The sequence below is a fragment of the Dendrobates tinctorius genome, unplaced genomic scaffold (assembly GCF_039654945.1).
Source record: "Dendrobates tinctorius isolate UK_male_01 unplaced genomic scaffold, ASM3965494v1 ptg000060l, whole genome shotgun sequence".
Lineage (NCBI taxonomy): Eukaryota > Metazoa > Chordata > Amphibia > Anura > Dendrobatidae > Dendrobates > Dendrobates tinctorius.
In genome coordinates this window covers 15,250,152-15,394,330 of record NW_027361728.1, presented here as the reverse complement: position 1 = coordinate 15,394,330, position 144,179 = coordinate 15,250,152, and the positions used below count along the sequence as shown (strand labels likewise).

The following is a 144,179-nucleotide window of genomic DNA, read 5'->3' as shown; positions in this document are numbered from 1 at the left end:
GCGTTCGAGGCCTTATGTAGCCAGACGATGACGCAGGGTCAGCACCTCCTGCATTCGGTCCTATTTTGCTCTTGCCACTACCATCAGATCCACCACCAACACCATCATTACCAGCTGCCAACCCCCGCCCAATTCCACGGCCTCTTCCACCAGCCTTCCTCATTTTTGGTAGAAATGTAGACAAAATCCAACAAACTATATAGTAATGTAAAACAAGGTACAAGGTGTCTATAGGACAGGGGAGTTTTAGAATTTCTGCACACACTTGTGGACAGTGGACACTTGTGGATTGTGTGAGGCCCACTCATATCTGAGCGCTATGTGACACGCTCGATGGCACAGCTGCCTGTGACCAAAGTGACGAGAGGATAATGGAGATTTTGAATCTCTGCGTACACTTTTGGACACTGGACACTTGTGGATTGTGTGAGGCCCACTGATATCTGAGCGCTATGTGACACGCTCGATGGCACAGCTGCCTGTGACCAAAGTGACGAGAGGATAATGGAGATTTTGAATCTCTGCGTACACTTTTGGACACTGGACACTTGTGGATGGTGTGAGGCCCACTGATATCTGAGCACTATGTGACACGCTCGATGGCACAGCTGCCTGTGACCAAAGTGACGAGAGGATAATGGAGATTTTGAATCTCTGCGTACACTTTTGGACACTGGACACTTGTGGATGGTGTGAGGCCCACTGATATCTGAGCGCTATGTGACACGCTCGATGGCACAGCTGCCTGTGACCAAAGTGACGAGAGGATAATGGAGATTTTGAATCTCTGCGTACACTTTTGGACACTGGACACTTGTGGATGGTGTGAGGCCCACTGATATCTGAGCGCTATGTGACACGCTCGATGGCACAGCTGCCTGTGACCAAAGTGACGAGAGGATAATGGAGATTTTGAATCTCTGCGTACACATTTGGACACTGGACACTTGTGGATGGTGTGAGGCCCACTGATATCTGAGCGCTATGTGACATGCTCGATGGCACAGCTGCCTGTGACCAAAGTGACGAGAGGATAATGGAGATTTTGAATCTCTGCGTACACTTTTGGACACTGGACACTTGTGGATGGTGTGAGGCCCACTGATATCTGAGCGCTATGTGACACGCTCGATGGCACAGCTGCCTGTGACCAAAGTGACGAGAGGATAAGGGAGATTGGATTGCTTTTAAAAAAGCAGTTTGCGGAGCAGTGGGTAAACAGCAATGCCAGCGTGTCAGGAAGCCTTAAAAGGCAGCCCAACAACCAACACCACTGATACACCACAATATAGCCTCCCCTTGCACTGCACACACAGTGACTTGTGTGTTGTGCAGGCCAAATCGCTAGCAGCAGAAGCAGATTTTTTGTCTTCTTCCCTGCCTAACGCTCTCCCTAGAGAATCAGCAGCAACCTCTCCCTATACTAAGATCGGCAGAAGTAAGATGGCGGTCGGCGTGCACGCCCTTTTATACCCCCTGTGACGCCCACCAAAGCAAGCCAATCACTTGCATGCCCTTCTGAAAGATGGTGGTGACCCGTGCCTATGTCATCACGTTGCCCACAGTGTCCGTGGATCCTGATTGGCTGAAAAAGAGCGCAAAACAAACTTGAAACGCGACTTTGGCGCGTAAGTTGCCGACCTCGTGGCCGACCTCATCCTAGGGTCGGGTTTCGTTTCATGAAACCCGACTTTACCAAAAGTCGGCGACTTTTGAATTTTTTCGACCCGTTTCGCTCAACTCTACCGGTGGGCTTACAGTGGGGGAAGCGATGTAGCGTTGCTGTGACTACCTTCAGGTGCACATGTGGTACGTGATGTTTGGTTGTCCGTCCACGCTTGCAAGTGCATGGTGGTTAAATGTCTAAGCATGCAACTGGTATTAAAATTTCTCAGATTTTTCCCTCGGCTAAAGGTCTTTGCTCACTTCGTACAGATAACTTTTGCCTGATCATTAGGACTTTGTTCAAAAATGTGCCACACTGCACTCTTCCTACTATGGAAGACATTTTGAGACCTTGCACGCTGTGCTAATTTGACCGTCTGGCCAAGCTGTCCTGCAACTATTTTGGTTTTTGTAACACGTTTTTGGACTGCTACGGTCCTCCCAGATAACAGCTGCTGCGATGTCGTTGCCTGCTGCGGATCCTCCTCCTCCTCTTCTGAGCTATTGGCAGTGGCACCCTCTTCCCCCAATGGATGCCAATCTGGGTCAACAACTGGGTCATCCATCACCTCCTCTTCAATTTCATATGCACCTTCCTCTGTGTCACCGTATAAGGGGGTATAGTATGCGGGAAGGGGCACCTGAGTTTCATCAGGGTCTGATTCTGCCTCAGTACACTGCGAGGACAATGTAGTGCTCTGAGTGAATGTACCAGCAGAAAAATCTAGCAGTGGCTGTGTATCAGTGCACTCCATGTCAGATTCATCTTGGACTGGGGAATTCACGATTTGACTTGCTAACCCAGGCATGGTATGTGAAAAGAACTCCATGGAGTAATCGATAGTGTGGCCTGCCACATCCTTCACTTTTGGTAGGGGTGAAGGACACAAGGAAAGGTGTTGTTCCTGACCAGAAGCCTCCACTGATGACTCAGTGCTTTTATTTTTGGAAACTTCAGAAGAGGAGGCAAGAGAGCTGGAGGCTGTGTCAGCAATGTAAGCCAAAACTTGTTCCTGAAGCTCCGGCTTTAAAAGCGGTTTACATACTCCCAGAAAAGAGAGCCTTTGAGGCCTTGGGGAGCCAGACGATGACGCAGGCTCAACACCTCCTGCCTTAGGTGCTATTGTGCTTTTGCCACTACCAACAGATGCAACACCACCACCACCATCAGGACCAGCTGGCAACCCCCGCCCACTTCCATGGCGTCTTCCTCATTTTTGTGAAAATGTACCCAAAATACCACCAGCTATATGGTACTGTAAAACAAGGTAGAAGGTGTATCTACTATTGGTGAGAATTTGAATCTAACTATAGATTTGAGGACGCTGAACTATTGTCTCGGGCACAGGAGAGATTACACCTCAATGTAACAGACTGAAATTGGATGGTGTATGACAGGGTGGAGGGTGTCTATAGGATTGGTGAGAATTTGGATCTCACTAGAGATTTGAGGACGCTGAACTATTGTCTCAGGCACAGGAGAGATTACACCTCAATGTAACAGGCTGAAATTGGATGGTGTATGACAAGGTGGAGGGTGTCTATAGGATTGGTGAGAATTTGGATCTCACTAGAGATTTGAGGATGCTGAACTATTGTCTCAGGCCAAGGAGAGATTACACCTCAATGTAACAGGCTGAAATAGGCTGGTGTATGACAAGGTACAAGGCGTCTATAGGATTGGTGAGAATTTGGATCTCACTAGAGATTTGAGGACGCTGACAATGATGCTCTCAGTCCAAGTATGGACGCAGGCAGCCTAATAAGCAGGACTGCTGCACACACAAAAGGGTGGAAAAATGAACCCTTGGTAACTGTGCAGAAAAGAGGAAGAAAAGTATTTTTGCTTTTAAAAAAGCAGTTTGCACAGCAGTGTGCAAACAGCAATGCAGCTATCAGGGAGCCTTATAAGGCAGCCTAATAACCAACAGAGCTGATGCACAAAAATAGAGCCTCCCCTGTCACTGCACACAAAGTGTTTTGTTGTAAGTGGAAATCGCTAACAGCAGAAGCAGTATTTTTGTTCTTCTTCCCTGCCTAACGCTCTCCCTACAGAATCAGCAGCAGCAGCAGCTCTCCCTATGCTAAGATCGGCAGAAGTAAGATGGCGGTCGGTGTGCACACCCTTTTATAGCCCTGTGACGCCGCACAAAGCAAGTCAATCTCTTGCATGCCCTTCTCAAAGATGGTGGTGACCGATGCCCATCATCGCGTTGCCCAGTGTGCGTCCTCCGTCATTGGCTGAAAAAGGGCGCTGGAAGCATCTTTTGAAATGTGACTTTGGCGCTCTGGTCCCCGACCTCGTGGCCGACCTCACGCTATGGTCGGGTTTCGTTTCATGAAACCCGACTTCAGTGAAAGTCGCCGACTTTTGAATATGACCGACCCGTTTCGCTCAACTCTAATGATCAGTATTGTAGTATTCAGTCACTATGTGGTGGTAATATGTGGTCTGGTCATGGTGTGGTGATATTTGTTCTTTGACTATGGTATTATTTGGTCACTATGTGGTTTGGTCATGGTGTGACGGTATTTGTCCCTTGTATGCTGTATTAATGGTCCTTTAAAAAAATGTATGTGACTCTTTCCGTTAAAGAAAAATACATAAAAATATATTTATTTTTAATAAGTTTGAGTAGAGTAGGGTCTGGCCAAATGAGCCTACCGTGTTGTGGTGGCAGCTTAAAAAAATCTTTTGGCCGGAACAAAAGCTGCTAGCTATGTATGTGATCTGGTGTTTGATGGGAACTGTTAATATCTGATTGATGAGGACATGGTGGAGAAGTTGAGTTTTTCCAAGAGTGAGCCGTGGGACTGTGGAAGGTTTGAAGGGTGGAGGCGGAGCTGGGGTAGAGCCTGGGTGGAGTCTCAAGGGGGCCTGAAAATGTTGCAGTATGGGGCCCCGAAATTCCTAGTGGCAGCCCTGCTGCTCAGTACCACTTTTCCTGTCCTGTATATATACACTGCACAGTACCACTCCTGTCCTGTTGTTGGATAGGTGACATTGGTCTTTGGGAGGGTTAATATTGGTTATTATTTTCAGGAATATTATGGCAAAATAAAAAATACCATTTTTTTCAGACTATAAGATGCACTTTTTCCCTCCCAAAATGTGGAGGAAAATGGGGGTGCATCTTATAGTCCGGATGAACCGGCTGTGGTGGGGAGGTGGGAGAGCGGCATCGGCGGAGCAGTGGGTTACAGAGGCAGGAGCCAGCAGCTGCGGCTAACCCCTTGCCTGCTGCTAAAGAGAAATTAATTTTTACTGCATTCCACCCCCATGGGCCTGGAGGGCAATGAATATTAATTTCTTTTTAGCAACCCGGTATGATTGGCCCCCATCCCAGTCCTGGTATGATTGGTCCCATCCTTATTGTAGTATGATTCGCTCCCACCCCCATCTTGGTATGCATGGCCCCATCCTTATCCTGATATGATCCTTTCCTTACCCTCGTATGCATGGCCCCATCCTTATCCGGGTATGCATGGCCCCATCCCTATCCTGGTATGCAGGGCCACATCTTGTCCTAGTATGCATGGCTCCTCATCCCTATCCTAGTATGCACGGCCCTCATCCCCATAATGGTATACTTGCCTCCTCATCCCTGGCATGCCAGGTTAAGGATGGGGCCATGCATACCAGGACTGGGATAGGGGTCAATCATAACAGGTAAAGGATGGAGCCCTGCATACCAGGATAGGGTTGGGGCCATCCATACTTGGACGAGATGGGGACCCTGCATACCAATATAGGGATGAGGGTGATCATTCCTACCAGGATAGGGAAGAGGAGCCATGCATACTAGGACGAGATGGGGCCCTGCATACCAGGATAGGGATGGGGCCCGGCATACCAGGTGTTAGGGACGGCGGAACGCACCAAATATAAATAATAGGAGGTGCGTTCGCCGCCCGGGGTCCACCGTGCGGTAGGTGACTAGACCGCTGCTGGACAATGGCAGATGCACCAGAAGGTGCCGTAGTGCGCACGGGTTAACGTCACCCGAACGCTAGGAGCGGCTCTGTTCAGACACAGAGTCGCTTGGCAAAAATATATGCAAAGACGCTGGCCCTGTTAATGTCACAGGAGCCGGCGTGTGGCGTCGCAGCCGCGAACACCAATAGCTGCTGGTATTGCAGCGCAGCGGCAGCTAAGGCTGCAAGCGTCGGCGCCAAGAACCGGGCGCCGACGGACGCTAGTGTAGGCGTGGAGCAAGTGGCGTGTAGCTTGCCACAACCCTGGAGCTGACTATGCACACTCAGTCACCACTCGTAATATCAGAGGGTAGGGGTTTCATAATGAGTCAGACACCAGTCCATGCATCCATCACCATACACACACAGAATAATATGCTACACTAGCGCATGGCCGAGCCGCCATGCGGGGCTTTTATAGCCATGCGCTTCCAGGACCTTCCAATACTTTAGGAAGGACCAATCAGATCCGACACAGGACCTGCACATGTGACCCCTGCTCTCCAGTGAGAGGGCACGTTGCGGGCATGCCCAGTAGCACGGCACGAGGACTTAGCCTCTGGAGCGGTTCCCTGCAAAGCAGGTTGCGCTACCATTGCTGCACTGGAGGTGACAGCAACATCCAAGCTCACAGAATGAGTCTGAGAAGAATGCCTGGTTCGCTGTGATTGCTGAGCAGGAGTCTGAGCGGTCGGAGGAGAATGGGAGACCGCAGGATGTCTGGCTCTGGATTCCCGCTGTGCAGTGCCAGGAATCCGACGCCTAACATTACCCCCCTCCTAGGGCCCCCCCTGAGCCTCACTGTGCTCAAAGGCAGCGAACAGGAGCGGTGCATGAATGTTTTCCACCGGCTCCCAGGTCCGAGCCTCGGGACCATGACCCTTCCAGTCCACCAAATAAAAATTTTTGCCACGGACAAACCTGCGCCCCACGATGGCGTTAACCTCAAACTCGTCAGACGATAAGTCTGATGACCCAGCAGATGACTCAGAAAACCGGATCATGTGAACTGGTTTGAGGAGGGACACATGGAACACGTCCGAAATGGCCAAATGTGGAGGAAGAGCCAGGCGGTAGAACACCGAGCTAAGTCGCTCGAGGACCTTGAATGGTCCAATGTATCGCGGTGCGAACTTGGGAGACTCGACCCGCAGTTTAATATTTCGGGTAGAGAGCCATACCATGTCGCCAGGGGAGAAGCTTGGCGCGGGCCGCCGATGCGTGTCGGCGGACGCCCTCATCCTTTCTTTAGATGCCCGGATAGCATCCTGAGTGCGATCCCAAATGTCCTGGGCCTCCACTGCCCAGTCTGCCACCCTGGAGTCAGTGGAGGACACTGGCATTGGGACAGGGACGCGTGGATGTTGACCGTAGTTTAAGAGGAAGGGCGTCTGTCCAGCGGAATCAGCCACCGCATTGTTTAGGGCAAATTCAGCCCAAGGTAGCAAGGATGCCCAGTCATCCTGCCTGGCAGAGACAAAATGCCGTAGATAGGTGACCAAGGTTTGATTGGCTCTCTCGACCAAGCCATTCGTCTCGGGATGGTAGGCGGAGGACAGATTTAGCTCGATGCTGAATAGGCTGCAGAGCTCCCTCCAAAACCGAGACGCAAACTGGGGACCTCGGTCACTCACGATTTTGTCCGGCATGCCATGCAAATGGAATACGTGCTTAATGAACAAAGTGACCAGACCTCGAGCGGAAGGCAGGCGTGCGAGTGGCACCAGGTGCACCATTTTGGAAAAATGGTCGGTGACCACCCAGATGACCGTACTGCCACCAGACTTGGGCTGGCCAACTATAAAATCCATGCCAACCATCTCCCACGGTCTATCCGCCACTGGCAGGGGATACAACAGCCCCGCCGGCCTCTGTCTAGAGGGTCTGTTTCGTGCACACGAGATGCATGCTTGCACGTATTCCTTGACATCTCGAGCCATATGTGGCCACCAATATGACCTTGCCAGGAGTTCGGTGGTCTGTTTATTGCCAAAATGACCACCCACCCTGGAGGCATGTGCCCAGGTGAGGACCTCCGGCCGTAGCTGAGGAGGCACCAAGGTCTTGCCTGGTGGCACTGACTCGAGAGCGACTGGAGCCACGGTCATAAAACTCTCCGGCGGGAGAATTAACCGAGGCTCAGCCTCTCCTTCTTCCGCCGAGACCACCGAGCGTGAGAGAGCATCCGCACGGACGTTCTTCTCTCCAGAAAGGTAGTGCAGGGTGAAGCGGAAGCGGGAAAAGAAGAGCGACCACCTAGCCTGACTGGAGTTCAGGCGCTGGGCAGTCTGTAAATAGACCAGATTTTTATGGTCCGTATATACCTGGAAGGGAAACCGAGCCCCCTCCAGGAGATGTCTCCATTCTGAAAAGGCCAGCTTCATGGCTAGCAGCTCCCTGTCACCGATGGAGTAATTCTTCTCTGCCGGTGAGAAGGTCTTTGAGAAGAAGAAGCAGGGATGCTTCCGACCTTGAGCGTCCTTTTGGAAAAGAACTGCTCCTGCACCGACAGAGGAGGCATCTACCTCTAGTATAAATGGCTTGTTCACATCGGGACGATGTAGGATGGGAGCGCCAGCAAAATGAGACTTTATAGCCGAGAAGGCCTTGGAGACCTGTTCAGACCAAGCGTTGGGGTTAGCTCCTTTTTTGGTGAGAGCAACCAAAGGAGCTACCAGGGTGGAAAAGTGTGGTATAAACTGGCGGTAATAGTTCACGAACCCCAGAAAGCGCTGCACCGCTTTGAGTGAATGAGGTTCTTGCCAGTCCATTACCGCTTGCAGTTTGGCAGGATCCATGGCTAGCCCCTGGGCCGAGATTATATAGCCCAGGAACGGCAAGGACTCCTGCTCAAACTGGCACTTCTCCAGCTTGGCAAAGAGGGAATTCGCCCGCAGATGGTCGAAGACCCTGCAGACGTCCCTCCGGTGGGTGGTCAAATCTGGCGAAAAGATGAGTATATCATCCAGATATACCACCACCGAGGTAGAAAGCATGTCGCGGAAGACGTCGTTGACAAAATCCTGGATGACAGCTGGAGCATTCCAAAGGCCAAAAGGCATAACGAGATATTCGTAATGGCCATCCCTGGTATTAAAAGCTGTCTTCCATTCGTCTCCTTCGCGAATGCGGATCAGGTTGTATGCCCCTCGCAGATCCAACTTAGTAAAGATCTGGGCCCCTCGCAACCTGTCAAACAACTCGGAGATCAACGGTAGAGGGTATTTGTTTTTAACCGTGATCGCATTGAGACCTCAGTAGTCAATGCAGCGGCGTAACTCTCCGCTCTTCTTCTGAACGAAGAAGAACCCTGCACCAGCCGGTGACACTGACTTTCTGATAAAGCCTCTAGCCAGGTTCTCCCAGATGTATTGTGACATAGCTTCAGTCTCAGGGAGAGATAGTGGATACACACAGCCTCTAGGAGGTTCTGTGCCTGGCATGAGGTCTATCGGGCAGTCGTAAGGACGGTGCGGCGGGAGCGTCTCTGCCGATTTTTTGGAGAAGACGTCCGCGTATTGGTGGTAGGGTTTAGGTAGTGCGGAGAGATCCGCAGGCACTTCAGTGGAAGCCACCTGAAGACTACCCCTCAGACATCTCCCCTCGCAGTCCTTGCTCCAGGCCAGTATCTTCCCTGTCGCCCACTCGATATGAGGAGAGTGGCACCGAAGCCAGGGAACCCCGAGCAGCACCTGATCGATGCCGTCGGGCAGGATTAGCAGGGACAGAGTCTCATGATGAGAAGGTGAGATAGTGAGCCCTAGTGGAGCTGTCTGATGGGTCACCTGAGAGGGTAACGGTGCTCCGTTAACCACCCTGATGGTCAGAGGCTGAGGTAATAATACCAGGGGAATGGCGTGTTTCTGGGCGAAGGTAGAAGACATAAAGTTACCTTTCGGCCCCAGAGTCCAAGGTAACCTCTGCCCCCCAGGTGGAGGACCCACTGTCTAAGATGCCCCGGAATACCGGTTTGGGTGAGAAGGGTTTCATATTGGACTGCCCACTACCTACGGCCACTAGGCGTGGACGCCTTTTCGCCCGCAGAGGACACGTGCTAGCCGGGTGACCAAACTGTCGGCACTGATAGCAACGTGCAGAGCTTTGCATCGGTCGTGGCTTAGAGGCGTTGCGAGACACCTCCATAGGTTCAGAGGGTGAAAGCTCCTGTGCGGGGTATATTAGTGGTTCGGTTAATGTGGGAGCCAAGTTAACCCTACGTCTGGACTGTGCCCGTTCCAGCCCGCGCTCCGTAAACCGGAGGTCAATGCGGGTGGAAATGGCAATCAAATCCTCCAGACTTGTGGGAACCTCTCTGGTAGCTAGAGCGTCTTTAACGTGCTCAGCCAACCCTCTCCAAAACACCGGGACTAAGGCTTTGTCCGGCCACTCTAACTCGGAAGCCAATGTCTGGAACCGGACGGCATAATGGTTGACCGAGAGTGACCCCTGTGTTAGGGAGAGTAATTGTAAAGAGGTGTCGTGCGTGATCCGTGGTCCCAAAAAGACCTGCTTCAGGGCCGCGAGGAACTGCGCAGCACCCTGAACCACAGGATCATCACGTTCCCACAATGGCGTGGCCCATTGTAATGCTATGCCAGACAAAAGTGACACAATAAACCCCACCTTAGCCCGCTCTGTAGGAAACCGTGCAGCCAGTAACTCAAGCTGAATTGAGCACTGACTGACGAATCCCCTACAGGTGGCGCTGTCACCCGAAAATTTGTCGGGAAGCGGGAGGCGAGAAAGTGTCGGCATGGGCAAAAGAGCGGGCGCACGTGAGACAGCCTCGGCGACTGTCTGGGCAGCAGTTAGCGCGGTATTCGCTGCTGAGTTGGCGCTCTCAATAGCTGCCAACCTGCTCTCCAGCTGCCGAATATAGCGCTGCAACTGCTGCACGTCTGCCATTGCCAGCCAGACTCTGGCGCTAGTGTAATGTTAGGGACGGCGGAACGCACCAAATATAAATAATAGGAGGTGCGTTCGCCGCCCGGGGTCCACCGTGCGGTAGGTGACTAGACCGCTGCTGGACAATGGCAGATGCACCAGAAGGTGCCGTAGTGCGCACGGGTTAACGTCACCCGAACGCTAGGAGCGGCTCTGTTCAGACACAGAGTCGCTTGGCAAAAATATATGCAAAGACGCTGGCCCTGTTAACGTCACAGGAGCCGGCGTGTGGCATCGCAGCCGCGAACACCAATAGCTGCTGGTATTGCAGCGCAGCTAAGGCTGCAAGCGTCGGCGCCGAGAACCGGGCGCCGGCGGACGCTAGTGTAGGCGTGGAGCAAGTGGCGTGTAGCTTGCCACAACCCTGGAGCTGACTATGCACACTCAGTCACCACTCGTAATATCAGAGGGTAGGGGTTTCATAATGAGTCAGACACCAGTCCATGCATCCATCACCATACACACACAGAATAATATGCTACACTAGCGCATGGCCGAGCCGCCATGCGGGGCTTTTATAGCCATGCGCTTCCAGGACCTTCCAATACTTTAGGAAGGACCAATCAGATTCGACACAGGACCTGCACATGTGACCCCTGCTCTCCAGTGAGAGGGCACGTTGCGGGCATGCCCAGTAGCATGGCACGAGAACTTAGCCTCTGGAGCGGTTGCTGCACCGGAGGTGACAGCAACATCCAGGCTCACAGAACGAGTCTGAGAAAAATGCCTGGTTCGCTGTGATTGCTGAGCAGGAGTCTGAGTGGTCGGAGGAGAATGGGAGACCACAGGATGTCTGGCTCTGGATTCCCGCTGTGCAGTGCCAGGAATCCGACGCCTAACACCAGGATAGGGATGGGTCCATGTATAATAGGACGAGATGGGGACCCTGCATATCAGTATAGAGATGAGGGTGATCATTCCTTCCCGGATAGGGATAAGGAATCTATGCACACCAGGCCAGGGATGAGGAGGCATGCATACTATTGTAGAAACATGTGCCGACTGGGGGGGTGTTCCCTTCTGCACACTCAGCACCTTTGCGATGGCCAAAGATTGGAGACCAGAGCCCGTAGAAGATCAAACAGTTTCTTTTATTAGGTTCCTTTTCCAGCACCAGCAGTTTCAGACAACTCCTGAACACCTGCCTGGGTACCCGTAAACACATCTCCCATTTCCTTCCTCCTCTTTCCCGCTGCGACGGCTCTTCGGTCTCTTTCACTGTGCCTGCCTAAGTCTACTGGTCACAGTGATCAACTTGTCAAGCCCATCCACCTGCTGCCACACCTACTTCCTCTTCAGTGTCCAGCTCTCCAACTGTCTGGTACCCCAGGCTCTTCCTGTCTGCAGCTGTCCTTCAAGGACCACCCCCGTCTGCTGTTTCTCCTCTAATCTGGGGATCCCCTCCTTTTATCCTTTCAACCTGGAAATCCCCTTCTTGTTATTCCACTAACTCCACCCACCATCTAGACTGTTCTTAGACTTATCTGTCCTTAGACCTTGCCTTTCCCTGTACTATATCTCCCTCTAGTGGCCAGTTTCTGAACTCCACTGTCCCTATCTCACTTTCTAATAAACAGTACCCATGCATTTATAACAACATGAGATATACTAATACAGTTACAAAGATGCATGTCACATAACCCATATACAGGGGTTGGACAAAATAATGGAAACACCTGGAAACATCAACAAAAGTTAGTTTAATATGGTGTAGGTCCACCTTTTGCGGCAAATACAGCCTCAATTCTCCGAGGTATGGATTCATACAAGGTGTGAATTGTTTCCAAAGGAATTTTAGCCCATTCTTCAGTTAAAACACCCTCCAGTTCTTTGAGCGACGATGGCGGTGGAAATCGACATCTAACTTGAATCTCTAAAATCGACCATAAATGCTCAATCATGTTGAGGTCTGGGGATTGTGGGGGCCAGATGAGATGCTCAACTTCATTACAATGTTCCTTGTGCCATGCTTTAACGATTCTAGCTGTATGAATTGGTGCATTATCATCCTGAAAGATGGCGTTCCCCTCCGGGAACAGTGCTTGAACCATAGGATGCACTTGGTCGCCCAAAATGCCTAAATAATCTCGGCTGTTAATTCTTCCATGAAGGGATATCATTGGCCCGGTGGCTCTCCATGAAATAGCACCCCAGATCATCACAGAACCTCCGCCATGTTTTACGGTTGGGAGAAGGCAGTCTGGATGGAATGCATCTTTCGGCTGTCTCCAAACGTACACTCAGCCGGAGGTCGGAAATAGATGATTCGTCTGAGAATATCACATGTTTCCACTGCTCGAGGGACCAATTCTGGAGGTTTCTACACCACTCTAAATGCTTGGAAACATTTGTCATTGAGAGCAGCGGTTTTCTAATTCCAGTTCTTCCGTGGAATAAAGATTTGTCCAGCTCCCGACGAACAGTTTTCGTGGAAACTGGGTTCTGTAGGTGTTCATTGAGCTCAGCAGTGATATTCGGAGCCGTGGTCTTGCGATCCTCTCACACAATTCGCTTTAGAATCAGACGGTCTCTTTCAGTCAGCTTCGACTTTCGGCCGGACCTGTTCTTTGCTGCAGACGTTTTTCCTTCTCTTTCAAATGCAGTCATTACTTTGGAGACAGTACCTCTTGACACGCCAAGCATTCAGGCACTTTCTGTTACACTAGCGCCTGCCATTCGAGCACCAACAATTTGGCCTCTTTGAAAATCCGAGAGGTCTGCCATTGGTATCAGGTTCTCATCAATGTTCTTACAATTCTGCAAAACAAACAGTTAGTTTACATACACATATCACATAACACAAATAATCAACTACAAAACATTACCATATGTCACGGTTTGCATGTTTACAACATGTTCGAAGATTATGATGCCAAAACGTTAGGTGTTTCCATTATTTTGTCCAACCCCTCTATATCTTAACTATTTACAGGCAGATCAGTCCACGTCTTAGTCCACCCTCCCAAACCATGATGGGGATGAAGACCACGCATACCAGGATAGGGATGAGGGAGCCATGCATACCAGGATAGGGATGAGGGGGCCATGTATATCAGGATGGTGATGAGGGGACCATATTTACCAGGATAGGGAATATTAAGTTCAGAATTGACCACATTTTCTGCTTCAGTTTTTTTCCCCCCTAATTTCCTCCTCTAAAATCTAGGTGCATCTTATAGTCCGCAAAATACGGTGCATATTGGATTTAAATGGATTATGCCAAGTAATCCCCTATCATGAGACCTATGTAGTCTCTGGGGTCCGACCGCTGGGATCCCGATGATCCCGAGAACCGGCGCGCTAAAGAAGAGGTCACTCATGCGCGCTGCAGCGGCATTTACACATGGCTCATCAAATAATGCCTTTAAGAGAAGTGCTGAAGGGCATGACAAAATAAAGCAAAATCCATTGATTGGGTGTGGGGGGAGTGTTAAAGTATGTGGCTGGTGGAATTTGTGTGGCAGAGCTGCTTTTTTGTCCCAGTCCGGCCCTGAAACGAGCGCTGGTGAGAAATTCTCGTGGTGATCTGCTGTGAAGTCACTGAGCTTGATCTGCGGTGACCTGACCACTGACTTTTTTGGATTGCACGTGATTGCACAAAGGTTAGAAAGGGTACCGTATCCCTGGATAACATGTATGGACAGCGTACACATTCAAAATATATGTCTATACAGCATGAGGCAGGCTCAGACGGTGTTAGGCCCAGTATGGATTGCACGTCATTGCACAAAGGTTAGAAAGGGTACCGTATCCCCGGATAACATGTATGGATAGCGTACACATTCAAAATATATGTTTATACAGCATGAGGCAGGCTCAGACGGTGTTAGGCCCAGTATGGATTGCACATCATTGCACAAAGGTTAGAAAGGGTACCGTATCCCCGGATAACATGTATGGATAGCGTACACATTCAAAATATATGTCTATACAGCATGAGGCAGGCTCAGACGGTGTTAGGCCCAGTATGGATTGCACGTCATTGCACTAAGGTTAGAAAGGGTACCGTATCCCCGGATAACATGTATGGATAGCGTACACATTCAAAATATATGTCTATACAGCATGAGGCAGGCTCAGACGGTGTTAGGCCCAGTATGGATTGCACGTCATTGCACAAAGGTTAGAAAGGGTACCGTATCCCCGGATAACATGTATGGATAGCGTACACATTCAAAATATATGTCTATACAGCATGAGGCAGGCTTAGACGGTGTTAGGCCCAGTATGGATTGCACGTCATTGCACAAAGGTTAGAAAGGGTACCGTATCCCCGGATAACATGTATGGATAGCGTACACATTCAAAATATATGTCTATACAGCATGAGGCAGGCTCAGACGGTGTTAGGCCCAGTATGGATTGCACGTCATTGCACAAAGGTTAGAAAGGGTACCGTATCCCCGGATAACATGTATGGATAGCGTACACATTCAAAATATATGTCTATACAGCATGAGGCAGGCTCAGACGGTGTTAGGCCCAGTATGGATTGCACGTCATTGCACAAAGGTTAGAAAGGGTACCGTATCCCTGGATAACATGTATGGATAGCGTACATATTCAAAATATATGTCTATACAGCATGAGGCAGGCTCAGACGGTGTTAGGCCCAGTATGGATTGCACGTCATTGCACAAAGGTTAGAAGGGGTACCGTATCCCCGGATAACATGTATGGATAGCGTACACATTCAAAATATATGTCTATACAGCATGAGGCAGGCTCAGACGGTGTTAGGCCCAGTATGGATTGCACGTCATTGCACAAATGTTAGAAAGGGTACCGTATCCCCGGATAACATGTATGGATAGCGTACACATTCAAAATATATGTCTATACAGCATGAGGCAGGCTCAGACGGTGTTAGGCCCAGTATGGATTGCACGTCATTGCACAAAGGTTAGAAAGGGTACCGAATCCCCGGATAACATGTATGGATAGCGTACACATTCAAAATATATGTCTATACAGCATGAGGCAGGCTCAGACGGTGTTAGGCCCAGTATGGATTGCACGTCATTGCACAAAGGTTAGAAGGGGTACCGTATCCCCGGATAACATGTATGGATAGCGTACACATTCAAAATATATGGCTATACAGCATGAGGCAGGCTCAGACGGTGTTAGGCCCAGTATGGATTGCACGTCATTGCACAAAGGTTAGAAGGGGTACCGTATCCCCGGATAACATGTATGGATAGCGTACACATTCAAAATATATGTCTATACAGCATGAGGCAGGCTCAGACGGTGTTAGGCCCAGTATGGATTGCACGTCATTGCACAAAGGTTAGAAAGGGTACCGTATCCCCGGATAACATGTATGGATAGCGTACACATTCAAAATATATGTCTATACAGCATGAGGCAGGCTCAGACGGTGTTAGGCCCAGTATGGATTGCACGTCATTGCACAAAGGTTAGAAGGGGTACCGTATCCCCGGATAACATGTATGGATAGCGTACACATTCAAAATATATGTCTATACAGCATGAGGCAGGCTCAGACGGTGTTAGGCCCAGTATGGATTGCACGTCATTGCACAAAGGTTAGAAGGGGTACCGTATCCCCGGATAACATGTATGGATAGCGTACACATTCAAAATATATGTCTATACAGCATGAGGCAGGCTCAGACGGTGTTAGGCCCAGTATGGATTGCACGTCATTGCACAAAGGTTAGAAAGGGTACCGTATCCCCGGATAACATGTATGGATAGCGTACACATTCAAAATATATGTCTATACAGCATGAGGCAGGCTCAGACGGTGTTAGGCCCAGTATGGATTGCACGTCATTGCACAAAGGTTAGAAAGGGTACCGTATCCCCGGATAACATGTATGGATAGCGTACACATTCAAAATGTATGTCTATACAGCATGAGGCAGGCTCAGACGGTGTTAGGCCCAGTATGGATTGCACGTCATTGCACAAAGGTTAGAAAGGGTACCGTATCCCCGGATAACATGTATGGATAGCGTACACATTCAAAATATATGTCTATACAGCATGAGGCAGGCTCAGACGGTGTTAGGCCCAGTATGGATTGCACGTCATTGCACAAAGGTTAGAAGGGGTACCGTATCCCCGGATAACATGTATGGATAGTGTACACATTCAAAATATATGTCTATACAGCATGAGGCAGGCTCAGATGGTGTTAGGCCCAGTATGGATTGCACGTCATTGCACAAAGGTTAGAAAGGGTACCGTATCCCCGGATAACATGTATGGATAGCGTACACATTCAAAATATATGTCTCAGGAGGCAGGCTCAGACGGTGTCAGGCACAGTATGGATTTGACGGCCCAGATTACACAGCGGAGGAGCAGGGAGAGGTAAAGATTGCAAATGCTGGGGCCCTGGTCAAGCAAGGGGGGCCCACTCGTGGGCGTCGGTACTGGCACTGGGCCCCTCATAGTACAGCGGTGTGTCTGACGGCGGGTGTGCACCACCACCGTCAGAGACACTTGATTGCACTATGAGGGACCCTGTGCCAGTGCCCGCGCTCAAGAGTCGGCCTACCCACCTGTCCAGGGCAACGGCACTCGCACGGTGTCGTGCGGTAGGTGGTGACCCCGGCCATGGGGGGGGAGGCAGCACAGTTATGGAGTTTTAGAAAGTGGCATATGTTGATGTTGGACATTCAGCTGATGCAAAAGGCGAAATAGGTGAAGTACCAGGAAGAGGTGGACCAAAGCAAGCCATTTTTCTGTCACCCTATGTGTCATCAGGGGAAGGTGGGACAAAATCCTTGGAAACCCATGCGTGGTTCATTTTAATGAAGGTTAGATCATCCACATTTTGGGTTGACAGACGGGTCCTTTTTTCTGTCAGGATTGATCCAGCTGCACTGAAGACTCTTTCCGATAGCACACTTGCAGCTGGGCAAGCGAGCTCCTGTAAGGCATATTGGGCCAATTCAGGCCAGGTGTCCAGTTTAGCGGCCCAATAGTCAAAGGGGAATGACCTGTGTGGGAGAACATCGATATGGGAGGAAAAGTAGTTTGTAACCATAGTTGACAACTGCTGTCTCCTGTCACTTTCCATCGATGCAGTATTACCAGTTGTGTGAGCGGTATTTGAAAAATCAGTCCACAACATTGTCATGAAACCCCTGTCTCCAACGCCACTTCTGCTGTGTGCACCACGAACACCTCTGCCAAGCTGCCCCCGGCCCGTACGGCTCTTGTGAGAACCATCACCGCTGCTGTGTGCTGGGAATGCCTCAAGCAACCGATTTACCAGAGTTGCTTGTTTATTAGCCAATATTAGGTCAAGGTTCTCCTGTGGCATGATGTTTTGTAATTTGCCTTTATAGCGTGGATCCAGGATGCTGGCCAACCAGTAGTCGTCATCGTTCATCATTTTGGCAATGCGGGGGTCCCTTTTTAGGATCCGCAAGGCATAATCTGACATGTGGGCCAATGTTCCCGGTGTCAATGATGCACTGCGAGTTCTGGGTGGAGGAGCACTTTCTGGCAAATCCACATCCCTCCAGTCACGCACAAACCCTGTACCAGACCTTGCCACGCCAACATTTTCACTTGCCCCACGAGATGCATCCTCCTCCCCTAAGTAATCATCCCCATCATCCTCCTCCTCCTCCTCCTCTTCTTCCTCCACCTCGTCCAGGAGAGGTCCCTGAGCAGACAATGGCTGAATGTCATCAAGGATTCCCTCCTCCTCTTCCTCCTCATTAACATTGGCTGCAGACGCCTGCTCCTTAAGGTGCGTCAAAGTTTGCATGAGCAGACGCATAAGTGGGATGCTCATGCTTAGGATGGCGTCGTCTGCGCTTACCAGCCGTGTGCATTCCTCAAAACACTGAAGGACTTTACAAAGGTCTTTCAGCTTCGACCACTGCACGCCTGTCAACTCCATGTCTGCTCTCAAAGTGCCTGGCCGTGTATCCTCCCACAAATGCATTATGGCCTGCCTCTGCTCGCACAGCCACTCCACCATGTGCAGGGTGGAGTTCCACCTTGTTGCAATGTCGATAATGAGGCGGTGGTTGGGAAGGTGGAGCAATCGCTGCAGCTTCTGCATACGAACGGAGTGTACAGGCGAAAGGCGGATGTGCGCGCACAGTCTTCGCACCTTCTGGAGCAGGGCTGTTAACTCCGGATAATTTTTGAGGAAGCACTGCACCACCAGGTTCAAGGTGTGAGCCAAGCAAGGTATGTGGCTGAGTTTTGAAAGGGCTATGGCTGCCACAAAATTACGGCCGTTATCACTAACTACCTTGCCTGCCTCAAGATGTACACTGCCCAGCCATGACTCAGTTTGTCGCTTCATGTACTCGGCCAGCACCTCGGCGGTGTGTCTGTCGCCCAAACACATCATCTGCAACACAGCCTGCTGATGCTTTCCACTAGCTGCTCGATAGGGGGACACATCGTGTGCAACAGTGGCAGCTGCAGATGGAGTGCTCGTACGACTGCGCTCTGTGGACGAGCTTTCGCTTCTGGAGGAGGAGGAGGAGGAGGAGGGTCGAACGCCTACAGCCAACTGTTTCCTATACCGTGGGCTAGGCAGCACTGTCCCACCACCGATGTCCCCTGTGGACCCTGCATCCACCACATTAACCCAGTGCGCAGTGATGGACACGTAACGGCCCTGGCCATGCCGACTGGACCATGCATCAGTTGTGAGGTGCACCTTTCCGCTCACTGACTGCTTGAGTGCATGGACAATGCGGTCTTTCACATGATGGTGGAGGGCTGGGATGGCTTTGCGAGAGAAGAAGTGGCGACTGGGTAGGTCATAGCGTGGTACTGCATAGGCCATGAGTTCGCGGAAAGCTGTGCTTTCCACCAACCGAAAGGGCATCATCTCAAACGAGATTAGTTTGGCAATGTGGGCGTTCAAACCCAGTGTACGCGGATGAGAGACTGAGTACTTTCTTGACCTACTCATAGTGTCTGGGAGGGTGAGCTGGACTTGAGAGCTGCATATGGTGGAAGTAGCGGTGGACAGGGCGGACTGAGAGAGGGTTGATGATGGTGATGGAGTTGGTGTTCTTTCTGATGGCCTAGAATCAGTCTTTCGTTGATATAACAGTGGGATTCCCTGACTGCTGTGGCCTTGCAACGACACCTCAACATTTGCTGCTGTGCTAACCGGTGGGCTTACAGTGGGGGAAACAATGTAGCGTTGCTGACTACCTTCGTTGTGATCAGTTGCACATGTGGCACTTGAGGTTTGGTGTTGTGTCCACGCTTGCAAGTGCATGCTGGTTAAATGTCTAAGCATGCAACTGGTATTCAAATTTTTCAGATTTTTCCCTCGGCTAAAGGTCTTTGCGCACTTCTTACAGATAACCTTGGCCTGATCATGAGGATTTTGTTCAAAAAAGTGCCACACTGCACTCTTCCTACTTTGGCAGACATTTTGCGGCCTAGCACGCTGTGATCTTTTGACCCTCTGGACAAGCTGTCCAGCAACTCTTTTGATGTTTGGAACCTGTCTTTGGAGTGCTCCGGGCCTGCCAGATAACAGCTGTTGCGATGTCGATGTCTGCTGTGGATGCTCCTCATCTGAGCTATTGGAAGCAGCACCCTCTTCCCCCAATGGATGCCAATCTGGGTCAACAACTGGGTCATCCATCACCTCCTCTTCTATGTCATGTGCACCTTCCTCTGTGTCACCGTGTATGGTGGTATAGTGTGCGGGAAGGGGCACCTGAGTCTCATCAGGGTCAGAATCTGGCTCTGTACACTGCGAGGACAATGTAGTGCTCTGAGTGAATGTACCAGCAGAATCATCCATCAGCGGCTGTGCATCAGTGCACTCCATGTCAGATTCATCTTGGCCTGGGTAATTCACCATTTCACTTGATAATCCAGGCATGGTATGTGAAAACAGCTCCATGGAGTAATCAGTAGTATGGCCTGCGTCATCCTTCAATCTTGGTTGGGGTGAAGGACACAAGGAAAGGTGTGGTTCATGAACATGAGCCTCCAATGACGACTCAGTGCTTTTACTTTTTACAACTGAAGAAGAGGAGGCGATAGAGCTGGAGGCTGGGTCAGCAATGTAAGACAAAACTTTTTCCTGATGCTCTGCCTTTAAAAGCGGTTTGCCAACTCCTAGAAAACTAAGCGTTCGAGGCCTTATGTAGCCAGACGATGACGCAGGGTCAGCACCTCCTGCATTCGGTCCTATTTTGCTCTTGCCACTACCATCAGATCCACCACCAACACCATCATTACCAGCTGCCAACCCCCGCCCAATTCCACGGCCTCTTCCAAAAGCCTTCCTCATTTTTGGTAGAAATGCAGACAAAATCCAACAAACTATATAGTAATGTAAAACAAGGTACAAGGTGTCTATAGGACAGGGGAGTTTTAGAATTTCTGCACACACTTGTGGACAGTGGACACTTGTGGATTGTGTGAGGCCCACTGATATCTGAGCGCTATGTGACACGCTCGATGGCACAGCTGCCTGTGACCAAAGTGACGAGAGGATAATGGAGATTTTGAATCTCTGCGTACACTTTTGGACACTGGACACTTGTGGATTGTGTGAGGCCCACTGATATCTGAGCGCTATGTGACACGCTCGATGGCACAGCTGCCTGTGACCAAAGTGACGAGAGGATAATGGAGATTTTGAATCTCTGCGTACACTTTTGGACACTGGACACTTGTGGATTGTGTGAGGCCCACTGATATCTGAGCGCTATGTGACACGCTCGATGGCACAGCTGCCTGTGACCAAAGTGACGAGAGGATAATGGAGATTTTGAATCTCTGCGTACACTTTTGGACACTGGACACTTGTGGATGGTGTGAGGCCCACTGATATCTGAGCGTTATGTGACACGCTCGATGGCACAGCTGCCTGTGACCAAAGTGACGAGAGGATAATGGAGATTTTGAATCTCTGCGTACACTTTTGGACACTGGACACTTGTGGATTGTGTGAGGCCCACTGATATCTGAGCGCTATGTGACACACTCGATGGCACAGCTGCCTGTGACCAAAGTGACGAGAGGATAATGGAGATTTTGAATCTCTGCGTACACTTTTGGACACTGGACACTTGTGGATGGTGTGAGGCCCACTGATATCTGAGCGCTATGTGACACGCTCGATGGCACAGCTGCCTGTGACCAAAGTGACGAGAGGATAATGGAGATTTTGAATCTCTGCGTACACTTTTGGACACTGGACACTTGTGGATGGTGTGAGGCCCACTGATATCTGAGCGCTATGTGACACGCTCGATGGCACAGCTGCCTGTGACCAAAGTGACGAGAGGATAAGGGAGATTGGATTGCTTTTAAAAAAGCAGTTTGCGGAGCAGTGGGTAAACAGCAATGCCAGCGTGTCAGGAAGCCTTAAAAGGCAGCCCAACAACCAACACCACTGATACACCACAATATAGCCTCCCCTTGCACTGCACACACAGTGACTTGTGTGTTGTGCAGGCCAAATCGCTAGCAGCAGAAGCAGTTTTTTTGTCTTCTTCCCTGCCTAACGCTCTCCCTACAGAATCAGCAGCAACCTCTCCCTATACTAAGATCGGCAGAAGTAAGATGGCGGTCGGCGTGCACGCCCTTTTATACCCCCTGTGACGCCCACCAAAGGAAGTCAATCACTTGCATGCCCTTCTGAAAGATGGTGGTGACCCGTGCCTATGTCATCACGTTGCCCACAGTGTCCGTGGATCCTGATTGGCTGAAAAAGAGCGCAAAACAAACTTTTGAAACGTGACTTTGGCGCATAAGTCGCCGACCTCGTGGCCGACCTCATCCTAGGGTCGGGTTTCGTTTCATGAAACCCGACTTTGCCAAAAGTCGGCGACTTTTGAATTTTTTCGACCTGTTTCGCTCAACTCTACCGGTGGGCTTACAGTGGGGGAAGCGATGTAGCGTTGCTGTGACTACCTTCGGGTGCACATGTGGTACGTGATGTTTGGTTGTCCGTCCACGCTTGCAAGTGCATGGTGGTTAAATGTCTAAGCATGCAACTGGTATTAAAATTTCTCAGATTTTTCCCTCGGCTAAAGGTCTTTGCGCACTTCGTACAGATAACTTTTGCCTGATCATTAGGATTTTGTTCAAAAATGTGCCACACTGCACTCTTCCTACTATGGAAGACATTTTGAGACCTTGCACGCTGTGCTAATTTGACCGTCTGGCCAAGCTGTCCTGCAACTATTTTGGTTTTTGTAACACGTTTTTGGACTGCTACGGTCCTCCCAGATAACAGCTGCTACGATGTCGTTGCCTGCTGCGGATCCTCCTCCTCCTCTTCTGAGCTATTGGCAGTGGCACCCTCTTCCCCCAATGGATGCCAATCTGGGTCAACAACTGGGTCATCCATCACCTCCTCTTCAATTTCATATGCACCTTCCTCTGTGTCACCGTATAAGGGGGTATAGTATGCGGGAAGGGGCACCTGAGTTTCATCAGGGTCTGATTCTGCCTCAGTACACTGCGAGGACAATGTAGTGCTCTGAGTGAATGTACCAGCAGAAAAATCTAGCAGTGGCTGTGTATCAGTGCACTCCATGTCAGATTCATCTTGGACTGGGGAATTCACGATTTGACTTGCTAACCCAGGCATGGTATGTGAAAAGAACTCCATGGAGTAATCGATAGTGTGGCCTGCCACATCCTTCACTTTTGGTAGGGGTGAAGGACACAAGGAAAGGTGTTGTTCCTGACCAGAAGCCTCCACTGATGACTCAGTGCTTTTATTTTTGGAAACTTCAGAAGAGGAGGCAAGAGAGCTGGAGGCTGTGTCAGCAATGTAAGCCAAAACTTGTTCCTGAAGCTCCGGCTTTAAAAGCGGTTTACATACTCCCAGAAAAGAGAGCCTTTGAGGCCTTGGGGAGCCAGACGATGACGCAGGCTCAACACCTCCTGCCTTAGGTGCTATTGTGCTTTTGCCACTACCAACAGATGCAACACCACCACCACCATCAGGACCAGCTGGCAACCCCCGCCCACTTCCATGGCGTCTTCCTCATTTTTGTGAAAATGTACCCAAAATACCACCAGCTATATGGTACTGTAAAACAAGGTAGAAGGTGTATCTACTATTGGTGAGAATTTGAATCTAACTATAGATTTGAGGACGCTGAACTATTGTCTCGGGCACAGGAGAGATTACACCTCAATGTAACAGACTGAAATTGGATGGTGTATGACAGGGTGGAGGGTGTCTATAGGATTGGTGAGAATTTGGATCTCACTAGAGATTTGAGGACGCTGAACTATTGTCTCAGGCACAGGAGAGATTACACCTCAATGTAACAGGCTGAAATTGGATGGTGTATGACAAGGTGGAGGGTGTCTATAGGATTGGTGAGAATTTGGATCTCACTAGAGATTTGAGGATGCTGAACTATTGTCTCAGGCCAAGGAGAGATTACACCTCAATGTAACAGGCTGAAATAGGCTGGTGTATGACAAGGTACAAGGCGTCTATAGGATTGATGAGAATTTGGATCTCACTAGAGATTTGAGGACGCTGACAATGATGCTCTCAGTCCAAGTATGGACGCAGGCAGCCTAATAAGCAGGACTGCTGCACACACAAAAGGGTGGAAAAATGAACCCTTGGTAACTGTGCAGAAAAGAGGAAGAAAAGTATTTTTGCTTTTAAAAAAGCAGTTTGCACAGCAGTGTGCAAACAGCAATGCAGCTATCAGGGAGCCTTATAAGGCAGCCTAATAACCAACAGAGCTGATGCACAAAAATAGAGCCTCCCCTGTCACTGCACACAAAGTGTTTTGTTGTAAGTGGAAATCGCTAACAGCAGAAGCAGTATTTTTGTTCTTCTTCCCTGCCTAACGCTCTCCCTACAGAATCAGCAGCAGCAGCTCTCCCTATGCTAAGATCGGCAGAAGTAAGATGGCGGTCGGTGTGCACGCCCTTTTATAGCCCTGTGATGCCGCACAAAGCAAGTCAATCTCTTGCATGCCCTTCTCAAAGATGGTGGTGACCGATGCCCATCATCGCGTTGCCCAGTGTGCGTCCTCCGTCATTGGCTGAAAAAGGGCGCTGGAAGCATCTTTTGAAACGTGACTTTGGCGCTCTGGTCCCCGACCTCGTGGCCGACCTCACGCTATGGTCGGGTTTCGTTTCATGAAACCCGACTTCAGTGAAAGTCGCCGACTTTTGAATATGACCGACCCGTTTCGCTCAACTCTAATGATCAGTATTGTAGTATTCAGTCACTATGTGGTGGTAATATGTGGTCTGGTCATGGTGTGGTGATATTTGTTCTTTGACTATGGTATTATTTGGTCACTATGTGGTTTGGTCATGGTGTGACGGTATTTGTCCCTTGTATGCTGTATTAATGGTCCTTTAAAAAAATGTATGTGACTCTTTCCGTTAAAGAAAAATACATAAAAATATATTTATTTTTAATAAGTTTGAGTAGAGTAGGGTCTGGCCAAATGAGCCTACCGTGTTGTGGTGGCAGCTTAAAAAAATCTTTTGGCCGGAACAAAAGCTGCTAGCTATGTATGTGATCTGGTGTTTGATGGGAACTGTTAATATCTGATTGATGAGGACATGGTGGAGAAGTTGAGTTTTTCCAAGAGTGAGCCGTGGGACTGTGGAAGGTTTGAAGGGTGGAGGCGGAGCTGGGGTAGAGCCTGGGTGGAGTCTCAAGGGGGCCTGAAAATGTTGCAGTATGGGGCCCCGAAATTCCTAGTGGCAGCCCTGCTGCTCAGTACCACTTTTCCTGTCCTGTATATATACACTGCACAGTACCACTCCTGTCCTGTTGTTGGATAGGTGACATTGGTCTTTGGGAGGGTTAATATTGGTTATTATTTTCAGGAATATTATGGCAAAATAAAAAATACCATTTTTTTCAGACTATAAGATGCACTTTTTCCCTCCCAAAATGTGGAGGAAAATGGGGGTGCATCTTATAGTCCGGATGAACCGGCTGTGGTGGGGAGGTGGGAGAGCGGCATCGGCGGAGCAGTGGGTTACAGAGGCAGGAGCCAGCAGCTGCGGCTAACCCCTTGCCTGCTGCTAAAGAGAAATTAATTTTTACTGCATTCCACCCCCATGGGCCTGGAGGGCAATGAATATTAATTTCTTTTTAGCAACCCGGTATGATTGGCCCCCATCCCAGTCCTGGTATGATTGGTCCCATCCTTATTGTAGTATGATTCGCTCCCACCCCCATCTTGGCTTGCATGGCCCCATCCTTATCCTGATATGATCCTTTCCTTACCCTCGTATGCATGGCCCCATCCCTATCTGGGTATGCATGGCCCCATCCCTATCCTGGTATGCAGGGCCACATCTTGTCCTAGTATGCATGGCTCCTCATCCCTATCCTAGTATGCACGGCCCTCATCCCCATAATGGTATGCTTGCCTCCTCATCCCTGGCATGCCAGGTTAAGGATGGGGCCATGCATACCAGGACTGGGATAGGGGTCAATCATAACAGGTAAAGGATGGAGCCCTGCATACCAGGATAGGGTTGGGGCCATGCATACTTGGACGAGATGGGGACCCTGCATACCAATATAGGGATGAGGGTGATCATTCCTACCAGGATAGGGAAAAGGAGCCATGCATACTAGGACGAGATGGGGCCCTGCATACCAGGATAGGGATGGGGCCCGGCATACTAGGTGTTAGGGACGGCGGAACGCACCAAATATAAATAATAGGAGGTGCGTTCGCCGCCCGGGGTCCACCGTGCGGTAGGTGACTAGACCGCTGCTGGACAATGGCAGATGCACCAGAAGGTGCCGTAGTGCGCACGGGTTAACGTCACCCGAACGCTAGGAGCGGCTCTGTTCAGACACAGAGTCGCTTGGCAAAAATATATGCAAAGACGCTGGCCCTGTTAACGTCACAGGAGCCGGCGTGTGGCGTCGCAGCCGCGAACACCAATAGCTGCTGGTATTGCAGCGCAGCGGCAGCTAAGGCTGCAAGCGTCGGCGCCAAGAACCGGGCGCCGACGGACGCTAGTGTAGGCGTGGAGCAAGTGGCGTGTAGCTTGCCACAACCCTGGAGCTGACTATGCACACTCAGTCACCACTCGTAATATCAGAGGGTAGGGGTTTCATAATGAGTCAGACACCAGTCCATGCATCCATCACCATACACAAACAGAATAATATGCTACACTAGCGCATGGCCGAGCCGCCATGCGGGGCTTTTATAGCCATGCGCTTCCAGGACCTTCCAATACTTTAGGAAGGACCAATCAGATCCGACACAGGACCTGCACATGTGACCCCTGCTCTCCAGTGAGAGGGCACGTTGCGGGCATGCCCAGTAGCACGGCACGAGGACTTAGCCTCTGGAGCGGTTCCCTGCAAAGCAGGTTGCGCTACCATTGCTGCACCGGAGGTGACAGCAACTTCCAAGCTCACAGAATGAGTCTGAGAAGAATGCCTGGTTCGCTGTGATTGCTGAGCAGGAGTCTGAGCGGTCGGAGGAGAATAGGAGACCGCAGGATGTCTGGCTCTGGATTCCTGCTGTGCAGTGCCAGGAATCTGACGCCTAACATTACCCCCCTCCTAGGGCCCCCCCTGAGCCTCACTGTGCTCAAAGGCAGTGATCAGGAGCGGTGCATGAATGTTTTCCACCGGCTCCCAGGTCCGAGCCTCGGGACCATGACCCTTCCAGTCCACCAAATAAAAATTTTTGCCACGGACAAACCTGCGCCCCACGATGGCGTTAACCTCAAACTCGTCAGACGATAAGTCTGATGACCCGGCAGATGACTCAGAAAACCGGATCATGTGAACTGGTTTGAGGAGGGACACATGGAACACGTCCGAAATGGCCAAATGTGGAGGAAGAGCCAGGCGGTAGAACACCGAGCTAAGTCGCTCGAGGACCTTGAATGGTCCAATGTATCGCGGTGCGAACTTGGGAGACTCGACCCGCAGTTTAATATTTCGGGTAGAGAGCCATACCATGTCGCCAGGGGAGAAGCTTGGCGCGGGCCGCCGATGCGTGTCGGCGGACGCCCTCATCCTTTCTTTAGATGCCCGGATAGCATCCTGAGTGCGATCCCAAATGTCCTGGGCCTCCACTGCCCAGTCTGCCACCCTGGAGTCAGTGGCGGACACTGGCATTGGGACAGGGACGCGTGGATGTTGACCGTAGTTTAAGAGGAAGGGCGTCTGTCCAGCGGAATCAGCCACCGCATTGTTTAGGGCAAATTCAGCCCAAGGTAGCAAGGATGCCCAGTCATCCTGCCTGGCAGAGACAAAATGCCGTAGATAGGTGACCAAGGTTTGATTGGCTCTCTCGACCAAGCCATTCGTCTCGGGATGGTAGGCGGAGGACAGATTTAGCTCGATGCTGAATAGGCTGCAGAGCTCCCTCCAAAACCGAGACGCAAACTGGGGACCTCGGTCACTCACGATTTTGTCCGGCATGCCATGCAAATGGAATACGTGCTTAATGAACAAAGTGACCAGACCTCGTGCGGAAGGCAGGCGTGCGAGTGGCACCAGGTGCACCATTTTGGAAAAATGGTCGGTGACCACCCAGATGACCGTACTGCCACCAGACTTGGGCAGGCCAACTATGAAATCCATGCCAACCATCTCCCACGGTCTATCCGCCACTGGCAGGGGATACAACAGCCCCGCCGGCCTCTGTCTAGAGGGTCTGTTTCGTGCACACGAGATGCATGCTTGCACGTATTCCTTGACATCTCGAGCCATATGTGGCCACCAATATGACCTTGCCAGGAGTTCGGTGGTCTGTTTATTGCCAAAATGACCACCCACCCTGGAGGCATGTGCCCAGGCGAGGACCTCCGGCCGTAGCTGAGGAGGCACCAAGGTCTTGCCTGGTGGCACTGACTCGAGAGCGACTGGAGCCACGGTCATAAAACTCTCCGGCGGGAGAATTAACCGAGGCTCAGCCTCTCCTTCTTCCGCCGAGACCACCGAGCGTGAGAGAGCATCCGCACGGACGTTCTTCTCTCCAGAAAGGTAGTGCAGGGTGAAGCGGAAGCGGGAAAAGAAGAGCGACCACCTAGCCTGACTGGAGTTCAGGCGCTGGGCAGTCTGTAAATAGACCAGATTTTTATGGTCCGTATATACCTGGAAGGGAAACCGAGCCCCCTCCAGGAGATGTCTCCATTCTGAAAAGGCCAGCTTCATGGCTAGCAGCTCCCTGTCACCGATGGAGTAATTCTTCTCTGCCGGTGAGAAGGTCTTTGAGAAGAAGAAGCAGGGATGCTTCCGACCTTGAGCGTCCTTTTGGAAAAGAACTGCTCCTGCACCGACAGAGGAGGCATCTACCTCTAGTATAAATGGCTTGTTCACATCGGGACGATGTAGGATGGGAGCGCCAGCAAAATGAGACTTTATAGCCGAGAAGGCCTTGGAGACCTGTTCAGACCAAGCGTTGGGGTTAGCTCCTTTTTTGGTGAGAGCAACCAAAGGAGCTACCAGGGTGGAAAAGTGTGGTATAAACTGGCGGTAATAGTTCACGAACCCCAGAAAGCACTGCACCGCTTTGAGTGAATGAGGTTCTTGCCAGTCCATTACCGCTTGCAGTTTGGCAGGATCCATGGCTAGCCCCTGGGCCGAGATTATATAGCCCAGGAACGGCAAGGACTCCTGCTCAAACTGGCACTTCTCCAGCTTGGCAAAGAGGGAATTCGCCCGCAGATGGTCGAAGACCCTGCAGACGTCCCTCCGGTGGGTGGTCAAATCTGGCGAAAAGATGAGTATATCATCCAGATATACCACCACCGAGGTAGAAAGCATGTCGCGGAAGACGTCGTTGACAAAATCCTGGATGACAGCTGGAGCATTCCAAAGGCCAAAAGGCATAACGAGATATTCGTAATGGCCATCCCTGGTATTAAAAGCTGTCTTCCATTCGTCTCCTTCGCGAATGCGGATCAGGTTGTATGCCCCTCGCAGATCCAACTTAGTAAAGATCTGGGCCCCTCGCAACCTGTCAAACAACTCGGAGATCAACGGTAGAGGGTATTTGTTTTTAACCGTGATCGCATTGAGACCTCTGTAGTCAATGCAGCGGCGTAACTCTCCGCTCTTCTTCTGAACGAAGAAGAACCCTGCACCAGCCGGTGACACTGACTTTCTGATAAAGCCTCTAGCCAGGTTCTCCCAGATGTATTGTGACATAGCTTCAGTCTCAGGGAGAGATAGTGGATACACACAGCCTCTAGGAGGTTCTGTGCCTGGCATGAGGTCTATCGGGCAGTCGTAAGGACGATGCGGCGGGAGCGTCTCTGCCGATTTTTTGGAGAAGACGTCCGCGTATTGGTGGTAGGGTTTAGGTAGTGCGGAGAGATCCGCAGGCACTTCAGTGGAAGCCACCTGAAGACTACCCCTCAGACATCTCCCCTCGCAGTCCTTGCTCCAGGCCAGTATCTTCCCTGTCGCCCACTCGATATGAGGAGAGTGGCACCGAAGCCAGGGAACCCCGAGCAGCACCTGATCGATGCCGTCGGGCAGGATTAGCAGGGACAGAGTCTCATGATGAGAAGGTGAGATAGTGAGCCCTAGTGGAGCTGTCTGATGGGTCACCTGAGAGGGCAACGGTGCTCCGTTAACCACCCTGATGGTCTGAGGCTGAGGTAATAATACCAGGGGAATGGCGTGTTTCTGGGCGAAGGTAGAAGACATAAAGTTACCTTTCGGCCCCAGAGTCCAAGGTAACCTCTGCCCCCCAGGTGGAGGACCCACTGTCTAAGATGCCCCGGAATACCGGTTTGGGTGAGAAGGGTTTCATATTGGACTGCCCACTACCTACGGCCACTAGGCGTGGACGCCTTTTCGCCCGCAGAGGACACGTGCTAGCCGGGTGACCAAACTGTCGGCACTGATAGCAACGTGCAGAGCTTTGCATCGGTCGTGGCTTAGAGCCGTTGCGAGACACCTCCATAGGTTCAGAGGGTGAAAGCTCCTGTGCGGGGTATATTAGTGGTTCAGTTAATGTGGGAGCCAAGTTAACCCTACGTCTGGACTGTGCCCGTTCCAGCCCGCGCTCCGTAAACCGGAGGTCAATGCGGGTGGAAACGGCAATCAAATCCTCCAGACTTGTGGGAACCTCTCTGGTAGCTAGAGCGTCTTTAACGTGCTCAGCCAACCCTCTCCAAAACACCGGGACTAAGGCTTTGTCCGGCCACTCTAACTCGGAAGCCAATGTCTGGAACCGGACGGCATAATGGTTGACCGAGAGTGACCCCTGTGTTAGGGAGAGTAATTGTAAAGAGGTGTCGTGCGTGATCCGTGGTCCCAAAAAGACCTGCTTCAGGGCCGCGAGGAACTGCGCAGCACCCTGAACCACAGGATCATCACGTTCCCACAATGGCGTGGCCCATTGTAATGCTATGCCAGACAAAAGTGACACAATAAACCCCACCTTAGCCCGCTCTGTAGGAAACCGTGCAGCCAGTAACTCAAGCTGAATTGAGCACTGACTGACGAATCCCCTACAGGTGGCGCTGTCACCCAAAAATTTGTCGGGAAGCGGGAGGCGAGAAAGTGTCAGCATGGGCAAAAGAGCGGGCGCACGTGACAGCCTCGGCGACTGTCTGGGCAGCAGTTAGCGCGGTATTCGCTGCTGAGTTGGCACTCTCAATAGCTGCCAACCTGCTCTCCAGCTGCCGAATATAGCGCTGCAACTGCTGCACGTCTGCCATTGCCAGCCAGACCCTGGCGCTAGTGTAATGTTAGGGACGGCGGAACGCACCAAATATAAATAATAGGAGGTGCGTTCGCCGCCCGGGGTCCACCGTGCGGTAGGTGACTAGACCGCTGCTGGACAATGGCAGATGCACCAGAAGGTGCCGTAGTGCGCACGGGTTAACGTCACCCGAACGCTAGGAGCGGCTCTGTTCAGACACAGAGTCGCTTGGCAAAAATATATGCAAAGACGCTGGCCCTGTTAACATCACAGGAGCCGGCGTGTGGCATCGCAGCCGCGAACACCAATAGCTGCTGGTATTGCAGCGCAGCTAAGGCTGCAAGCGTCGGCGCCGAGAACCGGGCGCCGGCGGACGCTAGTGTAGGCGTGGAGCAAGTGGCGTGTAGCTTGCCACAACCCTGGAGCTGACTATGCACACTCAGTCACCACTCGTAATATCAGAGGGTAGGGGTTTCATAATGAGTCAGACACCAGTCCATGCATCCATCACCATACACACACAGAATAATATGCTACACTAGCGCATGGCCGAGCCGCCATGCGGGGCTTTTATAGCCATGCGCTTCCAGGACCTTCCAATACTTTAGGAAGGACCAATCAGATTTGACACAGGACCTGCACATGTGACCCCTGCTCTCCAGTGAGAGGGCACGTTGCGGGCATGCCCAGTAGCATGGCACGAGAACTTAGCCTCTGGAGCGGTTGCTGCACCGGAGGTGACAGCAACATCCAGGCTCACAGAATGAGTCTGAGAAAAATGCCTGGTTCGCTGTGATTGCTGAGCAGGAGTCTGAGCGGTCGGAGGAGAATGGGAGACCACAGGATGTCTGGCTCCGGATTCCCGCTGTGCAGTGCCAGGAATCCGACGCCTAACACCAGGATAGGGATGGGTCCATGTATAATAGGACGAGATGGGGACCCTGCATATCAGTATAGAGATGAGGGTGATCATTCCTTCCCGGATAGGGATAAGGAATCTATGCACACCAGGCCAGGGATGAGGAGGCATGCATACTATTGTAGAAACATGTGCCGACTGGGGGGGTGTTCCTTTCTGCACACTCCGCACCTTTGCGATGGCCAAAGATTGGAGACCAGAGCCCGTAGAAGATCAAACAGTTTCTTTTATTAGGTTCCTTTTCCAGCACCAGCAGTTTCAGACAACTCCTGAACACCTGCCTGGGTACCCGTAAACACATCTCCCATTTCCTTCCTCCTCTTTCCCGCTGCGACGGCTCTTCGGTCTCTTTCACTGTGCCTGCCTAAGTCTACTGGTCACAGTGATCAACTTGTCAAGCCCATCCACCTGCTGCCACACCTACTTCCTCTTCAGTGTCCAGCTCTCCAACTGTCTGGTACCCCAGGCTCTTCCTGTCTGCAGCTGTCCTTCAAGGACCACCCCCATCTGCTGTCTCTCCTCTAATCTGGGGATCCCCTCCTTTTATCCTTTCAACCTGGAAATCCCCTTCTTGTTATTCCACTAACTCCACCCACCATCTAGACTGTTCTTAGACTTATCTGTCCTTAGACCTTGCCTTTCCCTGTACTATATCTCCCTCTAGTGGCCAGTTTCTGAACTCCACTGTCCCTATCTCACTTTCTAATAAACAGCACCCATGCATTTATAACAACATGAGATATACTAATACAGTTACAAAGATGCATGTCACATAACCCATATACAGGGGTTGGACAAAATAATGGAAACACCTGGAAACATCAACAAAAGTTAGTTTAATATGGTGTAGGTCCACCTTTTGCGGCAAATACAGCCTCAATTCTCCGAGGTATGGATTCATACAAGGTGTGAATTGTTTCCAAAGGAATTTTAGCCCATTCTTCAGTTAAAACACCCTCCAGTTCTTTGAGCGACGATGGCGGTGGAAATCGACGTCTAACTTGAATCTCTAAAATCGACCATAAATGCTCAATCATGTTGAGGTCTGGGGATTGTGGGGGCCAGATGAGATGCTCAACTTCATTACAATGTTCCTTGTGCCATGCTTTAACGATTCTAGCTGTATGAATTGGTGCATTATCATCCTGAAAGATGGCGTTCCCCTCCGGGAACAGTGCTTGAACCATAGGATGCACTTGGTCGCCCAAAATGCCTAAATAATCTCGGCTGTTAATTCTTCCATGAAGGGATATCATTGGCCCGGTGGCTCTCCATGAAATAGCACCCCAGATCATCACAGAACCTCCGCCATGTTTTACGGTTGGGAGAAGGCAGTCTGGATGGAATGCATCTTTCGGCTGTCTCCAAACGTACACTCAGCCGGAGAGTGGAAATAGATGATTCGTCTGAGAATATCACATGTTTCCACTGCTCGAGGGACCAATTCTGGAGGTTTCTACACCACTCTAAATGCTTGGAAACATTTGTCATTGAGAGCAGCGGTTTTCTAATTCCAGTTCTTCCGTGGAATAAAGATTTGTCCAGCTCCCGACGAACAGTTTTCGTGGAAACTGGGTTCTGTAGGTGTTCATTGAGCTCAGCAGTGATATTCGGAGCCGTGGTCTTGCGATCCTCTCTCACAATTCGCTTTAGAATCAGACGGTCTCTTTCAGTCAGCTTCGACTTTCGGCCGGACCTGTTCTTTGCTGCAGACGTTTTTCCTTCTCTTTCAAATGCAGTCATTACTTTGGAGACAGTACCTCTTGACACGCCAAGCATTCAGGCACTTTCTGTTACACTAGCGCCTGCCATTCGAGCACCAACAATTTGGCCTCTTTGAAAATCCGAGAGGTCTGCCATTGGTATCAGGTTCTCATCAATGTTCTTACAATTCTGCAAAACAAACAGTTAGTTTACATACACATATCACATAACACAAATAATCAACTACAAAACATTACCATATGTCACGGTTTGCATGTTTACAACATGTTCGAAGATTATGATGCCAAAACGTTAGGTGTTTCCATTATTTTGTCCAACCCCTGTATATCTTAACTATTTACAGGCAGATCAGTCCACGTCTTAGTCCACCCTCCCAAACCATGATGGGGATGAAGACCACGCATACCAGGATAGGGATGAGGGAGCCATGCATACCAGGATAGGGATGAGGGGGCCATGTATATCAGGATGGTGATGAGGGGACCATATTTACCAGGATAGGGAATATTAAGTTCAGAATTGACCACATTTTCTGCTTCAGTTTTTTTCCCCCCTAATTTCCTCCTCTAAAATCTAGGTGCATCTTATAGTCCGAAAAATACGGTGCATATTGGAAAACCGATTTAAATGGATTATGCCAAGTAATCCCCTATCATGAGACCTATGTAGTCTCTGGGGTCCGACCGCTGGGATCCCGATGATCCCGAGAACCGGCGCGCTAAAGAAGAGGTCACTCATGCGCGCTGCAGCGGCATTTACACATGGCTCATCAAATAATGCCTTTAAGAGAAGTGCTGAAGGGCATGACAAAATAAAGCAAAATCCATTGATTGGGTGTGGGGGGAGTGTTAAAGTATGTGGCTGGTGGAATTTGTGTGGCAGAGCTGCTTTTTGTCCCAGTCCGGCCCTGAAACGAGCGCTGGTGAGAAATTCTCGTGGTGATCTGCTGTGAAGTCACTGAGCTTGATCTGCGGTGACCTGATCACTGACTTTTTCCCATGGTGCTGAGGTCACAGTAGTTCAGTCCTGATGTAAACGCAGCCTCAGTGACCGAAGGTAACCTGGATGATGTCACTGTTAGTCACTGAGGCTGTGCTCGCAGCAGCTCAGTCACCAGTGGTTCTCAACTTGGATGGTCGCATCTTGGCACCGTCCAGGTTGAAAACTATTAATCCCCCAGACATGGATTTGTTGCTTTTTACTTTAGTTTTATTACAGGAGAACGAGGGTGTAAGGACTTGGACTGCATATCCGTTTCTCTGAAATCCTTGCCTTATGTCTGTCGCTCAGTTTCTGCTTTGCCCTTAGTTTAGTTAATTTTTGCCCTCATCCAAGATGGAGTCACTAGCATCACGGGGGCCATCTTACTTCCTGTGTTGATCTTTCTTGTTCCTGTCTGCTCTGTATATAAGGATGCTCTGTATGATTACTCATTGCTTGAGTATACTTGTTCTTGGACTTGTTATCAAGCTGGAAGGACTGCTACCTAGCTCGTCTCTTCGTTACATTGGGATACCCCGCTTGCCTGTGAATCTTGGTCTTGTTGTAAAGACTTGTTTCTTCGGATCAGCCTCTGCACCCACCTCCACTTCAAAGACTGTTTCCTGCTAGCAGGCCTGGTCTGCTCTCCAGGTCTCTGGATCTGGCAACTTGGACTTCATACGTCTCCACGGTCTGTACGGCTGTTCACTGCATTATTATCTTCGTCTGCTTTTACCCTGCTGTGTCTTATCTGTAAACCTGCTTGACTCTGATAAACACTACGGAACTAAAAACCTATGAGCTTAGGCCTCTTTTCTGATCCACGTCACCGACCTCCATTGCACTTAGTATATAAAGTTATAACAGAATACTCAAGCCATTAAAGATGGAGATTTCTGGGTCAGATTCTATGGAAGTACGAATGAAGAAACTCTGCTCATTTGTTTCTGGACTTCATGAGGCGCTGCCGGCTATTAAAACAAAGCTGGGGACCTTAGAATCACAAACCAATCATAACGTGAATGTGGCTGATACGTCTATTCAGGCCTTAGCTTCTCGACTTTCAAATGTAGAGACTGCAGCTGCAGCTGTGGTTGCTGCCCCGGCTCCAATTCCAGCTCCGGGTCCGGGTTTTCCTAAACTCCCATCATTCAGGTTCAGTGGTGAAATAGAGAAATTTCGGGGATTTTTGAATCAATGTCAGCTGTATTTCTCTGCACGTGCGGCCCAGTTCTTAACTGATAGAGATAAAGTATTGACTATGATTATGTTGCTAGCAAACAAAGCGTTAGCCTGGGCTAATCCATTGATCAAAACTAATGATGTATGCCTGAATTCTTTGAATGACTTTACTGCAGCAATGTCTCAAATGTTTGATGACCCCAACCGAAGTTTAACAGCAGAAACTGCACTACTGACACTTCGTCAAGGGAAGCGTCCGGTGGTGGAATATGCAATGGAATTCCGGAGGTGGGTGCTGGATACTACATGGTGCGATTCTTCAAAGTATGCAGTGTTCAGGAGGGGCTTGTCTGCTTCAATTAAGGACGAACTGGCTCGAGGAGAATCACCTACTAATTTAGCTGACTTTACACATCATTGTATTCGGATTGACATTCGTCTCACTGAGCGTCGACAGGAAAAATGGGCTGAGGCGAATCGTAATAACCTCATGTCTTTCCCATCCCCCACCAGGGAGGCGTTGAGTAAGACTTTATCCCAGACGGAGTCAGAACCTATGCAGGTCGACGCAGTACGGAGAAAACTCATTGATACACGTAAGGAATATCGTTTCAAGGAGAACTTGTGTTTCTATTGCGGAAAGTCGGGTCATTATATATCGGAGTGCCCTGGAAAAAATCGCAAGTCCGCAGCTGCAGTGACCGAACTTGACTTTTCAGATATATCTTCGGTAGGTTCTCATTCACACAGTCAGGAAATAACTGCTGCAAATTTTGATTTCCCTGATGATTCATCAGAAGCCTCATCACCTGTGAATATTGCCTTACTTTCTGCAAGTTCTACCACAGCAAGGAGAGATTCGCTCTGTTGCATTTCTATCAAGATCTGGGTACATTCCTGCTGGATCACATGCTCCGCCATGATAGACTCTGGAGCTTACAGCAATCTCATGGACACTTCCTTTGTTGAGAAACATGGCATTCTTTCACGAAAGAGGGACTCTCCGGTGTTTCTGGAGACGGTGGACGGGTCTCCGTTGATACCTGCAAAACAGAAGCCGCGGAGACACCATCACGTGTTTCTCAACGCAAGCAATGACCAGCCAGGTCTTTGCCCGGGAAGGAACAACCACGGGAAGGGCAGTCTCCAATGAAGGAAACCACCTATGCCAAAACATGGTATCCATCCACATACAGCTGTTTCGGGGTATTGCCCCTCATCATTGTGGAGTAGGAAACTGGCTGGTAGGAGCAATGCCTAGTAAAAAGACTATGAAGAGGAGGATGAATGAACTCATGGAGATCAACATCCGACACTGCGGAGACACCATCACGTGTTTCTCAATGCAGTGATTCTAGAGCACTGCCCCCATCCCTTATGGGAAATATGTAAAACATGCAAAACAGAAGCCGCGGAGACACCATCACGTGTTTCTCAACGCAAGCAATGACCAGCCAGGTCTTTGCCCGGGAAGGAACAACCACGGGAAGGGCAGTCTCCAATGAAGGAGACCACCTATGCCAAAACATGGTATCAATCCACATACAGCTGTTTCGGGGTATTGCCCCTCATCAGTGTGGAGTAGGAAACTGGCTGGTAGGAGCAATGCCTAGTAAAAAGACTATGAAGAGGAGGATGAATGAACTCATAGAGATCAACATCCGACACTGCGGAGACACCATCACGTGTTTCTCAACGCAGTGATTCTAGAGCACTGCCCCCATCCCTTATGGGAAATATGTAAAACATGCAAAACAGAAGCCGCGGAGACACCATCACGTGTTTCTCAACGCAAGCAATGACCAGCCAGGTCTTTGCCCGGGAAGGAACAACCACGGGAAGGGCAGTCTCCAATGAAGGAAACCACCTATGCCAAAACATGGTATCCATCCACATACAGCTGTTTCGGGGTATTGCCCCTCATCAGTGTGGAGTAGGAAACTGGCGGGTAGGAGCAATGCCTAGTAAAAAGACTATGAAGAGGAGGATGAATGAACTCATGGAGATCAACATCCGACACTGCGGAGACACCATCACGTGTTTCTCAACGCAGTGATTCTAGAGCGGACTACATATCCGTTTCTCTGAAATCCTTGCCTTATGTCTGTTGCTCAGTTTCTGCTTTGCCCTTAGTTTAGTTCATTTTTGCCCTCATCCAAGATGGAGTCCCTAGCCTCACGGGGGGCCATCTTACTTCCTGTGTTGATCTTTCTTGTTCCTGTCTGCTCTGTATATAAGGATGCTCTGTATGATTACTCATTGCTTGAGTATACTTGTTCTTGGACTTGTTATCAAGCTGGAAGGACTGCTACCTAGCTCGTCTCTTCGTTACCTTGGGATACCTCGCTTGCCTGTGAATCTTGGTCTCGTTGTAAAGACTTGTTTCTTCGGATCAGCCTCTGCACCCACCTCCACTTCAAAGACTGTTTCCTGCTATCAGGCCTGGCCTGCTCTCCAGGTCTCCGGATCTGGCAACTTGGACTACATATGTCTCCACGGTCTTTACGGCTGTTCACTGCATTATTATCTTCGTCTGCTTTTACCCTGCTGTGTCTTATCTGTAAACCTGCTTGACTCTGATAAACACTATGGAACTAAAAACCTATGAGCTTAGGCCTCTATTCTGATCCACGTCACCGACATCCATTGCACTTAGTATATAAAGTTATAACAGAGGGCTTCGGTGGATTAAGGTGTTAGATGAGTATAACTGTGTTTGTTATTTTTAAATAAAATGGAAAACTGTGTTTAGTCTTATTTCTAATAAAGGACTTTATTCTGGCTGTGTCTTTTTTTACCATAGGATTAGTAATGAATAGGTGTCTTATAGACACCTATTCATTACTATGCTGTGAGCTTGATGTCATCTGACAATACAAAGGTGACATCAGCCCCACAAATATGAACTCCACTTGAATCCACTACAGGGCAAGTGGAAAGAGCCGGGAAAAACACCAGAATTGGTGCATCTAATAGATGTGTCTTTTCTGGGCTGCTGCGGACTGCTATTTTTAGGCTGGAGGGGCAATATCCATGGCCCCTTACCAGCCTGAGAATACCAGCCCCCAGCTGTGAGCTTTATCAAGGCTGGTTGTCAAATAAAAAGGGGAACCTCATGCCATTTTTAAAAATGATTTATTTAAATAATTAAAAAATATGGCGTGGGGACCTCTCAATTCTTGATAACCAGCCTTGCTGAAGCTGACAGCTGAGGGCTGCCTCCCCCAGCTGTGAGTTTCGCCTGGCTGGTAATCAAAAATACAGGGGAACTTACGCAGGTTTTCTTTAAATTATTTACTTACAGCGCAGGAGCAGCTGATGAAAACTTCCATCAGCCGCTCCTGCTGTCACTGTTATTAGCAGCAGCAAGTGTCAACAGATGGGAGCTGTAGTCCCATCAGCTGACACCAGTGACTGGAGGTAAACTTTATACCTGCCATCAAAGCTGAGTACTCATGCTGTCTTTTTACAGCGTGGGAACTGCATCTCTCTGACCAACATGGATGATTTTGTGGCGTCCCTGAGGCTCAGTCGCCACAGAGGTACTGCACCTTCTCCTAAGGTGTGGTGCCCCACCATCCAGGTAAGTTGGAGGCTCCTGACCACGCTCCAACACTCGCACCCCACACAATAGAGTAGTTCAGCAAAACCACATTGCGGCTCCTTGCTTAGAGAGAAGCGGAGCACCTTTGGTGTTTCCCTGCTTGGAACACTAAACGTGCTGAGAGGTGGGTGGAGTTGAGAATACATAAAAGAGGGGGAAGGTTTAGAATTACAGGTCAGTCTGAGGGAGGAAGTCACTCAGAGAGGAGTGAGGAAAGGAGATCCCTGGAAGAGGGATGGAGGAAGGAGTGCTGCAGCCACCTCAGTGATCTGAGCCAGTTGGCACGGGAAAGGAAAGAAGGAGAATGACATTGAACTGAAGCCAGAGCTTCCATAGGAAAGAAAGACAAGTACGGAATGTAGGAGTGAAAGGGAACACAAAGGACATGGGTTAGAGGAAGAACCCTGCCTAGAAGTTCTAAGCGCAAGGCCGGGGCCCGGTCCCCGAGGTTGTATGGACACTAATGGTTCTGCAGCAGACACCGGTGGAGTAGTGGGCTGTAAATGCACTACTCCCATCTAAGACTTGGGGGCACAACAGCAATTTGGATAGAGAGCCGGGACTCAGGAGTAGAGAGTCCCCGAAGCAGGCTACAGCTGTCTGCCGTACAAGTAGAGTTCTTGGGAACATCTGTCAGGAGGAACTCCAGTGTAACTCAGTACTAGGAGATCTTCACACTTAAAGGTGCTATAGAGGAGACATTCAGAAAAGGCACATAAGTTGGTGCGTGTTGGAAGGGAGCATTACATCTTGCCTGCAGGTTGACTTAGTCCCTGAACCGGAGGACACGGCACGGAAGTGGGCACTACAGACTGTGAATAAAGCTTTGGAACTACATGCCCTGGTGTCCTCTATTCCTTCCTGCGTCCGCCTACCTGGCACTGCTACATCCCCTGCTCCAGACACTACACCATCTAAGTGTCACTTCACCTATTCTGCCCTGGGGCTACAGCTCCACCTGTGGGGAGCTCCACCATCTTGGCTGCAACACACCATCAGGCCCAGAGGATCTGCATGCAGCGTCGGCCTAACATCTCACTTGCCGAACACCACAGGTTGCGTCACGAACTATTCCATTAACTACATTCCACCAGTCGCATTCCCCGCCATTACTTGGGCGCCCAGGGCCATGGACCGAGTCACCGCTGCTGTGACACACCACCCGCTGATACCGGCCCGGTACCGAGTACACCACGGCCCTGGGAGGGTGACCCAATTTCACTGCCGATCAGAAGCGCTACGCCGGTGTTTTTCCACACAGTCACACAGTGTGGGAAACACCAGCTTTTGTGCTGTGTATGTTCGACTATATTCAGTGATTAAATTGACTAAATTGACGATTAAAGCCAGCCAAGTAGAGCCGTAGCAGCCAATTTAATGGCTAGGGACTGGCCTCAGAGCTTTGGCACCTTGCTTCCTTGATTGCTGTGCAGCTGGGGCAGCATAACAACCACTTTTTTTCTCCAAATAGCTCACATCACTCGGATGGCCTTGACTCCATGTGGTGTCTAGGCCCTCATCAACCCCTATCGCATCATTCCACCTCTCGAGTCTGTCCGTATCTCTGCTGCTCTACTAATCCACTTATGTCCTCGCTACTGCTCCGCTTCTCTTCTCTGCAAATCCCTTCATTGTCTCCTAATTCTACAAAGTATCCTCTTCAAGCTACTAACACTGTGTCACGGGGGTTACTGCGACAGTGTGAAGCCAAAAAAAAACGCAGCTTCAGAATGCTCCTACTCCAGGACACTGAGAAGAAGCACTACTTCATTTTAAATGTGTTTATTTCTTCGAGCAGAACATGGGTTAAATGGCCATGTTGGAAATACTAGTGCTCACAGCTTAGCTCCATTAGCCACTCCTTTCCCCTTTATAATCTGGGCTCTGTTACAAATCCTTGTCAGAGCAAGCATTTGCTGCATGGCTAATGGACAGAGAGGAGTTCATATGTGGAGAGTTGGAGGAGTTATCTCTGACTGTTGCTTGGTTTGTATGCATGGTAATTCCCTAACCTTCTCTATTTTGTTTTTTTCCCCTACCTCCAGGCCCCAGTGCATTCCTCTGTTATATGTGAGTGAATATTTTGCATGCCTGGAGTTTTCTGCTAATCCTTGTTTGTGTTGCGTTGTTTGTAGGGTTGGTGTACTACAGTGCACAGTAGTGCCGCTCTTCCCTGAGTGGGGGAAGAGAACAGACAGAGGGTTAACTTAGGAGATCACGCAAGGGTGGAGGTCCCGGCATCTTCACCTTCAGAAGTATCCCGGGGTGTAGGGCGAGCTAGGGCGCCCCCTACTGTTAGGGACAGGGAAGGAGCCCCTGGTCCCAGGTCACCCATCAACTGTGTCATGACACACTGACCTACAAATCCATACATAATCTGTGTCCCCCATATATCTCTGAACTAGTCTCCCGATATTTCCCACCAGGTAATCTCTAGTCCTCTCAAGACCTCTTTCTCTATTCCACAATTGTATGATCCTCATACAATTGCCTGCAAGAATTCTCCCGAGTATCCCCCATCCTGTAGAATTCTGTGGCCCAACGCATCTGATTATCTCTTACATTTGGAAATTTCAAGCGGAACTTGAAAACCAATTTCTTCAGAATGGCTTACAGCCTGCAATGACTCCACTGCGATCTCACCAACACCAGTGCTGCTGCAACCCCCAAATCTACTGTCTCCTTCCCCATTAAACTGTAGAATGTAAGGCCGCTAGGGTCTCTAGGGTAAACCTTCCTCATGTACAGCACCATGGAATCAATGGTGCTCTACAAAAAAATTATAATAGTAATCCTCCGCATGATGTTCCACCTAGTCATCACCCCTACCCTCCTTGCCCGGACTACACACAGCAGAAAGCTTCAGCAGTTGGCACCTGTATTTCAGAGATGTGTTGCAGTGGTCAGCTGATCATTTTCACTACCCTTCCACATACTTATCCTCAAACAGAACAAGTGATTGGGCATCAGAGCACTCAATCTCTTCCAATTGTTGGCCAGGGCAAAGTGGATGGCCCAGCCAGTAGAGTTTTGAAAAAACAGAAGTGACTTGTGCATGACTTGGGGCTCAAACTGCTTGCCTGACTTATAAGGGTGTGATGTGGAAAACAGATTCCCATGGTCCACAGGTGCAAAATTTGCATTTTCAGCAGGGGATCAGGTGAAAGCAATGGAAATGAAGTCACTCTCAGTCAACCAATCTAAACCACCTCTACTTGTTCTGGTCTCACCATTCATCCAGCAGTACTTGGGCCTAAGGAATTACACAGAACGTCCTGTCACCTGCTTGCACAATTTGGGCGCGTATCAGGCACAGATCGACTATGGCCTCTCTCTCTCCCTATACCACCACCAGCCAAACATCCACATTCCCCATTTGATGTTCTCATTGTTTTCTTTTCCAAACAATTTTATTAACATTTTACAACAAAGCATACATAAATGCAATATCATGAGGCATTCATGAGAGGAAAAATAAAAAACAATCAGACTATAAATAATATTAGCAAGAACTCATGGAAACATTTCCAGCCAGCGAGACCATTTTTTTTATAAAGGAAGGAAGACAGTCATTCAGCAACGCCAATTTTTGCTCATATGCCTTATGTAAAGTCAGCTTTGCAATGATATCAAGTGAAGAGGGCACTCGAGTGGATTTCCAATAAAACGCAATTTCATTTTTATAAACCAAAAGTAAATGAATAACCAATTTCCTAACAGAAGGATTCAAATGACTTGCATCCAACGAGAGCAGGGCGAACTGAGGAGTCAGTGAAAAATCTGATTGATTTAAAATATGAGAAATAAGTTCTCATTGTTTTCAACCAAAAAAGTGCAGAGTGTTACATGGTCTGTATGCAGAGAGAAAGTGGTCAATAGATTATTACACAGCCTGTTTTTAGAGTACCCTCAAAAAATCTATAAAAAAAAAAACAAAACGCAAAAACAATGTTGGCTACCTCCTCCACCTATGCCTCTTACACCTCCACCTCCTCTTCAACCTCCACTTGGACCTCTGCCTCCTGGTTCAAGATTATAATTTTTTATTTTTTTTATTCTGTTATTTTAAGTCATTTCCCTATCAAAATTTGTTTGCAAGGCAATTGTCCTGCTCTTACCCCCTGTTTAGCGTCCTTTTGCAGCCCCCTAGCCCTTACTATGTCCATTTTACAGTCATTTTATTGGACCGAAGTTCAAGTTCCCATGGGCTTGTATTGGGTTCTTGTTCAGGGTCAAGTTCGTATATTGAACTGAGCTTTTGACTCTAGTTTGTCTGACCCTGGCGAACCCGAACATCCATGGGTCCGCTCACCTGCTGGTGATGTCAACACTATCCTGAAGGTGGCATTCTTAGGTCCAAAATTAATTAGAGGGTCAAGGGTCATCAGATGACATACTTACAGTAGGTATCACTTTCATATAAATGGCGTCCTTGCATTTCAACAAAGTCTTTATGACAGGCATGAGGCTATCTTTCCATTCCAAGCACAGGTAAAATAAACCATTTCACACCAAAATGAAGTATTCATAACAAAGGCTTAGGCCCCCGTCACACATAGCGATGCACCAGCGATCCCGATAACGATATGACCTTGTCAGGATCGCTGGTGTGTCGCTACATGATCGCTGGTGAGCTGTCAAACAGGCAGATCTCACCAGCGATGAGGACCAGTGATGACGCGGGTAGCAAGTGATGGCATCGCTTAGAAATCCGTGGTTTACCTTGGATAACAACTCCAGCTCGCTGATTGCTGGTCTCCCGCCTGCCACACGCAGCGATGCAGGCTGGCCAGAGGGAGACCAACGATCAAAAAAATGTCCAGGGCTTTCCAGAACGATCAGCGATACCTGGTGGAGGGGGTGGTCGCTGATACCTGTCACACACAGCAATATCACTGATGAGATCGCTGTTGCGTCACAAAACTTGTGACTCAGCAATGATCTCGCTAGCGATCTCGCTGTGTGTGATGGGGGCTTAAGAAAAGCTGTCTCTAAAATACAGGTGTGCAAACAAATGGGATTGATAGTAACAGTAGAACAATGGATACAAATACACATACACCACAGGGGTTATTTACGTGGTTTCGTGTTACTTCCAGATGTTAAGTCTTCTGTTTACCAATTATGATACTTACCTCCAGGCTGTCTATCTCTTTCATGTTTTAGTCTTTTTGACAAGATTTAGAGCAATCCAAAATTCAGTGATCAAACTGTTTAATGCTTGATAATTAAGATATTGCCTATGTTGGCTTCCAACCGTGTACCCTACCTATAGTTGAATCCATATTTTTACAGGATGGGATAGGTGTGGTAAAAAGTTTTTGCAAAGGACATAAAAATTATACTTGTTTCCAAAATTTATGTTAAATGAGAAAGTGGTACTGGCAATGTAGCTGACAATGGACATGGTAGCATGAGAGAAAAAAAAAACTATTTGGGAGCTGCTAGCAGAGGAACCACCTCTGCATTCCATATTATGGCAATAGTACTACCAAACTTAGGTCACATTTGCCTTTGGTAAGTGTATTAGTGGGTAGGAAGCGAAAGGTGTAATGGAATACTTTACATCACTCATCTCATTCACAGCAGGAGATGATGTAACGTTTGACAGTGACACCATCAGCTTGAGTCAGTGTTCTGCTCCGATCCCATTGACTTTTGGCTCAGTGTACTTCACCAGTGGCAGGAACTGACCCAGGTTTCTATGAGTGTAGTGTCATGTCGAGCTTCCAGTGCTGTTAGACTCACCAGATGATGTGGGTCCTCCAAAGTCTGTGTAGTCACATGGACAATGGGCATCAGTGCAGCAGATAGGAGAGGCACACTGGACATGAACAGCCAAGAGACTGGAGACTGCACATGAGTAGGCTGAATATGGGAGACTGCAGGCAGGCAGAGGACATCAGGAAACCGCAACTGGGCAAATTGAGGTCAGGAAACCGTAGTCAGGTGGAAGATGTCAGGAAACCATTGGCAGGCAGAGTACATCAAAGCGCAGGCGGGCGGAGGATGTTAAGAAACTGCAGACAGGTGAAGTACAGGAGAAGTTGAGTAGCAAATCAAAGTCCAGCAACACAGAAGTCCTAGGGTACGTGCACACCTTGCGGATTTGCCTGTGGAGTTTTCTGCGCAGATTTTGCATCTCTTGGCAGAAAATGCAGGTAAAAATCTGCACGTTTTTATGTGTTTTATGCGGATTTTCATGTGGATTTGAAGGAGTTTTTGTAAGCTAAATAAAGAAATATTATTTAACAAAAAAAAAAGAATTGTGATGTCATTTCCTTGTCCAACCTCTTCTTTTGCATACTCCATTGAAGAATAATGTTTACACACACAGATTAGATATATCTATATATAGATCTATAGATAGATAGATCTATAAATAGATCTATAAATAGATAGATATATTTATCTATCTATAGATATAGCTATCTATCTATCTATAGATCTTTCTATACTGTAGATATATCTATCTATAGATATATGTATCTATCTGTAGATATAGCTATCTATCTATCTAAAGATATATCTATAGATAGATGGATAGATATATCGATAGATAGATAGATAAATAGAAAAAACAGACAGCAGCACAAACTTGAGCAGATTTTGGGTGTAATACTTCCTGAGTAATGCGGTTCTCCAACGCAAAATATAAATGGAAAAAAATCAGGCAGCACTCCAGTTCAAGGAAAAATTGTGGACTTTAATCCAGCACCAAGTGGTGCAACGCTTCGAGCTCACAGCACGGTCTTTGTCCAGAGACCGTGCTGTGAGCTCGAAACGTTGCACCACTTGGTGCTGGATTAAAGTCCACAATTTTTCCTTGAACTGGAGTGCTGCCTGATTTTTTTCCATATATATATATATATATATATACAGTACAGACCAAAAGTTTGGACACACCTTCTCATTCAAAGAGTTTTCTTTATTTTCATGACTATGAGAATTGTAGATTCACTCTGAAGGCATCAAAACTATGAATTAACACATGTGGAATTATATAATTAACAAAAAAGTGTGAAACAACTGAAAATATGTCTTATATTCTATGTTCTTCAAAGTAGCCACCTTTTTCTTTGATTACTGCTTTACACACTCTTGGCATTCTCTTGATGAATGTGTACTATCAGAACTGGTGGCAGAAAAACTGTATAGAAGTCAAAAATAAACAGGCAGATGGTATAGCATTCCCCACAGTTTTAAGCATGCCCTAAAAACGCATTTGTTCAGACTGGCCTATCACCTCAACACATTAACCCTGTGTGGCTCATTCAAATTTTTTTTCCATAACCAGGTTCCTCGCATCATATTCTCACATGCTTTATGCATTTAATAGCCCTCTGTGTCTGTACTGTTATATATTTAGACTATTAACTGGTTCATGCAGCAACAAAAACACCCAATTCTTACACTAGGGCTGGTCCGAACAACTAAAGCAATTGTTACCATCCACCTTTCATGTCTCCCCTTTTTCCTTATAGATTGTAAGCTTGCGAGCAGGGACCTCATTCTTCTTGGTATCTTTTTTATCTATGTGTTCATTGATATGCTGTAATGCCTATTATCTGGAGAAGTCCCCTCTATAATGTAAAGTGCTGCGAAATATGTTGGCGCTATAGAAATAAAATTATTATTATTATTATTATTATTATTATTATTGCAGATTCAATCATTGGCATCAGCTGTAAGTGAATGAAAGTCAGCACTATTCCATGTCTGATTTATTTTGGCAAACATATGGTTTTCCTTGTGGCAGATAACCTTGTTCGCTTGTGACAAAGCCACCAACTGTGTTGAATACTCCCTATTATAGAGCACTTGCTATGCACCTGTCTCACATCCAAGCCCTGCTTTCCTCACCCTGGTCCGCTGGATTCTGCTGTGCTCGACGTTATACTTTGCAGATGGCCTGGTGCTCACCTGGCAAAGTGTGGCCCGCAGGCCACATCCCGCCCTCTGGCTGTCTCAGTCCAGCCCACAGACGGAGACAGCCATGGGGCTGGAAATCAGAGGCCCACGGCCTGCACCATGTCCGCCCGCTCGCTGTCTCCATAGGCGCTGACTGCATTGGTGGAGGTGTAACAAGGTGGCTCGGGGTGGTAGTCATGGCAGAGTTTACTAAGACACAGTCAGTGAGCAACCCGGCCCCTTGCACACAAACAGACAAGTGAAGTTCTATTCCTGTGGTATGGTCAGTTACCTCCATCATACCTGTACTCCAGCCGCTGGGGATAAGCTCGCGGGAAAACACCACATTCACAGTTCTATTCCAACAGGAAAACTTTACTGTGTATAATAGAATGCTTCCTGCTCTGTCCCTGCAACTTCATGAGCCGGCCCAGCATCACCAGCTCCCATCCGGGTTTGGGTGAAAGACCTTGGACCCACTTTGAAAATCTGCCAACTCAATATTGAGGGTATCAGCCACTCAAAATGTGATCTCCTCCACAAGTTTCTCACTGATAACAAAACTTCAGGAAACTCATGTTGAAAATAAAGATCAACTTCTAGCTCGTGGCTCCATTTCTGGTTTTGATTTAATTGGTGCTACATATGACCTGCGCTATGGTGTAGCTACCTATGTGAAAGGTAACATTGAAAATGCAATACTTGTATCTACATCTGTTGAAAATGACACCCATGAAGCTGTGATTAAAGCTGGTGATATCACAATTGTTAACATTTACAAGCCTTCTGCAGTACAATGGCTCACTGAAGTTAGGGCCCCGTCACACATAGCGACTCACCAGCGATCCCGGCAAAGATATCAACTTGTCAGGATCGATGGTGTGTCGCTACATGATCACTGGTGAGCTGTCAAACAGGCAGCTTCACCAGCGATCAGCACCAGCGACGCTGAGCGCGCGGCGTCTCTGTGTACGTTAGTTACCAGCGCGCTGATGCAGGGAGCTGGTAACTAAGGTACACATCGGGTTTCTAAGCAGCGCGTGTCACTTAGAAACCCGATGTGTACCTTGGTTACCAGCTCCCTGCATCAGCGCTCTGGTAACTAATGTACACATCGGGTTTCTAAGTGACGCACGCTGCTTAGAAACCCTGCGTTTACCCTAGTTACCAGCGCGCTGATCGTTGATTGCTGGTCTTCCGCCAGTCACATGCAGCAATGCGTGCTGGCCAGCGGGAGACCAGCGATCAAAACAATGTCCTGGCTATTCCAGAACGATCAGCGATAACCGGCAGGGGGGCCAGTCGCTGGTCAGTGTCACACACAGCGATCTCGCTGGTGAGATCGCTATTGCGTCACAAAAATTGTGACTCAGCAGCGATCTCACTAGCGAGATCGGTATGTGTGACGGGGGCTTTATTCATGTCCATACACATCCTACCATGTACTTAGGAGATTTCAACAGTCACCACGAGCTCTGGCAATATGCTACCAATGACCACAATGGTGAGCACTTGGTAAACTAGTCTGACGTGCACAACACATTCCTGGTTTTTGATGCAAAGGATTCCAATCTGCAGCTTGTCAGAGAGGATACAACCCTGATTTATGTTTTGTATCATGCAATAGAAACAATCAACCTTTATCTACATCTCTGTGTGTTGTCAAACATTTTCCTCGTAGTCATCATCGTCCTGTCATCATCACCGTTGGATTATCCATTCCTCTTGTAACTTCGTAGCCATGTCCTCGATGGAATTTTGTCAAAGCCAACTGGAAAAATTTTGCTGATCATCTTGACAAGTGTATTGGCTGGTTACCCCCAATCAGTAAAAACTATGAGCGGTTCTATAAAGTTGTTATCAAAGCTGCAAAGAAATCAATACCACATGGCTTTCATAAAGAATACATTCCAGGTTGAACTGTTGAATGTGAATCATAGAATAATATAATCGTAGAGTTGGAAGGGACCTCCTGGGCCATCTGGTCCAACCCCCTGCTCAAAGCAGGATTCGCTACATCATCCCAGACAAATGTTTGTCCAGCCTCTGTTTGAAGACTTCTATTGAAGGAGAACTCACGACTTCACGTGGTAGTCTGTTCCACTCATTGATCACACTAACTGTCAAAAAGTTTTTTCTAATATCTAATCTGTGTCTCCTCCCATTCAGTTTCATCCCATTGCTTCTAGTCTTTCCTTGTGCAAATGAGAATAAAGATGATCCTTCTACAATGTAAACAACTGTACAGATAATTCCTTGAGAGTGGAGATGGTGAAATCGGTGATGAGTTGCTGAACAAACTGAATGCAGCATGTCGGGCCAAATGAACGGAAGCAGTTGAGAACTTGGACTTTAAAAGGTCCAGTAGAAAAGCGTGTTCTTTTTTAAGAAAACTAGAAGGAAGCCGTAAATCAAAACAGAAAATGAATGCTGCAACTTCAAACCAAATTGCAGCACATATTGTGAACACCTCAAGAGCCTCTAAAGACTGAGCTCTATAGAAGTTAAAAATAAGTTTAAGTTACTAAAATCATCTGTGGCACCAGCTGAAGAATACTCCTGTCCTTTTACAACTTGTGACATTGAAATTGCCTTGTTGATACTAAAAGTAGGAAAGCTCCTGGATTTGATGGGATTCATCCTGAATTTCATAAAAACTTATGCGAAAAAATAGCTGGCAAAGTTCTTGTCAGATATCATGGAGAATGCTCAAGTCCCTAGTAAATTAAAACACGCCAAGATCATTGCATTGTTAAAACCTGGGAAGCCTGAAGATAATCCATGAAGTTATAGATCCATTGCTTTATTGAGTTGCCCTTTTAAAGCTTTTAGTACGCTTAATCTATAATAAGATCAATTCATAGATTTTTGACTCAATACCCATAGAGCAAGCTGGCTTTAGACCTGCTCGAAACTGCAGTGACCAAGTTTTAGCCTTGACAACTCTCATTGAGGTTGAATTTCAAAAGAACAAGAAGGTTTCAGTGGTGTTCATTGACCTTTCTGCTGCATACGACACTGTGTGGAGGGAAGGACTTCTATACAAGTTTCTGAAGATGATTCCATGTAAGCAAATGATGTACCTCTTGAATAATAGGATTGCAAATCAAACCAGTCAACTTATCATGGGTGATTCAACCAGTTGTAAGAAAACCTTAAAAAATGGTTTGGCCCAGGGATCAGTGCTGGCACCTCTCTTGTTTTCTTTGTACCTAGTGGACCTTCCAGATACAGTATCGCGGAAATTTGTATATGCCGATGACAGGGCACTTGCTACAGTGAGCAAAACAATGGTGGAAGCAGAGGAAGATCTAACAGAAGATCTTAAGGGGGTTTTACACTAAGCGATATCGCTAGCAATATCGCTAAAACGTCACCGGTTTTGTGACGTTATAGCGATATTGCTAGCGATATCGCTATGTGTGATACTTACCAATGACCGGCTCCCCCGCTGTCCATCGCTGATCGCGCGAGAATGTCCGGCTCCATTTCTCGTCGTCAGCTTCCTGCTGGGGCTTCCTGCTGTGACGATGAGCGACGTGTGGAGGAGGGCGGGAGGACGCCAGGATCGCTGTGTGTGAAAGGTGAGTATCGTGCGCTGCGTCGCTGCTGCATCGCTGTGAGATCTTTCTGTGTGAAAGCTGACTAGCGATCATTTAGCGATGCACCAGCGATCCTGACCGGGTCGGATCGCTCGTCGGATCGCTGGTGCATCGCTAAATGTAAAAGGGCCTTTAGTGTAATGGGAAAGTATTTTCCACAATGGAGGCTAAAGCCCAATCCATCAAAAACAGAAGTATGCTGCTTTCATTTACACAACGCAAGTGCTAAGACTGAACTCAAAGTACATTTTGAAGGTCAGCTTGTCAAACATAATTTCAATCCTAAGTACTTAGGCGTAATCCTTGATAGAACCCTAACCTTCAAATCTCACTTGGATAAGACAGCACAGAAACTGAAAGCACAGAATAACATTCAGAAACTCTGTGGATCCTCCTGGGGTTATTATTATTATTTATTGTTATAGCGCCATTTATTCCATGGTGCTTTACATGTAAGGAGGGGAATACATAATAAAAACAAGTACAATAATGTTAAACAATACAAGTCATAACTGGTACAGGACAAGAGAGGACCCTGCCCGCGAAGGCTCACAATCTACAAGGGATGGGTGAAAATACAGTAGGCGAGGGTAGAGCTGGTCATGCATCGGTTTGGTCGATCGGTGGTTACTGCAAGTTATAGGCTTGTCAGAAGAGATGGGTCTTCAGGCTCTTTTTGAAGGTTTCGATGGTAGGTGAGAGTCTGATATGTTGTGGTAGAGAGTTCCAGAGTAGGGGTGATGCGCGAGAGAAATCTTGTATGCGATTGTGGGAAGAGGAGATAAGAGGGGAGTAGAGAAGGAGATCTTGTGAGGATCGAAGGTTGCGTGCAGGAAAGTACCGGGAGACAAGGTCACAGATGTATGGAGGAGACAGGTTGTGGATGGCTTTGTATGTCATGGTTAGGGTTTTGTACTGGAGTCTCTGGGCAATGGGGAGTCAGTGAAGGGATTGACAGAGGGGAGAAGCTGGGGAATAGCGGGGGGACAGGTGGATTAGTCGGGCAGCAGAGTTTAGAATAGATTGGAGGGGTGCGAGAGTGTTCGAGGGGAGGCTACAGAGCAGGAGGTTGCAGTAGTCAAGGCGAGAGATTATGAGGGCATGGACTAGGGCTTTTGCAGATTTTTGGTTGAGGAATGAACGGATTCATGAAATATTTTTGAGTTGAAGTCGGCAGGAAGTGGAAAGGGCTTGGATATGTAGTTTGAAGGAGAGATCAGCGTCAAGGATTACCCCGAGGCAGTGAGCTTGCGGGACTGGGGAGAGTGGGCAGCCATTTACTGTAATGGATAGGTTTGTTGGGGGGGGGTCACGTGAGATGGGGGAAAGATGATGAATTCTGTTTTGTCCATGTTAAGTTTCAGAAATTTAGCAGAGAAGAAGGATGAAATAGTGGACAGACATTGAGGGATTCTGGTTAGTAGGGAGGTGATATCTGATCCAGAGATGTAGATCTGTGTGTCATCAGCATAGAGATGATACTGAAATCCATGAGATTCTATGAGCTGTCCCAGGCCAAAGGTGTAAATGGAGAAGAGCAGGGGTCCTAGGACTGAACCTTGTGGGACTCCGACAGATATGGGGCGAGGTGAGGAGGTGGTGTGTGAGTGGGAGACGCTGAATGTCCGGTCTGTTAGGTATGATGAGATCCAGGATAGGGCCAAGTCTGTGATGCCAAGGGATGAGAGGGTCTGTAATAATAGGGAATGGTCCACTGTGTCAAAGGCAGCTGACAGGTCCAGGAGGAGGAGGACAGAGTAGTGTCGCTTGCTCTTGGCGGTTAAGAGGTCATTGGTGACCTTAGTAAGGGCAGTTTCAGTGGAGTGGTGTGACCGGAAGCCAGATTGTAAGCGGTCGAAGAGGGAGCAAGAAGAGAGATGGGAGGACAGTTCAAGGTAGACGTGTTGTTCCAGTAGCTTGGAGGCATAGGGGAGAAGTGATATAGGGCGATAGCTAGATACAGAGGATGGGTCAAGAGAGGGCTTTTTGAGGATAGGTGTGATGGAGGCATGTTTAAAGCTTGAGGGGAAAACACCAGTTGTTAGTGACAGGTTGAAGAGATGGGTTAGGGTTGGGATCGGGTCAAGTGCACAAGTGGTGAGATGTGATCTTGAGAGTAGAGTGGAGAGTCGATCTTCTGTAATGGTGGAGAAGTTGGTTTTAGAGGTGGAGGGCTGGGAAGTCGGGAGGAGGGGCTCTGGGGGTTGTTTACTAAAACTGTATCTGATGTTATCAATCTTCTGCTTGAAAAATGAGGCAAAGTCTTCAGCAGAGATGAGTGGGGAGGGAGGAGGTGCTGGGGGACGGAGGAGAGAATTGAAGGTGTTGAATAACTGTTTAGGGTTGTGAGACAGGGAGGATATGAGAGATGAGAAGTAGGTTTGTTTAGCTGTGGTGAGTGTGGTCTTGAAAGTAGTGAGGGACTGTTTGAATGCGATGAAGTGCTCGTTGGAGTGGGATCTTTTCCATCTGCGCTCAGCAGCCCTGGAAGCTCGCCTCAGTTCTTTGGTCAGGCTGGTGTGCCAGGGCTGTCTGTTGATTTTGCGAGCTTTGCTATGTGTAAGTGGGGCAGCAGGGTTCTTCAACACCTGTCTTGAGAAGGTATACCCTTGCCTTGATGTACTCTGCCACAGAATATTGTGCTCCAGTATGGTTGAATAGTTGTCATGTGAATGCAATCGACACCCAGCTGAACAATTATATGCGCATAATATCTGGTGCCATCAGACCTACGCCCATCCACTGGTTACCTGCCTTGAGCCATATTGCACCTGCAAAGCTGAGAAGACAAAAGCTCCTCCTTAAAGAATACGCTAAATTACTGAATAATGAAAATCTTCTAATACATCAAAATATCAAGATGTTCAAATACAGCAACTGAAATCAAGACACCCACCCATCCGAACCGCAATTACCCTGTATGAACATGATTTCAATTTAGAAAAGAAATGGTGAGAACTTTGGGTCAGTGCAGTAGATGGTGAGCTTCAAATGTTTCCTCACTTACAAAATCCACTGGATCGCCCTCACCCAGGGCAGCGGGGTACTCGGAGCCGGGCCCGTTGGTTTCAATGGGAGTTGTCACAGTGGCAATGACCCAGTCCGTGGCCCTGGGCGTCCAGTGCAAATGTGGAATGCCGAGCTTGTGGGTGATGGTTTGCGTTTGTGAATAGTCGTGACGCCACCTGTGGTGTTCGGCAAGGGAGATGTTAAGCCGACGCTGCAAGCAGATCCTCTGGGTCAGATGGTATAGTGGTATAGATGGTATAGTACAGCAATGATGGTGCGGCCCTCCATAGGTAGGGCTGTAGTCCCAGGGCAGAGTAGGAGAAGTGACGGTCAGGGGAGACGTGGATGGTGCAGTGTTAGGCACAAAGATGTAGCAGTGCTGAGTGTGTTGGTGCGGGAATAAGCGGAGGACACCAGGGCATGTAGTTCCAAAGCTTTACTCACAGTCTGTTGCGTGTACAGGTGCCCGCATCCGTGCCGTGTCCTCCGGGTCAGGAGCTCAGCCAACTTCCAGGCAAGATGAAGTACTCCTTTCCAACGCTCAGCCAACATGTGCCTTTTCTGAACGTCTCCCTTTTGCACCTATAGTGAAGTACTCACAGTACTGAGTTACACTGGAGTTCCTCCTGTCAGATGTTCCTATGAACTCTACTTGTATGGCAGACAGCTGTAGCCTGCTTCGGGGACTCCTTGCTACCTAGTCCCAGCTCACACACGTTGCTGTTGTGCCCCCAAATCTTGTGTGGGAATAAAGTGGTGACAACTTCTATTCCTCCGGTGTCTGCTGCAGGACCATTAGTATCCATACAACCTCGGGGACTGGACCCCAGCCTTGCGCTGTGAACTTGGGAAGGGTTCTGCTCTAACCCTAATCTTTAGTCCTCCTCTCTTTACGTTCCGTACTAATCCTTCTTTCTTATGGAGAGAGTCAGGCTTTCCATCAATGTCCCTTTCCTGTGCCACTGGACGCAGGTCACTGAGGTCGGCTGCAGCACTTCCTTCATCCATCCCACTCAGGGGATCTTCTCTCCTCCTCTGACTCTGTCAGACTGACTAAATCCTAAACTCTTCCCGCTCTTTTGTTGTCCACTAAACTCCACCCACCTCCCAGCACGCTTCGTGTTCCAAGCAGGGAGCCACCAAAGGGTGCTTTGCTACACTACTGTGTTGTGTGGGATGCAGGTGTTGGAGCATGGTCAGGTGTCTCCACCCTACCTGGATGGTGGGGTACCACACCTCAGGAGGAGGTGCAGTACCTCTGTGGTGACTGAACCCTCAGGGGCGCCACACCACCACCAGGCTTCAATCTACCAAGGGAAACCTGGGTTACTCTGAATCGTATCAGAACAAACTTTGGTGTCTGTGCAGATCTTAAGCATAAGTGGGGAAAATCTGATTCTTCTGCATGTGACTGTGGAGCTGATCGTCAAACATTTCAGCACGTTGTTGAGGAGTGTCCCCTCAGATCTTATACTGGTGTCAAGAATGATTTCTGCACTGGAAATGACAATGTTATTGCAAAACCTTGACATTCGACTCTGATTTTTGCTCCTTTGTTCTTTTCAATCACTGTTTATTGTTTGTTGTTTATTCTTATATGATGTTGAAATATATGTTCATACAATTAAAAAAATCCAGGTTTGGGAGCCACAAAAGTCCTTCTGTGGACGATCCCACAACACTAAGGCCCGTCCACACTGCCTGGCAGTCCTTGGCAGCCAGTGTCCCCCCTGGACCGGGGTACCTTCTGCTCCTGGCAGTGAAGCACGTCCTGCCTCGGGCAAGCCTGCCCGGGCTCTGCTGCAGGGACAGGAATTTCCTGCCCTGTCAGCCTGTTGGATCGGTCCCCTTATTAACCCCTGCTATCCCTGAACTAACTATAGACATATGCAGGTACATGTCATATATAACACATTACACATAAACAGTACTTATAAAACATTACACATAACAATAATAAAACAGTAATAAACACCAGGGTGCCCCATGGAGTGTTCAGGAGATATGAGGTTCGTGAGGGTCCCCGCCACCTCCTTACACAGAGCAGGTGCCTCCAGCCACTTCCTCCACCAATCAGCGCATGAAACAGCTGATGCTGTGTACTGCGGAGAGTCAGCACACCAGAGGCAGGTAGACAAGCAGAGGGACGGGGAATGGGACCGAGGTGAGTACGTGTTGTTTTTTTTCATGTGTATGTGTGGCGCCTCTGAGGGTTCAGTCGCCACAGAGGTACTGCACCTCCTCCTGAGGTGTAGTATCCCACTCTTCAGGTAAGATGGTAACACCTGACCAGCCTCCAACACCTGCATCCCACACAAACACAGTAGTGTAGCAAAGCACCTTTGGTGGCTCCCTGCTTGGAACACGAAGAGTGCTGGGAGGTGGGTGGAGCTTAGACTGCACAAGAGAGGGGGAGAATATTAGGAAAAGGTCAGTCTGTGAGAGAAGATCCCCAGAGAGGGAGGGAGTGAAGGAGGTGCTGCAGCAGACTCCTGTGACTTGGAGCTGCTGGCACAGGAAAGAGCCATAGAAAGCCTGATTCTTCAGAAGGAAGATAGTTCTCTTCTCCTTACGTTCTGTACTAAACTAAGGACTAGGGTCAGAGCAGAACCCTTCCTGAAGTTTGAAGCGCATGGCCGGGGTCCGGTCCCCGACGCTGTTCGTGAAACTAATGTTCCAGCAGCAGACACCGGAGGAATAGGAGCTGTGACCACTCTATTCCCACAAAAGACTCGAAGACACGGTGGCAACCTATGTGTGAGCTAGGACTCGATAGCAAGGAGTCCCCGAAGCAGGCTACAGCTGTCTGCTGTACAAGTAGAGTTCAAAGGAACATCTGAAAGGAGGAACTTTGGTTTAACACACAACTACAAATACTTCAGTACAAGCGCTAGTGTGGAGACGTTCAGAACAGACACACGAAAGGGAGAGCTGGAGAGGTTAATTCCATCGGCCTGGGAGTTGGCTGAGCCCCTGATCTGGAGACCGCAGCTTTGAAGCGGGCACCTATCTGTGCCAAGAACGTGAGTAAAAGAACTGGAACTGCACTCAGCTGCCTCATTGCCTTTTTCCTGCGCCAACCCACTCAGCACTGATACATTTCTGTGCCAGACACTGCACCATCTGCTTTTCCTCACTATCTCATCTACACCAACCTCATCTACTCTGCCCTGGGACTACAGCCCTACATGTGGAGGGCTACAACCTCATGGCTGCACCACACCATCTGTCCCAGAGAAGCAACCCTGCAACGCTGGTCAAACTGACCAGAAACCACAGGTGGTGTCACGAATCATCTCAACAACTTTATCCCCATCACTCTACCCCTTTTACATTGACCTCCTGAGGCCACAGGCCGGGTCACTGCCACTGTGACAGCTCCCATTGTAATCAACGGGCACGGCGCCGAGTACCCCACAGCCTCTGGGGGCGAGTCATATGGAATGTTTGGGTGTGCATAGGGAGGCTATGAGGGTGACATGCTGCACATGGTGCTACATATGGGGGTGACATGCTGCACATGGTTCTGCATATGGGGGTGACATGCTGCACATGGGGAGGCTATGGGGACATGCTGCACAAGGGGAGGCTATGCGGGCATCATGCTGCACATGGGGAGGCTATGAAGGCATCATGCTGCATTTGAGGAGGCTACGGGGGCCTCATGCAGTATATGGGGAGGCTATGGGGGCCTCATGCAGTTTATAGGGAGGCTATGGGGGCCTCATGCAGTATATGGGGAGGCTATGGGGGCCTCATGCAGTATATGGGGAAGCAATGGGGGCCTCATGCAATGTATACAGGGAGGCTGTCTGAGGCTCTTGCAGTGTCTATAGGGAGGCTGTGTGGGGCTCATGCAGTGTCTTTAGGGTGGCTGTGTGGAGCTCATGCAGTTTATATAGGGAGTCTGTTGTGGGGCTCATACCGCATGTGGGGGGAGGCTGGTGTGGGGCTCATGGGGCATATGTGGGATGAAGGTGTGGGGCTCATGCTGCATATGGGGAGGCTGTGTGGGGCTCATGCCGCATATGGGGGAGGCTGTGTGGGGCTCATGCCGCATATGGGGGAGGCTACGTGGGGCTCTTACAGTATATAAGAGGCTTTGGGGGCTCATATGATATACAGAAGGTGTTGTACTCGGGTTCAAACGATATATAGGGGGATGTCAGCATACTTAATTCTGCTCAATATTATGTGAAACAATATTAATATAATTATCAATATTATAATAATTATAATATATCAATATTAATATTGGGTAGAATTAATTTCGTCCAATTGGTTCGGCCCTCCACAACAGTCACAGTCTCTCATGTGGCCCCTCGGGAAAATGAATTGCCCACCCCTGACGTGATCTCATATGAGCATCAGCCTTGGCCTATGAGGCTGTGTCATACAAAGTTCAAACTGTGGAGGGATTTAATTACTCAGTGAAGGTCGAATGGAGGTCAGTTCTGTCATTTGGATATACAGCAACCTTTGCATGATAAAAAAACAGAGCTACAACACTATGAATGTGTAAAAACTAGGGATGACCTCATCTAAGTCTTTTAAAAGAAGTATTCAACCTTGAATATATGTGAAGATCGGCCATAAATCCAGTTCCAATGTTATTCAGAAAGTTTCATGCCAAGAATCCACTCTCTTCTATTAAGTATTCATTTATGATGGGCTCTAAGGGGGGATGTTACACACCTGTCCCAGATCTGAGACTTGCTTCCCTCTCTCCAGCCCATTAGACTCTCCAGTGCTCTACGTTTGGCTTTGCAGATGGCTTGGCGTGATCACGTGTGAGCATAAGCACCGTGCCTATATAAGGTTCACTGAGGCATACCCTTGTATCTTGGAATTGCATTAAGGCTATGTGCACACATTGCAGATTTTGATGAGTTTTTGGACGCGCGGAATTGCATCAAATCTGCAGTATAGTGCACCATCAATGTTAGTTAATGGGAAATTGGGAATTGGTGTACCATGTCAATTCTATTTGCGAATCTGCAGCGTTTCTGCACCCATTGACTACCATTGAGTCAGGCAAATCCACAGCAAAACCGAAGGTTTAACAAGATCTGCGGTTTTGCTGCGGAGTTCCGTGCAAGAAATGCACCTCGGGAGGAGGAAGAGTGTGTTGGTGGAGGCTATGTGTGTGGGCGGAGACTATGTACGGGTCTGTGTGTGGGTGTCTGTGTGTATGTGTTTGTGTGTGCGGGGCTGTGTGTGCGTGTATGTGTTTCTGTGCGTATCTGTGTGTAAGCTGGCATCGTCCGATGGGACTACTAGTCCCATCCGGCTATGTCTGCTACAGTGACAGCTAGTAGTCCCAGTAAAAGTCCCATCATCCAGCTACTGTGTTCAAGTGTTTAAAAAATGACACATACACATATACAGTACATACTCACAATACAGCTAATTCCCGACGCCCTCAATCACCTGTAAAAAAAAATGAAATAATAAACCAATAGTATACTCCTTGTTCTGATGTAGTCCATTTAATAATGAGTGTCCCACGACGATCTCCCGTGTAGAGCTGTCACATCAGGAGATATGACCGCTCTACAGAGGCTCTGGTGATACAATGACGGCAGGTATCCTCCCGCAGAGGACAATGGAGTTCATGCTGTCACTTGCGGCACCACTGTGTGGGAAAATTCTCACGCAGCAGTGCCATAAGTTAAAAAGATATTGCGTTTAAGGTCGGGGTCACACTTGCGACAAACTTGCACGAGTCTCGCACCTCAATACCCGGCACTGACGCCGGCACTTGGGACCGGAGTGTGCGGTTGCATGTATTTCTGTGCAGCTGAACGCTCCGGTCCGAGTGCCAGGGCAGTGCCGGGTACTGAGGTGCGAGACTCGTGCAAATTTCAAGCAAGTGTGACCCCGGCCTAACTCAGATTTTGTGTGTGTGTCTTTATTTAACACGTTATGTACCATTTTATTATGTTTATTATGTTTACTAAACATCGGGCTTGGTATTATCTATCTATCTATAGATAGATCTATTCAGATATATCTAACGATAGATAGATATATCAATAGATAGACAGATATACAGTACAGACCAAAAGTTTGGACACACCTTCTCATTCAAAGAGTTTTCTTTATTTTCATGATTATGAAAATTATAGATTCACTCTGAAGGCATCAAAACTATGAATTAACATATGTGGAATTATATAATTAACACAAAAATGTGAAACAACTGAAAATACTGTGTGTCTTATATTCTAGGTTCTTCAAAGTAGCCACCTTTTGATTTGATTACTGCTTTGCACACTCTAGGCATTCTCTTGATGAGATTCAAGAGGTAGTCACCGGAAATGGTTTTCACTTCACAGATGTGCCCTGTCAGGTTTAATAAGTGGGATTTCTTGCCTTATAAATGGGGTTGGGACCATCAGTTGTGTTGTGCAGAAGTCTAGTGGATACACAGCTGATAGTCCTACTGAATAGACTGTTAGAATTTGTATTATGGCAAGAAAAAAGCAGCTAAGTAAAGAAAAGCGAGTGGCCATCATTACTTTAAGAAATGAAGGTCAGTCAGTCCGAAAAATTGGGAAAACTTTGAAAGTGTCCCCAAGTGCAGTGGCAAAAACCATCAAGCGCTACAAAGAAACTGGGTCACATGAGGACCGCCCCAGGAAAGGAAGACCAAGAGTCACCTCTGCTGCGGAGGATAAGTTCATCGGAGTCACCAGCCTCAGAAATCACAGGTTAACAGCAGCTCAGATTAGAGACCAGTTCAATGCCACAGAGAGTTCTAGCAGCAGACACATCTTTACAACAACTGTTAAGAGGAGACTTTGTGCAGCAGGCCTTCATGGTAAAATAGCTGCTAGGAAACCACTGCTAAGGACAGGCAACAAGCAGAAGAGACTTGTTTGGGCTAAAGAACACAAGGAATGGACATTAGACCAGTGGAAATCTGTGCTTTGGTCTGAGGAGTCCAAATTTGAAATCTTTGGTTCCAACCACCGTGTCTTTGTGCGATGCAGAAAAGGTAAACGGATGGACGCTACATGCCTGGTTCCCACCGTGAAGCATGGAGGAGGAGGTGTGATGGTGTGGAGGTGCTTTGCTGATGACACTGTTGGGGATTTATTCAAAATTGAAGGCATATTGAACCAGCATGGCTACCACAGCATCTTGCAGCGGCATGCTATTCCGTCCGGTTTGCGTTTAGATGGACCATTATTTATTTTTCAACAGGACAATGACCCCAAACACGCCTCCAGGCTGTGTAAAGGCTATTTGACCAAGAAGGAGAGTGATGGGGTGCTACGCCAGATGACCTGGCCTACACAGTCACCAGACATGAACCCAATCTAGATGGTTTGGGGTGAGCTGGACCGCAGAGTGAAGACAAAAGGGCCAACAAGTGCTAAGCATCTCTGGGAACTCCTTCAAGACTGTTGGAAGACCATTTCCGGTGACTACCTCTTGAAGCTCATCAAGAGAATGCCAAGAGTGTGTAAAGCAGTAATCAAAGCAAAAGGTGGCTACTTTGAAGTACCTAGAATATAAGACATATTTTCAGTTGTTTCACACTTTTGTGTTAATTATATAATTCCACATGTGTTAATTCATAGTTTTGATGCCTTCAGAGTGAATCTACAATTTTCATAGTCATGAAAATAAAGAAAAATCTTTGAATGAGAAGGTGTGTCCAAACTTTTGGTCTGTACTGTATATATATATATATATGTATATATATATACAGCATATACTACTCATATTATTATTCTGTGTAAGGCTGAAGGCTGAAACCTGAAGAAGTATGTGGAGAATATTAATGCATTGATATTCCACATTGTCAAAGTGCAGAGCCAAAAATCAACATTAGGCTCCCAGATACATGCTTATAGAGACCATGAGGAGGGCAACACAATTTAAAAAAATTTAATAATATAATATATAGAGATTGACAGTAGAAATTTGACCATTGCACAATGTACAAATGTTTCCAAAAATTATCCCAAGGGGTTGGTATCATGCACCCTGAAAGAGACCATGTTGGGGACCTCAATACATTTTGCAGCTATTACAATAGATAGATATTGAGAGTAGAAATTTGACCATTGTACAATGTGAAAATTTTTCCAAAAAGTACCCATGGGGTCTGTATCATACACACTGAAAGAAACCATGATGGTGACCTCACAATACATTTTGAGTAAATATAATTGCTAGAGATAGGGAGTACAAGTTTCACCATTGCAAAATGTACAAAGGATTTCAAAAATTACCCCAAGGGGTTTGCATTATACATACTGAAAGAGACCGTGATGGGAACCTCACAATACATTTTGCAGTTATTATAATTGCTAGAGATATGGAGCACAAGTTTCACCATTGCACAGTGCAAAGTTTTCCAAAAATTACCCAAGGGGTCTGTGACGGATCGAACAGGGGAAGGGATGTGTCGACTTTGCTCACCTCGGGGGACGGGAGAGAAGGACCCAGCAGGGATCGGCTCTCTGGTGCCACCACATGCCCCAGGTCAGTCAGGGAACGGCACCAAGGGCAAATAGTCGTGGGAAAGGCTTTTCTTATAGGTACGAGTTAATGAGGCACTCCCAGTGGGGGGGATATATATATAAACCTCCCGGCCGTCACTGCCAGAGTTCCTCACTAAAACAGTATGCTGCCACCAGTTCCTCATTTGAAATAAGCCCTGTCCGACAGCAGGCTTATATCAGGTCAGAAACCTACCCGGGTAGCGTATAATAACCAACAGAGCGTGCGGACGTGGGGATTCGTGTAATAATTTTAATTTTATATTTAATCACCGAAAAGGCGCACTAGAAATATACAGGTATATATTTACAAGAACAATATACAGGTCTACAGTCATGAGTGTAGTAGAAGGATAGGGTATAGATAGGTTGCAATTACCAAGTTATGTAGCATGTGACCACAGGGAGGAACTGATGGATCACAGGTCCAAATCTTAGTTACGTGGTTCCCTTGGCTGCGTAAGATAACGGGTCCTCCTGCCAGTAGAAAACTAAGCTCAAAATGAGCAGCTGTCTCTTATCTCCTAGGTTGTCCCCTCCCACACTCTGTGCCCACCCCTAGGCTTGGGCAGCTTCTCTCCTCCCATCTCTGAGACTATGATTTTCTGTCCAGAACCGTGGAGGCTCATAACTTTCCGCCCGAAGCTCTGAATGGAATGGCAGCGGTGCCACTGGATTCTGCTGGATTATATCTGCGCATAGAGGCTAAATATGCCTACTGTATGTAATTCCAGGTAGCTATGCTTTATAACTCAATAACACAGAGTGCTACAGGTGGCTGCCAGGCATGGGCATGTTGGGGAAGGAATGCCGGTTTCGATTATGTGCTTGGCTAGTCTCAGAGATATTGCATTCTGTTATTATAGATAATTTTCCAGATTCAATACCTCAGAGCCTTGCTGTGACCTATGGTGCCATGATGTCTCCATGTGCTTGGGTCAGACAAAGGGAGCCAGCTGGCTGTAACTGCAGGAGAGTTCACACCCTTGTGATAATTGGTGGGGATCAAAGCTTCAAAGGGCTTGTTCTTGGAGTTAATTAGCAAAAACATTGTATTGCCTTTTATGGCCTGGGGGAACGCAAGGATGGGGGCACATTCCAGAAGTGGATGGAGATGTTCTGAACCTAAAATCCAAAATGGATTATCCCTCGTCCCTCACAGGTTCTGTATCATACATGCTGAAAGAGACCGTGATGGGGACCTCACAATACATTTTGCATTTATTAGAATAGGTAGAGATCGGGAATACAAGTTTCACAATTGCACAATGTACAAAGGTTTCCAAAAATGTTAAAACATTACCCACGTGGGGTATACATATGTGACTACTAAATGCTTGAGCAGAAGCAGGAGGAATAGGACATGATTTTCTGAACAATATGGGTTTGAATGGTAAGGCATTGACGTTAAGACAATTTCCAAAAAAGAACATTTGGGCTACATTTACATTAGGTTGCTGTCATCCATAGGGCTTACAAAGTCGGAGGAAATCAAGCCCTTGTTCAATTTTAGAAGAGTCAGCCTGTCTGCATTTTCCATTGACAGGCATGTGTGCCTATCCATTATGATTGCACAGACCGAACTAAAAATCCACTCAGACAAGGTGTACAAGTGTGCAGCTTGGACAACCAATAGTTAAAGGGCATTGAAGAATCAGGAAGGATGCTGGTATGGTCACTTAAGTACTCCTTCACCACCTTGGTCAACTTCTCCCTCCTTGTTATAGTTACACTCACAGATAGCCCTTGCTGATGTGACAATTTAATGAAAATGGCCCTGTTGGTGGACATTCCCTCCCGAATTGCACCTGGTGTGCGTGGTCCTCCCTTGTAATCCTTGTGGGTGAAAAGAGATGGAACCTCTGCCAGCAGCGTTGTCTGAGGGAAATCTGTTCAGCAACTCTTCCACAACGGCCCTCTGGCATACATGTACTGAAAATGGCACATCTGTCTCCGACATAAGAGAAGAAAATTTTTCCTTCTACCATGGGTCAAAAAAGGTGCACAGTAGAGATGAGCGACTTTGCCTTTTTTAGGGTCGAGTCGGATTTCATGAAACCCGACTTTCTCAAAAGTCGGGTCGAACGAAATCGGCTGACTATAGGGAAAAGTCGGAGGCCGACTGAAACACGAAACCCAATGCAAGTCAATGGGGAAGCAAAGTCGGCAGGGAGTGGAGGACAGTAAACACACCTACAGTGCCCATTTCAATGCCAAAAACATCAATTCTTATTACTGAAGCTTGTCAACCTTAATTTACTTCATAATAATAGTTACGCATTGAAAACAGGGGGTTATTTGGCTAAAGTTGTGGGGGGTTGGGCTGGCTCAAGGTTTTCGTGTGCCCTGGGCCAAAGAGTGTCAGTGCGCCCCTTTAACACATACCACAACTCATGATGCTCCGATATGGCACTAATATATAGGTATAGTACAATGACAAATACTTCACTGCTTTCATGACATGACTTATCTATTTTAAATTGTACAATAGCTCAAAAAAAGGACAGTATATTACTCCATACTGTATTATGGCCACCACATTGTGCGCCATACAGAATAATGAGCCCCATAAATTTCTCCATACAGAATAATTGGCCACATATAATGTTCCATACAGTATATGATGAGCTCCACATAATGCTACAGTATATGATGGTCCCCATGGACGATGCTCCGGTGTGTTATGGGCCCAAATAATGCTCCACATACAATGGGCTCCATTTCTAATGCTCCAGTGTATAATGGGCCCCGTAAATGCTGCTCCGGTGTCTGACGTTCCCAATCTGGAATGCTCCAGTATATGATGGGCCTCATGGATGATGCTCTAGTGTCTTATGGGCCTTAATAATGCTCCATATATAATGGGCCCCATTTCTAATGCTCTGGTGTATCATGTGCCTCATAGATGCTGCTCCAGTGTCTGATCTGCCCCATTTGGAATGCTGTAGTATTTGATGGGCCTCATGGATGATGCTCCAGTGTATGATGGGCCTCATGGATGATGCTCCAGTGTATGATGGGCCCTAATAATGATCCATATATAATGGGCCCCATTTCTAATGCTCCAGTGTATCATGTGCCCCATAGATGCTGCTCCAGTGTCTGATCTGCCCCATTTAGAATGCTCCAGAATATTATGGGCCTCATGGATGATGCTCCAGTGTCAGATGTCCCCCATTTTGAATGCTCCATTATATGATGGGCCCCATTTTAATTAACCCAGGCATGGTATGTGAAAAGAGCTCCATGGAGTAATCTGAAGTGTGTGCTGCCGCATCCTTCACTTTTGGTGTGGGTGAAGGACAAGGAAAGTGGTTGCTCCTGACCAAAAGCCTGCACTTACGACTCAGTGCTTGCATTTTTTTAAACTTCAGAAGAGGAGGCGATAGAGCTGGAGGCTGTTTCAGCAATGTAAGCCAAAAACAGTTCCTGATGCTCCGGCTTTAAAAGAAGTCTACCTAGTCCCAGAAAACGGAGCCTTACAGGCCTTCCAGAGCTACACCATGACGCAGGCTCAACACTTCCTGCCTTAGCTGCTATTGTGTTTTTGGCACTACCAGCAGATGCACCACCACCACCATCAGTACCAGGTGGCCCCCCACGCCCACGTTCGCGTCCTCTTCCACCATACTTCCTCATGTTTTAGAAAATTGACCCAAAATACCAGCAGATATATGGTACTGTATATGGTACTGTATCGGAAGCGTACAGCTCTATACAGTCTAGGGATAACAGTAAATCTCCGTATATATTTCATGAGTCATACACAGACGCTCACAGGCTCAGTATGGATTACCCAATAAAATAAAAAATTGAAAAAGGGTACAGTATCACCAGATACAAGGTATATACAGTGGGGAAAAAAAGTATTTAGTCAGTCAGCAATAGTGCAAGTTTCACCACTTAAAAAGGTGAGAGGCGTCTGTAATTTACATCATAGGTAGACCTCAACTATGGGAGACAAACTGAGAAAAAAAAATCCAGAAAATCACATTGTCTGTTTTTTTTCATTTTATTTGCATATTATGGTGGAAAATAAGTATTTGGTCAGAAACAAAATTTAATCTCAATACTTTGTGATATATCCTTTGTTGGCAATGACAGAGGTCAAACGTTTTCTGTAAGTCTTCACAAGGTTGCCACACACTGTTGTTGGTATGTTGGCCCATTCCTCCATGCAGATCTCCTCTAGAGCAGTGATGTTTTTGGCTTTTCGCTTGGCAACACGGACTTTGAACTCCCTCCAAAGGTTTTCTATAGGGTTGAGATCTGGAGACTGGCTAGGCCACTCCAGGACCTTGAAATGCTTCTTACGAAGCCACTCCTTCGTTGCCCTGGCGGTGTGCTTTGGATCATTGTCATGTTGAAAGACCCAGCCACGTTTCATCTTCAATGCCCTTGCTGATGGAAGGAGGTTTGCACTCAAAATCTCACGATACATGGCCCCATTCATTCTTTCATGTACCCGGATCAGTCGTCCTGGCCCCTTTGCAGAGAAACAGCCCCAAAGCATGATGTTTCCACCACCATGCTTTACAGTAGGTATGGTGTTTGATGGATGCAACTCAGTATTCTTTTTCCTCCAAACACGACAAGTTGTGTTTCTACCAAACAGTTCCAGTTTGGTTTCATCAGACCATAGGACATTCTCCCAAAACTCCTCTGGATCATCCAAATGCTCTCTAGCAAACTTCAGATGGGCCCGGACATGTACAGGCTTAAGCAGTGGGACACGTCTGGCACTGCAGGATCTGAGTCCATGGTGGCGTAGTGTGTTACTTATGGTAGGCCTTGTTACATTGGTCCCAGCTCTCTGCAGTTCATTCACTAGATCCCCCCGCGTGGTTCTGGGATTTTTGCTCACCGTTCTTGTGATCATTCTGACCCCACGGGGTGGGATTTTGCGTGGAGCACCAGATCGAGGGAGATTATCAGTGGTCTTGTATGTCTTCCATTTTCTAATTATTGCTCCCACAGTTGATTTCTTCACTCCAAGCTGGTTGGCTATTGCAGATTCAGTCTTCCCAGCCTGGTGCAGGGCTACAATTTTGTTTCTGGTGTCCTTTGACAGCTCTTTGGTCTTCACCATAGTGGAGTTTGGAGTCAGACTGTTTGAGGGTGTGCACAGGTGTCTTTTTATACTGATAACAAGTTTAAACAGGTGCCATTACTACAGGTAATGAGTGGAGGAAAGAGGTGACTCTAAAAGAAGAAGTTACAGGTCTGTGAGAGCCAGAAATCTTGATTGCTTGTTTCTGACCAAATACTTATTTTCCACCATAATATGCAAATAAAATGAAAAAAAAACAGACAATGTGATTTTCTGGATTTTTTTTTCTCAGTTTGTCTCCCATAGTTGAGGTCTACCTATGATGTAAATTACAGACGCCTCTCATCTTTTTATGTGGTGGAACTTGCACTATTGCTGACTGACTAAATACTTTTTTTCCCCACTGTATAGTATAGTGTAAACATTCTGAATCTACATTTCAGGAGGCAGACACAAACGCTCTCAGGATTACACAAGAATATAAAAAGCTGTAAATGGGTAATGTAACACAAGCGTACAGATGTGTACAGTGTTGGCCAAATTTGAAATCTTGGTATATATATCCGGAGTCACCCTCAGACGCTCACTCAGTCTGGGTTTGACCATAATAAAAAATGTTGTAAAAAATGTACTGCATAACAAGATAGCAAGTATATACACTCACTGGCCACTTTATTAGGTACACCATGCTAGTAACGGGTTGGACCCCCTTTTGCCTTCAGAACTGCCTCAATTCTTCGTGGCAGAGATTCAACAAGGTGCTGGAAGCATTCCTCAGAGATTTTGGACCATATTGACATGATGGCATCACACAGTTGGCGCAGATTTGTCGGCTGCACATCCCTGATGCGAATCTCCCGTTCCACCACATCCCAAAGATGCTCTATTGGATTGAGATCTGGTGACTGAGGAGGCCATTTGAGTACAGTAAACTCATTGTCATGTTCAAGAAACCAATCTGAGATGATTCGAGCTTTATGACATGGCGCATTATCCTGCTGAAAGTAGCCATCAGATGTTGGGTACATTGTGGTCATAAAGGGATGGACATGGTCAGCAACAATACTCAGGTAGGCTGTGGCGTTGCAACGATGCTCAATTGGTACCAAGGGGCCCAAAGAGTGCCCAGAAAAAATTCCCCACACCATGACACCACCACCACCAGCCTGAACCGTTGATACAAGGCAGGATGGATCCATGCTTTCATGTTGTTTACGCCAAATTCTGACCCTACCATCCGAATGTCGCAGCAGAAATCGAGACTCATCAGACCAGGCAACGTTTTTCCAATCTTCTACTGTCCAATTTCGATGAGCTTGTGCAAATTGTAGCCTCAGTTTCCTGTTCTTAGCTGAGAGGAGTGGTACCCAGTGTGGTCTTCTGCTGCTGTAGCCCATCTGCCTCAAAGTTCGACGCACTGTGCGTTCAGAGATGCTCTTCTGCCTACCTTGGTTGTAACGGGTGGCAATTTGAGTCACTGTTGCCTTTCTATCAGCTCGAACCAGTCTGCCCATTCTCCTCTGACCTCTGGCATCAACAAGGCATTTCCGGCCACAGAACTGCCGCTCACTGGATTTTTTTTCTTTTTCGGACCATTCTCTGTAAACCCTAGAGATGGTTGTGCGTGAAAATCCCAGTAGATCAGCAGTTTCTGAAATACTCAGACCAGCCCTTCTGGCACCAACAATCATGCCACGTACAAAGGCACTCAAATCACCTTTCTTCCCCATACTGATGCTCGGTTTGAACTGCAGGAGATTGTCTTGACCATGTCTACATGCCTAAATGCACTGAGTTGCCGCCATGTGATTGGCTGATTAGAAATTAAGTCTTAACACACAGTTGGACAGGTGTACCTAATAAAGTGGCCAGTGAGTGTATATTATAGGGTACAATTGAAATCTCCGTATACATAGTCCCATAGTCAGTCTCATACGCTCACTCACTATGGATACCACCGTAATACAACATTTTGAACAAAGGTACTGTATCAGCACATACCAGGTGTATCCAGTCTAGGGGTAATTGTAAATTTCCGTCTATACTTCCGGAATCAGACACAGACACTCACAGGCTCTGTATGTATTACACCAGAATTTAACAAGTAGAAAAAGGGAAAGGTAGTCGAAGCGTACAACAGTATACAGTGTTGTGGTACTTTTAAATCTTCGTATATATTTCAGTCTCAGTAAGACAGTCCAGACTCTCCGCTACTGGAAACTACATGGATACAAGTACAGACGGAAAGTCGAGTGTTAGCAGAAATTTGGGAATTACTCTTCGCGGGAAAACCTCCCAGTAGATGTTGCAGAGGCGATGCAGACCCTCAATTACTGTGTCTGTGGAGACAGTGAAAACGGTTCTTTGTGAAGAAAGGATTGCTTTATCGCAGTAGCGTGGATCACATCACTGTTACTCGTCTCCATCAAATTGTGGTCACAGAGAGAGATGTAGACATGGTCCTCACTGCCTATCATGATGTGTCTGGTCATTTTGGAGTGTAAAAGACAGAAGCCACAGGCCGTAGGCGATTCTATTGGATTGCCAAGAGAGGAGACATTGAAAAATGGTGGCAGGAATGTCACACGTCTGTGACTATCACAACTGTGAAAGGTGATCATAAAGCACCACTGCATCCGCTTGTAAGTTGACGTCCATTACAAATGGTAGACATTGATCATCTGAAGGTAGAGGCCAGCAGGACAGGACATAGCTACATCTTAACCATCATCGATCAATACACCAAATTTCTAGTGGACGTCCCTGTGAAGGATTTAACTGCCCAGACTACACAGCGGTGGAGCAGGGAAAGGTAAGTATTGCAACTTGCAAGGGCTGTGGCCATGACCAAGTAGGGGGAGCACACTCGTGGTCGATGGTACTGGCACAGGGCCCCTCATAGTACGCTGATGTGTCTGACGACGAGTGGGCCGCCCCACCGTCAGAGACACTATTGTACTATGAGGGGCCCTGTGCCAGTGCCGTCGGCCATCTGTGGGCCCATCCACCTGTTCAGAGCAACGGCACTTAGGGAGGTTTAAAAAATGGCATATGTTGATGTGTTGGCTGGACATTCAGCTGCTGCAAAGGGCGGAATTGGGCAAGTCCGAGGAAGAGGAGGACAAAAGCGAGACAGTTTTCTGGCAACCTATGTGTCATCAGGGGAAGGTGGGACAAAATCCTTTGAAACCCATGCATGGTTCATTTTAATGAAGGTTAGATCATCAACATTTTGGGTAGACAGACGGGTCCTTTTTTCTGTCAGGATTGATCCAGCAGCACTGAAGACTCTTTCAGATAACACACTAGCAGCAGGGCAAGCGAGCTCCTGTAAGGCATATTGTGCCAATTCAGGCCAGGCGTCCAGTTTAGAGGCCCAATAATCAAAGGGGAATGACCTGTGAGGGAGAACATCGATATGGGAGAAGTAGTTTGTAACCATAGTTGACAACTGCTGTCTCCTGTCACTTTTAATCGATGCAGTATTACCAGTCGTGTGAGCGGTACTTGAGAAATCATTCCACAACATGGTCATTAAACCGCTGTCTCCAACGCCACTTCGGCTATGTGCACCACGAACACCTCTTCCATTGTGCCCACTACGGCTCGTGGGAGAATCAGCACTGCTGCTGTGTGCTGGGAAAGCCTCAAACAAACGGTTTACTAGAGTTGCTTGTCTGTTAGCCAATATTATCTCTAGGTTATCCTGTGGCATAATGTTGTGTAATTTGACTTTGTAGCGTGGATCGAGGATGCTGGCCAGCCAGTAGTCATCATCCCTCATCATTTTGGCAAAGCGGGGGTCCCTTTTTAGGATCCGCAAGGCATAATCGCACATGTGGGCCAATGCTCCAGGTGTCAATGATGCACTGCCAGTGGTGGGTGAAGGAGCACTTTCTGGCAAATCCACAGCCCTACAGTCACGCACAAACACTGTACCTGACCTTGGAACGCTAACATTTTCTCTTGCCCCCTGAGAAGCATCCTCCTCCCCTAAATAATCATCCCCCCTGTGTTTGTGCCTTCATCTTGTTTCACCGTTAATACATGTGTGGGAGCTATCTATTCCTTTGGGGTCTGCTCTGGGGCAGTTAGTTTTCCCCTTTTCATGCTTCAGGCTTATTTAGTCCTCCTGCTGTGACGAAGCGTCTAGGATCATCGTAGGTATGCTCCACGGCTGCTGCTAGTTGTGTGGTAGGATCAGGGATCAGCAATCTGCATAGTTACCAACCTCTCTGGTTTTCTGTGACTTAGCTTGTTTTGCTTTTTTCTCCTCGGTGACCCATTCACAACAAAGCTCTATACCCGGAACATGCAAACACTTGCGCCTCTTCTTGGTATACGCGCCCCACAACTTGGTATGCAACAATGATTATGTCAATGTCCAAAAGTCCTCCTCAGAATTCCCCCTTGTTGGCTTTTGTACAGTAGGGGAGTTATTGCCATGTGTTACTGCAGGTTGGCCAGGGGGTGGCACTGGTGCTGTTTAAGATGTTTTTGGACCCAATCAGAGAGCAAAAGAACTCTGTTTCTTGACTGAAGGTGAAGGAGGTGGGGTGGGACTGTTATGAGTTTGTGTGTTACATTGCAGTGCTGGCTCACTGCTTGGTATCACTAATCTTATGTCGCCTCTCATCAGACTGTGATTGCAAAGAGGAAGCCTTCACCTCTACAGACACTCAACTAGTAGTGATGAGGACTGCAGCCACAGTTAGCTTTTTCTGCCTCTTTTGTTATCTTATACAGCATGTGATGAAAGAGGAGAAGGGGTGGTGTATTATTGGTGTGTGATTGCAGGCTGTGTGCTGAGGGCACACTCATATACATCAGTACCCAGTGTTTTAGCCATCCCGCACCTTCTTTAATGATTTTGTCGCAGAGTAGCTCTAGAAGTACTTTGTTGTCAGCCATGGCTCTTGTAATACAGACCTTCTTGGTCTGCACAACTGCTGTGCTCCCCAGCAGCTCATGAGGTGTTGGTGAATGAACACTTTACATGAACTGCATTTAAACTCCTATAACTCATCTTTTCATTATAGTTCATGTAGCAGCCCAAGGAACAGGGTGGTTGCCACCAACCCAAGTGTACTGGGGTTGTGGTAACATTATTTAATTCTCACTAGATGAGGTGGATTCTCAAAGCCCAACATCTGGAGGGCACATTGGCCATGAGCATTGGTGCAGCAGGCTGATGAAGCAAGTGGGAAATAGCAGAGGTATTGTATGCTGCAGGCAGGTGACATCCTGGAGACAACCGACAGAAGTGGCACTTCCAGCCACAGGCAGAAAGGAAACTGCAGAAAGGTAGCAGAGGTACTAGAAACTGCAAGCAGGAAGCAGAGGCACTGGAAGCTGCAGGAAAACCAGAGACGTCCAGGAGAACGTAGGCAGGTAATAGAGGTACTGACAGCTGCATTCAGACAAAAGATGTCATGGAGACCGGAAGACAGGTAACAGAAGTACTGGAAGCTGCAGGAAAAAGGAGATGTCCTGGAGACCACAGACAAGCAGCATAGGTACTGGAAGCTGCAGGCAGACAGGAGATGTCCTGGAGACAGCTAGCAGAGGTACTGGAAACTGCAAACAGGTAGAAAAGACACTGGAAGCTGCAGACAGATTGTAAACATACGGGAGACCACATAAAGGTAAAAGAGGTAGACCACAGACAGGTAGCAGAAGCAGACAGGCAGCAGATGTAGACAACTAGAAGAGGTACTGGAAGCCGCAGGCAGGATTCATCCTGGAGACCACAAACAGGGTGCAGAGGTATGGGAAACCTCAAACAGGTAGCAGCGACACAGGAAGCTGCAAGCAGATGGGAGACATCTGAGAGATCACAGACAGATAGCAAAGGTACTGCAAGTCGCAGGCACACAGGAGACGTCTTAGAGACCACAGACAGGCAGTTAATCCATACTTTGGCAATTAATACTTTTCCAATGTAATGAAAAAATCAAATCTAAATAAAAATAAATCTTTATTAATAATAGTAAAATTAGAACAGGTAAAATGAACAGAGTGACTCATGGAGAGGATGCTACTATATCCTGATATTAATAGCTGTTCAAATGACACTATGAAGATTATATATATATTACTCTATGTAAGTCTTGTGACTCACCTCTGTAATTAATCACCTAAACTGAGAGATACAGCAGTGACAGGATGACCAGCAATGTCAGGACAGCATCCCCACTTCCCCAGTGTTTCGCCACAAGCTTCTTCTGTGGGTGTGTTCTGGTGAGGGGCAGCAGTCTATTAATGCGGATTAGCAACCAATGGACACTGTGAGAAGATGTGGGCAGGTAGGAAGATGCAATAGCAGGTTGGAGGCAGAGCAAGCGTTAACGTGGGGTTTAATTTAACAGGTATACTCCTCGCAGGGAGAAAACAGGGGATGTAACTCAGGGGAAGCATAGGGTAGGAAGTTCAAGGATACCAAACTTATCAGTCTGACGAAGGCAACAACCCAGCAGCAGGACTGCTACCTTAGCCTTTGTGCAAGGAGGAACAGGAGGAGCACTGCCAGAGCCTTGAAAAATGACCTCCAGCAGGCCACAAATTGTGTGGGGTGGCATTTCTTTGGAGGGCTGCACGGTGTTGGGCAGTGAGCACAACCCCCATCTGTGGACATCGGGCACTCAGATCATCCTCATGGAGTCGGTTTCTAACCATTTGTGCAGACACATGCACATTTGTGGTCTGCTGGAGATCATTTTGCAGGGCTCTGGCAGTGCTCCTCCTTGCACAAAGGTAGAGGTAGCGGTCCTGCTGCTGGGTTGTTGCCCTCCTACGGCCCCCTCCACGTTACCTTGTGTACTGGCCTGTCTCCTGGTATCGTCTCCATCCTCTGAACACTACGTTGACAGACACAGCAAACCTTCTTGCCACAGCCCGCATTGATGTGCCATCCTGGATGAGCTGCACTACCTGAGCCACTTGTAGCTTAACAAAATTGCGGCATGCATTATACATGTGAAAGAGAAGCCATATGAATCAAAATGAATAGTAAATAATCAGTTGCTCCACACATGTATATCCATGTAGTTTCAGACTTATTAGGACTAACTGCTGTAAGCAGATAAAGACCAAACACAAAAGTGCAGTCAAAGCGTCCCATAAAATGTAAACTTTATCAAATTTATAAATATAAAAGTTAACAACCAGGAATATTGGAAAAGAGGGGGGAAAATGCAACCACCCAATGAGAACACATCAAATCAGGCTCACTCTCCACCCATCCACACTACAGCAATATTGTAGATAGCCAGTATTGCATATGCTTTTAAGGCTAAAATCAATACACCATAAGGGAGCAAGTGCTCGCATAAGTAACGGCTTCATAGTGTGCCATACAGATAACAATATGTGGTGCTGGTAATATTACCTATTATGCTGCAGTGGTATGGTGAGGTGGGCCCGCCCCGATGCGCGTTTCCGAGTGCAAACGCTCCTTCCTCAGGGGGCACACCTTCTTGCCACAGCCCGCATTGATGTGCCATCCTGAATGAGCTGCACTAACTGAGCCACTTGTGTCGGTTGTAGAGTCTGTCTCATGCTACCACGAGTGTGAAAGCACAACCAACATTCAAAAGTGACAAAAACATCTGTGGTCCCCACTTGCAGAACCACTCCTTTATTGAGGGTGTCTTGATAATTGCCAAAAATTTCCATCTGTTTTCTATTCCATTTGCACAACAGCATGTGAAATTGATTGTCAATCAGTGTTGCTTCCTAAGTGGACAGTTTGATTTCACAGAAGTTTGATTTACCTGGAGCTACAGTGGGGAAAAAAAGTATTTAGTCAGTCAGCAATAGTGCAAGTTCCACCACTTAAAAAGATGAGAGGCGTCTGTAATTTACATCATAGGTAGACCTCAACTATGGGAGACAAACTGAGAAAAAAAAATCCAGAAAATCACATTGTCTGTTTTTTTTTCATTTTATTTGCATATTATGGTGGAAAATAAGTATTTGGTCAGAAACAAGCAATCAAGATTTCTGGCTCTCACAGACCTGTAACTTCTTCTTTAAGAGTCTCCTCTTTCCTCCACTCATTACCTGTAGTAATGGCACCTGTTTAAACTTGTTATCAGTATAAAAAGACACCTGTGCACACCCTCAAACAGTCTGACTCCAAACTCCACTATGGTGAAGACCAAAGAGCTGTCAAAGGACACCAGAAACAAAATTGTAGCCCTGCACCAGGCTGGGAAGACTGAATCTGCAATAGCCAACCAGCTTAGAGTGAAGAAATCAACTGTGGGAGCAATAATTAGAAAATGGAAGACATACAAGACCACTGATAATCTCCCTCGATCTGGTGCTCCACGCAAAATCCCACCCCGTGGGGTCAGAATGATCACAAGAACGGTGAGCAAAAATCCCAGAACCACGCGGGGGGACCTAGTGAATGAACTGCAGAGAGCTGGGACTAATGTAACAAGGCCTACCATAAGTAACACACTACGCCACCATGGACTCAGATCCTGCAGTGCCAGACGTGTCCCACTGCTTAAGCCTGTACATGTCTGGGCCCGTCTGAAGTTTGCTAGAGAGCATTTGGATGATCCAGAGGAGTTTTGGGAGAATGTCCTATGGTCTGATGAAACCAAACTGGAACTGTTTGGTAGAAACACAACTTGTCGTGTTTGGAGGAAAAAGAATACTGAGTTGCATCCATCAAACACCATACCTACTGTAAAGCATGGTGGTGGAAACATCATGCTTTGGGGCTGTTTCTCTGCAAAGGGGCCAGGACGACTGATCCGGGTACATGAAAGAATGAATGGGGCCATGTATCGTGAGATTTTGAGTGCAAACCTCCTTCCATCAGCAAGGGCATTGAAGATGAAACGTGGCTGGGTCTTTCAACATGACAATGATCCAAAGCACACCGCCAGGGCAACGAAGGAGTGGCTTCGTAAGAAGCATTTCAAGGTCCTGGAGTGGCCTAGCCAGTCTCCAGATCTCAACCCTATAGAAAACCTTTGGAGGGAGTTCAAAGTCCGTGTTGCCAAGCGAAAAGCCAAAAACATCACTGCTCTAGAGGAGATCTGCATGGAGGAATGGGCCAACATACCAACAACAGTGTGTGGCAACCTTGTGAAGACTTACAGAAAACGTTTGACCTCTGTCATTGCCAACAAAGGATATATCACAAAGTATTGAGATGAAATTTTGTTTCTGACCAAATACTTATTTTCCACCATAATATGCAAATAAAATGAAAAAAAAAACAGACAATGTGATTTTCTGGATTTTTTTTTCTCAGTTTGTCTCCCATAGTTGAGGTCTACCTATGATGTAAATTACAGACGCCTCTCATCTTTTTAAGTGGTGGAACTTGCACTATTGCTGACTGACTAAATACTTTTTTTCCCCACTGTATATTATGTTGTTTAAGTGTTCCCTTTATTTTTTTTCTTTTTAAATATTTTTATTAACATTTTTATAAAACTGGTATGTGGAGAGGGAGGGGGGAGGAAAAGGATAAATGTAAAGGTCTTAAAAAATAGAGAACCTTTGTAACAAAGCAAACATCAATAAGTATACAATATAGTAATACCAATAAGCGGTACAAAATGCTGAACCTTTGAGAAGGAGAGGCAAGAGGGTGGTCTAATCCAACCAGGTAAGGAGGTATATGAGAAAAATTTAAATTTAAACTCTTCTAAATTTACTGTTCCAAACCCTCTATTTTTTAGTGTGAGCGGGAATAGTATTATTAATAACTGCAAACCTCCATTCAATAGCATTATGTTGGTAGATTTTATTTAAAATGTCTGAGAATTTAGAAGGATCAGGTTTCTTCCAAAAGTAAGCCAAATTATTTTTAACTACCAGGAGGATATGAATAACTACCTGTCTTACTGACGGGTGCAATAGATCCATATGCAAGGAAAGCAATGCTTTTTGGGGAGTCAAAGTAAAGTTTCCAGTGAAGGATTCAATATGACGAGAAACCTGGAGCCAGAGACGTTTAAGCTTCGGGCAACACCAAAAGATGTGGTAAAGATTCCCCGGCTGACCACAACCTCTCCAACAGAGGGGGGAATGGTCCTTACTAATGTGAGATAGTCTAATAGGCGTGAGATTCCACCTGGTAAGTAGTTTAAATAAGACCCATGAAGAGTCATTGATATGTTAGAGTTATACGTATTTTTTTATGGCAATATCCCATTGCTCAATCGGAATAACAATCCCAAGGTCGGATTCCCATCTTCTTAAATATATACTCTTACAAGAGAGATCCTCTCTATTGAAAAAAAAGAGTATACATTCCTTAGGCTCCAGGTATGTTTATTACTTAAGCTGCACAGCAGTGATGACACAATTTCCTAATTAAATGCTTTGCCTAAAAGGATTTTTTGTACCTTATCTTTTAACATTAAGTAAGGGAAAAATTCAGAGGAGGGAACATTATATTTGGCTTTTAATTCGCTGAATGTGAGAAAAGTAGACCCATCGTGTATGTTTTTTATTTTTTTAATACCCAAATTATTCCAGATTTCTGAGGGAGGGAAGTCAAAAATGAAAGCCACTACATGAAGCGGAAACCTCAAAGCCTGTTCAACTTTGTTAAATTTTTTTTTATGGTTTGATCAGTGATCTCCATGCAGAAATGATGGGACTGAAAATAGGATAAGAAGATACCTTTCGAGGCTCTTGAAACAAGAAATAGAAAAGCAATTCTTTTAGAGAGCCAAATTTACTTATGTCTCTTTCCAGGTAGAACCAAGCTGGAAATTTTTGTGCACTGTTGAGCCAATACCAGCTCTGCTTAATTAATAAGGCCGAGTAGTATGCATGTAAGTTAGGCATGCTCGTACCTCCTCTGCTCTTATGTTTATATATAGAATTTCTGATGACACTCTAGGCCTCCTATCATTCCACATGAATGATTTTAGCAAATTTTGTACATTTTGTATAGATTGAAATGGTAGAGTGATTGGGAGTGTCCTAAAAAAAGAGAGAATTTTGGGCAGAATGATGGATTTCGCAAACATGACCCTACCAAACATAGACAGTTAAATTTGTCTAAAAAAGGAACATCCTTGGAGACAGTTGCAAGGATCCCATTTAGATTTGCCTTGACAGTTGCTTTGATAGAATTAGCTATAGTGATCCCAAGATAAACTATCCCTTTATCTTCCCAGGCAAACTCAGTACGTCTCTTTAGCTCCTCGATTTCTACCGAAGTCATGTTGAGGGTTAAGAATTTCGAATTGTGAAAATTAATTTTGAAAAAAGAGGCCCTTGAAAACATTTCCAAATCTGCAGCAAGTGTTCTGATGGAATTCAAGGGGTTCTGTAGGGTCAAAAAGAGGCCGTCAGCAAATAATCTAATTTTAAAACGACAGGAGGGGAAAATCAAATCCTAAAATATTCTCATTGGATCTGATCTTCTCCGCCAGTGGCTCTATTGCCAAAACAAAGAGCAAGGGTGAGCAAGGGTGACAAAGGGCACCCCTGTCTTGTTCCGTTTGAAATAGGGAACGGGTTTGAGAGGCAATGATTAGCATAGATTCTGGCAGTGGGGGCAGAATATAATGCGAAGACCGATGACAGGAATCCTTGGCTGAAACCAAATTTAGTTAAAGTCGCTTCCAGGTAAGACCAATTTATCCTGTCAAAGGCCTTTTCTGCGTCCAATGCCAGAAACGATGATCTAGTATTGGATAGATTTGCCCTGGAAAGTAGATTCAAAACTCTGCTTGTTCCATCTGCTAAAACAGAAAGCAAAAAACACAAATATCCTGAACTAAAAGTAAAAAATATACTGCAAATAATGCATAAAGGTAATAATAATAATAAGGGTATTTAGTAAACATAATTTTGATCAAAATAATGTACAAGCCATCCCGCCACGTCACGGCAACCCTTGTGGGACAGTCCCTACTCTAGTATTTAAAACCTTATCACTTGCCAAGTGGCGTGAATGTGAATAAGGGTCGAGCGGCTGAACCACTTGTAACAGCTTAGGCCAGACTGGATGGCTTTCCCAGCTCAGAAAAAGGGCGGTCACACCCCTATATGCACTGAATGCACAATGAAATGAATAAAAAACAAATCTGAACTGAGACAAGTAAGTTAATGTGTATGCACAATGTAAGTGCATTTTAACACATGACCATTAACCAGAGAAAACAGAAAGCAAAAAACACAAATATCCTGAACTAAAAGTAAAAAATATACTGCAAATAATGCATAAAGGTAATAATAATAATAAGGGTATTTAGTAAACATAATTTTGATCAAAATAATGTACAAGCCATCCCGCCACGTCACGGCAACCCTTGTGCGACAGTCCCTACTCTAGTATTTAAAACCTTAAACCTCATCTGTTTTCTCTGGTTAATGGTCATGTGTTAAAATGCACTTACATTGTGCATACACATTAACTTACTTGTCTCAGTTCAGATTTGTTTTTTGTTTTTTATTCATTTCATTGTGCATTCAGTGCATATAGGGGTGTGACCGCCCTTTTTCTGAGCTGGGAAAGCCATCCAGTCTGGCCTAAGCTGTTACAAGTGGTTCAGCCGCTCGACCCTTATTCACATTCACGCCACTTGGCAAGTGATAAGGTTTTAAATACTAGAGTAGGGACTGTCCCACAAGGGTTGCCGTGACGTGGCGGGATGGCTTGTACATTATTTTGATCAAAATTATGTTTACTAAATACCCTTATTATTATTATTACCTTTATGCATTATTTGCAGTATATTTTTTACTTTTAGTTCAGGATATTTGTGTTTTTTGCTTTCTGTTTTCTCTGGTTAATGGTCATGTGTTAAAATGCACTTACATTGTGCATACACATTAACTTACTTGTCTCAGTTCAGATTTGTTTTTTGTTCCATCTGCTGCCTGACATCCATCGACAAAGCCAATCTGGTCATCGGATAACAACCGAGGGAGTATGCCTTTTAACCTGTCGGCAAGCAATTTAGAATAAATTTTAATGTCCAGCAGAAAATTACTAATAGATTCGTGGTTCACAACGGGGGCCCGAGGATCGTCTTTAAGATTATACAAACGCTGGTAAAATTCTGCAAATGAGTTAGTGATATCTTTAGGGTAAGTGCACACGTAGTTTTTAGGTTGTGCAGATTTTGATGAAAAATCCGCAGGTAAATCCACAGGACAAAAGTCCTGCGGTTTATCTGCGGATTAGCCTGCGGTTTCACACCTCATAATTAGAGTTGAGCGACTTTGCTCAATGCTGACTTTTATTCCCCATTGACTTGCATTGGGGTCGGGTTTCGGACGATACTCCGACTTTTTTTGCCCCAGTCGGATCAGTTTCATCTGAAACAAATTTTGTTTCATGAAACCCGATCCGACCAAAGTCGCTCAGCTCTACTCATAATGGATAGGTGTGAAACCGCAGCGAAATCCGCACAAAGAATTGACATGCTGCGGATTGTAACCCGCAGCAAAACCGCGCAGAAAAATCTGCAGCGTGTGCACTGCGTTTTTTTATTTCCATAGGAAATAAAGGTACTGAACAACGCAGCAGAATCTGCTGCGGACCCGCAGGGCCACATCCGCTGCGGATCCGCAGCAGAATCCACCGTGTGTGCACATACCCTTAGGGTGTGTTTTGGGTTCGTCCGAGAGGGAGACTATCTTGCTTATCCTTCTGTTGACTCTTTCCCGTTTCAGTTTCGCCATCATGTATCTGGTAGATCTGTTCAATGATGTACAAGTCTTAAATTTTGAGGCTTTGATTACTGCCTCGTATTCTTGGCTAATTTCGAGTTTTAGGCTTTGCCTAAGTTTTAAAATTCCCCCTTGAAGGGCAGGGGAAGGAAGTGACAGATTATTTTGTCGTTCCTCTCTCTCATTGATCTGGTTTTTTTCATAGTGGCAATTTTTTCTCTGTTTTTCTTTCTATACCTTGAGGAAATCTGGATGAGAGTTCCCCGTAATACAGCCTTGTGGGCGCTCCACAGTGTGAAAATATCAATTTCGTCTGATTGGTTTTCATTGAAGTTGGCAATATGATTTTCAATATCTTGTTTAAACTCAGGTATTTTAAAAAGTGATGGTTTATTTTTCCAGAGATGGGCATTTTGTAGAGATGGGCCTAGTGTGAATTGTGCTAAGACCGGGGAGTGATCAGATAAGGACTTATTCAGGATTTTAATACTTTGAAACTTACCATATTTTTCGGATCATAAGACGCACTTTTTTCCCCAAAAATTTTGGGGGAAAGTGGGGGGTGCGTCTTATGGTCGCAATATACTTACATCCGTCCATGGTGCGGGTGCCGCGGGGCTCTGTGGTGCGGTGGTGGCAGCGGGCTGTGCTCCGCTGCAGGGGTAGCGGCTCTCTGTGCTCCGTGGGGGGCTCCACCGGCATTTCCTCAAAGCCCGGAGGTCCCCGCACATCCGTTGCTGGCTGCTACCATGTTGCAGTGGCCTCCGGGAACATGGACTCCGGGAAGATGGCCGCCGGTCCGGGGACGGCACATGCGCAGGTTCAGATCTCGTGCCGAGATCTCGGGGGACAAGATCTCGCTGCCGAGATTTGAATCTCGTCTCCCGAGATCTCGGGACGAGATCTGAACCTGCGCATGCACCGTCCCCGGACCGGCGGCCATCTTCCTGGCGTCCATGTTCCCGGAGGCCACCGCAACATGGCAGCAGCCAGCACAGCTGCCCCAGCCCAGCTGCTCCAGCCCACCTGCCCCAGCTGCTCCAGCACAGCTGCCCCAGCACAGCCCAGCTGCCCCAGCACAACCAACTTGCCCCAGCACAGCCCACCTGTCCCAGCACAGAGCTGCCGCCACCCAGCCTGGATCACTGAATGACCCCTGTGACCACTCCTCCACCTGTGCCGGATCCCTTCCCAGGTAAGCTGAATTCGGACTGTAAGACGGACCCCCATTTGACACATTATTATTTTTTTCCCTATTTTCCTTCTGAAAATTGGGGAGCGTCTTATGGTCCGGTGCGTCTTATAGTCTGAAAAATACGGTAGTTAATGAAAAAATATTTTTGAGAATCAGATCAATTCGTGAGGATGTCATATGGACATCGGAATAGTGGGTGTATTCCCTTGAACAACATAAAGAAGGATTTTTCCAGCGTCTCCAGGAGATAAAATAATAATTGCTTTATTGAGAATATAAAATCTATAAAATGCCATGGCATTCCATGATTAAGCCCTCTTAGGGTGAAACCCGTAGGAAATTGCTCCCCTCCATACGCCTCTTTATGTCGTTTTTACCTGATGGTATGAAGATTTTATATTCTCAATAAAGCAATTATTATTTTATCTCCTGGAGATTCTGGAAAAATCCTTCTTTATGTTGTGCATACACTATACACCCGGGTCAGGGTGTTTCCGTGCGTCGGAGGTGTGATCAGGAGTGAAGAGGGGTGAGCTGAATACTTCTTGTTTGTGTATTCCCTTGAAGATGTGTTAAGGCAGCAAAATTCCCTTTATTTTTTTGAGCAGTGTATATTGCTCCCATCCTGCGCGTTCCTTGCATCCTGATCTCACATGCATGTACATATGTTTTCTGCTTCTCTTGCCGGTATTTATTATTCAATAACATTTGTTATATTTTGTAATACCATTGGACTCTCAATCACTTTTTTCTCTCGTTTCCTTTCCAACAAGAGCAGGAGGAGAATGTGCCATAACTACTGTATATAATAGTAACTGCAACAAAATCATGTCCCTAACACATGATAAAATAAAGATAATGTGGTCAACCCTAGGATGGGGCCAGGAAGGGGGAACATATATACATGGATGGTGGACATATATATACCAGGATGGGGCCAAGATGAGGAACGTGTACCAATATATATATATATACCAGAATGGGGCCAGGATGTGGGACATATACACCAAGATGCAACAGGGTCCATTGGACTCTATTTACGCCACTGGTGGCAGTAATAGCTAATAAGTGCAGACAGTGTGGCAGTTACAGCTTATAAAGGGGCTGACAGTGTGGCAGTTCTAGCTAATAAGGGCAGACATTATGGCAGGTAGGATGGACAGTGGTGGCTATAGCTAATAAGGGTGAACTATGTGGAAGTTATAGTAAATTAGGGCAGACAGTGTGATGGCTATAACTAATGAGGGCAGATGGGTAGTTATAGCTAATAAGTGCATACAGTGTGGCGGTTATTGAGAGTGGACAGGGTGGAAATTATAGTTAATAAGGAGCTTTCACTGTGGCTGTTATAACTAAAAGTGGCAGACAATGTGGTGTTTATAGCTAATAAGTGTGGATTGCTTCGGAAGAAGCAATAACGCGAAACGCGAGTGAGGGGGGGATTCCGACACGTGATCCTTCAGCATTTAACCTGTGGAATGTCGCCCTGAGGCTCATGTATGCTTGTGTTGTGAAGACTGCCTGGCACTATTTATAATAAGCGTTTCTGCACTATGCATGCACTTTTCTACAAACTATTTGTCACGATCCAGTGTTGGATCTGGCGGTATTAAATTGACAAAGTGAACTTTTTTTTACTTTGTCAGGTTCTGGTGTCTTGACTGTCCCCGGTGGTGGTGAGTGGTATCGCACCTTAGCTTTAGTGTTAGGTTAATGTGCACGTTAATGTCATGACAGGTGTTAGGCTCTATAAAGGACAGCCAGGGGTTTTCAATCACTGTTGGTGTTAGTTGTTCATTTGCAACCAACCTTGGTGGTGGAAGGAGCTGAAGAGAGTGCTCAGCTCAATCTGAGTCCTGGTGTGGAAGGAGTCACAGAAGGGAGTTCTTGGCAGCTATTCAGGAGGAAGGCTGCAGTCGGTCGCTGGACTCTGTGCTGGAGCTTTAGCACAGAGAGAGCTAAGTTTTCTTTTTTCCCTGTTTGTGACTTTCCTTATGTGTGTTCTAGTGCAGTGGTGGGATTAGTCTCCGCACCGACCTATTCCCTAGTTAGGGTTTAGGTTTAGGGCTTGCTAGGGTTTCAAGGCACGCGTGCGGCGACAGGCGAGGAGCCTGTATAGGGAATGTGAGGAGTGCAGGGACACTGGCTCAGGGGAGCTTAGGAGGTCTCCACGTCCCCCATTCCCTATCGCAGGGCCCACCACTGTAATTGTTCCCTGTGTTTACCCTTATTATTTAAATTCGCCAGCTGGAGGCGGGGTATCCAGTTTTACGTGTATTTCTTAAATTCGCCAGCTGGAGGCGGTATATCCGGCTGCACGTCCCATTATTGTTTAAATTCGCCCTGCTGGAGGCGCTGTGTCCAGTCACACGTGATCATTACATTATTTTTGCATTATGCACTTTACTGATTTTCTATTTTTATGCAATTGAGTAGTGCCCGGCGCTCTTTACAATTCATATATGAGGAATAGTAGGAAAGAAAATAAATGAAGATGGTTACTCATGAATTTTTCAAAGGATAATTTATTTTTTGTACCACTAGGTGGCAGCATAATAAAGAATATATATGACGATATGATGCATTTTCTCAAATAATTTTTAATAAAACTATGTAAATAACTAGAGATATCTATAAAATACATATGGTTTTCCTTCTATTGATTAATGTGGATAATTAATTTCCAGAGGTTAATATATATGAATTGAGGACCACTTTATGAGAGGAAAATTATGTGTCCTGAGAAAATCTGTATAATTGATACCACGTTTTAAAAGGACGTACCACGTGTTGTCTAATCATGTACCATTTTTAATGTGTATGTCTTATTATGTGTCATTATATCAAATAAAGAATTGTCCATTTTTTAATAGAGTTTCCTAATTTTTTTTGAAGGATATTTTAATTATTGGTTGGGAAACGTAGTATTTTTGCCCAAACTGTCGGATAGTTAAGTGTGGATAGTGTTGCGATTATAGTTCATATAGGGGGACATTGTGGCAGTTAGAGTTCAGAAGGAGGGTTGGTGTGAAAAGCAATATTTTTTAGAAAACAACAGTGTGCTGGCCAATGTGGCCATGTATCTTAAAGCCCCCGTCTCACTAAGCGATCTCGGTAGCGAGATCGCTGCTGAGTCACAACTTTTGTGACGTAACAGCGATCTCACCAGCGAGATTGCTGTGTGTGACAGCGATCAGCGAGCGGCCCCCCTGCCGGTATCACTGATCGCTGCAAGAAACCCCTGGACATTTCTTTGGTCGCTGGTCTCCCGCTGGCCAGCAGGCATCGCTGTGTGTGACAGGCGGGAGACCAGCGATCAGGTGTAAAAAATAATAAAAAAAAATAAAAAATATAGTTATTCTTACCTTCCGATGTCCCGCGCAGTCTTCCGGCCTCTCTCCACGCTCCGGTCCCAGTGATCCTTTGCACAAATGACCGCGAGACTTTGTTATCCCTCGAGACCGTGACATCTCGCGGTCACCAAGAAGTATAATTTCTCCTTGCGGAGAATGGCATGCTAAGCATGTCGAGGTGAGGAGACTTAAAGCCGCAATGCTCCTCTGGGAAATATGCTAATTATGCAAATTGTCTCTTCAGAGAGGAAGAGGACTAGAACTCTAGTGCCACCTATTGGAGGTAGCAATCCTAAAAGTCAATGTTGACCCTTTAACGAGCCTAGTTACATGACATAGGATAAAAATCTCGCGGTCATTCGTGCAAAGGATCACTGGAACCGGAGCGTGGAGAGAGGCAGGATGGCTGAACGGGACGTCGGAGTAACTATATTTTTTATTTTGATTCTATTTTTTACAGGGATGGCCAGCGATGCCGGGCGCTCGGCATCGCTGTGCTGATCGCTGGTGAAGCTGTCTGTGTGACAGCTCACCAGCGATCACATAGCGACTTACCAGCGATCCTGACACCTTGATATCGGTGTCGGGATCGCTGGTAAGTCGCTTAGTGTGACGGGGCCTTAAGAGACACAGTGTGGGGGACATTTTATGCAGGAATCACAGAGAGGTTTAATTATTTATTTAACAGAACAAAGGGCAGCACCTACACGATGTCAGCACCACAGCCGATACTGGAAACCGGGAGCAGCTTCAGAGACTCAGTGCTGAAAACAGAGACAGAGAATAAAGCACAATTTGTGTTCTTTTTTAATAACAAACTTCAGCAGGAGGCGAAGATATTTTGAAAGGGTGCAGCCCCTTTAAGTATGATTTGCCATCTATAGAATATTTGTGCTTTTGTTGTGTGCTCACATAAGGAATAAAAATTCCAAAATTAAAAAAAAAAAAAAAACACATTTGAAAGGTAACTCGCCAAACACCCTGACTGATGCACAGGGTTTTTTTTTCTGTGTGATGCATATGTATGGTGCAGAGTGGCCCGCCTGCTAACACTATGGGCGTCATCAATAGGCTGCTCGGACACCTTGCATTGCACTTATCTGTGTGAATTATGTCTTATGCAAGCCCTATCTGTGTGCATTTTTCCACTAGGCAGCCAGACCATGATGGGTTACTGGCTGTTCTCATCAGTGGAATGCACCTGTGCTGCCCCAGCCTTTATCAATGGGGCTCTGCTGCATCCTGCCAGTGCATCAGTCAGGGTGTTTGGTGAGTTACCTTTCAAATGTGTTTTTTTTTGCTTTTGTTGTGTGAAAGAGAAAAATAAAGCCATTCATTCAACTGGTTCTGACTGTAAGGCCGGGGTCACACTGGCGAGGAATACGGGAGAGTGAGAGGCGCTAAAAGCCCGCATTAGACACGGAGTTTGCTCCCAACAGCCGTATATTTCTCGGGCATATTCTACGGTCCGTGCCAATCGCAGCATGCTGTGATTGTCAGCGTACTACGCCCATAATACGCCAATGCAAGTCTATGGGTGCACAAATAATACAGATTACACATGGACCACACGTGTGATTTGCAAGAAATACGCACCCGGTGTCTTTTAGCAAAGCCGGCAATTTAGTGCGCGATACAGTAAACTCACACTGACAGGTTTAATAAAGAAACGAAAGAATAGATATAGACACATAGAATACATTATATATATATATGCATTCTATGTGTCTATATCTATTCTTTCATTTCTTTATTAAAACTGTCATAGGGCTCCATTATATGTCCATTTTGCAAGCCTGCGAGAAAATCTCACCACACGGATGCTTACATGCGCAAAATACGCGACCACACCTTGATTACGGATGACATACGGAGCACTGTTTAGGTGTCTGTCATCCGTATTACGCATGTAAAATACTGACTGTATTTTGCGCAGGTTAGTGTGACTCCAGCCAAAGGATTTTTTAAAGGGCAATCAAACATCATGTGTCTCCACTATGCGAGAAAACCGCATTTTAATTCCCGCCCATTTCTGGCGGAAAAACTAGCGATTTGCAAGCAATCTGTAGCATCACTTGGAAAACTGACAGGTTGGTCACACTCGTCAAGCATAGTGTTTGACTAGTGTGACCAACTTTTACTATTGAGGCTACCTATACAGCATCAGTAGGAAAAGATCTAATGTTAAAAAAAATAAAAAATTGTGTTTTTCTCACCTCCCGGCGTCCCGCTCAGCTTTCCCGATCATCGCGATGCTCCTTGCAGGTCCCGTTCCCAGTGATGCATTGCGACAATGACCTTGGTGACGTTGTGGTCTCGCAAGACCACTACGATATTGTGAGACCACGACATCATCAAAGGTCATTGTCGCAATGCATCACTGGGAACGGGACCTGCCAGGAGCATCACTGAGGCCTGGTGACGCTGTGAGGGACATCGGAAGGTGAGAATATGACGATTTTTTTAATTTTAATTTTTTACAGGGATATGGTACCCAGAGCCTGGAGGAGAGACTCCTCTCCTCCGGACCATGGGTACCATCCACAAATGTTCTGCTTACTTTTCGCCTGGTGGGTACAGCCACATGCGGAAAGTAAGCAGAACAATGCATTCCTATGTGTGCAGATTTTCCCGCAATTCCGTACAAAGAATGAGCATGCTGCTTATTTTTCCACGATGCAATGCCACTGCGGAAAAATCTGCAGCATTAGCACAGCATGTGCGGAATGATATAGGATTGCATGGGATGCTTTTTTTTGCGTTTTTGTTGCAAAATCGCCTCGAAAACTTAAAAAAAAAAGCTACATGTGAACAGAGCCTATGGTGGAAGACCGGGCTATGGGTACCTGTTCCGAGCCGGGTCCGAAACTGTTGAGGTTCATTCCTTGTTGCCTGGGGGAAAGAATGAGGAGCCAGACCAACCTAATGACCCAGGTAGGAGGGGCAAGTTGAAAGCAAAAGCGTGCACAGCAGCCAGCAGTTTGGTGTGAACTAGCAGCCGAGTGAGCAGCGTGCTCCGTCCCCTGAGTACCGTCACTGCGACAGGCTGCATTGGTTGGTCCCCGCCGCTGAGGAGAGGGGTATTGTGCGTTCAGTGACTGAGAGTACCGCACAAGAGCAGAGGATAGAAGGCCGAGTACCTGACAGAATCTCGTGGCCTTCCCTGCCAGCGACTTTGCGCCCGTTCCCGTTTGACACTGGTTGTGCCGCTGCCTTGTTTGCTTTGGCCGAACATGTTTATGGACTAGGGGCTCAGCGGAAGGTACCAGAGACCAACTGCTGTCGCCAGAAGACGGACCATCGTTTAAAGAACCCCATCTGAGGACTTCTCCCTGGACGCTGCCAATGCTACAACCCCTGTGGGACCACCTGCTGAGGAGGAGCATAATGGACACAATAAGTTCCTTAACTGGACTGCTATTGGTTTACTTTCATTATTCTTACTATCCATTCCTTAACCATTTACCTCCCTGCGGGGAGTCAGTACCCTGTTCTATTAAATTGTTACACTTGGTTAACCCTTGCTCTGCCTTCCGTCTGTCACTGCATCCCGCAACCGGCTTACAAATGCACAAAATGTCATGTTTAATTTTAAAAAGAAAACATTTAATTTTAAACTTTTTTTTCCACATATTTAGTTTGTGCTCTTATATGCATTATAGCTTATTACAAAAATTGAATTACAGGTTTGTTTTATCACACAATTATACATCATGTTTACTTGGGAAGTCGTGCTGGTTATTGCGTTCCTATACCAGGAATATTTTCAGCAATTGGTATATTTTGGGCTGGACCAGGGCATTGATCTGATGTTGAGACCTTCTCAGGGAAAGACCGAATAAATGATTTTGATGGTTTTTCTTCCTGTTTTTTGTCAGGTTTTGGTCTCTTACCCTTCTTCTCTGGATCCGCAGGTGAAACTGTAGCTGGTGCTTCATTTCCAGAAAGATATGTAATGGTGCCCACTGTTTTGGGTAGATTAGATGGAGGATCATGAGGACTTCTGCTGTCATGTTTTTCTCCAGGTATGTTAATATATGAAGCAGACCCACGGACGTCTTTTTGGCCTGGCTTTTGTCTTTTTCCTCTGTCTTCCTGCTTTCCAGAATCTTTTCTATCATTACCTGGTTTATTAGTGTTATAGCCTTCATTAAGCTTCTGTTCTTTCACAATAGCTGCCTAAAAATAGACAATATAATTTTTAAGTAGAATGCCTCTTCTAATATCACTATGTGGCTGTATTTGTAATATTTAAATTTCATAATATTAAATCTGTACATGAATAAAGTTACAGTGAAATACATTGTAATCTGACATATTAAAAGTGCATTGTGAAATCTTGACTATTATTGGTTTTATTAGCACCATAGTAAACATGGTGCCCAGTGTTTCGCAGTACATTTTTTGACTAGAGTACCCTCCTCTCAGTAAAGCTAAATAGGCTAACACAGTGGTAGACTGGTAATAATACTGCTGAAAATCCCAACAGGAAGCCAGCAGAATATTCTTGAGTACTTAACCTTTAATATACAGTATGCTGTGTAACCTCATACCGCCAAAGCCTGTTTTCACTTTCCTGACCAGTGTAATTTAAAGTAGTAATAGTTCTAGAATACTTCAGCATATTGCAGTGATTCTGATACTATTTGCATTTATTTTAAAAAAAAAAAAAACAAATTTGATAAATTTTCAAACATTTTCAGTTTTTTAGCTTTTATGCTCTTAAAACAAATAGTCTTACCGAACAAAATAATCAGTAAATAACATTTACCACACATCTACTTAATGTCATCATTTTTGAGACACCACTTTTTTTTTGTTAGGAAATTAGAAAGGTTAATATTTCCATAAAAATTTACAAAACCAATTAATTTAAAGACCTCCTCACATTTGAACTGACCTTGGTAGGCCTGTATATCAGAAAATGCCCAAAGGTGATAGCATTTTAACAAGTGAGCCCCTCAAAATATTCAAAACCTCATTCAAGATTATAAGCCCTTTCAGGGCTTCACAGGAATTTAAAATAAAATTTAAGGAAAATATGAAAAATTGCTTTTTCTCCACAAACCCCCTGCTTTAGTTCCAAATTTTTCATTGTAACAAGAGTAATCTGAGAAAATGGACCACACAATTTGTTGTGCAATTTCTCCTGATTACACAAATATTCCATATGTGGCTTGAAACCACTCTTTGGCCCACTCGACAGGCTCCTGTTTGACTTTTGGAACACAAATTAGGCTGGAATAGATTGCATGTGCCATTTAGCATTTGCAGAGATCCTGACGTGCTAACACAGTAGAAACTCCCAACAGCTGACCTTATTTTGGAAACTACACTGCCAAATGAATTCATTCAGGGGTGTGGTGAGCATCTTGAACTCACAGGTGCTTCACAGATTTTTATAACCTTATGTCATAAAAATGAAAAAAAAAAAAATTTAAATAAAATTGTTGCTTTTAGCTGTAAATTTTTCATTTTTACAATTTTAACACCTTACTGACCGCTGACGTACTATCCCGTAAGCAGTCAGTATTCCCTGCTTTGACGTGGGCTTCAGCGGTGAGCCCACCTCAAAGCCGAGACATGTCAGCTGTTATAAACAGCTGACATGTGCCCGCAGCAGGCGCGAACAGAATCACGATCCGCCCACGCCTATTAACTAGTTAAATCCAGCTGTAAAACACTGACAGCGGGCATTTAATTAGTACTTCCGGTGAGCGGACGGAAACGAGCGCATCGCCGACCCCGTCACATGATTGGGGGTCAGCGACACATTGCCATGACAACCAGTGGTCCCATAGAGACCTCTATGGTTGTTGATGGCAGATTGCTATGAGCACCACCCTGTGGTCGGCGCTCATAGCAATGCTGTATTTCGCCACATATGGGCGATCTGCTCATCGCCTATATGTAGACGAGTTGATCAAGTATGGGATGCTTCTAGTCTCCCATAGAGGCTATTGAAGCATGCCAAAATTTTTTAAAAAGTGTTTAAAAATGTAAAAGAAATAAAAAAAAAAAACAAATCACCCCCCTTTCGCCCCAATCAAAATTAAACAATATAAAAAAAATCAAACCTACACATAATTGGTATAACCACGTTCAGAATCGACCGGTCAAAAAAAAAAAAAAGATTAACCTGATCACTAAATGGCGTAGCGAGAAAAAAAAAATCAGAATTACGTTTTTTTGGTCGCCGCGACATTGCATTAAAATGCAATAACAGGCAATCAAAAAAACACATCTGCACAAAAGTGGTATCATTAAAAACGTCAGCTCGACAAGCAAAAAATAAGTCCTCACCCAATCCCAGATCACGAAAAATGGAGACGCTACGGGTCTTGGAAAATAGCGCAATTTTCTTCTCCTTTTTTTTTTTTTTTTTTTTTTTAGCAAACTTTGAAATTTTTTTAACCACTTAGTTAAAAGAGAACCTAGACATGTTTGGTGTCTATAAACTCATAATGACCTGGAGAATCATAATGGCAGGTCAGTTTTAGCATTTAGTTAGCCTATTGAAAAAGCCAAACAAAACACAAGTGTTGGATTGCACTTTTTTTTGCAATTTCTCCGCACTTGTAATTTTTTTCCCTTTTTTGAGTACACTCCATGGTAAAACCAATGATCTTGCTCAAAAGTACAACTCGTCCCTCAAAAAATAAGCCCTCGCATGGCCATATTGATGGAAAAATAAAAAAGTTATGGCTCTGGGAAGAAGGGGAGCAAAAAACGAAAACGCAAAACTGAAAAAAGTTCTGGTCATTAAGGGGTTAACTGGAAAAAAATGGACCACACAATTTGTTGATCCTTTTTTTTTTTTTTTTTTTTTTTTTTTTTTTTTTTTTCCCCAGAGTATTCTATGTGGTTGCACACTCCTGTTCTGGCACACTGCAAAGCTGAAAAGGAAAGGAGTGCTGTTGTGAGTTCATTTTCCCCTTCACCATTGAGGTCTGATGAACTCCCTCCTCTGGTGAAGGAAGATAGTGAGGCTGATTACCAAACACATGGGCAGCTAGATGACGACTGGGTGGCTGGAATTGAGGACTGGATATAAGGCTGCAGACGCCCTTCTTCCTGGCTGGTGATTTTCCTGCTGGATGCTTGGAGACGAGTCTGATTCCTGCATCTTAAAGCTAAGTTTTTCTGCTCTACTTTGTACTCTTCAGTTTTGCTTTTGCTTTGCCTTGTTTCCTGGGAGTTCTGCCTTCCCCGGCCAGGGGTGAGCTGAATTCCATTTTTGTCTCTGATCTGTTGATCTTTTGCTCTGTCTTCAGAATATACCTGAGTGCTGATATAGTCTTTTGAAGCCTAGCGTCTTCAGGGCCTGTTTTTCCTATCAGTCGGTTGGCTCATTTTGATAGGGGTTTTGCGGATAGCAGACAGCAGCTTTCCTATCCTGTCCTATGTAGTTAGCTTGGGCCCCATCATTTGCTCAACCTATCTTTCTATCTGTGTTGGTGTTTTCATCTTGTTTCACCGTCATTATATGTTGGGGGCTGCCTATTGCTTTGGGGTCTGCTCTGGGGCAGTTTTGTTTTTCCCCTTTCTGTCTTTAGGCTATGTAGTTCTCCGGCTGTGATCGAGGGGTCTAGGGCACCGTAGGAACCCCCCACGGCTACTGCTAGTTGTTGTGGATAGGTTCAGGGGTCTGCAATCCGATAGCTGCCAACCTCTCTGGTTTTTCTGGACTTAGCTGGTATTTTGTTTTTTCCTCCTTTGGTGACTCATCATAACAGAGTGCCATTTTGAAGTATGTGCTATAACAGCTGCTATAACACTTTTTGAGATGTGCCATAAAAGGTAAAACATCTCAAAAGTGACCCTATTATATACATTTTGTTACTCAAAAAATTAGTACCGTAGCGGAATGAGATTGGTGTTTGAATTCATAGAGTACTGGAATATGTAAGTTGGGAAGGATACATCAGGGTTTATAAAGTTGGTAAAATAACAGAGTAGATCAGTAATTAATTTAGTAATCCATGGATGTGTGGTACACTTTAAAACAACCCTTTATGAACAGTGGGGATATCTTATCCTATAATAACTTTTATTTCTATAGCGCCGACATATTTTGCAGCACTTTACATTTCAGAGGGGACTTGTACAGACAATAGACATTACAGCATAACAGTCACATAGATCATAACAAATACCAAGAGGAATGAGGGCCCTGCTTGCAAGCTTACAATCTATGAGGAAAAAAGGGGAGACACGAAAGGTGGGTGGTAACAGTTGCCCTGATTGTATGGACCAGCCATAATGTTAAGTGTGTAACAGTACAGACACAGAGGGCTAATGGATGTATAAAGCATGCGGGAACATGATGCGGGGAACCTGGTTATGGTAAAAACTTTTGGCTGTGCCACACAGGGATAGATTAGGTTAATGTGTTGAGGCGGTAGGCCAGTCTGAATAAATGAGTTTTCAGGGCACGCTTAAAATTGTGGGGATTGGGGACTAATCGTATTGACCTGGGAAGTGCATTCCAAAGAATTGGCGCAGCACGTTTTTAGTCTTGGAGTGGGAGGTTCTAATTACTGTGGATGCTAACCTCAGGTCGTCAGCAGAACGGAGGGTGCGGGTAGGATGGTATACTGAAACAAAGGAGGAGATGTAGGGTGGTGCTGAGCCATGGAGAACTTTGTGGGTGAGGGTAATAAGCTTGTACTGGATTCTGGAGTGGATGGGTAGCCAGTGTAATGACTGGTACAAGGAAGAGGCATCGATGTAACGATTGGCGAGAAATATGATCCTGACAGCAGCATTCAAGACAGATTGGAGGGGGGCGAGTTTGGTAAGAGGGAGACCGATTAGAAGAGAGTTACAATAGTCAAGACGAGAATGAATAAGAGAAACAGTAAGAGTTTTTGCGGAGTCAAAAGTAAGAAAAGGTCGAATTCTAGAAATGTTTTTGGGGTGCAGATAACAAGAGCGAGCCATTGATCGTATGTGGGGGACAAAGGAAAGCTCGGAGTCAAGTATGACCCCCAAGACAACGGGCATGTTGCTGGGGAGTAATAGTGAAACCACACACAGAAATGGCAATGTCGGGTATCGGTACATTAGTAGAGGGAGGAAACACAACGAGTTCAGTCTTTGACAGGTTCAGTTTCAGATATAGTGAGGACATGATGTTAGACACAGCGTTTAGATAATCGCTGGTGTTTTCTAGAAAGGCAGGCGTGATGTCAGGAGAAGAAGCGTATAATTGGGTGTCATCAGCATAGAGATGGTAATGGTAACCAAATCTGATTGTTTGACCAATAGGGGCAGTGTACAAAGAGAAGAGGAGGGGGTCTAGGACTGATCCTTGAGGAACCCCCAACAGTAAGGGGAAGATAGGAGGAGGAGCCAGCAAAAGATGCAGTAAAGGAGCGGTCAGAGATAGAAGGAGAACCAGGAGAGAACGGTGTCTGAGGCCAATGGAATGGAGTATAGTGAGGAGGAGCTGATGATCCACAGTGTCGAATGCTGCAGAGAGAATTAGCATGGAGTAATGACCATTTGATTCAGCTGTTAGTAGATCATTAGAGACTTTAGTGAGGGCAGTTTCAGTAGAGTGTAAAGAGCGGAAACTGGATTGGAGAGGGTCGAGAAGAGAGCTATCAAAGATAGCAGATAAGATGGGAATGGACCAGGCGTTCCAGGAGTTTAGAGATGAAGGGAAGATTAGAGACAGGTCTATAGTTAGTGGCACAGTTTTGGTCGAGGGATGGTTTTTTAAGTAGTGGAGAGAGAGAGAGGTTAAATATTTTAGTTAGGTGAGGGGTGACAGGGGAAAGGGACTGGAGGAGATGTGACGGAAATGTGTCACTGGTGCAAGTGGTTGGGTGAGAAGATGCAAGGAGCCTGCTTACTACTTCTGTGACTGGTTCAAAATCAGAGCGTGAGCTAGATGCAGTGGGGGAGGGAGGACAGTGCATGGCATGAGGTGATTGGGAGATAATTTCCTGTCGGATCTGATCAATTTTTTCTTTGAAGTAATTGGCCAGATCGTCAGCTCGAAGCTCCGTGGTTGGGGCCTGTACTCTTGGGTTGAGTAGAGAATGAAAAGTGTCAGACGTTTAGGGTTATTGGACAGTGAGGTGATGAGGGTATTGAAATAGGTTTGTTTTGAGAGGTGAAGGGCAGTGTTGTATGTTCGATGCATAAAGTTATAATGGATGAAATCTTCAGGTAGGTTGGATTTTCTCCACAGATGTTCGGCGCACCTGGAGCACCGCTGCAGGAAACGTGCTTGCAGGGTGTGCCAGGGTTGTTGCCGTCTGTGTTGTGGTGTTCTATTTATAGGAGGTGAGGTGCAATCCTGGTACAATACAGGCACCTTCAATTCCAGAAGTACTGAGGCCCTCTCCTTCCTAACTTCCAAATATTAGTGCATTGTTTATTACCTCCTGAAACTGAAGGAATGTGCCAGTCTGGCCAGCATATCATGATGGCACATAAGCTTTGTACAGTGCCATCTGTACTATTTGCGCCGCCTACTCTCTGTACCAGACTTTTGTTTTCCATATGGCCCTGTAAGGCTTGAGGAATGTCACAGCATCGACCACCGCTGCCCACTAGTGATGAGCGGGTATACTTGTTGCTTGGGTTTTCCCGAGCATGCTCAGGTGTTCTCCGAGTATTTTGGCGTGCTATGTATTCAGGCTGTCTAGCAGCCGCAAATCATGCAGCTGAGACGACAAACTAGATCTCTGAGCACATCCAAATACTTGGAGGTCACCAGAGCATGCTCGGGGAGACCCAAGCAACAATGCTACTTGCCCATTACTACTGCCCACCAATTTTATAGGCATTTTTATTGGAATATCAGCCGAATTTGCTGCCATTGGCTATTCAATTCTTTCCACTCAATCGCAGTTATCACAAATACGAGGTAGGGGGTTGAAACCCACAATGAAGATGAGTAAAAATGCCCTGCTGTGGGGAATAGCAGGCATTTTTACTTGGTCACTGTGTCTGAAGACATGGTGATTGGTTTTCCATTTGATGTGTGTACATGTACATCAAATGTCGAGAAGAGGTTAATATCATATGTTACATCTGCTATATTTCTCTGAATTACTAGAGGCTTTCCTTTATAGATCAAGCGTACTAAACCATAATACTATTCATTAAATACTGTTTCCATTGCAGCAAAATTGGATCTTTTCCTGCTATCATGGAGGAAACCGATGATGATCTGCCTGACAATCTAACAATTGTAATAAAATTCATATATGTATATATTCGGGAATCACTATGTTTTACGTCATACTGTACCTCTGGTTCAAATATCTCGCAGGTCACATTCAGCACAGTCTTTTCAGTTGGATCACTCCAACGTGTAACAGCGAAACTCTTGCAGTAGCCAGTATGCTGAGGGCAAAAAAGAAAGGCAATAAATTACATTTAACCATCCTGCTAGCGCCAATAATATGTTATCAGCAGAAGGTACTGTTCAGAAAGCATTACATGGCATTAAAGTATCAATCAACATCATTTATTATAAAATGTCTTGCCTGAGAATAGTGTAAATGCATCAAGCCACAGCCAGATGTCAGGATATGATCACATTCATGCATGGCAACACTTTCTAGGAGTTAAGGTAACAGTAAAGTACTTGTGTCAAACTGTTTCTGTAAGGCCGGGGTCACACTGGCGAGGAATACGGCCGAGTGAGAGGCGCTAAAAGCACGCATTAGACACGGACCAATGATTCTCTATGGGGTCCCTCGCACCAGCCGTATATTTCTCATCCGTATTCTACGCTCCGTGCCAATGGATCGCATGCTGCGATTGTCAGCGTACTACGACCGTAGTACGCCAATGCAAGTCTATGGGTGCGCAAAAAATACGGATTACACATGTGACTTGCGAGAAATATGCAACCAGTGTCTTTTAGCAAAGCCGGCAATTCAGTGCGCTATACAGTAAACTCACACTGACATGTTTACCAAAGAAACGAAAGAATAGATATATACAAATAGAATATATATATATATATATATATATATATATATATATATATATGCATTCTATGTGTCTATATCTATTCTTTGGTTTCTGTTAGAAACCCTGTCATAGGGCTCCATTATATGTCCATTTTGCAAGTCTGCGAGAAAATCTCGCCATACGGATGCCATACGGATTACATACGGATGCTTACATGCGCAAAATACGCGACCACACCTTGATTACAGATGACATACGGAGCACTGTTTAGGGGCTATTCATCCGTATTACGCATGTAAAATACTGACCGTATTTTGCGTTGGTTAGTGTGACCCCGGCCTAACTCCCATTCACTTCTATCAGAGTTATAGAAACAGTGTAATAATGTTGCACTTGGCTGTTTTTCATAGCCTCACCTCCTGTTAGTGCCCGAATGTAGTTGTATCCATCTCAGATATAAAATACTAAAATGGTTATAGAACTTTAAAATCAAAATGAATCCGTGTTCATATACACCTGTGATCGTTCAGATTCTAGACTGGTGGGGATATTACACCAAGATGAGGGACATTGTTACTGAAAGGGGCCCAGGATGGGGGACATAATTACTAGAAGAGACCAAGGATAGGGGACATATATTACTGAAAGGGGTAAGGATGGGGACATTACATGAGAATGGGAGACCTTATTACTGGAAGAGACCCAGGAAGGGGAACATTTTTTCAGGAAGGGGCCCAGGATGAGGGACATTGACACTGGTAGAGGACAGGATGGTGGACATTACACCATGAAGGAGCTCAGAATGGGTGACACTATAGCAGGAAGGTGTCCAGGATGTTGGACATTATTACTGCAAGGTGTCCAGGATGGGGGACATTATTACTGGAAGGGACACCGGATGAGAGGCATTATTCCCGGAAGTGGCCTAGGTTGAAGGACATTATACCAGGAAGAAGCCCAGGATGGGTGACATTAGCACAGGATGGGGGACATCATTACATTATGGAGGGGTAGGAGACACATGTCTTTATAGGATTTAGAGCACTATAATGACTAATATATCTGACTAACTTGTAGTTAGGGTTCAGGTACAAATTTTGCACTGTGACCGGTCAGACTCTAGTTGCACACTGTCCCGAACGATCACCTATTTATTAGTGATGAGCGAGCGTGTTCGGAAAAGGTGTTATCCGAGCATGCTCAAGTGTTATCTGAGTATCTTGGGCGCGCTCGAAAAATATTTTTGAGTTCCGGCGGCTGCATGTCTCGTGGCTGTCTCAACACTTGCAGGGATTGCCTAACAAACAGGCAATCTTTGCATCTGTTGTGGCTGTCTAACAGCCGGGAAACGTGCAGCCGCAGGGACTCAAACATATTATTCAAGCACGTCCAAGATACTGGGATAAAACTTGAGCATGCTCGCCTTATCCGAGCACTCTCGCTTGTCACATCTAGTTATCAGCAAATATGTAATATCTTCTTAAGAAACAACTAACCTCTTTAAGGTAAGAGGTATAAATGCTATTCCCTTTTAAGCAAATGCTGAGTATTTTGCACTTGTTAGTATCCATCTATATATAATATTATTGATCCCTCTAATTCTTCAGTGATCTTCATGATGTAAGAGTGGTTTGCCCATAGATGCAAAAATGTAATGCTAAAGCCAAAGGATTCAATAGTTCCTGGCAAGTGATGATGAAAAATGAAGGAAAAAAAGGACGTATTACCATTACTCTTTTTATGTACCGAACTTACTGCAAGTTCATAGTCCAGGGATTTACACTGGGAGAAATCTTCATCTGATTTGTTACAAGTAGACTCAAGAATTGTAAATTCCACATAGAAAGCCGTTCCTGCAACCACCTAAGAACATGAATACATATTGTTAGTTGGAGGTGGGTTACACCAGTGAATTGGAACTGTATCTGTAGCTGGATAATGTTACCACTATGACACACAGAAAGTGATCATATGTTATATCATGCAAATATGCTGTCATTATTGAACATGCAAAAAAAAAAAATTCTACAAAATGTTCTGAATGTATATCCTACTGATGGAGGTTTTCCATTTCAGTGGACCCATGTTTGAATGTGTGTTGCAATAACATTTCACATTTATCAACTTTCCTGCTAAGAGGTGATGAATACATCATCCTTAGTGACATGGCGAGACTCTGAAGGGATGCAGGACTATTTGACTCTCGGAGAACAAGTTATCATACAATAGTTTGCGGATTCCATATACAGAGCCCCTAAGTGCCATAAGAGCAGAATCAACCTAAAAGTGACCCATTTTGGAAATTACACCCCTGTGGGAAATTATCTACAGATGTAGTGATGATTTTGTCTCCATGGGCATTTTCCAGAAACTGGCAGCAGTGGATGTTGCTGAGGAAAATTTGCAAATCTCACATTGTATTGTAGTGCCAATACATTGTAGTGCTCATACATTATATCAATAAAAATCCATAAGAAAAATGTGTATGCTACTAGATAAACAGAGTTTACAGCAAAAAAAGTAAAATAATTATTTTTATTAATGAAAGTAAACATAACAAAAAAAAAAAAACATAAAGAAAAGACAGGGCAATCATCATTACAATTACAGGGACGCCAAATATGTCTGTGCTATTTCCTGATTTGTGATATTTTTTTTAAAAAGCGCATTAAAAATTACATTATTGAAAGTGTTTTTCAATATATTTTAGTAATTTTATAGGAAGGCAAAAATCTTTTATTTTCCCTCTAGAATCCAAGGACATATAAATACACTGCTATGTGCAGATATACCAGTATAATCTGCCTGTGGAATCAAAGCCTGCAATACAGATAAAGTGCACAAATTTTTTTCCAGCGACATCACCAGAGCCTGAGGATCAATTGATTCAGCTCCTTCCTGTAATGTTGTAGGTTGTGGTTTTGATTTCTGGGGAGACTCACAAAAAAGATAAAATTAAATTTTTGTAATTTTTTTTTTTCTATTTTTAGTAGCTTTATAGGAACATGAAAAACCCTGAAAAAACTGACTTTTTCTTCACATCTAGTATAATGGGAACATAGAAATACACTGCTGCAGACAATATATTTCTATGTATATTTATAATCTGCATAGCCGGCAAAACAGCTCAAGAGATTAAATTCACTTGTGTATCATTGTGGGCTGTGGCTCATAGCTAAGCTACTGCCTGAGAATGTGGTATAATGAATTCAAAACTTAGGGAGACCCGAGAAAATGGGAATAGTTTAGTTTTATATATGTATCCCCCGCCTCCAAGCAGGAGGAGCTACGATGAAGTTGTCAGAGAGGGAGTTGAGTATTAGAAGTCAATACAAAGCCCTAATGTGATGGGACAGTCCAGCTGAATCCGGAACTGTTAGGAACTATAGTAACAGTTGTAGAAAGCTCATTTACATACATTTTATCCTTTCCAGACATGTGCCGTACTAGTACTGCTGTGCACCGCAGCGATCGGGTGCGGGTGTCAGCTGTGCAAGCACCGATCATGGGCATTCAACCCCTCTGATGCCGCTGTCATTAGTGACAGCAGCATAGAGAGGCATCTCACAGGTGTAATAATCTGCAGGAACGGAGGATGTCGCCAAGACAGACCAAGAGTTAAAGGTTTATTTACAGGAATTTTCTCTCCATGCAGGAAGGAGCAGTAGGGGGTTAAATGTGACAGAGTAAAACAGTAATGCAGAACAATGGAGCTGAAAGAAACAATTATACAGTAATGGAGCATTTAAATGGTTAAACTCGGGTAATTATAACTTATCAGTCTGGGGAAAGCTTGATTGAAGAGTCAACTTCTCCCACATCAGCACCGGCAACAGCGGTGTTTGCAGACTCTAAAGTCTCTGCTCTAGATGAAGTTGGGACCTCCAGGGGATAAAGCAGGGAGCTGGAGCTGATGCGAACCTGGGTCTCCCTGCTCTGAGTCTCTGTATGATACCTCGCCTGTCTCACCGCAGGAGCGATGCTGCGCACACTGTTAAGTCTCTTTATCACACACAGGGGCTCCAGCTTATCACTGCGGTGCCCGGGACTGCGCGCTCGTGTCACTGTCTCTGTGCTATCAGGGGGAAAGTCTCCTCTGGTCACGGAGGCTACCGAGTCCACGTACTGACAAATGGCACTCACAACGCCTTGTCCTTCAGTCCTAGTCCTCACATGGGGAACTCTCTCTCTGGGAGCTCGGTGCAGCAGCATGCTCTGTCCCGCGCGCTCTGCTTTCGCGCCCTGACGTCGCACAGTTTCCTGTCCACCGCCCCTTCTTTCTGGTCACAACCACCAACATTCACATGGTCTAGACGGTCCATGTCAGAAAGTCTTCCACCCCGGTAACCCTGCTGTCTGGCTAGGTGGTTCCGGACACGGAGAAGGAGAGGTAACTCCTTTTGTGCTCTTCTCCCTCTTCACCTCCATACACAGGGAGGGGGCTCCCTGCACTCTTCCATCAGGACAACGCGATGTGATGTCCTGATGGCCTCCATGGAGACCCCCAGTCACAAGATGGCCACGGAGTCATTCAGGGAAGGTGTCGTGTCAGTGCCTACTTAGAGCAAGACCTGAGATGCCTCCTCCCTGCCTGTCAGATCCTGGTCTTATGCTCTGCAGTGCAGATGCATTGCACAACATCATATTAGTGATCTGATGTTATACAGTAATGTCCCATACTGAGACAATGTAAAAAAAGTTTAAAAAAAATATAAAGAGTAAAAATATTTTTTTTAAAAATACCAAAAGAAAAAAACAAATATTTTTTCAATAAATACATTTATTTCTATAAATAATAAAGTAAATGATAAAAGTGCACATATTTAGTATCGCCACATCTGTAATGCCTTGCTCTATAAAACTGTCCCACTAGTTAACCCCTTCAGTAAACACCGTAAAAAATAAATAAAAATTGAGGCAAAAAACAATGCTTTATCATACTGCCGAACAAAAAGTACAATAAAACGTGATAAAAAAAATGAATGTAAATAAAAATGGTACCACTGAAAACATAATCTTGTCCCGCAAAAAGCGAACTGTCATATTATGTCATAATTATTTTTTTCTATAAAATAGTTTATATTGTGTAAAAGCGCCAAATCATAAAAAAAAATATAAATTGGGTATCGCTGTAATCGTACTGACCTGAAGAATAAAGCTGCCTTACCAATTTTACCACACGCAGAATGGTATAAAAAAAACAAAACAAAAAGCAATTCCTGAATTGCTGTTTTTTGTTCATTCTGTCTCCCAAAAATCTGAATAGAATGCGATTAAAAAAATGTCATGTGCCCAAAAATGGAGCCGATTAAAAATGTCAGCTTATCCTGCAAAAAATAAGCCCGCACATGACTGTCGGCCGAAATATGGAAAAATTATAGCTCTCAAAATATAGTGATGCAAAAACTAGCTTTCGCAATAAAAAAAGCATTTTTTAGTGTGTGACAGCAGCCAAACATAAAAACTCAATATAAATCTGGTATCGCTGTAATTGCACTGACCTGAAGAATAAAGTCGCCTAATCGCTTATACTGCAGGACAAACGGCATAAGAAATAAATAAAGCCAATTCATCACATGCTGTTGATTTTTTTCATTCTGCCTCCCAAAGATCACCTTAAAGGGGTTTTACACATGGCGATATCACTATAACGTCACTGATTTTGTGACGTTATAGCGATATCGCTATGTGTGATACTTACCTCCGACCGGCTCCCCCGCTGTCCATCGCTGATTGCGAGAGAATGTCCGGCTCCATTTCTCGTCGTCAGCTTCCTGCTGGGGCTTCCTGCTGTGACGACGAGCGACGTGTGGAGGCGGGCGGGAGGACGCCAGGATCGCTGTGTGTGAAAGGTGAGTATCGTGCGCTGCGTCGCTGCTGCATGGCTGTGAGGTCTGCCTGTGTGACAGCTCACTAGTGATCATTTAGCGATGCACCAGCGATCCTGACCGGGTCGGATCGCTGGTGCATCGCTAAATGTAAAAGGGCCTTAAGGCTTGGTGCACATTTATCCTGTGCTCTGCGCTGAGCGCTTACACCAGGGTTTCTGTGTAAATCTCTGAAATAAGCGATTCAGACAGAACCCCTGGGGGGAAAATTCCCTATAATGAGGCAGATGGAGGCACTATGGGCATCATAGGACCTGTTTCTGTCTTTTTAGGATTGCATAAATGTGCTGTCGGCCAAAATTTTGTGCATTTATGAAAAGAACACAGCTGAACAGAGACCAGACGGAGTCCATAGTAACTCTGCTGCCTCATTATATTGAATGGATCCATTGGGGGTTTCATCTTTCACGTCACTCAGAGATTTAGATAGAAACCCCGATATAAGTGCTTAGCGTAGAGTGCTGGATATACACTCACTGGCCACTTTATTAGGTACACCATGCTAGTAACGGGTTGGACCCCCTTTTGCCTTCAGAACTGCCTCAATTCTTCGTGGCAGAGATTCAACAAGGTGCTGGAAGCATTCCTCAGAGATTTTGGACCATATTGACATGATGGCATCACACAGTTGGCGCAGATTTGTCGGCTGCACATCCCTGATGCGAATCTCCCATTCCACCACATCCCAAAGATGCTCTATTGGATTGAGATCTGGTGACTGAGGAGGCCATTTGAGTACAGTGAACTCATTGTCATGTTCAAGAAACCAATCTGAGATGATTCGAGCTTTATGACATGGCGCATTATCCTGCTGAAAGTAGCCATCAGATGCCTGTTCTTAGCTGAGAGGAGTGGTACCCAGTGTGGTCTTCTGCTGCTGTAGCCCATCTGCCTCAAAGTTCGACGCACTGTGCGTTCAGAGATGCTCTTCTGCCTACCTTGGTTGTAACGGGTGGCAATTTGAGTCACTGTTGCCTTTCTATCAGCTCGAACCAGTATGCCCATTCTCCTCTGGCATCAACAAGGCATTTCCGGCCACAGAACTGCCGCTCACTGGATTTTTTTTTTCTTTTTCGGACCATTCTCTGTAAACCCTAGAGATGGTTGTGCGTGAAAATCCCAGTAGATCAGCAGTTTCTGAAATACTCAAACCAGCCCTTCTGGCACCAACAATCTTGCCACGTTCAAAGGCACTCAAATCACCTTTCTTCCCCATACTGATGCTCGGTTTGAACTGCAGGAGATTGTCTTGACCATGTCTACATGCCTAAATGCACTGAGTTGCCGCCATGTGATTGGCTGATTAGAAATTAAGTCTTAACACACAGTTGGACAGGTGTACCTAATAAAGTGGCCAGTGAGTGTATGTGATCTTAAATGCCATGTAGAATGTTCCCAATAAAATCTTCAACTCAATCCACAAAAAAGTAAGCCCTTGCGTATGTCTGTCGTCTGTTAATGGAAATATAGGGGCTTCCACGTTACTGGTAGCACAAAGGCCCTGGAAAAGCAAAATGAAATTCAGCAAGTCCTCTGCTCCCAAATCCAAATGTCCTCTCCCTTCTAAACCCCAGTGAGCCTAAACCACATTTAGTGCCCACATGTTTGGCATTTCTGTAGTGTTGAGGGCCCACCTAATTTATAGATGCGTATCTCCAGAAGCATGAGCTGAGCATAATGTACTAGTCACTACAACGGCAGTTTGCAATTTTCACTCGGCAACATCCACTGCTGCTTATTTCTGGAAAACGCCCATGGAGTCAAAATTGTCACTGCACCTGTAGATAAATTCCCAAAGGGTTATGATTTCCAAAGTTGGGTCACTTGAGGGTGGATTCTGCTTTTCTAGCAGTTAGGGGTTCTTTATATGAAATCCGCCCGCAAACTATTCTAGGAAAATCTGCGTTCCAGGAGACAAATGGCGTTCTGTCCCTCCCGAGTCTCTCCGTATGGCTAAGTAGTACTGCAAAGCCCCATATGGGGTATTGCCACATTCAGTAGAAATGAAAATGTAAAACTTGGGGCTATCACACAATCTTGGTGGTAAAAATGTAAACTTTATCTTCACTGCTCAATGGTATAAAGTCACTTGTGGGGGGTTTCCACTGTTTAGGCACATCAGGGGCTCTCCAAACGTGACATGGCATCCGCTAATTATTCCAGCAAATTTTACATTCAAAAAGTAAAATGGCGCTCCTTCCCTTTCAAGCCCTGCCGTTCGCCCAAACAGTAGATTTCCCCCACATATGGGGTAGCGGCATGCTTAGCATAAATTGCACAACAAATTGTATGGCCCATTTTCTCCTGTTACCCTTGCGGAAAAAAATTAGGTCTAAAGGAAAATTTTTGTGAAAAAAAAGTAAATGTTTATTTTTTCCTTCCACATTCCAAAAATTCCCGTGAAGCACCAGAAGGGTTAATAAACTTCTTGAATGTGGTTTTCAGGTCTTTGAGGGGTGCAGTTTTTAGAATGGTGTCACTTTTGGGTGTTTTCTGCCATATAGGCCCCTCAAAGTCACTTCAGGTGTGAGGTGGTCCCTAAAAAAAATGATTTTGTAAATTTTGTTGTAAAAATTATAAACTCGCTGGTCAACTTTTAATCCTTAGAACTTCCTAACAAAAAATTATGTTTCAAAAATTGTGCTGATGTAAAGTAGACATGTGGGAAATGTTGTTTATTAACTATTTGTGCGATATAACTCTCTGATTTAAGGGCATAAAAATTAAAAGTTTGAAAATTGCAAAATTGTAAAAATTTTTGCCAAATTTCCATTTTTTTCACAAACACAAGTCATATCATAGTCATCACCACTATCATGAAGTACAATATGTCATGAGAAAACAGTCTCAGAATCAGTGGGATCCATTGAGCGTTCTAGAGTTATGATCTCATAAAGTGACAGTGGTCAAAATTGTAAGAAGTGGCCTGGTCAGGAAGGTGAAAACAGGCTTCGGGGCAAAGGGTTTAAATGGAACTGCTAGATTTTCCCCATGTAAACTAAAAACACCACTTTTTAACACAATATTACATACCTGCTACCAACAGATCATGTTTTCAGGATTTCTTTGGTATTGCACAGGTGAAAGAATTATTACCTATGCAGGTGATGCAATTATCATCAGTGCAACATTGAGGAAATCCTGAAAACATGTGCTGTTGGGGACTCTTGAGAGCTGGAGTTAGGAACACTGATATATGTTATTGCAGAAGTGATCGCTTGTGGAGAGGGCTTTAGAGCTCAGCTCTCTCCACACATGGCAGATACCAGCTATATTAAGTAGCAAGCATCTGTCTCTAAGGCCGGGGTCACACTTGTGTGTGCAATGCGAGAGACTCATGCATCAATACCCTGCACTGCTGCCGGCACTCAGGAACGGAGTGTGCAGCTGCATAGAAATACATGCAGCCGCACACTCCGGTCCGAGTGCCCGCAGCAGTGCCGGGTATTGATACGAGAGACTCGCGTGAGTTTCTCGCATAGCATACGCAAGTCTGCCCCGGCCTAACAGTTGCAAGATGAGCTGTTAACCATTTTATGGCATTTAACTGGAACACAAGTTTGTAAAAATATAAAATAAATAAAAGTTCAAATCACCGCTTTTTCCCACATCGAAATTAAAGAAATAAAGAAATTAAAAAAATACGCATATTTGGTATCGCTACATTCATAAAAGTCCGATATATCAAAATGTAAAAAATAATTCAATTGGTAAACGCTGTAATGAGAAATATCAAATCACCAGAAATGTAATTTTTTGGTCACTACTCCTCCCTAAAACAATGCCGTAAAAACATTCAACGTTGTTTACAGGCAAACACTGTATCAATAAAACTGTCAGCTCATCATAGCAAAATCAAGCCCTTCTCCAGCTCAAGCCATGGCAAAGAAAATGTTATGGGTCTTGGAAAATGGCGACAGAAACCCAAAATTTTTATTTTAGAAAATTCTGAATTTTTTTTCTCTTCCTAAATAAGAAAAAAATCTATACAAGTTTGGTTTCATTATAATCATACTGAACTGAAGAATCATGAATCAGAGTTACTTTTACCACAATTGGATTTTTTTTTTTCCTGTTTTTCAGTACATTGATAAAATGAATGTCATTGAAAAACTATGAATGTCATTAAAACTACTACTTGTCCTGCTAAACACAAGCCATCATATAGCTTTGTGGACAGAAAAATAAAAAAACAATTTTGGCTCTTTGAAGAAGGGGAGGGGGAAAAAAGTGCAAAAATAACCTTATACAATTTTCTTGTGTTGTGTGCTTATCGTCCATTCCAATGGGTGTTGCTCTTTGTGGTTGTTGCCATTTCTCTCCCCGCAATTGCCAGCCTTTCTGCTTTTGATAGATGTGGATGATGTCTCTTACATCATCATCCTCCCAGCTATGCAAATTTTGAGTTTGTGCCATTAAAGCACAGATGTAAGCTGAAGCACTTTATTCTCAGCAAGGCAGAGTGAAGCACAGGTCTGTACTTCAACTGCGTGGGCTCTAAATCTTCAGCGCAGGGTGGATGGCATAGGAGATGTCATCAATACTTATTAAAGCAGGAAGGCCGGTTATTGAGGCGAGAGAGGAGGTGCTGAACACTAACCAGCAACACCCATCAGACCAGACTGCTGTGGCAAGAATTTTACTTTTTCTTTGCTCTGTGATCTAGCTGGGGATGGGCATGCTGTACATGTTGCTGGACTACTTGTGTAAGAAAGTTTATAGGTGATGCTTCTAGTTTATTTGAAGGAAACCTGTTGACGGGTTCCCTTTAAAGGGAATCTATCAGTAGGGTCAACTCTCCTAAGCCGTCTACATTGGCATGCAGGTCATAGGAAACTGAATAACATGATACCTTGATATTTGTAATTCTATGTCTTATTCCAGAGATATCCATGGTTTTCTTAATATGTAAATGAGCTGTTAAGATCTATGGACATGACACACTGATCTTCCTGAGAATTTACCTCCAGAGATTATTTTAAATTAAAAGGGAGTTACCAGTGTGAGACATGTGTGGCACCCCAGAGTCCAGTTGCCACAGTGACTTTGCCTCCCTCTAAGAGGTGATTTCATGTCTGGAGGCAGGAGGGGGTCCTGTTGTGAGTTCATTTTCCCCTTTACTACTGAGGCCCGAGGAACTCCCTCTTCTGGTAAAGAAAGGTAGTGAGCCTGATTATCAAACACCTGAGCCTGATGATGACTGGCTGAGTGGAGTTACTGACTGGATATAAGGCTGCCGACACCCTTCTGCCCTGCGGGTGATTTCTCTGTGGGATCCTTGGAGACCAGTCTGAATTCCTGCTCTTCTAAAGCTAAGTTTTCTGCTTGGCTTTTTGCATTTGTGCTTTGACTTTGTTTTCCTTTGTTTTTCTGGATTTCTGCCATTCCCTGCTGGGGTGTGCTGAATTCCTTTAGCTCTGTCTTCTGAAAATACCTGAGTGCTGATTTAGTTTTTGAAGCCTAGCTGCTTCAGGGTCTTTTTCCATATCAGCTTGTTGGCTTATGTCTTTGATAGGGTTTTGGCAGATTGCAGACAGCAACCTTCCTTTCCTGTTCTGTTTAGATAGCTTGGGCCCCATCATTTGCTCAGCCTATCTTTCTATCTGTGTGAGTGTTTTTTCATCTTGCTTCACCATCATTATATGTTGGGGGCTGCCTTTTACTTTGGGGTCTGCTCTGGGGCAGTTTAGATTTCCTTTTCTGTCTTTAGGCTATTTATCTCTCCGGCTATGATCGAGGGGTCTAGGGCATCGTAGGAACCCCCCTTGGCTACTGCTAGTTGTGTTGATAGGTTCAGGGGTCTGCAATCTGATAGTTGCCAACTTCTCTGGTTTTCTGGACGTAGCTTCTATTTTTGTGTCTGCCTCCTACGGTGACTCAATCATAACAGGGTCCCCATGCCAGGTAACACAGTGTACATGACAATTCCTGCTAGAGGCCAGAAAGGGGAGATTCCTTATAAATTCTGGCCAGCAGGTGAGGTTAGTAAGCCAGTAAGAAGACAGCTGAGAGAGTAAATAGAGTTGTCATGGAAACGAGAGCAGTTGGAGCTCATGACAAGACAGTTAGACTTGGTCTGTGGAGAGGGAAGGGAAAGGAGCAGAGACAAGGGGCTCTGGGGAACTAAAATTGCGTATAGCTGACCCGAGAGGGAAGCGCTGATGAAAAGGGACACCAGAGTCCTTGGCTGGGCAGGAGCTGTACAGCCTGACAGCCGACTCTGGAGCCCTGGGGACTGCAAGTTCCTTGGCCACACTGAACACTTGAAGGCAGGGCAGCAGACCAAAAGCATGGGGCTGACAGTGAACAGGACAGTGCCCGTGATATAGGCTCACGCTGTCTGCCATGCAGGTTAGCAATCATCACGCAGGAGAGTGCCGCAGCTTAGCTACAAGCAAGAGGGACCCGAAGAGAGCGCAGAAGGAAGGTCCCCAACCCCACCTGGCAGGGTGGATCCCTTAAATGCCTCCCAGGCAAGCCGGACTCCATCTGTCATCTGTAATGTGGTACCCCAGATTGCAACTACTTTCAAGCAAAAGTTAAAGAAAACTGCACCTCTCTGTATCCTTCACTTATCCTCTGCACCCCAACGTTCACCACCATCTGAACAATCAAATATATTTGCCCTGGGGCCCTGCTCTACCCGTGGGGAGCTGAACCATATTTGCTGCATCACCATCAGCCCCAGTGGACCAAAACCGCAGCGTCGGCCACCCATTGCCGAACACCACGGATGGCATGACGATTAAACGCCACATAACTTTCCTCATTTTTACTGGATGCCCAGGTTCATGGACCAGGCCACTGCCAAAGTGACATCCCCTTTAAAGAACCTGACCGGCCCGGTACCGGGTAACCTAAGGCCCTGCGGGGCGCTCCACATGTATCGAACACAGAATAGTAGGAATGATCTTTGTCTCATTACAAACATTTTTGCAGGAGCAGTTCTGACTTCCTTCAGATGTATGTGATTTGTCCATAGGAGGCGTGAGTAAAGACAGAACTGATTTGCCAATGTCAAATGATCCCTGGGAGAGCAAACATCCCCTTTAACTCCAGTTACAGTTTAAACATAGGCCTAAACCTTGCCATGCACTTTAGAGTAATATTAACTTAACCCACAAATTTTGGGCAGAACAATCCCACTATCTAGTGTTTATGATGGTGACTGACTCCTGGTTCTCTCTCGATAGATGATGTCAAGGGAAAAGGGATATAAACATGTTTGATCCCTTTGTTCTCAGTGAAGATAAGTGTTTACATTTGAAATCACTTACAATTATTCTTTGCTATTATTTCATATTTACCTGTCGAGCTCCTCTTGTGATATTTCCGAGACCAAAGTATTTGTTGTAGTCACTCTCCTTGTTAAACTTCTCCAGACTCTTTTCTGCAACCTCTTGAATATTACTGTTATTCAGTGGTCTACTTAAATAGCAACTAGCACAACTAAGGTCCTGGTGAGGGGCTGAAATATGGAACAAGGAAAAAGTCATATAGGTAATTATTTCAATGAATTCAGCTGGTTATTGGTTTAGGAATAACTAATAATTGGTAGTTCAAATCATAAAGAAAAGAGAACTAAGGTTCAGTAAATAAGGTTAATACATTAATATTGAATGATTGTATAATAAAACTGGTAAGCTCAAGGTTATGAAATCTGTGACGCCTCTGGCAATACGTCCAAGAGTGGACCCCCTGGATCGCGGATCCGGAGCCCCCGGGCCGAGCGCACCTGGTGAAGACCGACCCCTGTACAGGGATCGTTAGGGGCAGGACCACAGGGGGCGGAACCGCGACAGCCGGAGCCAGCAGGGACGACTCGGAGGACTGGCAGACAGAGCAGGAGTAGCGGGGAGGAAGGCAGAAGGTGATGGCAGGAAGACTACAGGAAAGGTACAGGAAGGACCACGGAAGGAGACAGGCTGACGGACAAGGACCAGGAACAGGGCAGACAACGGAGCAACAAGGATAGGCAGGGAACACTGAAAAAGGTAAGGCCGATGGGTGCTGCGAGTCACAAACAATCATCAGGCGCCCTCAGAATGGAGCGGGCGCCTGATATATGCGGAGACCGGAAGTGCGCCCTACAGACCCTCCCCTAGCGACGCCCCCTGCCAACAGAGGCCGGAGGAACGCGCGCGCGCGGCCTGAGGCCGGCGCGGTTACCCGCAGCGGAGCGGCAAGCAGCGCGGAAGGACGCGCGAGCAGGGGGAGGCAGGTGAGAGGAAGCTGCGGCGGGCACCGCCGCTAAAGGGGCATCGGCGGGTACGGCCGCCGATGTCACAGTACCCCCTCCCATATGCCCTCTCCTTCTGAGGCTGGTCAGAAATCTTTTCATGATAAGGGGGGCATCGACATTTTCTCGGGGCTCCCAGGACCTCTCCTCTGGGCCAAAACCCTTCCAGTCGATAAGAAAAAGAGTTTTACCCTTGACCCTTTTCATAGCCAGGATGTCCTTTACTTCAAAGACATTGTTAGAACAAATGGGCGAGGGAGAAGACATGGAGGTTGGTTGGAACCGATTCAAGACCACAGGTTTGAGGAGCGAGATATGGAAGGCGTTAGGGACCCGGAGTGACGCCGGCAACCTCAATTTGTAGGCTACCTTGTTAATGCGCCCAAGTATTTCAAAAGGCCCGATGTACCGAGGACTTAATTTGTAAGCAGGGGCCTTCAGGCGGATATGTTTGGTAGAAAGCCAGACTTTGTCCCCGGGCTGGTACGGGGGTAGATCCCTTCGTCTTTTGTCCGCGTGTCTCTTAATTCGGACGTTGGCCAGCTCGAGCGCCTCTCTGGTCTCCTTCCAAATTTGTGAAAACTCCTTGGCGAGAGTGTCTGCTGCAGGAACTCCGGATGATGCGGAAAAAGGCAATGGAACCCCAGGATTTAGCCCAGTTACCACAAAGAACGGTGTCTTGGACGTTGATTCGCTGGAATGATTATTATGAGCGAATTCCGCCCAAGGTAGAAGAGAGACCCAATTATCTTGATGGGCGTTAGAAAAGTGGCGTAGGTAGGTGGTCAGAATTTGGTTAATCCGTTCCACTTGGCCGTTGGTTTGAGGATGATACGCTGAGGAGAAGTCGAGAGACGTGCCCAGGAGCCGACAGAGGGCCCTCCAGAATCGGGAAGTAAACTGGACCCCACGATCGGTCACGATTCGCAGAGGGAGACCATGTAGCCGGAACACGTGGTGGATAAAGATCTCGGCCAACTTTGGAGCAGATGGCAGTCCGACCAGGGGAATAAAATGGGCCATTTTGGAAAAGCGGTCAGCGACGACCAAGATGGTAGTGCATCCTGCAGAGCGGGGCAGATCAGTCACGAAGTCCATGGCGATTTGCTGCCAAGGAGCCTCTGGCACAGGCAACGGATGAAGGAGGCCGGAGGGCAGAGTCCTTGGAATCTTGTTCTGAGCACAAGTCCTGCAGGAGGCTACAAAGTCCTTTGCATCCTGGTGGAGAGAGGACCACCAGTAATACCGGGACAGAAGCAAAAGAGTCTTCTTAATCCCAACGTGCCCAGCAACCTTGGAAGAATGACCCCAGCGCAGTACTTCCAGACGTTTGTTTGGAGGAACGAAGGTCTTGCCAGGCGGAGGGTTAGAGAACCTCACGGGGGCCACGGAGATAACTTTAGCCGGCTCGATGATATAAGATGGGTCCTCCTCCTTCTCTGGTGGCTGCAAAGACCTGGAAAGCGCGTCAGCTTTGATGTTCTTACTGCCGGGCCGGAAATGGAGCTTAAACTCAAAACGGGAAAAATACAGAGCCCACCTGGCTTGTCTGGAGTTGAGTCTCTGGGCAGATTGCAGGTAGGCCAGGTTCTTGTGGTCCGTGAAGATAGTAAAGGGGTGCACTGCCCCCTCGAGCAGATATCGCCATTCCTCCAGCGCCATCTTAATGGCCAATAATTCCCGGTCCCCAATGGAGTAGTTGCACTCCGCGGGAGAAAAGGATTTGGAGAAGAACCCGCAGGGGACAAGACGTCCAGATGGAGCCTGTTGGGAGAGAACTGCCCCAGCTCCAGTGGAGGAGGCGTCAACTTCCAGGATGAAGGGCCTACTAGCCACTGGACGGTGTAAGATCGGAGCAGAAGCAAACGAGCGTTTCAGGGTCAGAAAGGCGTCCTCGGCTTCAGAAGGCCAGACGTTAGGCTTCGTCCCCTTACGGGTCAGGATCGTAATGGGCTTGGTGACTGTAGAGAAGTGGGGTACAAACTGCCGGTAATAATTAGCGAAGCCGAGGAAACGCTGGATGGCCTTTATGCCAACTGGACGAGGCCACTGGAGTACCGCGGACAGCTTCTCCGGATCCATCCTAAGACCGGACTCCGTGATGATATACCCCAAGAAGGGTAAGGCTGTTTGCTCAAAAAGGCACTTCTCGATCTTGGCGTAAAGACGATTTTCTCGAAGGCGCTGCAGGACCATGCGTACACTTCTCCGATGGGAGGAGAGGTCGGTCGAGAAAACGAGGATATCGTCCAAATACACCACCACGCAGGAATAGAGTAGGTCTCGGAACACCTCATTTACGAATTCCTGAAACACCGCTGGAGCATTGCAGAGACCGAACGGCATGACCAAGTATTCATAATGGCCGTCCCGGGTATTGAAGGCCGTCTTCCACTCGTCCCCCGCTCGGATTCGGACTAAGTTGTAAGCTCCCCGCAGATCCAACTTCGTGAAGATTCTGGCCCCCCTCAGCCGGTCGAAGAGTTCAGGAATCAGCGGGAGCGGGTATCGGTTTTTAACCGTGATGTTGTTCAGGCCCCGGTAATCAATACAAGGTCGCAGGGACCCATCTTTCTTCCGGACGAAGAAGAAGCCTGCGCCCGCAGGGGACGAGGACTTCCGGATGAACCCCTTGGCCAGATTCTCCTGTATATATTCCGACATAGCCGAGGTCTCTGCTGGGGACAAAGGATAAGTTCTCCCTCTGGGAGGAGTGGCACCAGGAACTAGGTCGATAGGGCAGTCATAGGAGCGATGAGGGGGTAAGGAATCCGCCTCCTTCTTGCTAAACACGTCGGCAAACGTGTGATAGGGTGCGGGTAGGCCCGGGAGGTCGGCAGGCTTCAAGCATGGACGGGGACGCGTGAGAGCCCGTAGGCAGTGCTCCTGGCAGGAGTGCCCCCAACGGAGAACTTCCCCAGAGCGCCAGTCAATCACAGGCTCGTGCCGTCTGAGCCAGGGAAGCCCTAGGAGAACAGCATGGGCTAGTTGTGGCAAGACATAGAAGGCTATCTTCTCGAGGTGGAGAGCTCCGATTTGAAGGTCTACTTCGGCGGTAACCATGGTGATGAGTCCGGGTAAAGGTTTACCGTCAACGGAGGAAATAGCGCGAGGGTTCTTCAATACCAACACCGGAATCTGGAGTTTGTCAACCTCCTCCTGGCGGATGAAATTACCGGCAGCACCCGAGTCCACATACGCCTCCACAGATCCACGCCCCCGACCTGTAATTAGCAAAGCAGAAAGGGTAAGGGGAAGAGAGGAATTTTGATCACCTAGGGGGTCCTCTCTTACCTGACCTAGGTGGAGGCATTTCCCGATCTCTCTGGCTTCTCCGGACAAGTACGCACAAAATGGTTGGCACCCCCACAGTACAGGCAGAGACCCTTGGTCATCCTCTCCCTGCGGCGTTGCTCGGACAGCCTGACACGATCGACCTGCATAGGCTCAGGAGCGGTGCTAACGGGAGATACCGGGAAACGGGGGACAGGAGCCTGATACAGCCTAAAGGACCTCCTCTCTCCGACTGCCTCTCGAGCGCGCTCCTGAAAGCGGAGGTCTATGCGAGTGGCTAGCGAAATAAGGTCCTCCAGAGTGGTGGGGGTGTCACGCCCGGCAAGCTCATCCTTGATCTTACTGGAGAGGCCTCTCCAAAAGGCTCCTACAAGGGCCTCATTGTTCCACCCCAACTCAGAAGAGAGGGTCCGGAAGCGGATGGCATATTGCCCCACTGTGAGGGAACCCTGGCGGAGGTTAAAAAGGGCCTCAGTGGAGGACGCTAAGCGACCCGGTTCATCGAATACCTTGCGAAAGGTTTCTAAGAAGGTCTGTATGCTTAACACGACGGGGTCATCTCTCTCCCATAAGGGGTTCACCCAGGACAGGGCCTCACCCTCGAGATGGGACACAACGAACGCCACCTTGGCGCGGTCAGTGGGGTACTGAAGGGGGGCAAGCTCAAAATGTAGCCTGCATTGATTTAAAAAGCCCCGGCATAACTTGGGATCTCCACTGTACCTGGGGGGTTTGCCCAGACGGGGAGCCGGGGTAGAGGCTACATCCGGGGAGGAAGTTGCAGCGGCAGCAGAGGATTGCAGGGCCTGTAATCGGTCATCCACGGATGCCATGTAACCCAAGATGTGGGATTGGGCGTCGCGCTGCTGCGCGAGCTCCTGCTGAAGGCTGACTAAGAGGGGAGCGTGTCCGGGGTCAGAGGTCTGCAGGGCGGACAACCGGGTGTCCATAGACTTCATAAAGGACATTATCCGGCTCTGATTTTCACGAAGGAAAAGCAATTCCTTTTGTGTGGCGGCTGCGGCACCGGCGGGATCCATGGCCTGATGATACTGTGACGCCTCTGGCAATACGTCCAAGAGTGGACCCCCTGGATCGCGGATCCGGAGCCCCCGGGCCGAGCGCACCTGGTGAAGACCGACCCCTGTACAGGGATCGTTAGGGGCAGGACCACAGGGGGCGGAACCGCGACAGCCGGAGCCAGCAGGGACGACTCGGAGGACTGGCAGACAGAGCAGGAGTAGCGGGGAGGAAGGCAGAAGGTGATGGCAGGAAGACTACAGGAAAGGTACAGGAAGGACCACGGAAGGAGACAGGCTGACGGACAAGGACCAGGAACAGGGCAGACAACGGAGCAACAAGGATAGGCAGGGAACACTGAAAAAGGTAAGGCCGATGGGTGCTGCGAGTCACAAACAATCATCAGGCGCCCTCAGAATGGAGCGGGCGCCTGATATATGCGGAGACCGGAAGTGCGCCCTACAGACCCTCCCCTAGCGACGCCCCCTGCCAACAGAGGCCGGAGGAACGCGCGCGCGCGGCCTGAGGCCGGCGCGGTTACCCGCAGCGGAGCGGCAAGCAGCGCGGAAGGACGCGCGAGCAGGGGGAGGCAGGTGAGAGGAAGCTGCGGCGGGCACCGCCGCTAAAGGGGCATCGGCGGGTACGGCCGCCGATGTCACAAAATCAAAAACAGTCAAGTGAATGAACTGACTACATTGATGGCATTACATAACTATCTCATAAACAAAGTATCAGCCAGGTAGATAATTGAGTGATTTTCAAAGGGTATAAAAAAGGTCTCTCTACTATTTTCATATCACACTCAAGCACCAGATTATGACTGCACAATCTTTTTAATTATTGCCTATTTTATAATATAAAAGCAGGATATGGGGAATGAACTCTTTTGAAATTTTATACTTTTAGGATCTATCTTACGAAAAAAAAACTGGGAAGAGAGAAAGCGCAGTAGGGTCTTATCAAATGACAAAGGGTTGTCAGGGAAAAGGGGAGATACACTCACCTTTGCTTAGTTGCTTAATGGCAACACATAAATGGCATATAACAGCTGCTGCACAGATACCGGTTGAAAGGACGACCACAGATACAAAGGAAATGGACGGAGGTATCACTTATGCGCAGTTGAGATGGAATAATCCTTAAAATCAAAACATTTATTTGAACAGATTTAAAAGTCAAGGCGTTTCGAGGTCACGGTTTGTCCTGATTAAGAGGTCCTGCGTGACCTCAAAAGGCGTTGACTTTTAAACCTATTCAAATAAATGTTTTTGATTTTAAGGATTGTTCCATCTCAGCAGCGCATAAGTGATACCTCCGTTCATTTCCTTAGCATCTAAACATATTGGCAGGCCGGCAAACCAACAAGAATGATAGTTCTTCTGGTGCAATGTTTTTTTCAACGGCAGCACATCGTCTTGTGTAAATAACTGTAACGCCGCTGTGTTTGGATCTTGATTCACGGCGTTACTCTGCATCTCTGCTTTAACCCTTCGCTCTATTCCCTCTAATGTGCTGGAATGCTGTTGTCAGTTATCTGTGTGGATGCTGCTCAGTGCCCAGCTATGCTGCATAGCCGTACATGTGTGCGTGGTTCCGCTGCGCTGCATGACCACCCGTGTGTGTGGTCCCTGGCAGTCAGCCGTGGGTTAATAAGTCTGCTGCGCTCTGCGTAACTTACCATGTGTGTTCAGGCTTCAGCTCCTGCCAGGTGTCCTTTGCATTGCTCATTATGCATTATGCTTGGCCTTGCTTAGGGTGCGCGTGGCCACACCTCCCTTCCTTTTATCAGGATTGGGTGTGTGCTACAATTGCTGCTGGGTCGCCCTCACCCCAGGGCCGTGGGGTACTCGGTCCCGGGCCGGTGTCAGGGGGATGTGGTGTGTCACAGCAGCAGTGACACGGTCCGTGGCCCTGAGCGCCCAAGTAATGACGGGGAATGTGACTGGTGGAATGTAGTTAATGGAATAGTTTGTGAAGCCACCTGTGGTGTTCGGCAAGTGAGATGTTAGGCCGACACTGCATGCAGATCCTCTGGGACAGATGGTGTGGTGCAGCAATGATGTTATAGCCCTCCACAGGCAGAGCTGTTGTCCCAGAGCAGAATAGGTGAAGTGACACTTAGATGGTGTAGTGTCTGGCGCAGGGGATGTGGCAGGTGGGCGGACGCAGGATGGAATGGCGGACACCAGGGCATGTAGTTCCAAAGCTATACTCAGTCTGTAGTGCCCGCTTCTGTGCCGTGTCCTCCGGGTCAGGGACTCGGTCAACCTCCAGGCAAGATGGAATGCTCCCTTCCAACACTCCGCCAACTTGTGCCTTTTCTGAACGTCTCCTCTATAGTGCCTTTAAGTGTGAAGATCTCCTAGTACTGAGTTACACTGGAGTTCCTCCTGACAGATGTTCCCAAGAACTCTACTTGTACGGCAGACAGCTGTAGCCTGCTTCGGGGACTCTCTACTCCTGAGTCCCGGCTCTCTATCCTAATTGCTGTTGTGCCTCCAAGTCTTAGATGGGAGTAGTGCATTTACAGGCCACTACTCCACCGGTGTCTGCTGCAGAACCATTAGTGTCCATAAAACCTCGGGGACCGGGCCCCGGCCTTGCGCTTAGAACTTCTAGGCAGGGTTCTTCCTCTGACCCACGTCCTCTGTGTTCCCTTTCACTCCTACGTTCCGTACTTGTCTTTCTTTCCTATGGAAGCTCAGGCTTCAGTTCAATGCCTTTCTCCTTCTTTCTTTTCCCGTGCCAGCTGGCTCAGATCACTGAGGCAGCTGCAGCACTCCTTCCTCCATCCCTCTTCCAGGGATCTCCTTTCCTCACTCCTCTCTGAGTGACTTCCTCCCTCAGACTCTCCGTCTGACTGACCTGTAATCCTAAACCTTCCCGCTCTTTTATCTATTCTCCACTCCTCCCAGCACGTTTAGTGTTCCAAGCAGGGAGCCACCAAAGGTGCTCTGCTACTCTCTAAGCCAGGAGCCGCAATGTGGCTTTGCTGAACTACTCTGTTGTGTGGGGTGCGAGTGTTGGAGCGTGGTCAGGAGCCTCCAACTTACCTGGATGTTGGGGCACCACACCTTAGGAGAAGGTGCAGTACCTGTGTGGCGACTGAGCCTCAGGGGCGCCACACTGCTCCAGCCTATGGCTGTGTGGCAGCTCCTATATAAAGGTCCCTCCCCCTTTGTGGCGTTGCCAGAGGTTCGCATTGAGTTCCTGAACCTCGCCATGTGAGTTTGTGTTCTGCTCCTGCTCTGATTCTGTTCAGTTCTGGGGGAGCTGTTGCTCTTTGTCTTTCTGTGAACTGTGTATTGTATCTCCGCCTGCTCTGGGGGCAGTAATACCCAGATCGCCTTTCCTGGAGGCTGCATATCCAGGCCTGTCTGAATTGTGTCTTGTTTCTCCGCCTGCTCTGGGGGCAGAAATACCAAGATCGTCGTTCCTGGAGGCTGCATATCCAGGCCCGTGTATGTTGTGTGTTTCCTGAATCCTGGTGTCAGGAGCCTCGCACTGCACTTGCTCACTGAGCCAGTGCGGGTGTCCTGAGTACAAAGACAGTGCTCAAAGATACCTGTGGAGCAGGGCAGCAGTGGTGACTATGCGTGATTCAGAGTATCAGGACCTGAAGCACATGACTGCTGGGGGCGTGGCCTAAGCTCCACAGATCTAGGAGCTGCAGGGAAACTCCTAGAAAGGTAACTACAGGACAATGTTACCAAGGGGCATAGACAGAGACAGAAACCAGATGAAGCCAGGGTCAAAGCACAAGATAGCAATAAAGTACCAAAGGGTTAGACAGAATGGATAGTCAGGACGTAGCAATAGGTCAGAAAACCAGAACGGGCAATAGACGGTACAATAGGGACAAACTGTAACAGAGTAACGATAGCCAAGCCAGGAGGTCAGAACCGGAGAAGACAATAGTACCAAAGTGAGAGACGGAGTACAGAGTGAGGGAACAGGCCGGGTCATATACGGGAAGCAAACAAGCAATGCAGAATACACGCACACCAGGGGTCAGACACACCAGAACAGCAGTATAGCTGACAGAGAACCCTGGTAAAGAGTGAGTATAAATACCCCTCCCAGATCCAGAAAGAGGCCACGAACACTTAACCCTGTGAGTGCAGGGCAAGAACCCTGTTCAAACCATGACACCTGGACCCTGGATCTGCTCCTTTACCTGACCTTGTCTGAACTGTGTTCACTGTGTGATGTTCCTGAGGTCCTTCTGTGTCCAGAACCATGTGCCCAGTGACTGTGACTCTTTGCTACCTGACTTTCCATGATCTAACCTGGGTTCATCTAGGAAGTAGGAGTCCAGTGGGTCCACTGAGATTCTTCTACTCTGTGCTCAGCTGGGGATTCGGTGCAATTCCCTGCCGGTTCCAGTCCAACCCGGCAGGGTTTGCACCAGACCGCTTGGGTTCCTTTCTAGGTCGCTGCTGGATGTCCGGTGCCTGATAATCGTGGCCTTTCGTTCAGAGTCTGATGTCCTGACGTCCACCCGGTGTACTGACGTCCACCCCGTGTTCCCGATGTCCGCTCCGTGATCCAGAGAGGTCCGCTCCGTGATCCAGAGAGGTCCACTCCGTGATCCAGAGAGGTCCACTCCGTGATCCAGAGAGGTCCACTCCGTGATCCAGAGAGGTCCACTCCGTGATCCAGAGAGGTCCACTCCGTGATCCAGAGAGGTCCACTCCGTGATCCAGAGAGGTCCACTCCGTGATCCAGAGAGGTCCACTCCGTGATCCAGAGAGGTCCACTCCGTGATCCAGAGAGGTCCACTCCGTGATCCAGAGAGGTCCACTCCGTGATCCAGAGAGGTCCACTCCATATTTCTGATGTCCAGTCTTGTTCTGATGTTCTGCCGGTTCCCTGGGGTCTTACCCGTGATGGCTCCTACCATAGCCTGGAGGCTGCCTGAGGTTGGTGTCTGATGCTCTCCCGCTGTGCCGGTGCTACGCCTGAGGTCTGAGAGAGAAGCCATCCTAGTATGCCTGAGCCAGTTAACCCTGGATTGCATTTACCCATGATGACCTCTGCCATCACCTGAAATCCGCCTGAGGTCAGCGTCTGACGTTCTCCTGCTGCGCCTGTGCTACGCCCGTAGCCGTACATGCGTGCGTGGATCTGCTGCACTGCATGACCACCCGCATGTGCGTTCCCCCCCTAGTAAGCCCGTGCCAGACAATCCTGGACTGCGTCAACCCATGATGACCTCCTGCTTCACCTCTCAACCTGCGATGGGTTTGCTTCATGATGTGCATATTCCAGAACCTGGAGTTTTTATGTTTTTGCCTTATTTCAGTAAACTTTATTTTTCTTCATACCTGAAGTTGTGCGGTGTCTTTTAGTCCTGCATATGGCCATCTTGTCCACAAGCTCAGCTGCCACAGACCCCGGTCACTACCCTTCCCTAGTCCAGGTAAGTCCGGGTCCCCCCTGTGGTCCAGTGGGTCCACATTCCACGATCACCTGGGACGCATACCCCGTCGTCGTTATCGCTCGACAACACGGGAGCGTTGGCTGTAAGCCACGCTGCATCCGCAATCGCAACAATAACTGCCGATAACTTGATATTTTACGGACACATAGAATTGTATTAATAACTACTCTTGGCGCATAGTATGTTTGTCCACTTATTTAAACATGCCACTAAGTGATTGCCAATCCGCTTCCATATAACCAATCGGTGGTCGTTTCATGGTATAGATCACACTATGTAAGCATGAGCAAATTTATTAGAATGAAATTCAATTCTATTCAAGTGTGCAAAATAATAAGGCATTTTGTAGAATATGTTTTTTTGTAAACTTGCTTTGCACATATTCAGCAAAAAGATGGCCACCATTTTGCTTTACCATAGATGTCCATCCAAGGGTTTAAAAATACAAAAGAAAAATTTGCACTCAGGTCACCGCTCACTAGTCCAGGCCCTCTGTTGTTCACCCGCTCTTCAGAGTCATTTCCTCTGGTGCAAGACATATCTCCCTGCCTGTTCACTTTAGACCAAGACTTTGGGGAGTTACTAGGGTTGCCTCGGAAGTCCTGGTCTAGAGTAAACAAATTGAATTTGCGACAGCAAGCAGAAGAGGACTGGACAATAGTTAATGCTGCTTTCTGTCCAACATCCAGTCCTTAGGTTCTCTTTTTAGCGTGGTCAAAGCTTCAGCCAGATCACTCTAGGGTGGAAGACTCCCAGCCACGCACTGGGCTGCAAGGTCTGGTCATGGCCAGAAGTCCTGGCCTAGAGTGATCAGTTCGGGAGACGCGGCTCACGCTGAGGGAAAGAAGAGCCTGCAGTGGAGAGGGCTGCAAAAATCATAGGGCCTGGGCAAGTGAATGCTGAAGTATACAGTTTTTTTATGCTGTTTTAAACTTTTTTTGGACATCTATGGTTTTACTTTTATTATGGTCTGGAGTCTGAAGTGGCACAATGGCATACCATAATAAAGGACATTCATTTAGATATCTGGGAGCCTCCTGATGAAACTCTGGGAAGAGGGGAAAAGCATAGAGGCAAGATAGCACATTCATTCAACGTTGGAGATGAGTGACAGCAACATATGAAAACCTTAATATCTAAACATATTAGCGTTTATGTATGATTTATCAATTGCCTATTTATCTTATATATTCATATGAATTGTTTTCTAGATTTGGTTTTGATAGTGCATTACTCCCTTACTTTTGATCTTCTCTTGTGGTGCACATAAGACAGATTGGTCAATGTGTATGGGACTGGCTTATATCCATACTGTCTCCAGATGTCTAGAGTCAACCAGGGACAGTGAGGGTGAGCCATCTGTGACTAGACCTCAAAACAGCAGTTCATGCAAGATGACCCAGGAATCTCACAGAACTGGGAGAATTTTCCAAGGAAGAATGGATGAAAATCCCTCAAACAAGAACTGAAAGACTCTTGGCTGGCTACAGAAAGTGTTTACAAGCTGATACTTGTGAAATGGGGTCGACTAGGTATTAACCATGCAGGGTGACCAAACTTTTGCATCCAGCAATTTTCCTTTGTGTAATTTTAAATTGGAAAAAATAACAAATTTTTTTGCGTGTTTAAAATATGAAGGATATATGTCATCTTTAATTTTAGGCCTTTTACAGATCATTTCATCTTCAACTTGCTTAACTGTTTACAACAACAGTAATTTTGACCAGGGGTGTGCAAACTTTTACATGCCACTGTATACCCCTACATTTATTTGGTATGTTTTGATAAACATATCCACAGGTAAGTAGTGTTTTCCGAGGTGGCAGGATTCATTTAGGCACCACCGTTCAGCTTGTATTAATGGATCTTAAGACAGCATGCTGTGAAAGAGGAGGGAGAGACATCTGATTAGTTCATAACGCAGAGTGATGCTTTTATGACACACTAGGTGGTCCCAGCTCGCTCTGCAATTATGGTCAGAAATCATGCAAGTTTATTGCAATGATGGAGATAGAAGGAAAATATGGGGGTGTGGCGCCCCCAGGGGTATGGTCGCCACACTGGCTTTGCCTTCCTCCAGGGGAGGGTAATGCCAGGCTTGGAAGCAGTGATGTGTCTCTCCAGCAGTTAACCTAATGCATGCAACATAGTTCCACTCCGGGCCAGCAGGGGGAACTCTGAACCAGGATTCTGGAGAGGAGTGTCCTCTGAGGGCCAGGAAGAAGAAGGGTGAGAGAGTTTGCAGAGGGTGAAGTGTGCAGACGTGGAGTACAAAGTTGGAGGTTGAGCTGCAGAAGGCGAGCTCCCTCAGCTTGAGAGCGCACAGAACTGGAGCCTGGTCTCCACGGTGGTACGGATACTGACGGTCCTGCCACAGATACCAGAGGAGTAGGAGGCTGTAAATGCCCTGCTCCCAGCAAGGACTTGGGACACCACAGCAATTGAATAGAGAGCCAGGACTCAAGAGAGGAGTGCCTGAGAGAGGCTACAGCTGTCTGTCATACAAGTATAGTTCTAGGAACATCTGATGAGAGGCATTTCAGAGTAACTAAGTACTGGAGTGTTTCACACCACAAAGCGCTAGGAAGGAGACTGCACAGCCCTTCTGCTGAGAGAGAATCCTGATCTGCTTCCAGGCTAACCTGCTCCAACACCATCTGTAATCAGGACCCTGGACTGCATATACTAAGTAAAGGTACAGAAACTGCAACCGCTGTGTCTTGTCTGTTCCCTACGCTTCCAGCACTGCTACATCCCCGCGCCAGTTACATCTACACTGCCCTGGGACTAAAGCTTCACCTGTGGGGAGCTATACCATCTTTGCTGTGCCCTACCATCAGTCCCAGCGCATCTGCATGCAGCGTTGGCTTAACATCTTACTTGCCAAACACCACGGGTGGCGTCACGAACTATCCATCTAAACTATATTACAAACATCACCGCCATTGATATTGGGCGCCCAGGGCCACGGACCGGGTCACTGCTGCTGTGACACATCCCCCCTGACACCGGCCCGGTACCGAGTACCCCACAGCCATAGGTGAGCAAGGGCATCTCAGAGGCAACACTGTGGCTCAGTGAATAGCACTGCAGCCTTGCAGCGCTGGGGTCCTGGGTTCAAATCCCACCAAGGACAACATCTGCAAAGAGTTTGTATGTTCTCTCAGTGTTTGCGTGGGTTGCCCCCGGGTACTCCGGTTTCCTCCCATACTCCAAAGACATACAGATAGGGAAATTAGATTGTGAGCCCCATTGGGGACAGTGATGATAATGTGTGCAAAACTGTAAAGCGCTGCGGAATATGTTAGCGCTATATAAAAGATTATTATGTTCATATTTTATAATCATTGAACACAATATTTGTAGTTGAATTTCTCCTGCTTCTCTTAGAGATGAGCATGACCAAAGGCAGTGGGCTATCTCTGGTGTCTTAGTGAAATATACCTACATATTTGGCGGATCAGAGCAAACATCTTTAGAGAAGAGTCAAGGAGACAGTTACTAATGTGCGAGCTATTGCATGTATATAACCAACTTTAGTCTCAGAGTCCCTGATAAATCATCTCAGCATAAAAGAGAACGGTTTTAAAGTCAGGTGTGAATGTGGTGCAGGGAAGTGGACTGAACTATGGACCTGTCTGAGGAAGGAAAGTGAATGTAAGATGTGCGGTAAATATGCTTGAAGTGAACTGGCGTATACATGTGGGGAGACAGCTAGAAATAGTGAAAGATGGTGAAGTACTGGGTTTTTGGTCACTAGGGGGAGACAAAGGAAAGCAGGAAAAGGAGACTGCAGTACTAAGGTTTGGCCACAAGATGGAGACAGAGCAGTGAGAAAAGGGCTTAACAGCAGCTTAAGGCTAGGAAACCGCATAGTCATGGTTGGCGGAGTTACGGGGACTCGAGAGGGGAATTCTCAGGGAGGGGAATAAAAAGGGAGAGAGAGTTCCAGAAGCAAGCCAGTCCAGGAGGAGGAGCTCAGCGAGAAGGAGGAAGAGACTGAAGGAGGAAGAGACGGAAAGAGGAATAGCTCCAGAAGGGACTGGAAGGAGAGTCAGTCAGGGGGGTGACCCTGACAGGAAAGCCGCAGGACAGAGGAAGCCCTGGGGTACCGGACGGACTCGGACAGGCAAAGCGCTGTGGTGGTAGGCCTATGGCAGCCACAGCGATAGAGCCGCGAGGGATGTCGCTGCAAAGGAAAGAAGGAAGGCGAAAGGTACCCCGGTTTGTGGGTACGGAGGCTGTCGTGTTGCTGTGGTCGTCGGGAGGACAGCCAATAAAGAGGACCTGCTGAACGCACATCGGTTTCTGTCTCCAGTCTGTTCGCGGCATACCTACTGTGATAACAGATAATAATACCTGTATATAGGCCCCTTAACAGAGTGAACAGATAGGATGATAGAGCTTTAATAAGCACAGTCAATACATGATCAGATACCGTACCTGGATTCAGTCTACAGTCATAGTTGTAAAGATGAGCAATCCTCTCTGGCTTATTCAGTTGAAATGTTGCTCTGCACTGTCCAAAGGCCTGAAACAATTATTATAAAAAAGAATAAAAAGCAAGATTGTCACAACCAGATAGCATTTCTACCAACAATTAAAATATACGTTGCTATAAAAGGACTGTAAAAAAAGTTGAAAAAGGCAATTAAATAGAGAGGTAGCTGAATGTGTAACATTAAATTAGGCAAATGGGCAATAGTCATAATGTAGGGTGTGAGAACATGAGTTATTTGCTGCTCGTGAGGGAACTCCATTATTGCTGACCTCGTAGCTGATGAGATCATGGACCGAATCAGGAGGGCAGAAGACTCTTGGGTTACCTGTCTATTGGGTGAGCAGAGTTCTGACTCTTCTGAAGCTCCAGCACAACCCCCAGCAGCCCGCAAGGCGAATCCACCCTCCGGTGCATTTCAGCCGTGACATAGTGACATCATGGGGCGTGTGCGCAAGAGCTGTGCACGCCCCAGTTTAAGCACACTCACCCACTGTCACTGTCTTCCCACATCTGCTCCCTGCCTTCGCTGTCCCAGGGGCAACGCGATGCTGCTATCTTGCAGAGATTCCTCTCTTCATCAGTCTGTGCAGGCGTCTGTGATTTGCATGGCAGGCCAGGGGGAGTTTCAGCTCTTTCTCTGTTGAAGAACCTGCTCCTGCTCAGGCTCCTCATCTATCTCAGGAGTCTGAACATAATAGACTCCAACAGTGTCCCCCTCCTGCACTCTCAGTCAATGATACTGTGCAAATACCTGCCATATACACAGCCATGCTGTCATCAAACTTTCTGTTGCAAGTTCCACCCCATCTTCCCCTTTCCTTGCATACGGTGCCTGATCTCTTAATTTTGCCTGCTACAGCTCCTGGTTCTTCGTTTGGCCTTCCCATGTCGTCCACTTCTTCCATGGTCGTCTCAGTAGGTGCTGGATCCCCTGTCCAGGATCGGTGACGTCTTAGGTGTGGTAACCGCACAGCTGGATCCTCATCCCCATCAGCCTCTTGCAGTCCCATTTGTAGTCAATGTTCCAATCGAAGTCGCAATAGGCATAGCAGGTACTCTTCCCGCTGCTCCAGGTTCTCCAGAAGGAGTCAACGTTCTAGATCATTATGATGGTGTTCACTGTCCTCCATGGATGAGTCATCTGACAGGTCAGTGAGTCCCCATAGTCATTTACGCCATTGGTACAAATGCCACCGCAAATCCTCTGTGGTTCTTTCATTCCATGATTGCTCCGACTATGTGGTTGGTCCTTCCCAGAGGGTCCATGTGCCTCTGATTCCCTCGGTCCCTCAAGTTACCAGTGAGTACCAATACTCAAGTACTTGGGGGGATTGCTCTGGATTAGCGTCTTAAAAAGATTTTGGGTCAACTAAATTCTAACCCCCTTACAGCAGAAAAATTCTGGTTAATCCCTTATTGGTAGGTAAAAACTCATTAAATCAACCAATTCCTCCTCCTGTCCACGCTAGCATAAATAAGGGTTCTTTTTTTCTGTGGTATCACATCACCTATGGTTACATATCCACTGATCAGCACACAGTGGACAGAGAACAGCGAGCTATGGACAGCCTTTTCGAACGCAAACCAAAATTTGGTTGCAGGCATTTTGTCTTGGGATGTATTATGGGACAGAAGCATCCTGAGCGATGCTCAGAGATGTTCATTTACGTGGACATGGTTTGCAATTCCTACAAAGCCCATGGACGAAGCACCTTGTGACGTTTATGATGAAGAATTTTGTTGGTGCTTAGCCCTTCAGCCTCATTTAGGTTATGGGGTTAAAGTCAAGGACACATGGCTTTGCCTCATGTTGTCTCAAAAGGCAATGACTCCCTTTTCTACAGTAGTCCTTGTTTCCATTATTGGCACAGTGGCCATCCGCAGACCCTTTACGTGCTGGCTGTTTATCGAGGGTCATTGTCAACCAGAGCAGTGAACATAACTGCGATGGGGCTGTGGCTCGATCTTTACCCTAATAAAAAAGCAGGAGCCCGATTGTGTTTTGGTTTTTACTTTTGGTTTCTTTATCCCCTTCAATTTTAACAGACATACATATTTTTCAGCATATTTAAAATCAGCCAGGGATTTTTCTCGGGTTATATCTGAGAAATTACAAAAGGAATTATCTATGGACAGAAATCCAGGCCCCTTTGCATCACCCCTCCCCTTTTTAATCTAAGGGTTTTCCCTTAGGGGCGATTCCCAAGAAATAAGGGAAAGTTTTGCTTAATTCCTCACCTTTCCTATCCCAAAGGCTTTACGGCTAACGAGGGCATCCCAGAAGAGGATGTGTCAGTGACATATGTTTCTTTTGACAGAGCAGTTGCCTTAGTGAGTCAGCGGGCCCGGCGGCCAAAATGGCAAATTGATGTGGTAAAAATGTTTTTTCGGCTTCCACAAGAAAGAAGTCAGGAGTGTCACCCTTCATCAAATGTAGTCTTTGTTAGGCCTCCTCATTTTCACATGTCATGTGAGATCTATTGAAGTCTTCAGTGACTTCGACAACATGGCGAGCTTATGATAAGGTCTGGAGAGAATGGTATGATTCTGTAGGTGATAGACCGGTGGCATCGTCAGATTCAGTTAATTTGGAAGTTACTATCCAGTATTTACTCCACCTTCATAGTCTTGGGATTTCAGGTTCAGTAGCTCAGAACCAACTCTCTGGTTTAGGCTTTCATTTTTGCCTATGTGGCTGTTCTGATATCACAAAGTAATTCATCATCTGACAGGCCATCAGGGGCTGAAGAAGGGTACACATCTGAAAAGAAAGGTACACATTTGAAAGAAAAGCAGATGACCCATCTCGTTCCATCTGTTAAGCATCTCTTTGACTCCATTTTTACCATCTGCTCCTCTCTATACGAGTCTTCCCTTTTAAAAGTGTTTATTGTCCTTGGATCTTCCCCCTAAGCATTTTGTTACTCATTTTCTTTAGGATTGAGGCTGCTACTGAAGCTGCACGGGTTTGTCTGAAATCCAATGTATTGGCAGATGGCATTCATCTTGCTTTTTTCAGTACATTAGACTGTATTTATTCCTTTGCTAACATTTTTCTCTTTGCAGGTGGGGCCAGACCGGTGGTATGGATACTGGATCATTGAAATGTCTTTTGTGCTGCACAGAGGGCAGAGAGCCGACCAGGTGGAAGAGAACTCTCTTTCTGTGGCTTGGACATTCGCTGGAGAGGCATTATGGGTTGTACCTGGTCACAGGTGTGGCCAGAGGAGGTTGGGATCTCTTGTGCCGCCATATCTCCTGTCATTCTGGTCCTTCATGCTGGTGGGAATAACCTCTGCTAATGCCATCTGGCTGAGGCCTCACCATGATGCAGCCAGACATTGATATGTTTCACAATTTCTTTTCTGAACTTTATCTGTGTGATCTGAGGTTATTCTCCTTGTGGTTTAGCAGGGCTCGAGGGAGGGGGCGGTGGTCGAGCGTACCGCATGGTAAATGCTTGAATGTCTTATTTTGTACTCTTTCAGGATGGAGTTATTGTTAGACATAAATAACTTGAGGGGGAAAATTCATGGCTTATGTTGCCTGACGATGGTTATCTGACGGATATTGTTTGGAAATTTTTCTTTCTGACCTGCAGGATATAATTGAGCAGGCTTTAGGTTTAAAGGGTGGAGGTCGGACCACCGTTGAAAAAACTTTGCTCTTCTTGGGTGGTCAATTCCATATTATAGAGGTTTCCAGTAGGAAGGCTGACTTGCCTCAGGCATCTGGCTGTGGCTAAACGCTTCATACTGATGGTTTCATCAGGCCAATCGTGCCTTACCATGTTAACATCTGTGCTATGACCAACCACCGCCCATTAAAAAAAATGAAAAATTAGAGTTTGTTATATTTATTCTTAAATCCCCATTAAAGCAAGTTTTGTTTAAATGTATATGAGTATGTTTTTTTTTATCACATGAGAAAGGGTTCTTTGGGTCTCTGCAGTCATACTTACATTCATGTGTAGAGAGATAAATTGGCTAAAAAACTATCCTGGAGGTACACTTTTCAATAGTATAATTTAATTATGAGATGTTGGTAATCCTAAATGGGGATTGGTCAGAATAATCTCTTCCCTGCTCCGCTTGTAAGGAGGAAGACCGGGCTGCGGGCACCTGTACTGCACCAGGTCTGAAACTGTCGAGGCTGCATCCCAGGTTGCCGGGGGAAAGAATAGGGGACCGGACAGACCTCTTGACCCAGAAGCAGGGTGCGTGGAAAACAAAATAATGCGCGCAGAGATGGGCAGTTTCCTGCCAGGGGTGAATCAGCAGGTGTGTGCGCAGCATGGTCCGCTTAGTGTGCAGCAGCACTGCAACGTACCGTGGTTGGCTTCACACGAGCACGCCGTGGAGACCAGCAGCAGAGGAAGGTCCGTGGGCTCCGTTAAGCTCAGTGCCACACGCGGGCATAGGAATGGGGGTCGTGTTCAGAACTGTTCGTTGTGGCCGTCTTTGCCGGTCAGCACACCGCAGACTTCCCTCAACAATAGACTGTACGCAGCTCGCTTGACTTTGGCTGCACAAGTTTATGGACTAGTGGCTCAACGTGTAAAACCGGAGACCGACCGTTGCCGCCCGAAGATATACCGTGAGCTGTGGAATCTCCTCTGAGGACATTGCACCGGCCATTGCTGGGACTACAACCCTCATCGGATCATCTGCGGCCGAGGAAGCCACAAACACGATAAGTTTATTTAGTGGACTGCTATCACATTGTTGTTGTTTATTTCCCTATCATTTGAAATTTAACTGTCCATCTCCCTGCAAGGAGTATCTTTACTGTTCAATTAAATTGTTAACCCTTGCTCTGCCTTTCTTGAGACACTGCATCCCACCACCTGCTTACACGCTCACCCCTCCAAAAAAAGAAAGATGAGAAAAGAAAATAATTAAATGAGCATGTTGCTGTCTGAAATACATCATCCATACCGTTACTCCTGCAATCTGTTTCTTCCTGACTGAAAAATCAGGTTTCATTCAATTCCCCCCCAGAATCACTTTCCTCTGCTTGACTGACAGCTCACAGGCTTGACTACACAGCAAGTGAGCTGCCAGTAAGGCTATGTGCCCACGATCAGGATATAGCAGCGTTTTGGATGCAGTGTATTTTCACTGCATCCAAAACGCTGCACTCTAATCACGTAGGTAAATCCGCATGTGTTCATTGAACCATGCGGATTTACAGCATCTAGTGAATGGCTATGGTTGAGACCACACAGCGAATGCTAGCGTCTCCACTGCAGTTAATTGACATGCTGTGGCTCCTAAACTCGCACAGTGGGTTAAATATAAACACAGTGGGCATGGAATTTCTATAAATCCCATGCACTTTGCTTGTAACCTACAATGCAGCGTTTTGGACGCACTGCAGGTGAGCTGCATCTTGGGCACGTACCCTAAAGTATGGGAAAGTTGGGCTGGGTGGGGAATAGAGCTGGGGATGCAGAATATTAAGACTTAAGTAGTGTTTGACACTCCCAGAGAACTAAAGCCTTATTTGCATACATGGGGTAGCAAAGTTATACCTTAACACAGATAACACAGTATTTGGATATCACAACACATTTGAGGGTATTAATTTGACAACTAACTTAAAAAAAGTCAATGGCTTGTGCAATGTTATATTATCTTAATGCCACTAAGCGAGCACTGACTTATCTCACCCTTCATAATGAAATAAACCTAGGTAGATCGTAGTGGATGACTTTGGCTGTAATGGCCAATTGTCTGAAGTGTATGTGGGCCTACTGATTATCCCCTGACAGATGATGGGGTAGAAGAAGAAGGATCCAGCCTGTATAATTACAAAGAGAATGGACAGAGTTAAGCTGTTACAATTTAGTGTTCCTGTAGGAGTATATAGGACTTGGCAGAGATTTCTGTCGGCCAACAGCTATCTAATGTGTATGGACTGCTTTAGTCTCATAGAACCAGATAAGATGTTACAGAATAAAGCTACAGGATAAGCAAAGTTTTAGAAGTAGGAGTGAGAGGATATCCTGAGTTATGAATGAGCTGAGAGCAAAATCCAGATGTACTTACCGCTTCATGATTAGGCTTGGCCCTACAGTCTTTCCACAGTCGCCGGCTCAGTACGTGACATTCAGTTTCCAAAACATCCATTGTCAGATAAAATACAGATCCATTCTCCTCCTGAGAATTAAAAACTTTTTGTGTCACTTTCAATTCTCGCCAACAAATGATTGGAACACAATAAATTTTAACAAATATGCTCCTCATTATCTACCCAAAAACACGTTCCATACATAGCAAGTGTCACAGACTTTGAATTAGTAATGAGTCATGCCTGCATAGTCTTAGGGCCCCGTTACACGCTTCAATGTCCCAGCGATCCCACCAACGATCCGATGTGGATGGGATCGCTGGGACATAGTTAGCTGATCGCTGGTGAGCTGTCACATAGACACCAGCGATCAGGACCAGCCAGCACTCTGGTATCCAGGGTAAACAGCGGGTAACTAAGCACTGCCCGGCACTTAGTTACCAGCTGTTTACCCTGGATACCTGATCAGGACCAGAGAGCACGCTGGTATCCAGGGTAAACAGCGGGTATCTAAGCACCGCATGGCGATTATTTCCCCCTGTTTAACCTGGATACCAGCTCCCAGCGTCTGCTGTATGGCTCTGGGAGCTTGCTGATCGTTGGTCTCTCGCTGTCACACGCAGCGATGTGTGCTGCCCAGCGGGAGACCAACAATAGATTTCTGGCCCAGACCATTAGGGCCCCGTTACACGCTTCAATGTCCCAGCGATCCCACCAACGATCCTACGTGGATGGGATCGCTGGGACATAGTTAGCTGATCACTGGTGAGCTGTCACATAGGCAGACTCACCAGCGATCAGAACCAGCGAGCACGCTGTATCCAGGTTAAACAGTGGGTAACTAATTACCGCTCAGCGCTTAGTTACCCGCTGTTTACCCTGGGTGCCCGATCAGGACCAGAGAGCACGCTGGTATACAGGGTAAACAGCAGGTATCTAAGCGCCACGCTTACTACGGACCTATTTACTTGAATGCTTTATTTTGATCAGCAGATTTGTTCATTTTTTTTCTTTTGTCACAGACAATTTCATTTAAAAAAAGCACACGTGAACATTGCCTGAAAACTAGAATGGGTACTCAGATAGAAGATAGATAGAAAGGGAGTTCTATGAAAGGGGCCTCAAAGGAAATCCGTCAAGTAAAATAACACTATTAACCTGCAGATACAGGGTTAATCTGCAGGTTGATAGCGTTCTGACACTTTACTGTGCCTGCACTGAGAGCCCCGCTGTCGGGAGGAAAGTAACTATATTCCCCCCAGCAGACTCTCTCTGTCAGTCACAGGGTCAGTGGCAACTCTCTGTGTAAAGAGAGCGGTGACTATAACTACTCCCTGGCAATCACTGACAGCAGGCTCAGCATTAAAGCTCATTATCCTGCTGTCAGTCAGTACCAGCTGGTTACAGCCACCGATCTCTATACAAAGAGCTGTGACTGAAACCATGGCAGCGTCACCCCTATGACTGAAAGAGCGAGCCTGTCTGGGGGAATAAACGTAATTTCCTCCCGACAGCGGGACTTTCAGTGGTGACACAGCAGGGTGCCAAAATGCTATTAACCTGGAGATCAATCACATATTTGCAGGTTAATAGCATTATTTTACATGACAAATTCCCGTTAAGAGCGGAATCTTGTTGTCATATCCTACTTTTGACAAAAGAAAAATAATGAAGTAAAACTGAACCAACTCTGCCCATGTATTGGAAGGAAGAAGATTAGATGAAATTAACTGTTATCATTTTTTAACGCCGTGTGTTAAAATGTTTACAGTAAAGTATTCAGATTTAAAAGACTCTACTGTAGAACTCAGTTTTTAAGAAAGGTTAATAAAACTGAATTAATTTAACCCTTGGGATCTAAGGGGTAAATGTTTCTCTTTGTGTAGAGTGACAAGCCAGTCCTGGCATGTCAGAGGGAGGAGACCTAAATGTCATGCATGATCCTCTGGCAAAATAAATATGCAAATTTCCTCTTCAGAGAGGAAGAGGACTTGAACTCTAGCGCCACCTATTGGAAGCAGCAATGCTAAAAGTCAATATCAACCCTTTAACAAGCCTTGCCGTATGACTTAGGATAAAAGCCAAACCTGAATCTCCTTTTGCAGACATGGTGTTTTGGATTGTTGCCGCTCATTGAGATTGTGGTTCCACTTGTATCCTAACGAAGGTTTGGTATTCAGCTCACCCTGTGTGATTCCAGTGGAACTCGTAGCACGGATCATGTCTCTGCCAGACGTAAGAGGAATGCTTGTACAAGTAAGAAGATCCAGCTTTCAAGAAGATGAATAAAAAACAAGACTTTATTTCATTTCCATTAAAATATCATGACTGCTGTCTGTACCCAAACAGGTAATACTGGAGGAAGATCATCTGAGGAGGACCTCCTCAGACGATCTTCCTCCGGTATTACCAGTTTGGGCACAGACAGCAGTCATGATATTTTAATGGAAATGAAATAAAGTCTTGTTTTTTATTCATCTTCTCGAAAGCTAGATCTTCTTACTTGTACAAGCATCACTTGTATCCTGACAAACTATACTAGGCTAATGGGAACACAGGATACGAAAATAACTTTAACAGACTAAGGACTGGGGACCTGGCAACATACATTTGCACAAACCAACACCACTAAGGCTACTTTCACACATCCGGTGTGTGGGGCCTGCAGCCGTGACACCGGATGTGTGTGCTGCGTCTGATACGGCTCGGACGTGATTTAAAGGAGCCGCAGGAGGAACATATACACCGGTGGACAGAGGCAGCCGCTGAGAGAGACAGCTGCTGAAAGGGAGGGGAGGGGAGGGGAGGGGAGAGGAGGGTGGAGAGAGAGAGAGACATGTGGGGTTAACACTCAGTGTCCAGGCGAGAGAATCTCTCTCTCTTGCCGGGCACTTGTGGGCTAAATCCCCACAGAGAGATCTCTCTCTCTCACCCAGACACTGTGAGTGTTAACCCCACAAGTGCCCGGTGAGAGAGATCTCTCACAAGTGTCCAGGTGACAGAGAGAGATCTCTCTCTCTCTCGCCGGGCACTTGTGGGGTTAACATTCACAGAGTCCGGGCATGCGCTGTGGAAAAAGCTGGTCTGGCGCTGACAAAAAACGTTGCAGAGAACGTTTTTTGCAGATGCCGGACGGCTAATTTTTGCCGTGTCCGGCAACAACCGGACACGACGCATAACCATCCGGCACGATGCGGCGACCATGAAAGCTTATGGGACAAAACTGGATCCGGTGCTGGATCCGGTTATTAAAAATTTCGCCGCATCGTGCCGGATTACAAAAGCCGGATGTGTGAAAGAGGCCTAAGACTAAAATATAGGAGTTGCTCAATTGGCGAGGGTGCCTTTTATGCAAGATGCCTCCCAGCTGTTGGCTGGGAGACATCTTGCAGGTGCTTACTTTAACTAAATATCTCCCAGCTGTTAGCAAGGGGCATTTAATCATGTGCGCATGCTGCCCATAAGAGCAGGGGAGCGCGCCCACTCACTAGGCACACCGCCAAAACACAGGAAAGGAGTGGAATCATGAGGACACTGCTGCAGCCGGGGTGGTGAGTATTTTGGCGTCAACACATATATGGAGGAGGAAAACACTGCGGAGGCGCCGGGCACAGATGTTCCTGAGTATAAAACATTGCACTTGATGGATATTCACCTTTTTTAACCATGTAATTCAGACTTAAATTAATAAATTCTAAATCATTGGTAGATCATGCCTAGATGTTATGAGAGCTTAGACTATAGTGACAAGATGTGCATGCTAAGACAGATGAAAAACAATGTCTATGTCTACTTTTCAACTTATTGCCGCTAATAAGGGGCAACACCACAAGGACAAAGATATCGTACTGTAAGGGTTGGATTATTTTGTTGAGCATTTCTCCAAAACTGTCATTAGAAATAATTGATGTCACCCTGTAGCTGCACAAATTTCACTTCACCTTATTTAGTTTCCTATAGAGTTAAATAATTAATGGCTTATATGATGGCATCGACATTCATTACTAAATGCCTACACATTAGAAAGTACAGTAAGTTTAGATATTGTAGATCAGATTTATGTGATACTTACATCAAACTGTTGTTGTACGTTGGAAATTCGTTTTAGTCCGAGCACAGACCCTTCTCTTCGGTTGGCATTTAGCTGGTGTAAAGACAAATCAGCAGCAGCTTCTACAGCAGGGTCATTGCAAGCAATAGAAGTTATCTCTGGTTCTTTATTACCGCGAGATCGTCCAGCAATAGCAAGGAATACCTGGGCGGAAATCAACAGTAATGTAGTGACCTTCATCCTTCCTGGAAGAAGGAGCAAGAATAAGACTTTGTCTGTTCCCTATTGCAATAGCCTCTATGGTCACTGTACCCAGCAATTAAGCCACATTCCCAGCTCACTTATATACATGGTGAGAATATGAAATCATATATCACCTTTAACCCTTTCTAACTGTCGGCAAACAAGAGAGTCAATGATTAGGTAAATGTCTAACACTTTATCACAAAGACAGGAAGAAACTTTAATCTAAGAATCAATGTTTTTATCTTGTAGACCCTTAACACAATATACAAAGTGTAATTCCAATATGGCATTTTTAACATTATTCTTGTAATTCTTGCCATAATGTTGTCATTGATGAATAAGAAGAAAAAATGTAAGTGAGGCATGATATAATCAATGAATCCATGGAACAGTCATGAAACAAATATATTCTTTCAAAAGCAATGGCTCATAATATAGATCTATAATATTGTGGCTGTAGACTACTATTAGCCCATATTATGCCTCTGGTTTACACAGAGGTTTTTAACCACAGATTCATATTCAATCTGAGGGAAGACAACTGTGGCATGTACCATTGCTCGCAGTAATTTGGAGGTACTCTATCCTAGCAACATTTCTTCTAGGCTAAGATATGGTGCCTCTAGGAGGGCCATAGAGGTGCATAGAATGCCTGAGTTTCCATAATAATATGCATTTATCCATGTAATGCCGTACCGGATCCTATGCATTAACTGTAAGTAAGGGCTCCTGTACATGGTAGTACAATGGTAGTATAATGAACTGCAATGGGGCTGTCATCAAGGGCATAAACACTCTAAAAACAGGAACAACCAGCTTACGCCTGCTATATTGTAAAGGGCATGTCACACTAAGAGATATCGCTAGCAATATCGCTATAACTTGTGACGTTATAGCGATATTGCTAGCGATATCGCTATGTGTGATACTTACCTACAACACACTCCCCCGCTGGTTATCGCTGAACGCGTGAGAACAGGCTGGACTGTTTCTCGTCGTCAGCTTCCTGCTGGGGCTTCCTGCTGTGACAACGAGCGACGCGTGGAGCCGGGCAGGAGGACGCAGGATCGCCTAGCGTGAAAGGTAAGTAGCGACCCCCGTCCCCAGCGATGTCGCTAGTGAGATCTGCTTGTATGGCAGCTCACTAGCGACCACTTAGCGATGCACCAGCGATCCTGAACGCGTCATATCGCTGGTCGGGATCGCTGGTGCATCGCTAAGTGTGACAGTACCTTAAGGAGGAAGACCGGGCTGCGGGTACTTGTACTGAGCCGGGTCCGGAACTGTCGAGACTGGGTCCCAAATTGCCCGGGGAAGGAATAGGGGACTGGACAGGTCCTATGACCCAGAAGGAGGGGGCCCGGGTGAACTGGAAACCAGGGGAAAAGCGAGCGAAGTGAGGCAGAGTTTCCCGTCGTCAGTGAGAGTGCAGCAGGGTGAGCAGCGCACTCCCCACCCCAAGCACTGGCGCTGCGACAGACTGCAGTTGACAGCTCCCTGTATCACTAGCAGGACAGTGAGAGTAAAGAGCGCCATGCGCCCAGTGACTGTGAGTACAGCGCACTTGCAGAGATGCAAGAACTGGGTAAAGGACAGTAGTTTGCAGCCCTCTCTGCCATCTGTTACACGTCAGCCCACGCTTAACCCTGGGATTGCTGTGGCTTTTTTTGCTTTGGCTGCACAGGCTCATGTACTAGGGGCTAAACGGGTAAAACCAGAGACCGCCCATGGCCACCAGAATACGGATCATCATTCAAGGGACCTCATCTGTGGACATCTCCCCGGCCATTGCTGGTGCTACAACCCCCAAAGGATCATCTGCGGTGGAGGAACATAAAGGACACGATAAGATTGATAATTGGACTGCTATTATTTTGCACCTGCTTTTCACCATTTAACCATTTATCTCCCTGCGAGGAGTTTATCTACCCTGTTAATTAAATTGTTAACCCCTTACCGACCACTGATGGGATAATACTTCAGCGGTCGACATCCACTGCTCTGAGGTGGGCACCAGCGGTGAGCCCACCTCAAAGCCGCGACATGTCAGCTGTTATAAACAGCTAACATGTGCCAGCAAAAGGCGCAGCTGGAATCACGATTTGCCCGCGCCTATTAACTAGTTAAATCCCGCTGTCAAACACTGACAGAGAGCATTTAACTAGCGTTTCCGTCACCCGGACGGAAATGAGCGCATCGTCGACCCCCGTCACATTATCAGGGGTCAGCGATGCTTTGCCATGACAACCAGAGGTCTCATAGAGACATCTATGGTTGTTGTCAGCAGATTGCTATGAGCGCCACCCTGTGGTCGGCGCTCATAGCAATGCTGTATTTCTGATACATATAGGCGATCTGAGCATCGCCTATATGTAGCAGAGCCGATCAAGTATGGCATGCTTATAGCCTATTGAAGCATGCCAAAATTTTAAAAAAACATGAAAGTTTAAATCACCCCCCTTTCGCCCCAATCAAAGTAAAACAATAAAAAAAAAATCAAACCTACACATATTTGGTATTGCCGAGTTCAGAATTGTCCGATCTATCAATAAAAAAAAGCATTAACCTGATCACTAAACGGTGTAGCGAGAAAAAAATCAAAATGCCAGGTTTACGTTTTTTTGGTCGACGCGACATTGCAATAGTAATAGTAATAGTGGGAGGTCAGTTTTAGCATTTAGTGAACCAATCAAAAAAGCCAAACAAAAAACAAGTGTGGGATTGCACTTTTTTGCATTTTACCACAATTGGAATTTTTTCTTGTTTTCGAGTACACAACATGGTAAAACCAATGGTGTCGTTCAAAAGTACAACTCGTTCTGCAAAAAATAAGCCCTCACATGGCCATATGGATGGAAAAATAAAAAGTTTTGGCTCTGCAAAGAAGGGTAGCGAAAAACGAAAACGAGAAATCAAAAAAAGCTCCGGTCATTAAGTGGTTAAATTTGTTACCCCTTACTCTGCCTCTTTTGCGTCACTGCATCCCGCAATCTGCTTACATTATGATCCTTGGCCCTGGTGAAGCTGCTCCTGCTACACTCAGTGCTATATAGATCTAATAGAAACAAATCCTTCAGTCGAAAATCCAGGTAAAAAATAGAACGTTATTCCAGTACGATTGTAAAATGAATTAAATCTTCAATTTCATTCAGCAATATACTATAAATGTCCTACACATTTCTGACTGTAAGCCAGTCCTTAATCATGGATAAGATCATGATTAAAGACTGGTTTACAGTGAGAAACACATAGGAAATATATACTATATTTCAAGATGTAGAGGATAGTGTAGTCCATATGGATGAGCAGTAAAATTAGGACTTAAGGCAAAATATTATTAAAAAATCTTTATTATTATTGGTAAGTTTTAATCACACTGTGCATGAAAAAGGCACCAAAAGACCAAAAATTGTTACATATATATAATTTGAACCCAAGGTAAAAAAAAACATTAATTCCTTTAGCCTCAGTATATAAAAAATATATATAGCATACAGGTCTGATGTCAAAAATATCCAGAAATTAGCATGCAGCACATAAAAAATTAATAGAATTTTTTTTTAAAAATGTGCATATAAAGTGCTAAGTGCTAATTAACATAAAAATCACAGATGAAAAACTGAACCTGTATACTATTTGTTATACAGAAAATAATAAATAAATAGTAACCGGTCAGAAAACTAAATAGAGTGTAAAGTGATACAGTTCTCCAAAAAATATGACATAGTTGTCATGGGAGATTTCAACTATCCAGACATTTGTTGGGAATCTCTCTCAGGCAAAACTAACAGGTCAAGGAAATTCTTATCCTCTCTTGCTGACAACTTTATCTTCCAAAAGGTAGGGGAGAAAACAAGGGGAACTGCTACCTTGGATCTAATCCTTATAAACAGGGAGGAAATGGTTGAGGAGGTAAAAGTGGCTGGGACTCTAGGAGGTAGCAACCATGCAATTTTAGAATTTTGGACAACTAGAGGAGGAAGACCTGTGAAGACTCAGATGTCAAGGTTAGATTTCAGAAAGGCAGATTTTAAGGGATTCAGAAAGAGAATTGGAGGGATCCAATGGCTGGATATCCTAAAAGACAAAAATGTCCAGGAGGGATGGGAAATCTTGAAAAATGAAATTCTCAAAGCACAGTTGTTAACAATTCCGAAAAGAGGGAAGAATAGGAAGCATTTAAGGAAACCAGGATGGATGAACACAGAACTTAAGCACATGCTAAAAAGGAAGAAAGAAATGTTTATAAAATGGAAAGAGGGAGGCATATCTAAAGAAGAATATAATGCTGTCTGCAGAACCTGCAGTATTAGAACAAAACCGTTGGCACAACCCTGGTAACCGGAGGTGGTGCACAAGTAGGATCCCAATCTGTGAACTTCAATTTATATAAACTTGGCACACACCAAAAAGATTCTGATGCAGAAAGGTGGTTTTAATGAATTGCAGTACATACCTACAGACGTTTCGGTCTAGGACCTTCATCAATGTACTGTGAAGTATAGATAAAGATAACAAAAATAAAAATTGACAAAGAAAGTATATACAACAAATTACATGGGTTTTCAAAATGGAAAATGGATAACATGCTGAGACATCGTTCACATTATAGCACAGAATAAGTGATGGCACAGGGAATAGCAAACAATCGTGAAGAACAAGATCAAGAGAAGGAGGCACATACCAATAAGTTGTACTGTGAGCTCTTAGTGACTGGGCTTTAAGGGAGACACCTATGGGAAGATGAAGCTGCTATAATGACTGCTCAACTAAAATTTCAAGTAATAGAGAAGATCTATCCATCACGCAGGGGAGGCAACCGTATCAATTTTTTAAAAAGAAGAGAGGCCTACTGGATCCATGAGCTCAACACTTTGGCACCTAAGGGGTTAAACAAAGATTATGATATCCAGGCTTTCGTCCAGTCATAACTTTTGACATAATCTGACACCGTTATTCTGCTTAGACATGTTGTGTAATTTTTGTTTCAATGCTGCATCATGATGTTTTCTTTCATTTTATTGTATCTTATTGTAATACTCCATGTCCTCGATACTAACTGCATTTTATATCAATTACAGAATCAACAATTGTGAATTTTTTTGAATCTTCACCACCAGAGCACTGAATAGCCACTATTTTAACTCTTGGCACTTCTGATATCAGTGCTGCAGTAGTTTCCATGGTAACAAATCCCTCCTCACTGCCCTGATCTGCGATTCAGCCTGTCAGGCTGCAGCACACTCCTGGGGCTCTTTCTGCTGACACGCCCCCCTTTCGTCCTCTCTCAGCGTCTGGAACACATGATGACGTGTGTACAGGACTTGCCCTTCCACTTCCGGTTGCACGCTCCCGCCTGTGCTACATCTCTCACAGGACTATAAAATCCTGTCACTCTCCCATATCACAGCACCCTTGGATTCGCGGTGGATACTGCATCCATTTGTTATATAGAACCACGGTAAGATCCCATGATATCTCTATGCACAGCCTGACAGTCTTTATGCTTCCTGTCATGAAGTTATTTAGCATTTCCTCTCCTCCCACAGTGGAACGGCCGCAGGTGCCTCCTTGCAGTATTGGTATGTAATGGATGTGGTGCAGCTTGTATATCCCTTACTCTTTACTTTTGGCAACCATAGCAGCCATTATAGCAGCTTTATCTTTCCATAGGTGTCTCCCTTAAAGCCCAGTCACTAAGAGCTCACAGTACAACTTATTGGTATGTGCCTCCTTCTCTTAGAATCATAGAATCATAGAGTTGGAAGGGACCTCCTGGGCCATCTGGTCCAACCCCCTGCTCAAAGCAGGATTCGCTAAATCATCCCAGTCAGATGTCTGTCCAGCCTCTGTTTGAAGACTTCCATTGAAGGAGAACTCACCACTTCTCGTGGCAGCCTGTTCCACTCATTGATCACTCTAACTGTCAAAAAGTTTTTTCTAATATCTAATCTGTGTCTCTTCCCATTCAGTTTCATCCCATTGCTTCTAGTCTTTCCTTGTGCAAATGAGAATAAAGTTGATCCTTCTACAATGTGACAGCCCTTTAGATATTTGTAGACAGCTATTAAGTCTCCTCTCAGTCTTCTCTTTTGCAAACTAAACATTCCCAAATCCTGCAACCTTTCCTCATAAGACAGGGTTTGCAGACCGGTCACCATTCTGGTCGCTCTTTTCTGAACTTGCTCCAGTTTGTTGATGTCTTTTTTAAAATGTGGTGCCCAAAACTGGACACAATATTCCAGATGAGGTCTTACCAAAGAGGAGTAGAGGGAAATAATGACTTCACGTGATCTAGACTGTATGCTTCTGTTAATACATCCTAGAATTGCATTTGCCTTTTTTGCTGCTGCATCACACTGTTGACTCATATTCAGTCTGTGATCTATTAGTATACCCAAGTCTTTTTCACATGTGCTGTCACTTAGCCCTATTCCTCCGATTCTATATATGCTTTTTTCATTTTTATTGCCCAGATGTAGTACTTTGCATTTCTCCCTGTTAAAAACCATTCTGTTAGTTGCTGCCCACTTCTCCAGTTTATTTAAATCTTTTTGAATCCTCTCTCTCTTCTCTAGTATTAGCTATCCCTCCTAGCTTTGTGTCATCAGCAAATTTAATCAGTTTACCCTCAATTCCTTCATCTAAATCGTTGATAAAGATGTTGAACAATACAGGGCCCAAGACAGAGCCCTGTGGTACCCCACTTGAGACATTCTTCCAACTGGATGTGCAGCCATTTACGACCACTCTTTGGGTCCGATCACTAAGCCAGTTATGAATCCACCTAACAGTTGCCTTGTCCATTCCATACTTAGTCATTTTTTCAATAAGGATTATATGAGAGACTTTGTCAAATGCTTTGCTGAAGTCAAGATATACTATATCTACAGCATTTCCTTGATCCACCCAATCAGTGATACCATCATAGAAGGAAATTAAGTTAGTCTGACATGACTTATTAGTTACAAACCCATGCTGACTCTGTTTGATCACTTCATTCTTATCCAGGTATTGACATACATGTTGTTTAATAATTTGTTCAAAGATCTTTCCTGGTATAGAAGTCAGACTCACCGGCCTATAGTTGCCTGGGTCCACCTTCTTCCCCTTTTTGAAGATAGGAACAACATTTGCTCTTCTCCAGTCTTCTGGCACTTCTCCTGTTCTCCAAGAATTTTCAAAGATTATGGAGAGGGGTTCAAAAATTTCTTCTGCTATCTCCTTCAGTACTCTGGGGTGTAATTCATCTGGACCTGGAGACTTGAATTCATTTAGGTTAGCTAAGTGTTTCCTCACTATCTTTCTGTTTATAGATATCCTGGATTCTTCTATTCCCTTAATAGGACAGTGAATAACAGTTGGTGTTACATTTCCTTTCTGAGAGAAAACAGATGCAAAATAGGAATTTAAAAGTTCAGCCTTCTCAACATCCTGTCTTACCATTTCATCATTTTCATCCTGTAAAAATCCTATAGCATCTTTGACTTTTCTTTTACTTTTGACATATCCCCAAAATCCTTTATTATTGCTTTTGACATCTCTTGCAAGCC

At 46.4% G+C, this 144,179-nt stretch overlaps 1 protein-coding gene across 1 annotated transcript; it reads right to left on the bottom strand.

The window, feature by feature from the left end:
* Positions 1-89,516: 89,516 nt before the first annotated feature.
* LOC141092751 (fetuin-B-like) lies at positions 89,517-136,698 on the bottom strand. Its single transcript, XM_073579130.1, has 7 exons — positions 136,402-136,698; positions 132,308-132,418; positions 126,200-126,287; positions 111,068-111,228; positions 99,628-99,735; positions 97,201-97,296; positions 89,517-90,111 (listed from the first exon to the last, which is right to left on the bottom strand). Exons 1-7 carry the CDS (start codon positions 136,618-136,620, stop codon positions 89,671-89,673), a joined length of 1,224 nt encoding a protein of 407 aa, XP_073435231.1. The 5' UTR covers positions 136,621-136,698; the 3' UTR covers positions 89,517-89,670.
* Between the last annotated feature and the right edge of the window lie 7,481 nt (positions 136,699-144,179).

Coding starts and splice junctions, on each gene's coding strand:
- LOC141092751 (XM_073579130.1), bottom strand. CDS start 136,620: ATGAAGGTCACTACATTACTGTTGATTTCCGCCCAGGTATTCCTTGCT. Junction 126,288..132,307: donor CCAAGCCTAATCATGAAGCG/GTAAGTACATCT, acceptor TAATTGTTTCAG/GCCTTTGGACAGTGCAGAGC. Junction 99,736..111,067: donor TCACAAGAGGAGCTCGACAG/GTAAATATGAAA, acceptor TCATGTTCTTAG/GTGGTTGCAGGAACGGCTTT.